Here is a 114225-nt window from a genome sequence, read left to right as displayed (position 1 = left end):
GATATATAAATTGGTTCGATTTATACTGTGCTACAAAAGGCTTGTTGTTTCGATTGTGTGATTGTTAAACAACGTCAGTGTCAATCCCGAATTTCGGAGCGTGACAAGAAATGTCTAATCCGATTCCCAGTTCGGTTTACTTTTCCACACTATGGTTCATTTTTTTATAGCGTTGATTGAATCATAAATCTACGTGTATATTTTAAAATACTAGGAATGTTCACGTGCGATGCACATGGGTGACTAATAATGAAAAATACAATCATAATAATGATATAATATTTAAAATCCTTTAAATAACATCGTGTTTATAACTATTTTTCAATATAAATATATAAAAACACAATATATAAAAATAAATCACGACAATAAATCATATATATTCACTTATTTATATGACATTTTTCAATCCGCGACATAATGACAGCTCTCCTAAGTGATAAATCAGCAAAAATATTTTCATCCGAATATCATTCAAAATGAAAAACAATAAAAATAAAATTAACAAAATAGTAAATTTTACCAAAATTAAAACCAAAATATACTTAAATGGAGTACACATAGACAAACGTAAAATAAAAATATCTTAATTTACTAAATTATCATAATAATGTTAAAATAAAATCATTAAACTTGTTATTAAGTTAAATATCACTTGTGCTTTTACTAACTTTTTAACCCCTTGAGATTTTATTTAACTTTCTATGTTTTTTTAGAATACATATTATACATAATTAATTTTATATCATAATCAATCATTTATAAATTAAAATATTGGTGATTAATAATTTCAATAAAACAAAATTTTAACATAATATCACTCAAATAAATATATGTAGTAAAACAAATATATAAATAGAATAATATGTAATATTCAGTTAAAAATATCATATGTAAAATTGTAATATATAACAAATGGTAATAAATTATCAATATAATTGGGATCAAAATGAGGAATCTGATACGTGGCATTGTTTTACCAAACTTTTCCTTAGTGGCTTTCGCACACATGGATGTTATTGGTTTCCAGCCTATATACCATCTTCAACTCTTATTGAGCTAAGAAAAGGAAGAATTTAAATCCCAGAATAATAATGAATATAAGATTCATATTTGGAACTTTTACAAAACATAAAAGGATTTATAAAAGATATACCAAAGAAATTAAACAACAGAGGATTTTACCGAGATCCACCTCAGAATCATAAATTCATAAAAATCACCCATAAACGCCTTAAACGCCATTTCTCGGCTAAGCAGGCTGAAGGGCTACAACATGAATTTATTTTTCCTGGTTAAACTCGAACCTTGTGTTTACCATTTCCTGGTTCATATTTTTACCTTATGTTCTAACCAAAGACTCTTATATTACATTAAATTCCAAAAATTTAAATAGATCTTTTATTATCTCAATCTGATGCCAAGAACAAATAAATATAGATCATGTCATAGTAAGGTAATAATTTAGCACGAATACTTTAGCCTGTCATTCAGGCTAAACTTATGAAAAATAAAAATTTAAAATAGTAAATAAAAACAGTAAGAACTTACAAAGTTGTTATCAGAACTGCAAAATTTTATTTGATATTCTTCAGAAGGGTTTTTTAATAGAGAGAATAGAGGGGAGCAAACTCAACCGTGTCCTCCTAAGAACACAGAAATAACCTATATATAGATAGAAGAGCCGGACATCAAACCCCGGATTCTATCTTAAAATAAAAATAGTAAATGCTTTATTAAAGCAAATAGTAACATGGTTACAAAATTCAAAAAGTAAAAGTGATATGCCACCCACTTTTTGTCACGATATGCCATGATGAGATGTGATATTCCACCTACTCCAGATTCGTCTTCTGATGATTTTAATCATCTTTAATATTATCTTTTTAAAGAATTTTTCAAATTCTCAAAAATGTCATCTATCTGAGAAAATTGAGGAATATCATCCTCAGGGTCTTGATCATCTTGCATCTTCATTAGATGAATAAATTGATTTTCACTAGATTCTGACGCCATAGATTTATCTGATTTTGAATCAGAAGCTCCAATATTCTGGAAAAGATCTTTTTTCATTTCTTCAATATAGATCTCTATCATTTTTTCTTTTGAATATATTTCAGAATATTTCTGAGTAAGAATCTTGAAAGGACTCAAATAGACTTTTTCCTTTTCTTGTTGATTATCAATTTCTTTCTGGTATAAAGAAATTTTTTCTTCCATTTGATGTGGTTTTCCAGTTTCTGGATCATCTCTCAATAATTTGTCCCAAAATTTTGTGGAACTGACCCTCCATATGCAAGGGATACCTTCATCAGTGTAACCGAATTCTGGCTGCCATTTCCAGATCCATGGGATTCCAAATTCCATGAAAAATAGACATAGAGTCTTTCCATCGATCCAATGTTCAGAAAATGATTTTTTAATACTTGGAGAAACATTTAACCAAGTATTCATGGGTTTTATAAAAACCTCTGGCAAAATCTTTGCAGATAGACCAAATATCTTCCACCAGATTAAAAACCAATTTGGAACTGGATAGTGAAAAACATTTTCACAAATCTTTAAAAACCAAGTATGTTTTCTTTTTTCATTTTCATAAAACAAAGTTTTATTAAAACTTTCAATGTAATCCCAAAAATTGAATTTAAAACTCATTTTATGATTTTCAGTGTAAAATTCTTTTTCAACTAATGGAGATATACCACATTCTTCAATAGATATAATCTTTTTGATGATAAACTTTGAGAAGTTATGACTTCCTTTCTGCTGAGTATTACTGAAAAAGTGAGTTATATCAACACTTTTTGTGGATATCAGAAGATTTTCATAAAATCCTCTTTGCTTGTAAGAACCATATACATATGATGTATTGGTTAGATATCTTTCCATGATAGTCCATGGAGTTTTTTCCCATTGGGTATTTTTTTCTTTTATAAGAAGAATTAATTCTCGATGTTTTGTCTCTGTATATAGAGCTGAATCATTATCATCTTCTTTAATGATATTAGCATATGATGCTGAAGATTGAGAATCTGTATTACTTCTCTGTTTTTGTTTCAAAAATTCTTGAAACTCTTGTATAACTCATTATTTTGCTCAGTATTACTGGCTGATGAACTAGATAAGTTTTGGGCTATAAGCCTCTGTTTACCATGCTGTGCAATGATATTAGGGGGTTTTCCCCTACCACCTCGCCCTCTATAAGAGGACTCTCCTCTTCCTCGGGAATACATATCTGTAAATGAAAACATTAGGATAAATATTCTCGAGTTAAGAAATCAGGTAGATGATCATCTTCACCTTTTTTATAAATGATTTCAAAATCAAAAGGAGCTAAATGAGCCTGCCATCTTGCAAACATTTGTTTAGAAACATCATGTTTAAAATCTTTATTAAACATAAATTTTGCAGATTTGCAGTCAGTTTTTATAATAAACTTTTGATTATATAAATCATCTTGAAATTTTAAAATACATCTGACAATAGCTAAGATTTCTTTTGCTACTGTGGAGTAATTTTTCTGGGCATTATTCCATTTCCCAGAATAAAATCTAATAAGATATTCTTGTTTAGTTTGGGGATCTTTCTGTTTTAAGATTCCTCCAAAACCTATATCTGAAGCATCAGTTTCAACAATTTTATCCCATTGGGGATTAGCAAGCATAAGACAATGAAGATTTTTAACTTTTTCCTTTATATTTTTAACAGCTATTGTATGTCTTTCATACCAAGGTAAAGGATTCTTCTTTAATCTATCATATAAGATAGCAGAATCTTTAGTAAGATCTTTAATATTAGGAGAAATATAATTCAAACTTCCTAAAAATCTCTGTAACTGAGTTTTATCAGTTATAATATCAGGAAATTTAGAACCAAATTCTATACTTCTTTGAATATGAATTATTTTCCCTTTTTCTATCATATGATCTAGAAAACGAATATTAGTTTGGAATAAAATCATTTTAGATTTTGAGATAACAAGTCCATTTTGAATAACAATATTTTTAAACATATCTAAATGTTTAAAATGCATTTCAATATCATTAGAAAACACTAAGATATCATCAATATAAACAATTATAAAATTGTTGTAATTATAAAATATATCATTCATAATTTGTTGAAATTCAGAAGGGGCATTTTTAAGGCCAAATGGCATTACAGTCCATTCATAATGTCCTATTGGAACATTAAAAACAGTTTTATACCTATCAGATTCTTTTACTTGAATTTGCCAAAATCCTGATTTTAAATCAAATTTTGAGAATATAATTGCATTAACAAGTCTATCTAATAAATCTTTTTTATTAGGAATAGGATGTCTAATCCATTTTAAAACCTTATTAAGAGGTTTATAATTTATAACTAATCTAGGAACTTCTCTTTCCTGTTCAGAATGTTTATTAACATAAAAAGCAGTACATGACCAAGGAGATAGAGAAGGTTTTATTAAACCTTTATTTAATAAAGAATGAATTTCATTCTTACACAATTCTAAATATTCAGAATTCATTTGACAAGGACGAGCCTTGGTAGGAATATTCTTTTCCTCAAAATTCTCTTCATATGGAAGAGAGATAATATGTTTTTTTCTATTCCAAAAAGCATTAGGAAGATCATTACATATTTCTAATGAGAACTTATTATAAATAAGTTTAATTTTTTCCTGTAATTTAGGATTTTGTAATTTATCATCTATAGTTAATATATTAACTTCTTCTTTTAAAGAATTAATCTGAAAAGTTTTCCTATCAATCTTTTCTTGTAATTCATTTAAAATTCTATGAACATGTTTAGTTATGAACTTAAAGGAAATAGGATTACCTTGAAAAGTTCCTATAATACATGTTTCATCAACATAAGTTAAAGGATAAATTTGGTAAATGAAAGGAAGACCAAGTATAAGTTGGCTATAAATATCTTTTGCTAATAAAAAACTGATTTGAATACAGTTTTTATCTTTGCAAATACAAACTTTTGGTAATTTATAATTTATTTCTAATGGTTCTCCTCCTGCATAAGAGAGAGAATGAGTAGTTTTATGAAAATACTTCGTAGGAATTAATCCTTCCTGTATAACATTTAAATCTGCACCACTATCAATCATAGCAATGAAATTCTTTTTATAAGAATTTTCAATTAATAAAGTTATATTGGTGTACCATTTTTGAGATATAATCATACTTAACACAGATAAATGTTTTTTATCTGGATCAGGAAAAGAAATATCTTGAAGATTTTCAAAACTATCAGAATTATTAGTTTCAATAATTGAAATACGATAATTTAAACTATTATTATTGTGTTGTAAAATTTTTACTTGTTCTTTAAGATTTTCTATTTCTTTAACTAAATCCTGTATAGTAACTGGATTTTGTTTACTATATTTCTGTTGTAAAAGATTTTTTTACTTCTTTTATAGAATAAGCTTGTTCTTGTTTTACAAGAATATTATTATTATTACTAGTTGAAGCATTATTCTCCATTTGATCAATAATTTTAGATTTTAATACTGGATCCTTAATCATTTTAATGAATTCTAAAATATTATTATTAGTTAACACATTAATATTTAAATCATTGAATTGAGACATAAGTTTATAAAATTCATCATTTTTATCTTCTATATGATTTAAACAAGATTTTCCTTGTATACAATTATTACATTCATCTAAATCAGATTTTTCTGATTCACTATCTAGTATTTCTTCTGAAATATAAGATTCTGAAGAATTCTCAGTTTCACTGTCAGAATTATTATTCGAATCCATTATTATTTTAAATAATGTTTCTTTTAGATTATCGTCTATATCTAAATTATTAATTTTGTTTTTAGCCCAACATTGATTAGCATAATGTCCTGGCTTTTTACATTTTCTACAAATTATTAATTTGTTTTTATATTTTTCTTCTTTCCGTGAATCACGGCTTTCTTTTCTTTTCTTCTTTTTATATCTTTGCCTATCAGACAAATGTCTTTTCTTTCTATAAAATTTTTCTTCTTACCTTTATTAGGTAATTCCATACCAAATTGATCACAAAATTTACCTAATTGTTTTTTCTCAAGTAAATTATGTCTTTTAATTTGATTATTTAATTTTAATTCATTACAGAGAGCTAAACCCTCTTTAATGCAAGTATTAATTAAATTTCCATAAGTATAATTATCATATGGAATATTAATCTCATCTTTTCTTAATACTTTTCTAATTCTTTCAGCAAATAGAAAAGATAAACCATCTATAAATTTGGCTTTACAAAAACTATTATTAATATCTGGTATCTCATATATACGAGATAAAAAACTATCTTTATACCATCTAAAATCAGTAAGTGTTTTACATTTTAGATTACTTAATAAAATACGAATCTTTTCACTATCATCAGTGAATTTACAAGTAAAGTGTTCAATCATAGTCATTATTAATGAGTAGACTACATTTTCTGATTGAATATTATTCTCAATTTTTATTGAATTTATAATATCTTCTTTTTTAAATTGATTTAAATAATTATCCCACCAACCTTTAAGTTGGCCAGTAAATCCTGATATAATCATTTTAGCATTATTTTTATCAGTATTACCTGAAGTTTTACACATAGTACTATACATAAGCATTCTGTGAGCAGTATTATAAATTTGCTTATCACTAAAACCATCAATATTCCATTCATAAATACTTTTCCCATTATAACTATTAGCAAATATATATTCTTGTTCTTTAATAAGAACATCCATGGGAGTAGGTCTATTCTAATAATATTTATTCTGAGTAGGTCTATCTGCCCATTTAATTTTATTAATTTCTTCTTCAGAATGATTACCATCATTATCAATCTCTTCATTAAGAGTATTCAAATTGAGATTTTTAAATTTTTCTTCTAACAATTTTTCTATATCAGAAACAGAAGATTTAAATTTAAAATCCTTTATATCTGTAGGGGATTGAATAGAAGAAGTAGCAATAGAAACAGTATTAGTTTCTGGTTCTTGTATATGAACATCTGGTTTAATTTGATTAATAGCCAGAATAATTTTATCAATACTATCTTTAAGAGAAACTATCTCTTCTCCTATTATCGTAAGATACAAATTTGTATAATTTTGTTTTTCAATTACTGATTAATGTGTTTAACAGTAATCTGTAACATATCATTTTCAAATAATTTTGAAAAAACATTAAAATTTAAAATTTTATTATTCTTTTCTATAATAAAAGATTGTTGAGGAGGATAAACAGATTTTTGAATCTATCCTGAAGAAAGTTTATAATTTCTTTCAAGAATAGAAATATAATCTATGATAAAAGTTTTAAAAAACCAAGGAACAAAATGAATCAATTTATTCTGGTTTTCACAATATTTATAAAATTCCAAAACAATATAATCAAACTCATCTTCAGAAAAACTTTTAAAGTACCAATTTCTGAACGATTCCCATTTGGGTAAATAAAATTCTGCATTGATTCTTGCTCTAGCAAGAGATCCTTTAGTGAAATCAATTTTTGATTTATTATCCATTAAATACTAAAATTCATTTCTGAAACTGTATCAGTTTCTCTAACCTTTTGAAAGTTACTTTTATGAACAATATTATTTTGATTAATGATTAATTCATCTACTGTATCTTGTACAGGAGACTCAACATCTTCTTTTATCTGAGAAGTAGAAGCTCGAGAAGTTTGAGGAATGTCTACCATATAATCTAATGGTGAAATAAAAGAATGACTAGATCTTGATCTAGTATAGATAGAAGATGGTAATAATCTTCTTTGTTCATTATTAAACTGTATTTGAACAGATCCTTCATTATTCTGTATAACTTGTTGTAAATCCTTATTTATTATAGGATTTCTAGGAACAGCTTGTTCAATTATCCAGTTTTCTGGAAATTCAATTTCTTCCCATTTTATAGATCCACGGGTTGTAATATTAGATATATTAAAATTAGTTTCTATTAGAATAGTTTCATTTAATTTTTTATCTATTCTTTTACACATAGGATTCGGTGTAAATAATGGTTTATAATAAATACGATAACAGATACATATTACTTCTGTACCAGGAGTATAATTATAACCATGAGTTTTAACATTTAATGTTAAAGAATTTAATATATTAATATCAGACAAAGATAAAGATAAATTTGGATAAACATCAAAATATACTGGACCATGAGCCAGACTAGATTGAATAATTCCCATAAGGGATTGTTTCCAATTTAAATTTCTACCATCTCTTAAAGCTGCTATGAAGCTTTCTGGTAGTCCTTCTAATGTCAAAGGTCTAAAAGCAATTTGAATTAAACCTATATGTATGAATCTATAATTCTTCATATAAGGCAAAATATCTTTATTATTTAACAATCTAATAACAATTTCATTATTATGAAGTGGTACTGATGATTCTGTAGTTTTAACTACCTGTTTAAAACCAATTTTTTCAAAAGTTACTAACTTATAGATCATTTTAGAATCTATCTTAGGAATAGTCCATTTATTCAATAAATCTAAATTTTCAGGTAAATCATATTCTTCATTTAAACTGTTTTGAACAGTTTCTCTAAAACCGAAAATATTCATTTGAATAAAAAGTGCTAAATTATTATCCAGACTATTTCCATGGCTCTGATACCATCTGAGGCTTGGGATCAAAATGAGGAATCTGATACGTGTTATATCATAAATTTAGTTCAAAAGTAGAAATTATTTTCATTTTTTTAAATTTATCATTACTTTTTCTTTATATAAATAAAGTTCAAAAATAAATCGAACTAATAAAATTATATTATAAATAAAATATAATTTTTTTTTGCAAAAAAGTATATAGAATCTACATATACTCAATTTTTATTTTCATTAGAAAAATATCGTAAGAAAAATGATATTTACTGACATAGTTTTAATGAAATTTGTAGAAAAATGTAAAATTATATATATTGAGATATTAATTAATAATTTAAGAAATGGCACAAACTATTTTAATTAATACAAGTGTAGGTGTAAGTGCAACAACAATCTCCCCATTTTTTAGAATCATAAAATAAATTTTAAAAATTTTTTAACTCAATTTAGCATTAACGTAATGACACAGACATACTATGATATTCAAAGTTTGAGAGTCGCAATAAAATTATATTTTATATTAAAATTAAATAAAATTGACTCTAAAGTCAAAAATTTGAAAATCAAGATATTACGTGACATCGTAGCAAAAATTATAATAAATGAAAAATATCCCACAATAATTATCCGTCTCAACTCTCAATTTATAAATATCTCAAAAAACAAAATAAAAAATTTCACATCTAGGAGATGCAAAATTTCAATTTAATTGCTAAAAACAAGTTCGATTTAATTCAATTAATCAAATCAATTAAATTATTTTTAAAAGTCGGTTGAACTATTTCAAAAATACAAAAACTCTTGTGAAATCATCTCACGACTTATTTTTGCGAGATGGATCTCCGATCCGACTCAATTAATTAAAAATATTTATTTTTTATGTCAAAATATTATTTTTTATAATAATTATGGATCAGGTCTACTCAAATAGATATATACCTTAAAAAAACCAATCAATTTTATTCAATTTCGATATATTTTCCCAACCTGTACTAAGGGCACCTAACACCCACCACCTCATCAAAAATCGTGGGGTCCACATGCCACATACACATTACATTAACACATTTATTCTCTCACATTCACACTCATTATTTGTAGATCCCGCTGTCCACTCATTCATCTTACTCTTATTTTACATTAAATAAATTCAATTTCAAATTTTTTAAGAAATTTAAATTATTATTATTTTATATTAATAATAATTTGTTTTTATATATTCAGTACGTAAAATAATTTAATTTTATGAGTGTCATTTAATTAAAATTAAAAATTTATTATAAATCTAAAATAAAACGGTACAACATATAATAATAAATAACACTTACATAAAAATATTAGAAAATAAATTAAACTTAAGAGAATATGTAAAATACTAATTGATCGGAGAGTTACATTAACGAAAATGAAAATTACAATGAATGAAAATTATAACAAATGAAATTACAATAATCGAAAATTACAATAACTGCAAATTAAATATTTCATCTCCCCCTAATCTCTTGACATAGACGTTCGTGGATGATAAGTTGCTCATATGTCATTTGCGAAGTATCCTTCGAAAGGATTGCATATTCCTTTAGTTGAACTTTGGCCATAGCAGCTTTTGCTTTCATCTCCTCTACTTCGAGTTGTTTTTGTTTCATTTCAACTTCAACTTTTTTCATGCATGTGTATTCAGTAAACTTTGCAAACATATTGTCCAAGTTTGTTGTCTTACACTCCATGTCCAATCTCGTTTTACCTTTTCCCTTTCTTTTTGTTGCCTTCTGACCCATTGGACGATTTTCTTCTTCAATTAGGTCTACATGTAGACTCGCATCTTGGTTGGATGAGGTGTTGCTTGCTCCCGACTCCGAGGTCCTTGCCTTCTTCGTGCTAACATGGTAATCAACGGACTGTAGAGTAAACTAGCCGTTAACTAGCCGTTAAAACAATTTTTTAATTTTAAAAACAAAAACAACCGTTAGTTTTTTATTTAACATTATTTTTTAATTTATTTTAATTTTCGTTTTTTTTAAAACATACAAATTTGAAATTTAAACTAATACATTAAATAACATTAAATAAGGAGCGTTCAGCGACGGATTTTGAAAAGCCGTCGCCAATAGCGACGGGTTTTACAAAACCGTCGCTAAGTTTAAAAAAATTGGATAATTAGCGACGGTTTTGAATAAACTGTCGCTAGTAGCGACGGATTTTCAAAAACCGTTGCTGATTTGCTTACACACGTTGTTTTGAATTATTTTAGTTTTGTTTCCAAATTTTGAATTTCGGTTTTTTTAAAAAAAATTTCATTCAAATTGTTTTTAAATTTTGACTTTCAGATTTTTTTACAAAAAAATAAATTTATAATTTTTTTAATTTTTATTTGTAAACCATGGTATATTTTTTATTTTTTATTTTAAATATTTAATTAATGAATTTGAATGTTTAAAAGAACGTGGGTAAAAGAAATATATTGTTATAATTAGTATGTGGCAGTGAGACCCATAAATAATGAGTTTGAATGTTAAAAGAATGTGGTTAAAAGAGATATGTTGTTATAATGATTATGTGGCAGTGGACTCCATACTTTTTAATGAGTTAATAGTTGTTTAAACACCTACGAATGCGGATGCTGAGTATAACACCCAATGTGGGTGCTGTTATGATGCAACGTGGAATTCTGTACTAAGTATAAAAATAGCTCAATTATTTTCCCATCCTTTTCTCTTTTGTTTGTCTTTTTCTTCTGTATAAAAGAAAAGAAGTGCTCAGCACTGAGAACCCACTCAACTACTCAGGTCAAATTCAGAAGAAGGAAGGAGAAACGAAAGATGTCTGCTTCATCTTCGAACTCTCGAGAAGTTCCTCTCCCGGAGTCCGTGGAGACGATCCTACGCGATATTTGCCAGCTTCAGTCCCAACCGCCGATCAAGAACTATGCCCGACAGTTGCTCGCCGAGATTGGCGAGCAAGCTTCCATGGAGATCCTCGCCATGATCTCATCTCAACGTATTTATACTTCTTTCAGTGGTTACATTGCTACTCTCGTCAAGAAGTACTACCCTGCTCAGGCCTCTCTTGTGCTCTCCGGTTCTCAGTCTTCCCCCACCAGTTTCGGCAGTGTGTGGTCACCTTCCTGTACTTCTCCTTTCAGTTCTCCACAGAATCGGAGTATGGAAATTCTCGGTCTTTTTCGTTTCTTTTTCTGATTTTGGGGACGATCAATGGCCTTCTGTTTCCAGCTTTGAGGAGTTTGAGATGGAACTTTTTTTAGAAACTGGAATGAGACGCTGGTTTGTTTTATTATTACATTTTTTTGTGTATTTTGGGCGGAAATTATGCAAAATTTGCCAACTTTTTGACTTAAAGTTGGAAAAGATATAAACTTTATCTTTGGTTGATTATTTATAAATGTTCAAACCCGTGTTATAGTATTAATTCGGTGCACAAACTTGTGAAGCATTCTTAATTGCTCGCTACAAGCGACTTCCGATGTTTCATTGCCTACTTCGATGTTTTTTTATTCGGATGCTCCATGTGATTTTCATGTCCAATGTGTTACAGTCTCGACTCTTGATTCATCCTAGGCCTGTATTGGGCATACAATGGCTTTATTTATTTAATGGTGCAATTTCATATCTGCCTCTTGAGTGAGTTACTTTTTGTATATGATTCATAGGTGAAAGCAGAAAGAGGAATTTGATTTCTTATGGAAATGCAATTTAGTCGACGATAAATACATATTTATCCTAAAAAAATTACATCTTTAGCGCAAAATATTTAATTCCATTTTGGCTAGTTATAGATATTGTTGTTGAGAATTGATGTAAATGCTCCTAAATTAGTAACATGAACAGTTCTCAATGTTGATCACAAGAATGTCTATCTTAATGATGGCTTTATATGCTAAATTAGGCAGGAAATTGCATTTTATTTTTCACCTCCTGTTTCTCTTCGACAAATATCTTTTGTTGCATGGTTTATATGGATGTTTCCTTTGTGGTTAGATGCTGGAAGCCAGTCCCCAGAGTCAAATTTTGTCCAGAACTGTACCACATCAAATTTGCAAAACCCAGGGCAACAAAAAATCCAGGTGTCATTGGGAGATGAAACTCAAGAAAGGGGAAGCCCCAGTATTAGACCACTGTCCCCATTTACCCCTGATGTCAATAATTGTCAACTTAATGGGGCAATGAAACCCACCACAGTTAGTCAGCAGTTGTTGATCCTGAGTAGACTCGAATTCAGGAAATTATTTTTGGTTTTGAGCTACATTGGGAGGTTTGTATTGCTTGTCTCTCTATTAGTACAATGTTTGGGATATTTGTCAGGATCCTCTCTACAAAATTAAGGTGATTTGCTGTGTAGGAAAAATTTGGAAGATGTAATCTCCTTGGATGATACCATGGATATTTATAGTAAGAAAGATCTACCGATGGCAAGTTTTGAAAGTGAAATCTGGTCTTCCTATGGAAAGAACTGTTGTCATGAATCAGATCGCTGTGAGGTTAGTTATATATCCTAAAATTAGGTTGTTTTATTGAAGTGTGTTCTGATAACACACCTTGTTGAGCCCCTCAATGGTTGAATTTTCCCATCTTATCCTGGTTTTAAGGTTTTAGCATGTATCAAGAGATAACTGTTTCTGCACTTTTACTTTCTGTGCTCTGAAACTTGAGCATCAATTTTGGATATAAGATGAATATTTCAGAAAAAAGAGCAATGACAACATCCGGATATGGACAAAAGTTCTTATATATGTCTGAAAGAACCCATTTTCTTTCCCAAATGGAAATAAATAAATATTTAATTTTTATTATGTCCATTTTTTGGGGGTTACAGTTAATTCATCTTGTGGCACCAGGTTTGCATAAGAACTCCTACATGAACTTTTTTCATATTTTTTCATGCAGTATTTTGATTGGGATTCTGGGAAAGCCCATATTTATTTTTGTCATATTCACCAAGATGGAAGTTATCATTTCAAGGTCAGTCTCTGCCTACTTGTACTATCATGTGATTGTTTGCATGTTCACATATCAATTTTGGTTTGAGGATGTTGTTCACATGTGTCTAATTGCTGTATATATTTTGTTTATTACAGGGTCCATATTTAAATAGTACGAGAACTCACTTACAAAGGTGTTTGGGAGATGATAGCATATTGACAGTCAAGTTCTTAAGGGATGGCATGAGTGACCTTGGCAATATCTCTGAAGGGATTCTTGTCGGTCTAAGGCGCTATCGATTTTTTGGTGATAACTCTGATTGCTTTAGTTATTTGAAGTGCAATTGATTTTTTAGTGATCATTATGTTTGCTTTAGTTAGCTGAAATGATATTTATTTTTTGGTTGTTGGTGGTTCATTGTATTTGCTGGTATGTCTGGCTAGGAATGAACAAGAGAATTTTCGAAGATATAGCGGAATTGGGTGTAATGTGTTGAGAAAAGATCAAGTTGTGAGTTTCTTTGTGGATTAGGAATTATAAAGAGTTTGATATGTTATCGATATAGACTTAGTCAAAGATTGGACATTAATATATTGTTGATATTTCTCGAGTTTTAGGGGCTCGGTGTGCGGATATCTTATCCACTTTTTGTAATCATTACATGTTTTTATATGTATATATAATATGATCTCGTTTCTTGTAAAAAAAAAAATCTATTTTAGTCATTCTGATTCTGTAGTTAGCTGAAATATTTTATTTGCTATCCCTTTTTTTCCTTGGAGCGAATCAATGTGATTGCTTTCATTCTCTGAAAATTTCTTTGCTCGGAGGTGTAATTTTCCTTTTTGTCTTTGGGTGATTATTTCAATTGTTATTGTTTAACTTTGAACACACATTCTGTTCGTCAATAAATTATAATTAACAATTAAATTAGTTTAGACCATATTTGATCAACTTTTCTAGCTCAAATTTCTTTTGCATCTTACCATCTCACCGTTGGTCACACTGTCTAGCGGAAATCTCTTTTTTAGTTTGTATGATTGATTAATAACACTTCTCTCTGGTTTTTGGGGGCAGTGTGTTGTGCACGACTGCCTTGTTACTATCTTTGAGTCTAAGAACGTTTGATGTTTTATCCATTCGGTTGTTAACAACTATTTACAGTTGCGTGATAGCTTGTCTGTTTGAATTTTTTTTTGTTAGGAATGTGAATGAATATAATCTCGATAACTACATTGTACAGTTTTCAAAGATGAACGAAAACGACAAAAAAAGGTCCGAACAGAAGAGCAGAACACATATAGTTCTGTGAAGTGCTATTTTGTTCATATTGGCTCTGTTGACCCTTGTAGTGAAGACAACAATTATATTTTGTATGGAAAAAGTGTCACTGAAGCAAGGGGCCTCTTTATGCACATACACATGGTCTCGAGCATTGAGAAGTACATGGCAAGGTTGATTTTAGCATGTCTCCTCTCTCAAGTTATTTCTCCTCCAAGATGCATTTGTGAAAATCAGTGTTTCTTCCCATGTTTCTGCCCGTTAGGTTTTCCCTTATCCTTTCTAAGACGATAAAGCTTCATGTTGATTTTCATGCTGTTAATGTTGAAGAAATTGAAGATATATCTTTCAAGGTTAGTATTTTACTTATTCTCTCAATTCTTTTAGTTTTGTACTTCTTATCATCTCAGTTTTGAGGATTGAGGATATTAATTCGATCTCCATGTGCCTTCATTCTAGGATGAGAATGGCAATATTATCTATGATGAAGATGGGAAGCCTATGTTTCATACTGATGGAACAGGATTTATTTCAGAAGATTTAGCAATGAAGTGTTCTAAAGATTTTTCTGCGGCGATGTACATCAAAGACAGTAGTTTTGAGGTAAGAAATTTTATGTTCTTTGAGTATGAATGTGTAGTATACCCGCTCTGACAATTTATTGAATTTTCAGCATGAATATAACTTGTTAAAAAAGAATACGTGGATGTGAAGTGGTAACTATTGGTAGTGGCTCACCCAAATTAAACCCACTCAATGTAAATTAATAAAAATGTTGTAGCGTGAGTGAGGATAATTCCCATGAAAAGGTTTGAATATTTTATGCTAAAAATTATATGAAAAACATAAAAAAGTGTCAATGTGTAGTATACCTGCTTTGACAAAATTTATTGGATTTTTAGAATGAATAAAACTTTATTAGGCAAGAATACATGGATGTGAAGGTTGTTGCAGAATAATTTTTATGAAATGCAGGTTCATGGTTAAAGAAAACTTCAACTTTTAAAAGCTAACAATCAAGAAGAAGACGACGTGCACTGCAGAAGATAATTTTTATTCAATGCTTAAAAGATCTCAACACGTTACAATCTGATATATATAAGGTTTCTACGTCTAAAAGATAAGATAACAACATAATCTTTATTTTTAATATCCTAGAAGGATAAACTAAGAATTAACAATATTTATCATAACGGACTTATCAATAACTTTCAATTGTAGGCTGCTTTTCGGCAAGTGATAATGTAGGAGGCTTTTTAAAATTGTCAATTTTTCAATTGGCATACATTATAAATGGAATCATGCCAATAATCAGTAGAAATATCCAACATATCTGAACACAAGTTTCTAGTACTTTGGCGTTAAGAGATCAAGAGGTGATTCTCGTGTTGTTAAGAGCCTTTCCCAAGACCATTCAAAGCAGCATCAATACGTCTCTGCAGCAGCACTGGGCTAGCAAACTTTTTGGATTCAATTTGCAGATTGAATAATGCATGGGATGAGCAAATACGGTGGCCGATGCTCTTTCACGTAGGGACGAGGAATCAGGGTCCTTGGAATCTATCGCCATGCCACAACCACACTCTTTACAGCTGTAAGGGAAGAATTAGAAAATTCTGATGAAATTCAGTACTTGATTAAGCGGGTTCAGGAAGGAGCATAGTCGTAAAAGGCGTCAGGCGCCTTCAAGCGACCCTGCTGCGCCTGGGTAGGCACCCAAGCGCAGCGGGATACTGAGGCGAGCCCAGGAAAGCACCTACAATTGCCTGGGAAGCTTTCTTAAGCGTGCTTTAGGAAAACCATTTGTTTTTATCTTTTTTTTTTAAATGTCATTGAGGCCTTATTTCTTAAAATATTCGAAAAATACATATATAGAGAAATAGGTTGTCTTGCAAGCCATAAACTAGGATCTAAATTGATCGACAAGACAAATTAATGGAGATAATTCCTACACTGACTATGGTAAGAAAGAAAAATAAAAGTAAATAAGAAATCTACTAGTAATGGAAGATATCCTTGCTTTCAGCATACTCAATATAAAATCTGGATAATCTAAAAAAAGAAGTAAAGTGATCTGCCAATAATAGCAGATTGCCTCAATTAGATGTACCTCAGATTTTTAACAAATGATTTTCCAAAGAAGTGGGGCAACTAGTTAGCATGGGTCAAATATTGTAATACGAGTTTTCATTCCTCCCTACGTGCTACCTTTGTTGAGTTGGTGCTACCTTTGTTGAGGTGGTTTATAGGTGTGCTCCTCCACGACTTCTCTCATATTGCCCTGGGTAGTGTTCTAAAATTCGGTCCAGGCGGCTTTTAGTTTTTTTTTTTTTGAAAAGTTGTTGGGATTTTAATTTAAATTTAAAAAATGAATGTATTTTTTTATAGGTCCATGAGGGCTCGTGCTCTTGATTAAAATTTAATTACCAAAAAACCAGGATTTATTAATGTAAACATCGAAAACGAGTAAAATTTTTCCATTTGGCCTACAGAAATTTCGGCATGACCTCTCCGTAAGTAGGACATCTCAAAAAATTCAACAACATTTATATACTCGAAAATATAGTCCAACATATCAAACCAAACATCAATCACATGCAGAGCCAGACATGCTCGATCACACCAAATAAAATCCAACTCTAAATTATATCAACATACAAATACACAAGGTATCTCCTCGATAAATGACTCAAAATATAGTATAAATATCTGGGGACTCCAAACTCAACACGACTCAATTCACTGTGTTTCATTGGCAGACGCTCTACCGGCTGCATCAGAACTACCTGTAAAACCGGCTGTCGAATCACAGAGCAAACCACAATAGCCCCAAGGGACAGAGGTCAAACCCCAGTACGAAGATCGAATAAATTACAACATGTATAAATGACATGTAATATAATCAATGCAATGCACGTAGGGTACCAAATAATCTCGGGTTAGGATCCAACGAATCGATAACAACAACTGTGGCCGCATGTGCCAGGAGTGTGACGTGTCCAATACGCCCTCGGCCCTGCACATCTGCGTCAAGGGTGACAGTCTGCAGAACTGCTCTGCCCTTCCGCTAGTCATCAGAGGTGTGGCGCTAACACGCCCTCGGCTATGATGTCTAAATAACTCATCTAAGGGTGAACAAAATTCTTGGAAACAACGAAATCATAACTCAATATGAATGCGTGATCAACCATGGATATAATCCACATATTATTCCAATATAGTTAAAAAACATGTTTTATTTTATGAAATGAGGAATAAACCTAAAATGCATTTCAATAACACAAGGAACACATAATCACAAAATTCACATAAAATCAGTCAATTCACATCAATTAAATTACCCGTCACTATAGACATCGTAAGAAAACGATCAATTCGTAGTTTAACCTTGAATTTTAATTACCACAATAATTTATGAAGTTTCAGATGCTTCCTGGTTATCCAATCTGTGGCAATAGCTCAATTGGTACCGAGTCTCTTTAATCCAAGTACTTAGCCTGGAGGTCTTGAGTTCGAGATTTGGGGAGGCACGAACTCCACTGCCAAGGGTGGAGTGTTCTGTGAGTAAGTGATCATATTGTAGTATAAGAGATGTGATTGCAAGCTCAAAAAAGGTAGTGACCATGGTCCTTATAGACCCTAAACTAAAGTCCATCAAGAAATGCGAGTTGTTGGTTTGCCCTGACACACGAGACTTCGTTTTCGTCTGCGATATAAAGTTAGAGAATTTCACGAGGATGATTTTGCATCCGAAGAAGAAGAGGAAGATCACAATGATGATATTGAGTTTGTGTGCGATGACTAACATGTTGAAAATTTTGAGTAAATTTTTGATTTTCTATTAAATGTGTAATTTCGATGACATTTTAAATTTGATGCTATTGTGTTGGAGTTATAATATGGGATTTATTGTGTTGATACAGTATGATCCTAAGCCCCGCCTAGGCAGCCTAGGAACTAGGTGCTGGTCAGACACCTGACTAGAGCCTAGTGAATTTTAGAACCTTGGCCCTAGGCTTTCTCGCATTGATTATATCAACAAAGAGCTCTTCAAAAGAGATCGGGTTCTTAAGACGCTTGTGGAACATTTACTTGAGGCACACATTCGCATGAAAACAAGCTACGACAATATGCATCGAGAAGTTCAATTTACTGTTGGGGATTGGGTGCTTGTGAAACTCCAAACGTTTTGCCAAAAGGACATCGCATCTGGAAGTAATCACACGCTTTCTCCTTGATTTTCTGGACCTTTCCAAATTACAGAGCATATTTGGATGGCTGCCATTGTTCCATGTCTTTTCCGTGAAACGATACGATGGTGATGTGGATGTTAATTATAATGTATAAGCTACCAATGATAATTACAAAGTATAAAGCTAAGAGTCATTAGAATATACTAGAATTTCGTACTCGGGGTGCATATGAGCTTGTTTTGCTCGCTCGAGTAATATTTTGAAAAGCGGATGCTTTATATGTGCTCGGGTATTGTTCTTATGATTATAATCCAGCATAATGTTTAGGGTGGGTTGTGAATGTATGCACATAACCGGTTTCCTTTTTTAAAACTTTATTGTAAAGTTTCAGTTATATTATTATGTGGCATATTTTCACAACTCATTAATTTTCTATGTGCAGACACATCTTGTAGATACAAGGAGTAATGATCCGGTAAGTGTATGAGTTCATGCAACTAAATATTGTACCATGCTTTAGCAATGGCGACAAACTTGAAACTCGTAAGCCATTGGCCACTGTGCTTAATTTTTTATTGTGATATATTTTCTTTGTTCAACTTATTTCAGCCTTTGCTGATGCAATGTCGATTATTCTACAATGGTTGTGCTGTTAAAGGGACACTTCTTGTTAACAAAAAGGTACATTAATATTGTTGGCGTGCATGCATATCCTTATGTGCAGTCAAATTTTTGATGACAATATTCAAATAAAAATATCAGTTACTTGGCGAAAGCTGGTCTCCAATCAAATCATTTTACTGAATTTTGTAGTTGTATAAACATTGTGAAGACATGTTCGGTCATTAATTTTGAGATACATATGGTAGGAAATCAGTCCCAACTAATTACAACCGCATCAAAGATATATTGTATGATATCAGTAGTATTAAATCTGATCATAGAATGTCACTTTGATTTTCTAATGTCCCCTTCAGGTTGAACGTCGAGATATGAATTGAAGTGTTCAACTTGAAACATGAAAATATCTTCACGAAAATTGTTCATGGTTTCACCATTATGTTTAGATACCATTATGTATCTAAACTAACTGAGACATGGAGTAGTTAGTTGGAGTTCACATGTTTTATCTTCTATTGAGCATCAACTGATAGTTTTTCATGATTGTGCTCAAGGAAATGGGTAAACACTAGTCAATCAAGTTGTAGATGGCAGAACTTTGCCGTATTATCATGAGAGATAGGCATGCAGGCAGCACACATTTTCCATTCTTTTGGGTGATAGAAAGGATAGAAAAACCCAGACTGGGATTTCCTGCTCTGATATCTTAGATATTACATTAGTTGAAATATATTGAAGAGTTCATACATCACAACGTAGGAGTTACATTGTTTGGTTTTATAAATATAATATAGGTAGTAATAGTTTGGGAATAAGCATGGTATGAGATCAATCCTTACTAATGAATCATGTAAAAAATTTATCACGATTGCGATAATATCAAATTTAATCACATAATATTTATTTGATTATTTAACACGATTTTTAAGAGAGCAGAAGGAGAATATGTTGCAACCAGAATCAAGTCACACAAAGATTTAACAAAGAAATAAATCAACACAGTAAATATTATGTAATGTTAAGATAATTTTATTGATATATGCTGAGATATAAAGGAAATACAAAGAAAACTCACTCTTGAAGGGAGATCCTTCTTGCCGTAGCAAAACTCTCGTAAAATTCTCGTATGTTCTACCTGCACTTTCACCCCTCTTTTATTCCCCCATAACCATGCATATCTGTCTCCACTCTCTATCCCCCATGTGCACTCTGGGCCTACTTTGATACACTCTAAATTCTGGGACTTCTCTCTTGGGCTTCTGATTCCGGCTCCTTGTTTGGGCTTGAGACTAATTGCATTTTCTGAGTCCTTAACATAGGTCAGTAGTTGGTGTATGAATGAAATTCATTTGATTCAATTTTACTATCCTGTGAAATTCATGACTTAATTTTTTCTGCTAATTCATACCATTTTGTTTTTGGTGGCCAGAGCTTTTCATTTTTTATTTTTGTTTACCATGGTGATTCATTGGTTTCTACTGGCATCTATAGCTTGAACGTGGAACAATTCATATTAGGCCTTCGATGATTAAGGTTGAGAGAGATTGCACATTTACAAAGGAAGAAACTTTCAACTCATTGGAGATTGTCGATTTTAGGTATCTATAGCTTGAATAATAAATTTTTCTCTTTCAGTTTAGCTTTAATTCTTCTTGTTAAGTATTAATACTACATTAGAATGACCGGTTCCGGTATAATTATAAGTTTTGAGCACTACTACAGTTTATTGTTTTATCAACTTCTAGGTGCATGAATTTATATGTGCTTTTCCTTTTTCCAACAATCCGGTTGTCTTGTATCGGTCAGATTCATATCAACAAAGTGCCTAAGTAATTGTGTGCTACCTCAGTTACCACATCTGATCATCATCATCACATAACACAACTATCTTCACATTTGAATTGCTGTTACACTTCTTTCTGATACTGTATTTTCCACGAGCTAGACACAATTTTAGCTAGGAGAAGGATGTGTAACTATCAGACAACGATTCTAGATTAGTAAGAATTTAAGTGCTGTAAATGATTCATTTTGTATTTTCCTTTGACTTATATTTACTGATACTTGATGTCATAATTTTCAGTCGTAAGCCTGGCAGAACCACTCTATCAAAAAATTTGATTGCTCTGTTAAGCTGTGGGAATGTTCCACCAGAATTCTTTCTAAGTTTGCTTATTAATGCACTGGAAGACTCTCGAAATGTGTACACAAATAGGAGTTCAGCTCTGAGAGGTATATTTCAGCTGCTATATTACCGAGTTTGTCCTATTTGTTAATGTTCTATCATATCCCTTGACTTACTCACTAAATTGTATAATTGAGTTACTGTAATTTCTTCGGCAACTATTTTGAGCCCATTTCATTTTTTAGCTGATCATAATTTTTCATATTGCAATAAACTGCTGCTTATCTTCAATCATGATTGTAACTGTATTTACTGTTACAAGTTTGTTCGTTCTTGCAGTTGCTTCTAATAATGATGGTCTACAGTACGGTTTTCTGGCACAGAGAATGATTTCATCTGGGATACCCCTTAATGAGCCGTATCTCCAACACTGTTTATGGAATCTAGAGAAGAATGAGAAGTCTAATTTAAAAGCTGGAAAGTTACCAATCAGCGAAACCCTTTACCTAATGGGAACAGCTGATCCAACTGGAATATTAAACTATGATGAAGTTTGTGTTATCCTGTGCGTGTATACAGAATTTCTGTTATCAAACTTGCTTGTCAAAATTTGTTCCATGGATGCCACAGTTACTGTAGTGTTTACTAATATATTAATGCATTTCCATCAAAGTTCTATGGCTATGTTTTACTCATGCTGTGATACATCTTTTCTTTCTTGTTTTGTAACAGATAGCTGTGCCTTGGCAAAAACTATCTTGTACCTTTTTGTGACCTTGTTGTTTGCACTTTTGCAAAGTAGAAGTACTTTATTTCCTTAACCTGTTACCCAGTCAATCAGATGTCCCACCTGTCACTGCAAGAGTCCTGCATGATGAACAGAACCCCCTTTGCCCCCTGCATATATTTATGTACCAAAACATAATAAAACTTTAGAAGTATAGATGTGGCATATTGTGTCGCGCTGATAAGTTATAGTTCAACATGCAGCCACCATGGTCAAGTTTCGGGGAAGGTATTAGTTTATCGGAATCCTGGATTGCATTTTGGAGATATTCATGTTATGAAGGCCATATATTTGAGGGAATTGGAAGAGGTTGTTGGTAACGCCAAGTATGGTATATTCTTTTCGACTAAAGGCTGGAGGTCAGCTCCTTATGAAATGGCAACTGGTGATTTCGACGGAGACATGTATTGGGTTTCAAGAAATCCTGAGGTTAGTATCTTTACCATTGATATCATGCAACTGTTGAAGTTTCCCTAATGGTTCTTCTGGAAACCAATCCCACATTGATCAGTAGGCATTACAATAAATTTCAAGCTAAATGTTAACTAATTTGTAGAAAAATGTTGATAGGCATTGCCTATGGTTCTGTTATAATCTGGTAACTTCATCCAAAGTTAAAAATCAGACACGAAATGGGGTTATTTCCTATCTTGCCTTGATGGGATATCTTGGGAATTCAAATGAAAAGACAAAGTAAATGGATAATTTTATGTTGTTGAAAAGAGATTGATATGAAGTGGAATTCCTATAATGTTGTGTTTGTTTGGTAAAACATTATATTACACTTTGCCCTTGTCATTTTACTATAAGATAGATATGCAACTCTCTGCCACATCAGCGTGATCTCATAGCCAGGGATGGGTTTGTTTATTACACTGTTCTAAAAAGCGGTAGGCGGTAGGCGGGCGGTTACCTACCGCCTAGCGCCTAGGCAACTAGGCGGGGCCTAGGCGGTTTTTTTTAAAGCTTAAATTCATTAAGTGGTTCATGAGTATTATGTTTGTATATGAAATATATATTATTATAAAATTTAAAATTGTAATAATAAATATATATTAATAAATTTTTATATATGAATCATCCACATCAGTTTACTACTTTACTACAACCGTTGTACAATGAAAATTAAATTTGTTCAACATTTTTTCCAACATAATATATTGATATTAAACCTAAACATCTAACTCTTCTAGTTCATCTCTATATTTTTCCAATACTTCTTCTGTATCGGATTCAAACTCAAAATCCATGGCTTCTTCCTCCTCTTCATCCGATACAAATTTTTCTTCGTGAAGTTCCCTTACATCTTCAACATTTGTTTCAACATCTTCATCTCCACCATCAACCATCCATCCTTGTGCCATAGTTGCTTCACTAGGAAGTAGAAAATCCACTCATTTTTCTTCTTGCCTTCTCTTCTTGTTGATGATCTTGGCATTGAATTGAACATAAACTAAATTGTTCAACCTTCCGGTATCAAGAGGTAGGCGGCCAAATGTAGTGGACTATCAAGCCGATTACGACTTTTCTCATCAATAATATCAATAATTGGACGATAATGAAGCTCTTAATTTTTAAATACCGCTTTAATCTCATCTCTTGCTCTAACTAATTCACCATACAAAAAACCCATAGATGGTTTTTTGTCCCCATCAACAAGACGAAGTACCTTAACTAAAGGAGCAAAAACCTTCAAACAAAAGCTTACCCCATTCCAAAAAGAGACACTCAAAGCGGTATTATATGTCACCTTCCCCTTTACACTCTTTGAATGTTTGCATGCATTCCATTCTTCACTAGTAACCATAGCTTTCAATTCATTTTTCTTTTCCATCAAACTTTGCAAAGTTAGAAAAGCGGTTGCAAATCTTGTTATTCCCGGCCTCACAATGTCTCTTTTTTTGGTGAACTTCCTCATCATTGACAATGTCTTGTGATGTGCATAAATAAATATGGTGAAGCATTTCGCCTTCTCAATCACCCCTTTAAACTTAGGTTGGTTCCCAATGCCTTGAAGCATAAGATTAACTGTGTGAGTTGCACATGAAATCCAAAATATATGTGGCCTCTTCTCCTTCAACAAATCTTTCGCCGCCATATTATTTGAAGCATTGTCCGTTACAACTTGAACTACATTTTGTGGCCCAACTTCTTCAATGCACTTGTCCACATATTCAAATATATAATTCCCGGTGTGTGCTTCATCTGATGCCACCCTAGAAGAAAGAAAAGTTGTGCCTTCCCTACAATTGACACACAAATTCATAATACTTCTTCTTTTCCGGTCGGTCCAAGCATCGGTCAAGATTGAGCAACCATTCAAAGCCCATTCTTCTTCTTGTTTTTTTAATAGACCTTTAGTTCTTTCTACCTCTTTTTTCGATAAAGGCTCCCTTAATAGGTATTGAGTTGGAGGATGATAACCTGGTCCAAATTGACCAACCGCTTCCACAAACCTCTTGAAGCTATCATTGTCAATGGCATGAAAAGGAATACCGGACTCATACACCCATCGAGCTACATATTGATGCATGCTATGTGTCCTTTGCTTCCAAAGTCCATCAAGAATATTTTGTTGTTGTTTCGTCTTCTTACTTCCACTCAAACCGGAATCAGGGTCAATGGCAGATGCAAATCGGTCCATAGGACCAAGAGTAAGTGGATTCCTTCTTTTTTCTAGACTCTCTCCATCTTCCTCATATTCATCAAGAACAACTTCTTCTCTCACCGCCACTTCATTTGTATTCTTTTGTTTCTTTTTTGTTCTTGCGTCTTCAATGGCATTCTTACACTTCTCTTTATCCTCGTTCGAAGAATTCTTACACGGGGCAACATTTCCTTTGATATGGGCAATATGTTGTTTCATCCGATAAATTCCACCACTAGTAATTTTTCCACATAACTTACATTTCAACTTATCCAAATTTTTAGGATCCACCAAGTCCGCAAATTCCCATCCAACATCTTTCAAATTACGCTTCAAAGGGTTATCACCCTCCGTCTCTGGCATTGAATTAGATGCTTCAAAAGACATATTACCAGCCATTTTTTGTTAGATTACAAACATTTCTTATAGAGTCATTTTATCAAACACCATCAAGACAGAAAATCGCAGGCACAAAATCGAAAATCCCAGGAAGAAAACACTCGAACACATTAGTTAAAACTTAAAAAGGATTCAAAAACTGACCTGAAAATGTTGGGAAATCAATGTAAGGATTCGATCGAACCATCGTCCTGCTTCTGGCGTTTGCTTGAGAAATAAGAACAAGGGTTTTTTTGAAAGCTCAAGGAACGGGCTGGGCTGCAGACAAATCACAAATGTCAAATATGTTTCCAACATTATTCTTTAAAGTATAATTATTATTTATTAATGTTATTATTTTGGTTTTTTTTAAAAGTAGAAATCCGGCTAGGCGGTGATATGCATATATACTATAATTAGGAATATCATAATTTTTTTTTTTTGAAGTGTAAACCGCCTAGGCGGATTTTTAATTGTAAAATCGACCGCCTAGGCGGCCGATTAATATGGTGGCGCTTAGAAGTTTCGACTAGCCTAAAATCGGGGCGGTTTTGGACCGCCCAGCGCCTAAGCGGTCCTAGGCGGGGATTTTTAGAACACTGGTTTATTACCATTTATCTGACCTGGAGCTTGCATCTGAATATTTTGGATAAATGTTCGAGACACATTAAAATATCATTGGCTTGTCAGCAAACTATATATCTGACTCTTGCTAGATCGGATCATGGGAGTTGTAAGTCAGTTTATGGAGACACTTAAGATTGGACATTGTAGTGGTGCCTTTAGGATGCTTATTTTAAAAATCTCCTAGAAATGGCAAATTGTACAGAAATAATGGACATTTGAATGTTGAAGTGTGATACCCCTTGTTTCCCGTCTGAAAAATTAAAGATTTAAAATGAGTTTGTAATGGGCTTACAATAGACTTCTATAACAACTTGAGTTAATCATTTTCGTAAAAACGAGGACGAATACGAAGTAGTTGCTATAGAGGCTCATTGTGCAGTCACGCAGGTGCGGGCCCGACCTCGGGGCGTGACAGAATGGTATCAGAGCCGGTCACTAGCAAGGAACACCGGGAAATAAGTGTTATGCAGGGCAAAGTGCTATGTGCATGGAAGCCACTTCTTGAACCTGCGAGGCAAAGTGCTACATGACGGGAGCCACCTCTTGAACTTGTAGGAGCTACCTCTAGATTCTCGGCCCTGGTCGATCTAGGGTCAGGCCGTCCTCGTCGCGTTCTGAAGGAGGGGTGATTGTGATACCCTTTGTCCCACATCTTAAAAATTAAAGATTTAAAATGAGTTTATAATGAGCTTACAATAGACTTCTATAGCAACTTGGGGTAATCATTTTCGTAAAAGCGAGGACGAATACGAAGTAGTTGCTATAGGGGTTCGTTGTGCAGTCACGCAGGCGCGGGCCCGGACTCGGGGTGTAATAGATGATGACATGTTATGAGAATGATTTTATGCATGATGTGATATGTGGTTTTCGAAATTTATGTGTATTTGTTACATATGTGTCACGTCCCGAGACCAGGGTTAGTCGACACCGGCGTTATTCAACAATCACATAATTGTTAAACAACAAGTCTCGTAGTACAATCTAAACCAAAACCAGTTTATTTTATAAATATGGAATCGTCTTTACAATAGTAACTATGAAAACGATAAAAAAAACTGCGGAAGCGTTTATAACTTGAATTAAAAACTCACAAGAACATATTCTTAATTAAAATTCTTCATGCGTCCACTATCAGCCTCAAAATTGGTGTCTGTTTCTTCTTTCTCTATTTCTTCTTCTGATTTATCTGGGAGGATATAGTAAGGGGTGGGTGATATTATCGTCACTCAGCAAGTGGGGCCGTTCGATCACAACATAACAAAATACATAAAAATTCAAAACACATACCATGCATAACATGACTCATACCATATGCATACCATTGACCAAGCACTGAGATTTCTCTACTTTCTATGGTTTACTGATATCAGTCATTAATTTTTAATCCTCTTAGAGGGCGAGGCCATATAGCGGTTACATCCCATCGCGTAAGGGGTCATATCATGGTTGGGATTCCCACCCATATCAAGTTGAATCCTCACAGTGCTAACACATAATTCATGCGACAATCGTAACCAGAAGGGGGTAGAAGAAGAATTTGCACCCGACCGAATTTTCGAAAACGAAAATGCATATAATCGAAATTAAATCTTTAAAACAAGCTCACTTACGTTGGACCTGGAAGAAAACATGAAAAATTCGAAAACCATTGAAGAATCATGCAACTCACACTTCGAAAACCCAGCAGCACATCGCCGGAAAATCAGTCGTTTAGAAAATTTCATTGTGCCTTATTGAACCGTTGGAACAGGCTTAAAATTTCACAGTATGTTTAAAAGTACGTCAAATAAATTATGAACGGTGGAGATCGGGTTTGGAAATCGTTTTAACCTGTTTATGTACGACAAACCGTAGGTATGCTATTCCCGCGTAGAATATGAGCAGTTTTCTTGCGAAGGCTATAAACGAAAAACTAACCGTTGGATTAATGCTGAAATTTGGATATGTTATTCGAAACATATGGAAACATATTTTGAACGGTGGAGATCGGATTCTGACTACCCGAGCGAGAGAAAAGAATTTTGATGACTCAGGCAGAATTTTTGGAGAGGAATTTCGAAAATATGAGAGCAAAAACTCAAAAATTTGATGTGTAAATGAGGTTGTAAATTCTGAATGAGAGCTTCTTCTATTTATAGGGAGGTGACTGCTATCCTGATCGTTTATTATCCTCGCGTTTGAACTTTTGAATTAAACTTTAAATCTAGGATAATTATCATTCTTTTATCCGTGATCTTGGATAATATTTTGAAATCTAAATATCCATCCCTTGGATATTTCGAAATTTAGGGATCATAATCTTTATCCAGGTATCTCAATATAATCTCAAATTTTAGATTTTTATCTGGTAAAAATCTTTCCAACTTTGAATTTATATCTCAAACTTTAACTGCTCATATCCAAATTCCTTATTTGATTTCTTGGATTGTGATAGACTTATTTATTATTCCAAGTTCAAAATATATGCACAATATTATCTTAAATCTTGAGCTCCAAAAATATTGTACACGATATAATTATCCACCCAACTTTAGATAAATTTGCAAATCTTACATCTTAAATAATGAGATAGATACCCGAAGATTGCATAATCCTAGCACACTTAAATTACAAAAATATTATCACGATTACAAAATCTTGGGTTTTACAGTATGTGCTCGAACGGCCCCCACTTACTGAGTGACGATCATATCACTCACCCATTACTCTACTCTCCCCAGATAAGTCAGAAGAGGAAATCGAGGAAGATGAACAAGACCATTTTTGAGGCTGATATTAAGATGAATCAAGAAGTTTATTTTAGTTTTCGCTTAGTAAGTTGTAAACGCTTCCGCATTTTTTTTCGTTCTAAGAATTTACGTTGTAAAGACAATTTTATGATTGATTATGAGTAATAAACTGGTTTTGGTTTATAATGTACTACGAGGCTTGTTGTTATCAATTGTGTAGTTGTATAAGAATTTAATTTCGAATTATGATATTATTGTAAAAATAATAAATTCGAAAATATTAAATAATATATGATATTTGAAATTACAAGCCAATAAATACATGAAGTTCTAAATCCAGTGCAATATACACGGTAAATTAAAGCTGGATATCCACCTAATTGGAAGGAAATATTACATACAAGGTTGTTTTTCTCAACAAGGAAGCATCTCAATATTTATGGAAGGAGCATTTCGAAATTTATGGAAGGAGCATCTCCAAATTTATGGAATGAGCATCTCCAAATTATGGAATGATATTAATCGAATTATGGTAAGATTTTCGCCACCCCTCTACAAATAGGAGAAGCTTTCATTAAAATTTTTCACCTCAATTTTCGAGTTTTTGCTCCAAATTTTCGATATTCATCTCTAAAATTCTGCTGCAGTCATTAAAGTCTATCCAAGTTTAGAAAATTATTTCTCTCACTCGGGTGCTCAGAATCCGATCTCCACCGTTCCAAATATGCTTTCATATGTTTTGAATAACATATCCAGGCAAATCCAACGGTTAGTTTTTCGTTTACATCCTTCCAAAACAACTGCTCAGATTTTAGGCGAGAACAGCATACCTACGGTTTTTCGCCAATAAGCAGGTTAAAACGACTTCCAAACTCAGTCTCCACTGTTCATAATTTATTTGACGTACTCGTGAACGTACTGTAAAAGTTTCCCGATCCAACGGTTCAATAAGGCGGAAGAAGTTTTATAAGGCGGCTGATTTTTCGGTAGGTGTGCTGCTGCGTTTTCGAAGTGTCAATTGCATGCTTATTCTATGGTTTCCGAGTTCTTCACGTTTTCTTCTGGTTTAAGGTAAGTGGGCTTGTTTTAAAATATGTTGCGTATGAATTATTTCATTTTTGAAAATTTCGGTCGAGCACCGCTATTCTGTTTCTACCCCTTCTTGATATGATTATCGTATGTTTTGGCCACTGTGAGAATTCAACTGGATATGAATGGGAATCCTGATATGCATGATATGTTTATGGCCCTCACATGGTGAGATTGTAACCGTTATATGTTATCGCCCCCTTAGAGGAGTAAAAATTAGGGACTGATATCAGTAAACCATGGAAAGTAGATGAATCTTAGTGTCTTGGCCAAAATTATGTCTATGGTTATGATGATGACATGTTATGAGAATCATGTTATGCATGATATGATATGTGGTTTTCGAAATTCATGTGTATTTGTTTTGTATGTGCTCGAATGGCCCCCGCTTACTGAGTGACGATCATATCACTCACCCCTTACTCTACCCTCCCCAGATAAGTCAAAAGAGGAAATCGAGGAAGATGAACAAGACCAGTTTTGAGGCTGATATTAAGATGAATCAAGAAGTTTATTTTAGTTTTCGCTTAGTAAGTTAACGTTTCAGCATATTTTTATCGTTTTAAGAATCTACGTTGTAAAGACAATCTTATGATTGATTATCAATGATAAATTGGTTTTTTGTTTATACTGTACTACGAGGCTTCTTGTTTTTCAATTGTGTGGTTGTAAAAGAACGCCGATGTCGACTAACCCCGGTCTCGGGGCGTGACATTTAAGTGGTTTCAGAGCCGAACTCTCCTAGTACGGTGTGGTTCGGGGACTAACCAAGCGGAAGCTTGTGGGCAATGTGAGGCCCGAGGCCGAATAGGACGGGGGTGATCGCCTGTGCCATGAGGTTGCAGGGATAATGAGCGGCTCCTGGCAGGCTTCTAGGCGAAGAGAACATGAATAAACCCATGTCACACCGAAAGTAGAGGGATTCCAAAACTGTTCAGGTATGGGACTGTACAGTTGAGAAGTGCTTAAACGATTTGATAGGTACTACTCATATAAAAAGGTACATCTTTTTTCCGAAGCTCATCACATAAGAACTTTAATGTTAAGCGTGCTTGACTTGTGGTAATTCTGGGATGGGTAACCCCCTGAGAAGTTTCCTAGGGTGCGTGTGAGTGAGGACATAAGCACGCTGGAAAGACTCGTCTTGGTACAGTGGGGACAGTCGTCGAATCTGGTGCGTTACATGAAGCCTATTTGTGTTCTGATTATGTAGGTGGTACAATCGAGAGAATCTACTTATACTATGGTTCTTATGTCGATGGAAATGTTTGTTGTTTTAAGGTTCAGCTTAAGAGTAGAGTATGGTGTATGGTTCATGCAACTTGTGAATTGATATTTGATGTGGTTGAAGATTGTATCCAGTGAAATGAATCTAGAATGCTCAATTCTTGTACACATGCAATGTTGAGATCAAAAGATAGGTTTAGAGAGAGGTGAATAAACGATGTCAACAAAGTCCGGAAATAATTCGGTTGGGTAAGCAACACAGTATTGAAATTCTCTCAATAAGCCAACAGTGAAAATGTAAATGCACAAATATGTTTCTGGATATTCGGAGACTTGAATTACTCTTACGTCATCCCCCTCTTCATCTCAGAAAGGATTTTCACTAAAAGACTTTGATTATTACAATATTTTACAGCTACCCACTTCACTAAGACTTACCATTATCTAACTTAAACTCTTAGTATGCTCGCAACTTAATCAAATTGATGAGTTCGTAATGTCAGTTACATGAATCTTGCAATGAAAAACTCTAAGCACAGATGATCCTTAATGATGAAAATATGAAACTTCAGTGTGTGCTTGAATAATTGCTCGGTCAGTTTGGCTTTCAAAGACTTGATACTCAAAAATGCATTTGTTAAAGATTCGAAGATTAGAGGATTCGAGAGTCCACCCAATTGATCTATTAATAGGCTTCAATTGCAACGGTCGTCTTTTTTAATCTGATAGCCGTTTCCAAATACAGACGTCGTTGTTGCCATGTCATCGTTCTTTCTGACAAATCATACACTTTGGTTAGTGCACATGGAATTTGACATTCAAACGGAGTGATAAAGCGGTTGCTAAGATTTTATCTGATATCAGCTTGGCTATGCTCTTCCAAGAATGTTCTGGAAATCTTCAAAGGATGTCGTCGAACAATTTGACTGATTCAGTGATGCAAACTGGTCAATGATCTTCTATCAGTAGCTCTTTCTATCAGTTAGTTTCCATCAGTTATGCTTAGACACCGGCTGTGCTCTGAAAGATCATTTTTGCGTCGGGAAACCATTTACGCATAAATCATCAGTTTCCCTCATGTATTCAATTCGGCTAAGCTCTATAAATTTTCTTTAAATTAGTAGCATTGTTAATTCACAAAAACTTAATTGATCCAACATGCGCTATTACGATAATTGGCTATTTACATTGTTATTAATCCTCCTTTTTATCTCAGACATAGTGGGAGATTGGAAATTTCTATGCTATTGACGAAAGTGTAGTAGTTTTCTTTCCTTGAGGTTTGTTTGCGGATTTCTTATCCGCTTTTTTGTACATCGTTATCTTATTCTAATAAAATTTTCGTTTACAATTTAAAAAAAACATTGTTAGTAATCCGGTAATATGTGAGAGAATCATGCATACAGGGTGGAAGACCACTTTCTTTGTGATACTGTAATGGACAACATAATCACCAATTCTTTAGGAAAAATTGATAATATGGTCACAAATTACTTAGCAGAGGGCTTATTTTCATCTTTATATGCTCCAAGTTGAGGGGGAGTATTACGGAATATTTTGTTATTTATAAAATATATTTGTTTTGTTTATTAAGTTGTGGGTTTAAAATGTTTGTTAGATATTTGTAAGCTTATTAATTATTAATTTTTAAATTTGTATAACATATCTCTACCAGGGAGAGGTTGAATGATTTCGATTAACTCGATGATTCACTTTTCTAATCAGCAGTCCCAAAATTCAGGAAAGAATTCTGTTTGCCAATTAATTGTATCAGAGCTGTTTATTCTAATAATAATCTTATTATTAGTTTGTATTTGCACATGGGATCGTGGTTTTTATGGAAGGATATAAATTATTTTTAATTCACATGTAAGGTATTTTCATTTACCAAAATTATTGGGCATGATCATCATCATCATAGCACATTACGGCTATTTGCGGCGTAGGATACATGGTTATTAGTTCTTCAAACTAAGCGATTTTCCCACATGTCATCTCGTAAACCAAGATCTATGATTCCTCTTTAACCATCTTTATCCAAGTTTTCAACGGTCTACCCCTTATTCTATTTTTCCATTAACATGTCTATCTAAGATATGTCGGATTGAGGCTTTGTTTAGTCTCCTTTTCGCATGACTTTGTTCTCTATGGGGACTACATCTAAATAGCTCATAATCTTTTCATTCCTAATTATATCCTTGCGTGTTTTGTCACATATCCATCTTAACATACGCACTCAGATGCCGTGATCTTATGCACATCATATATAGTCCTGTGGTGGTCCAACACTCCGAGCCATAAAGCATAGCTAGTCGAAAAATAATCTTATAACATTTTCTGTAGATTACGTTAGAATAAATTGAGGAGAAGAAAGAAGATTGCTTCTTGTTCTTTCATCGATCAATGTCCTACCTTAAATACAAAATATAAATGAAAGGATAACACCCTAATCTAATTAAATCTAATCTAACCAATGTTTAAAATACTAAGAATAAGATGACATCTTACCTAAAAAGATAAGTCCTCTCCTAACAAAATTTCAGATATTCAACACTCCCCCTCAAGTTGGGTTGTATATGTTGATCATGCCCAACTTAGACACCAAGTCTTCAAACGTAGGGCGAGAGAGGGCCTTTGTTAAGATGTCTGCAATTTGTGAAAGGCTAGGAATGTAGCAAAGTTTCAAGTCCCCCTTCTCAATCTTTTCACTTATGAAATGGCGATTGACTTCAACATGTTTAGTACGATTGTGATGAACTTAGAATACTTATAGCAGCTTGATTGTCACATTTAGTTCCATTGTCTGATGGCCTTCTAATTTCAATTATGCCAACAAAATTTGAACAATTCCCTTAGTGGCCAGGTAATCTCCCAGGACAAAGTTGAAAGAAATTTTGTGCTCGATGAGCACATAAGATTTGGATATTGGTGGAGAATTGTGTTTGGACCATAACATGGAAGGTTTTAAAAATTGACGACGTCTCACTCTTGTCTTTCATGAGAAATACCCAAGAAAGACGAGTATGATCATCGACAAATAGTAAAAACCAACATTTACCTGACATGTTTTTTACACGTGACGAACCCCAAATATTGATGTAGATTAGTGCAAAAGGTTTTGATGGCGTATATGACTGTGGTTTGAAAGAGTTACGAGCATGTTTCGACAGTTAACAAACATCACAATGAGGAAAATGCAAACTTTTATTATGGGATAAAAATGGAAATAATTTTCGAATGTGCGAAAAATTCGGATGCCCTAGGTGATGTGCCATAACAAGATATCAATATCCTTATTCAATTGAAACACAGAAATAGGAGGACTGGAGTCATTTGAAAGTGGAGACTTTGAGAGGGACTTCATCTTAAGGATGTACAAGCCCGCACATCAATCAGCATTGTCAATCGTCCTCCCTAATGCCAGGTCCTGGAAACGCAGGAATCGGTCGAAAATATGGTAGAGCAATTCAAATCCTTATTCAATGCACTGACTGAGAACAAATTGCAATGAAGTGCCGGAACGAACATCACATTATGTAAACATAAATCCGAGGATGACCATATGGAACCCGAACCCAGCACCCCGGTACAAGACACATCTGCGACCCTTACTGATTTAGGAACATGAAATGGGCTGTAAGAAGTGAAAAATTGCAACTGGCCAGACATATGATCAGACGCACCCGAATCGATTATCCAATGAGTTGACCGATCATTCTGTAATAGTCAAGCAAGGGGTTTATCACCTTGAATGGCAGCATGCCCGTACCAATAATAGGAGGTGATGATGGAGTCGATTGTTGTCCAAACAGTTGGTGAAGGACAGCAAGCTGTTCCTTGGTGAAGGGCACTGATGCTGAAATAGGCTGGTCAGAAACAGCATTAACGTGTGCTCGGCGTTCTTGTGCGGGCTTCCAATCGGCTGGTTTTCCATGTTTCTTCCAGCAAGTGTTGATATTATGAGTAGGTTTTTGCAAATCTCAAACCAAGGACAGCCTGGAATCTTTCCTTTAGTGGTATTTGAGGACTGCCCATTGCGGAGTCCTTGAGCGGCAGAAGCATAACTGGAATTGGAGGACAGTTGCCGGTGGAGTGTGAGGGCAGAAACTTCAGAGGGTGCGGAAATCTGCTGTGAGGAACCCAACATCAGTTTGCACCCGCTTTCCTCCTGTTGGAGAGAATGCGTCGCGCAAGCTGGGCAATGGTTTGGTGCTAAGAATTCGACCCCCCATCACATCATCCAGATTATTATTTAAGCCCATCAAGAACTTGAAAACTCTTCTGTTTTCCACAATGGATTTGTATAGCTTCTCATCCTTTGAGCATTTCCAATCATGCGCATCAGACGAGTCGAATTTATGCCAAAAACGGGCAAGGGCAGTGAAATAATCTGTGACCGTGCAATCATCTTGTCGCAGATCGTGAATGGCCGAGTCAATTGCAAATAGTTCTGCTATATTGTCTCAGCCCGAATACGTTTCTCGAGCAGCTTCCCAAATCTCACTGGCCAAGGAATAGATCTTAGGTGTCATGGAATTAATCAACCACGACATGACCAGGTTGTTTCAGCCTTCCACGCCTTGTACTTAGCATCTCTTGAATCAGGCTGTGACACCGAGCCATTGAGAAAGTCTTCCTTGCCACGGCCGCATATAAACATCAACACGGACTACAACCATGGCAGAAAATTCCGGCCATTTAGCTTATGGCACGTAATGGAGTACGGGGACGAGTCTCCCAAGCCCTGGGTCATGATCGCCGGAGAGGATGCAGCGTCGGAGGATGAAGCCATTCCGTATTTCTTCATTGGCCTTGCCCGACTTTTGATACCACGTAGATTACGTTAGAGTAAACAGAGGAGAAGAAGAAGATTGTTTCTTGTTTTTCATCTATAAATGCCCCACCTTAAAAACAAAATATAAATGAAAGGATAACACCTTAATCTAATCTAATTTAATCTCATCTAACCAATGTTTAAAATATAAAGAATAAGATGACATCTTATCTAAAATGATAAGTCATCTTCTAACAAAATTTCGGATCTTCAACATTTTTCTTTCAATCTCGCAGGTATCCTTGTATCGCTTAAGACTCTTGATGTCATCCTCCATTTTATCCACCCTGCTTTAATCTTATGGTCTATATCCTCTGTAATATCCTCTGTTTTTGGATAATAGATCCTAAATAGCGAAAAACTTCACACCCTGGGACTTCTCGACCATCAATCTCAATTGGGCTACCCATTCTTCTATGTTCAGGACCAAAATTGCTAGCTAAATATTCTGTTTTTGAGCGACTAATTCTAAAATATTTACTCTAAAGAGCTTCACGTTATCTATCCAATTTTTTATTTACAATTTTACATCTTCTTTAATTTCGTCTATCAGAAAAATATCATCCACAAACAACCTACACCAAAGTATCTCATCTTGAATATGTCCCGTCAGTTCATCCATAACCAAAGCAAAGAGGTAAATGGTTAAAGTCGATCTTTGATGATGTCATACTACCACAAGAAATTCATGCCAATTGAGTAAAACAAATTCGATGAATAAAGATAAGTTGATGATATAGGATTCATCAAATGAAATGTATTAATAATATCTTAAATTATTTGATTTTTTATTCATGTTTGATAATTTTTTAAAAATAAGTTTTAATATATTATTTTTTTGGGAAGTATAAGGTAGTAATGTAATTTTTCTCAGTTGGAAAGAGTAATAGTTAAACAATAATTATTTTTCACACCTTTTATTTGTGATAATTCATCAACTTTTAAAGTTTAAATTAAATAAGTATGGATGAACTATATGAGTTAATATGGGCCATAAAAAACAAGCAAACATGAGATTGATATGAGTATTGGTATAATTTGATCCTTATTGTAGCAAGTGAACATAGCCATAGGATAAAAAAAATTCAACCAATAGTCAAAATATCAATACAAATTAAAAGCACTAGAACAGGAGATGATAATTTTTGATTCATTCATAAAAAAAATTAAGATACAGACTTATCTATTTATATTGTAGGTTACAAGAGATAAAAAAAGAAAGAATAAAACTAATTAATCACATCCTAAAATATTGCAATCACTCTAACAATTAGCCTAAGATTTCTCTAGACCTAAACTATTGCAATTATTCTAGCCTAAGATTTCTCTAGACCTAAACTATTGCAATTATTCTAACAATTAGCCTAAGATTTCTCTAGACTGCGTCAACACTCCCCCTCAAGCTGGATGGTAAATGTTGTACATCCCAAGCTTGTCAATCAGTCTTTCGAACATAGGCTTGAACAAAGCCTTTGTTAAGATATCAGTAGTTTGTTGCGACGTAGGAATATAGGACACTTCAAGTATCCCCTTATCAATCTTCTCCTTTATGAAATGCCGATCAATTTCAACGTGTTTGGTACGATCATGGTGAACCGGGTTGTGAGTAATAGCTATGGCAGCTTTGTTGTCGCATAGGATAAGCATAGGGCTCTTTTTCTCTATTTTCAGTTATTCCAATAACAGTTTGATCCAAAGAGCTTCACAAATTCCAAGAGCCGCTGATCGAAGTTCTGCCTCCGCGCTACTTCGTGCAACAACTGATTGCTTTTTGCTGCGCCAAGTAACCAGATTTCCAAAGACAAAGGAGCAATAACCAGACGTGGAGCGTCGATCATTTGGGCATCCAGCCCAATCGGCATCAACAAAGACTTCAACACACCTCTTTTCTTGCTTTCTGAACATGAGACCACGGCCCGGAGTGCCCTTTAAGTACCGTAATATCCTGATTGCAGCATCAAGATGACATTGGTATGGTGAGTGCATAAATTGACTAATGCAACTCACAGGGAAGGAAATATCCGGCCGGGTGTGCGAGAGGTATATCAATCTGCCGACTAACCGTTGAAATCTCCCCTTGTCGACAGGTGTATCATCTGGTTTGGCCTCGAGTTTGATGTTAGGATCCATGGGGGTATCGGCCGGTCTACAACCCATCAATCCGGTATCATTGAGTAAGTTAATGACGTACTGTCGCTGTGAAACACAGATTCCAGCCTTGCTTCTAGCTACCTCCATTCCGAGAAAGTATCTCAAGTGACCGAGGTCTTTCATTTCAAAAGAAGTGGCCAATTTCTTCTTAATTCGCTCTATTTCAGCCATGTCATTCCCGGTGATTATAGTATCATCAACATATACAATAAGAATAGCAATCTTATCCTTGACTCGATGATAGAACAATGTATGATCACAATGAGCCTGTTTGTACCCGAGAAGATGAACACTGGTGGAAAATCTGTCGAACCAAGCTTTCGGAGACTGTTTCAAACCGTAGAGAGCTTTCTTTAGCCGGCAAACCTTGTCGTTACTTCCCTGATTGTGAAAACCGGGTGGTAGATCCATGTACACCTCCTCAACGAGATCGCCGTTGAGAAACGCGTTCTTGACATCGAGTTGGTGAAGTGGCCAATCCAAGTTTGCTGCGAGAGAAAGCAACACTCGGATAGTGTTGATTTTGGCTACTGGTGCAAATGTCTCTAGGTAGTCGATACCATAGGTCTGCGTGTATCCCTTAGCCACAAGTCGCGCTTTATATCTGTCAACGCTCCCATCACTATTGCACTTGATGGTGAACAGCCATCTACAACCAACCGGTTTCTTGCCATCGGGTTTCGGAACAATCTCCCATGTCCCATTTTTTTCGAGGGCTTTGATCTCGGCAAATACTGCTGTACGCCACTTGTCATCGCGAAGGGCGTCATCAATGGTTGAGGGAACGGTGGAATGTGACAGGTTAGTGACCAGGGCTTGTAGCGGCTGCGACAACTTAGTATGCCCCAAAAAATGTGAAATAGGATGTTGAGTACATATCCGAGTACCTTTGCGGTGGGCGATCGGGATATCCAAATTTGCCAATTCGGTGGTATCAGATCGGGCGCTGGGTTTGACGGGGGCGATGCAGAAGGTGCAGGTTCGATATTCTTGTGCTTGCGTCTGCTGTAAGTTGCTGCAAAGCGGTCAGTGGTTCCACGAGGAGGATGAGTTGGTGTTACAGAAATTTCAGCGGGTGGACTTGAAGGTGGAATTGGATTTGGAGCAGGAGTAGTAGGCGGATTTTGTGGTATACTATGTGAAGGCTGCGGATTTTCTGGAATTAAATGTGGCTCCAAGGTGGACGGAAATCCCAAAAATAATTCTGGCTCTAAGGAAGAGGGAGATTCCTGATTTTGTGGGATTTGAGTGTTAAGTTGGGATGGAGGTGGGATTTGTGACTATTGTATTGGATTCGGTTCCCATAAATATTCCCAAAAAAAATTTTTGGTACTAGGCGAGGAAGTAGGATCGGGAGCATAATTATGAGGGGAGATGAGAATTGGATTCGGAGTAGGGGGATAGAACGATTGCGATTCAAGAAATGTGACATCCCGTGAAATAAAATATTTTTTTTTGGATGGAGAATAACATCGATAACCATTTTGTGTAGAAGAATAACCAACAAACATACATTTGTGGCTACGAGGATCCAACTTAGACCTAGAATTATCATGAATATGAACAAACGCCGAACATCCAAACGTACGTAGAGGAAGATCAGTGAATATTTTGGACTTTGGGAATGATTTTCTGAGGGTATTTAATGGTGTTTGGAATTTTAACACCCGAGACGGAAGTCTGTTGATTAGGTAACATGCGGTTAAAATAGCATCCCCCCAATAGATTTTTGGAACATTGTTTGTGAAAAGAAGGGCGCGAGCAACCTCTAAAAGGTGTCGATTTTTCCTTTCGGAAACCCCATTTTGTTGAGGGGTATCAACACATGAACTGTGATGAATAATACCATGTTTTGAAGAAAATTCATTGAGTGATGAATTGAAATACTCGGTGCCATTGTCAGACCGAAGGATTTGTATTTTAGAGTTAAATTGAGTAAGGATCATATTGTAGAACTGTTCAAAAATTTTCAAAACTTCAGATTTGTTAGGAAGGAGAAAAATCCAACAGACACGAGAGTGATCATCAATAAATGTAATAAACCATTTTTTATTAGAAATTGAAGCGACTCGAGACGGACCCCACTAATCACTGTGTATGAGAGAGAATGGCCTAGATTCATGATAAAGATGAATGGGAAAAGGTATGCGAGTATGTTTAGCTATCTGACATACTTCGCATACAAACCTATCACAAGAGTGAAACAACGAAGGAAACAAATGTTTTAAATAAGAAAAACTTGGGTGACCAAGGCGTTGATGAAGTAACATTATTTGTTGGGGACGAGATTGATGTGTAGAATCATGGACCACTTGGCAGCACCGAACAGTAGAATCAGCTCGTAGAAAGTGATATAAACCCGACACCTCAGCAGCACGACGAGGCCCGATCCTGAAAAATACACAACTTAGGTGAAAAATTGGCAATACAATCGGAGTCAAGGGTGAGTTTGCTGATCGACAGCAAGTTGTAAGTCAATTGAGGGACAAACAAGACATTCTGTAATATCATACGGGGACTCAACGAAACAGTGCCAATACCAAGAACAGGAGAAATTGAACCATCTGTCGAAGTTACTGATCTAGATCTTTGGCATGGTTGATATGACGAGAAAAGGGTGCGAACTCCGGACATGTGTTCGGATGCACCTGAATCAATAATCCAACACTCACCAGAGTTACCAGGGTCGGTAACAGAGGAAGAAGTACCGTGCGCCATCAGTGAAGTCGAGGTGGAAAGGAACTGGCCAAGTTGATTGAGTTGTGCTTGAGAGAATGTTGCAGCGGATGATGGTGTGTTGTTGTCGACTTTCACCGGTACGGCTGGCTTGGTGGACTCGGCGTTACGTTGGCTGCGTGGCACCCAGTCAGCTGGCTTGCCGTGGAGCTTCCAACATGTGGCTTTAGTATGATGAGGTCGGTTGCAATGTTCACACCACAGCTGCGGTTTGCGGGATCCTCGAGCGGCCATGGCAGAGGCATCATGATTGGTGGCAACGGGTATGGTAGCTTCACCGAGCATAATTCGTTTCCTCTGTTCTTCTCGACGGACTTCGGAGAAAATGGTATCAAGGCTCGGTAATGGCTTGATACTCAGAATCCGTCCACGAGCATCATCCAGGGATGGATGTAGGCCGGTGAGGAAGTCATAGGTTCTTTCTTTGGCGAGCAATTTTTGGTAGATCTCACGGTTGGCAGCATCGGTCCACTCAGGTTGAGTGAAGAGATCGAGTTCTTGCCACAGTTTTGTTAGCGAAACGAAGTACTGAGTTACAGTACCATCGTCTTGTCGCAGATTACGAGAGCGAGTCCCGGAGGTCGAACATCTGATTCGAGTCTTCAAGATCTGAGTAGGCTAAGGCAACATCGTCCCAAATAGCCTTTGCTGTTGGGTAATGGAGGTAGATCTCTGCAATGGAGTCGTCCATAAAGTGAAGAAGCCAGGCCATAACCATGGAATTCTGAATATCCCATGCTGCAAACGAAGGATCAGATTGGTTTGGTGTCGAAATGGAACCATCAAGGTATCCAAATCGTCCTTTCCCGCGGATAATGAGTTGGACGGAACGAGACCACTGTAAGTAGTTCCGGCCACTGAGTTTAAAGCTGGTAATTTGGAATGGAAGGGAGTTATCAGAGGCACTGAGAACAGGTTGCATCTCTGATTTTTCCATAGATGAAAAAATATTCAAAAAAGGCTTTTACTTGCTCTGATACCATAAAAGCACTAGAACAGGAGATGATAATTTTTGATTCATTCATAAAAAAAAATTAAGATACAGACTTATCTATTTATATTGTAGGTTACAAGAGATAAAAAAGGAAAGAATAAAACTAATTAATCACATCCTAAAATATTGCAATCACTCTAACAATTAGCCTAAGATTTCTCTAGACCTATACTATTGCAATTATTCTAGCCTAAGATTTCTCTAGACCTAAGCTATTGCAATTATTCTAACAATTAGCCTAAGATTTCTCTAGACTGCGTCAACACAAATCCATCTTAAATGGTCGATAGATTCGTCCTATGAGCACATGACTGTTGTATCATGCTTATACTTTTCCTTATGGTATTCTTTTATCCTCACATCCTTATGAGCCTGAGTATCTTTCTCTGTTCTGGACATCCTTGCTGCTGCTTTGCTGGATACCATGGTCCTAGTCCTTCTTAACTTTGTAAGTATGCCATGTGTCACAGTTTGAAAATGCTAGTCACAGACTTGGGTTATTACAGAATCACTAATTCCAGTGATGGAGATTGAGGACGTTTTGGACAGTGTAGAAGTTCATACCTAATGGTTTTATACTACTGCTACTTTTAGAAAAATTCGATTACAGCTAGCTGAATCCTAAAATCTGATGTACTTTTTGTGTTAAATATTGATAAACTAGTGACTGTAATTTGTCATTTTCACATAGCAGCTAATACGTTCTTATGGGATTATAAAATCAACACATGAAGCTCTATTTAGTTCACATGCTTTTAATTTAATCGAAGTATCTCGGGCTTGTTCAATTCTCTTATTGTGTTAGTGCATCTTATTAATTGTATCTTAGAATTATCATTATGTGTCTCACTGCAAGTTGGTATGTCTTGCATTTCAGCTATTGAAGTATTACCAACCAAGTGACCCGTGGTGTCGTGTCTACCCATCACAAAAGTCAAATAACAGAAACCCGCAACAATTTTCACCAGTGGAGTTAGAATGTGAACTTCTTCGACTTTTCTCAGAAGCTAGAAGACCGAGGTATGCAGTTTTGATCAGCAAATCGAAGAATTTTTTGTGAGCTATATCATGTAATAAATTCCAAGGAAATTGCCTGCAATATGTCTGCTCAAAAAATTGGCTCCTTTCATTTAGAGTGTTTAAAACAAAAGTTTTATTATCTGAACTAGCCAATATTTAAGATATATAGTTGTTTTGAGAAATATGCTTCTGTCGTTGGGACAACAGAATTTGCTTTTTTTTTTTTTTTCTAATTCAAAACTGTGGATGTCAGGGGCTGAAGCGGACACCAAGTCCCTTTTAGTTTTGTGTTGAAGATGACCTTGTACTTGTTTATTTCCTAAATCGATCTCTTTTTCTGGGTGATGTTTTTTCCTATTTGTTGGTGGACTTCACTCTTTAGAGAGACCTACTGCTTGGACTTGTAGGTATCTGGGGCAGAAGAAACCCTGGGTATTTACTCATACTAACGAAATAACAAGATTTCGGTCTTCATTTCATGCTCTTATTGCGTATTGCCTAGATAGTAAAATAATTAATCCAATGTATTTTTTACACAATGGCCTACTGAACTTGCTGCTTGCGTTCTTTCATTTGTCCAAATCTAAGTTATTTTTCTTGTCATTTTGTTGTAATTTTGCTTTTCTAGCTTCATCATAGCGACAGCAGCTGATAGCTGGCTTTCATTTATGGATCGGCTGTTGACAATACAATGTGCCTCTGAAAAGGATTCCTTGAGGAGAAAGATTATTCAACTAATAGATATATATTATGATGCATTAGATGCACCTAAAAGTGGGAAAAAGGTTGGTTTTTGGAAATTTTCTTTATAAGAATCTGAGATTGCTATGATAATTTATGTACTCACGTTCATGTATCAGTGACCCTAAACTTACATTCGGAAAATATCAAGTTCCATAACAGAATCATTTTTGTGAAACAGATCAATTTTCCAAACTATTTGAAAGCAGAGCAGTATCCACATTACATGCAAAGGGGCGCTGACATTACCTACAATTCCTTTTCCATATTGGGTCAAATTTATAATAGAATGGAGAAATCAAAAGATGAGGCTTCCCCAACAAAAGGTGAAAATCCTTGCGATGGATTTATTTCCATTTAAAACCCATTTGAGACTTACTAGTTACTTCATGGGACCCATGAGGTAAGCGTAGAATCAAAATTGTCTTCTGAAAGGAATGCATCTCCGAGTAAGGCTCATAATACCAAATATACATGCAGATCAATTTCCTTGGATAAATAAACAATGGATACATGTAACTGTTTTGGTAGTGAAACATGTTCAGTTACGCAACTGTTATCCGAGACTTCTTAGGTTCTCCTTGGGTCTCCTGTACTGCTCCTGGAGGCCCATTACCTTGTTGACAAGTATATACCCCACCTAGGGTGAGAAATATGCAAGCTAGTAATCATATACAATATAAAAGCATCAAAATAGATCAATGTAATCCATGCATGTAATGTGATGATGCAATTATATATATGGAATTGGGGTGTGACTGGTGTTAACAAATGCAAAGACCTTGTTTGATTTTTTTCCACCAAACTTTTTCATCCCCCAAAATGTTAAGACTGTCATTGATTTTCATTTTATTTTATCAAACATATTTTCCCTCCATTTCATGTATCGCAAAATTATATAGATTATTTTATTCGACAATTTATCACTTTCCAAAAATAGATCATCACTTTGGGTTGATATGGTTTTACCTTATAGTTTCATTTGGGCTTAGCTATTTTCTTCTCTACTTGATAAAGATTAGCATCACACTTTGTTTTCTCTACATAATGCGCCTGTGTGTTCTGCATGTCTGAGACTCCTGCAGAACAGAGATTATCCTGTCATGAGCTGCTTGCTTAGTTGCTCTATTTCTTGTTCCCCATACACTTTTACTATGGTTTCTCGACCAAGATGGTCCTCCCTCTTCTGTTCCATTGCAATATTATCATTACTTCTTTTAAAGAGTAATATGTGCATATTTGGGGGTTACAAGACAAAAAACTGAGAGCAAAAATCCAACTTACAAACTTCATATTAATTAAAAACTAATTATGGCTTCAGAAGATCTAGAATATCCAATGAGGAAGTCCTCAGCAATCTTAGACTTCCTATCCTTGTGTAACTGATTTCCATGGATCAGCAAGGGCTGCCTCTTGGACTGTCTGAGAGAAGGCCACCTCCCACTTCAAAACAAACTACATAATCTTCGAGCACTGGATGCACCAAAACATTTAGTCCTATTATTCCTTGAACACTAGCTGCTGAACTCGGGTTACATGAAAATTGTGATGGGATTACTGTAACTATTCTTAGAACGTTTGACTAATAACATCGATAGATTTGAATACTTGTGACGTCCCTTATGTTTGCTTTATTGTGACTCCACCCCTGCCTAGGTTTGTCAGAAATACTGATAAAAAGTTATGGTGTTACCAATATTATGTTTGTATAAAGACTCCTGTATGTAAATGTAGAATTCTCACCTCGGGGTGTGTCACTGTAAATTACTCTTATTCAAGTCATGCATATTGTCAATGAAGCTTTAAGAATCTTGATTGATTTTTTTAGCCAAGTGATAACATTGGTGTTCTATATTTTTTACAGATATCTGGAAATTACCATGTTTCGATGTTCAAATACCTGCGGAATATGTCAATATGTGGAGAATCAGGTATGGCAATTATCGCAAGGACATGACAAAAGCCTTGAAATCTGGCAGTGAAGTGAAGAATGATGCTGCGGATGAGGTGATCAGGAAGTACAAGCAGGTTATTTTATTATTGTGTGTTTTTGGTAATTGTTAAAGAAAAGAGAGTAAAATTCTTACTTGAATGGACACTGTTCTAAAGAGTCTACGAAATGCAGCTGTTATACGATGCTCCTGACATAGAAGAAAGTGAAAAGAATACGGAGCAGATCTATGAGGAAGCAGTTGCTATATATAATGTGACTTACGACCATGCAATAAGTTGCAATGAAGTAGGAAGATGCGGCTTTTGTTGGAGAGTTGCAGGATCTGCTCTATTCAATATTTATGCATGGAAAGTATCAGGATCAAAGGAGAGGCCAATTGTGATTTTGCCATCTGTTCTACGAGAAATCTTACACTAAAGCTACCGATAAAAAATGTTAAACTAGCGTCAAGCATGTATATAGTAGTCCTTGAGAATCCCTATTGCCGTGTTAAAGCATCGAGCAAGAAAAAAGTGTCAACGTTATGTGCTTGTTTATGGGACTGTCTGCCTGTGGATGGAGAATGGCTGAACTCGTTTGCTTATGATACAACTATCTTTTTTGTAACAGAAGAAATAAGGTTCTCTTTCATCCTTCATTTTGTTTTAGGAAAGAAGCTTAGTTGAACTAGTCCCATTATTTCACAATCCAAAAAACAATCAAAATAAAATAGAAATTAAAGAAAGCCCAAATGTAACATTTCTTATTGTAGGACAGCACCACATAATACAAGCTTCAATTATTTTATATATTAGTACCTGACGCATACGTTGTGTGTTTATACAATCTATTTTTGTGTATGTGTTATGTGTTTGTACCGTCCGTTTTTTTAATTAAAATAGTGTAAACAATATTTTTTTAAAATAAAAATAAAACAAAACATTGGCATAGGGCTCTTTTGGGAAGTTTGAAATTGGACATGAAAAATGTGAGAAAAAAGAAAAAGAAATAGTAAAATAAAAGGGGAAAAAAGAAGCAGTCCACACCACCGTACCAACAATTTGTCGGTTATCCATGCGGACGCTTCATATATAGGTATAGATATATTTCCCATTCACTAACGATCACCTTTCATTATTACATTATATATACTTAATTTTCCACACATTAAGTAGATTACATAACTTAATATTCACGAATTATCCGAAAATATGAGTTTCGAGTTCTTTTTAAGGCTCTCTTGGTGCGAAAGATACGATTATTGAAAGATTATGAAAATAGTGATTAAAAAAAAGATAAATGAGGAAATATAATATATATGGTGACAAAATAGTATTATATTTGATATGAATTTTGTGTATGTGATAAATTAAGGATCATTCTAATTTATGCCAAAAATACATTTAAAATATGGGAGGAAAGAGAAAGTTGTTTCTTTACGAGTAGGTCTCTTGTGAGACGATTTCACGAATCTTTACCTGTGAGACGGGTCGATTCTACCGATATTCACAATAAAAAGTAATATTCTTAGAATAAAAAATAATATTTTTTCATGAATGATCCAAATAAGATATCTGTCTCACATAGGGATGGCAATGGGCCGGGTCGGGGGCGGGTTTGTCATTACCATCCCCATCCCCGAATTACATCCCCACCCCCATACCCACCCCGATCCCCGCTTTTTCGGGTTCGGGAATCCCCAAACCCAAAACTTCGGGGATCAACTTCCCATCCCCGTCCCCATCCCCGTTTCAAAAATATTAATATGGCAAGACGATGACGAATTCGGAGAGTTATCTCAAACCAAAAGTTATTATTATCTATTATTATTATTAGAGACAATATTAATATTAATATCAATATTAATAATTATAAGATTATTAATATTTTAAAAAATAATATGATTATTATATTATTAATATTAATAATACTATTATTTTATTATTGATATTATTTTCGGAGCGGGTTCGGGGATTTCGGGGATGTGGATAGTAATCCCATACCCGCCCCGAATTACATCGGGGATTTATAAAAATCCCCGAACCCGAACCCGAACCCGAAAAAATCGGGATCCCCATCCCCGTTTCGGGTTTTTCCCGCGGGGCCCCAAACCCGTGGAGAAAGTTGTCATCCCTAGTCTCACAAAATACGATCCGTGAGACCGTGTCAAACAAATTTTTGCATTTTTTTAATGCTAAAGCAAAAGGGCAATTGTTGAATAAAATGGCATATTTAAATATGGATTATTAATACAAGGGGACGACATGAGTTGATTTTCCCAAGTTTAGCACAACCTAATTATATTATATGGGTGATTCATGGAATTTGTTAAAAAAAATATACCAAACAAGATATTTCAAGGAAAAAATAGAAAACATATTTTTTTAATGTACATCTCACATTCTGACCGGGAAATTATTTTTTAATGTACATTCCACACTCTGACCAGATATTTCATGTACTATTATTTTGTTAGATCACATAGGATATCCACACCCGTAGGTGAGAGGTGAATCCCCAACTACAATAGACTATCTCCTACACATGTCGCAATTGCACCCAACCTCGTCACCTTGTAACCCTCGCGGAGTCGGTAAACGAGTCAAAGCATAATACTATTATGCAGAGCCTCAATGTTTTCCCATGTCATAAGGACTAATCATATATAATCACAACCACAAACTTTTCTTCTCGATTAATGATAACAACTTGAAGAGTCCGATAGAAGGATTACTGAATTGTTGAATGATAGCTACTCATGCTACTTAGATTCAATGTCCCAAAGGATCAACCGAAAAATTAAAAGAGGTGGGGAAGATTACTGAATTGTTGAAAAATTAGTCGATTTCAAGAATCGGACTCGTCCATGGATAGAAGTAGAACCATGCCAAGCCCTTTCACGAGGATTTTTTTTTAAAAAAAATACACTGATACTTTATGTCACGTACTCAAAGAGCAATCAAAATAAAATAAAATTGTATTAATCAAGCACAAGTACAATATATATCACTAATTATTTCTAGGACAACACAACAAAATACAATCTTATAGTTTCCCCTTCCATTCAGCATGCATCACACCTTCTATTACCACGTAGAATACGCTTTATTTTCCACACATAAAGTAGATTATTTAGCTTATATTCCCGAATTATCCGAAAATATGAGCCTCGACTTCTTTAGTGAGATCGATGAAGAAACCTATGAGTGAAATGGGATGTTGATTCTCCGGCTTGAGCAGCTCGTATTCTACCGTCCACGTGACAAAATCGACTCGATCTCTGGTTTCAACATGCATGGTTATAAGCGTGTTCTTGTAGTACTTCAACAAATCTCCTTCAAGCATCTTATAGGAGATTGTCTTTCTCACCTCGTCTATGTCTTGAAGTAGTTGTTTGGCAGTTTTTTCCCCAGCTTTATGTGTAGAGAGTACATACAATAAAAGTGGCCATTGGGGGTACCAAACTTGATTTTTGATATTTTTTTAAAAAAATTATTAATTAATTATAAAAATGAAATTTTTATTATTAAAAAGATATTAAAGTGAATTTATAAGACATAATTAATGAAAAAAATATAATAAAGATATAAAAATAATATCATACTTTTAATTCAATGCTGATTTGAACGATGTAAGACAAATAAGCATTACATAAAATTGCAACCAACAATTTAATTGAATTGAACATGAATCTCATGCATCAAACCAACCAAAAGCAGCCTAAAAATATTATTATATATAGTTTTATACATGGAGGAGTTTTTTTTTTTAGCTCATTGAATTTTCATTAAGAGGTATTAGCTTCGAATCTAATCATATCGTGAATTTTAGTTTGCTAATTTTTAGTTCGTTTTTCATCGAAGATCTAATAAATATAAATAAAATAACAAAAGGGTGGTTTATGCAATTTACCCACGTACCAAACGTATATTTCCATCGAATGACAGAGCCATTGGTACCATAGTCTCCTTGGTGTAGCTCGCAAGTTTGAATTTTTGCTGGCGTGACATTGGACAAATGGTGTGGCTTATTGCTCATCAGGTGATGAAAAACATCCCCGCCGGCTTTGAATGCTACTTGGGCAATAAGCTTGCATGGTAGTCCGGCCATTTCTTTTGCAATAATTTTGTTTTATGAAATATCCGCCCCTAATTTATATATATTTACCATAATTTACCTTGTTAAAGAATTTAACTTTTAGGGTCTTAATTTCTTGTTTTGTTTATAAAATAACTTTGATACTGACTCTTTTCATAAATCTTTGTATGTATTAGTCTTGTCTCTAAGATTTTGTCCACTCAAATTATAGATTTGATTGGGAAAGAGCATTATTTATTTTTTTGTAATCAGGATTATATAATATAAACATTAGTCATAATTTAAAATATATTAAATAAAATATAATAATTAATATATGTAAAATAAAATGAATATTTCGAGAATATTTTTTTAGTGTAAGATTTAAAGTAAATGAGTTGGAAATGAATGTTTTATTTGGTGTAAAAATCGCACTATTTTAATATAAAATTTACAGCAAAATAGATTTTGTGGTTAGATATGACCTTAGTGGAGCTTCAAAACTCAATTGTTACTGTCTTTTGGACTAATGGCAAGAGTGATGTCAAAAAACTCATGAAATTTTGGATTCAAATCCTATTTGTATGGGTAATTTAGATAGTTTAGATAGGAAATCACTACCTGTGGTATGTTTTAGATGTTCTGTTCACTTAAATCATTTTTGTAAATCCCTTTTTCAGCTAAATTTTTGGCTTTGACTTTAGTTCCCCAAATTAAGAAGACCAAATTCTTTGTCCAGATTTGTTGTTCTACCTGTGTGATTACAAAACCAGCTGTGGTCGTCACTATCAATCACATCATAAATTTTCTATCAAGTAGAAGGGAGAGGAAAAAGGAGCTTTTGGGATTATATTATATAATATTTGAAAATATAAATATAAAATTAATAAATTTTTTCATGTTAATCTGATATCAAAATTTATTTCTAGCTTTATCTCTGCATGATTTACTATGTAATTTTGATTGTGTGAGCTTACTAGTAGTCTTCATGCTTCTATCCATTTTTTCTGAAACTTTTCCATATTTTATCTCAAAGCTCACACGTTCTTTCTTCTCTTATTATTTTTTTAAAAAAATATTTATTTCTTCATATAATTGAATTATGTTGACATGTGAAAATAACGTTTGATGATTACCAGTAGTTATACACACACCAAGCGGCAAGGCCCCACAACCCACAAATTGTATGATCAAATTATACGAAAATAAAATTATTATAATACCACAAGTCGAAGTAAAATTTCACAATTGTATCCTATTTATAAGTCAAAATAATTACAAAAGAATTGATTAAAATCGAAATAAAATTTAAAAAATATCGAAAAAATTTAAAAAATAAAGTATGGGAAAGTAGTACATATATACATGATAGTTTTAAAAGTTTCAAAATTTGTTAGAATACAACTCCATGTGATAATCCAAGTATTCAAATATTTTATTCATCATCATTATGTGTAATGTATATTAGCATTTTATACATAATTAATTGTCATATTGGTTCTTAGTAATTATCTTTTTTTTTTACGCACATTAATGATATTTTTATTCTCTAAATATCTCGACTGAAGCTATGAATATGTAGAGAAAAAAAAAAAAGAAAGAAAAAGACATCAACGGAGCGAGGTGGGAATATAATTAAATTATTGAAAAAAGTTGATCCCGAGAATCAAACCCATCCGCGGTAACATGGTTAGAACCGTCCTGAGCCATTTCACGAAGGGTTTTGAAAAAGGAAAAAAAAAACCGTTTATTTATAAATACGCTCAAATATACTTGAGAACGCTATTTAAAAATAAACAAATATATTCAACAAAAATTAAGCGAAAACCTTCACGCTTTGGTTTTTTCCCACAAACATTTTCATCTCCAGAACGAAAATAAAGACTATTATCATCATCTATTAATTTCATTCTATTTTCAAATAACATATGTTCCCTCCTTTTCACATGTTTGAAAACAATAATTTCTTTTAATTAAAACTTATGATCGCTAAATTTTTCTTCTCTTTCCTTCTGCATTCTGTTCTCCCCAACATGGAAAGCTTGCTGAATAGTGTATCAATTATTCACATAACATCACACACTCGAAAAGTGAAAACAAGTAAAAAAAAATTACACAAGTTAATTAAGCCAAGCCCAAGAAAACATATTTCTTATTTGTACGTAGGACAGTAACACAAAGCTCAAGTATACTAGTTTTCTGCATGTATTTTTCCCCGTCCACTTGTGTTCAAATTTTATTATTACATTTGCACACACTTTATTACTTTCCACAGACAATATTGTTGATTACATAACTTAATAATATTCAAGAATTATCCGAAAATATGAGTCTCGACTTCTTTAGTGAACTCGATGAAGAAAGCCATGAGCGAAAGCGGATGTGGATTATCAGGTTTGAGCAGCTCATATTCCACAGTCCATGTAATAAAATCCACCCCGTTTTTGGTTTCAACGTGAATGATTATAGTCATATTCTTGTACGTCTCCAATAGATCTCCTCCAAGCATTTTATAGGAGATGGTCTTTTTCACCTCGTCTATGTCATGGAGAAGTTGTTTGGCAGTTTGTTCCTTCCCATCTTTGTGCATGTATATATAAAGAGTGGTAAGATATTAGGAATTTTTACTCGACTAACTAGTAAAAGATGTACGTGCGTTACATGTGTTATTATTATTTTTAATTTGATCAGATAATACTAAACAATTAACACGATCGAGTTTTATGCAATTTTCCCACATACCAAGTGTATATTTCCATTCGATAACGGAGCCATTAGTGCCATATTGTCCTTGGTGCAAGTTACATGCTTGAACTTTCGCGGGCGTGACATTAGACAAGTGGTGTGGCCTATCACTCATCAGGCGGTGAAACACATCCCCGCCGGCTTTGAACGCTACTTGGGCAATAAGCTTGCAAGGTAGTCCTGCCATTTCCTTCTTTCTTTCTTTCTTTTTTATATTATGTGCAATATCTTCTTCACCTGGGTTTATCTCTATATATACACCAAAGTTTATATTTCTTTAATGAATTTAATTTCAGGTCTTTCTTGTGATTTTCAATAAATGATTTCGATTGTGACCGATCCCATAAATCTTTGAATGTATTAGTCTTATCCCTAAGATTTTATCCACTTAAATACTAGATTTGGTTAGGAAAAAATATATTACTACAAGTATTTTTTATCTGAATTTAATAAATGGTGTATTAATATTATTCAGAACATATGTCGCGCGCTGCACTTAAGTTTATTCACGGCTTAAGGAGTGCGTTGTTCACGCTGTGTATTGATGTCCATGAACAAAATATCCGAAACTCATACAATTAATCACACTACATCCATGCATCAGCACCTCACTCAAGCAAAACAGCAAGGTAACACATAAAAACTAATTAATTTCAATTCTCTAAGAGAAGAAAATTTAATGAAGTAACAAGAAATTCTCTTAGTAAGATGATTTCTTACCTACAAAAATATATATTACGTTAAAATTTGTAGAATCTACATCAGTCACACAAAATTATAAATATTATGCTTCATATTGCATCCTCTAGAAAAAAAAACATTTCATCATTTGGTCAAATAAGGTCTACCTTCTTCACAAAAACCCTATCAACCCAAACTTTCCAACAAGATCCACCAAAAAGAACATGATATCGCACCTTGGCTTTGGATCTATGGATACAATTCTAATTTCTGCAACAACTTCATCAATACGTCAATTAAATATCTTACATTTAGTATTATCACAGATATCTTTACTATTAAAATTCTTCAAAGTTTACTATATATAAAAATACAAAGTTAATAATTGTATCATGCCTATTTTATAACAATTTTATGCTTTAGAAAACACATAATTGAAGAGAGTTATCTAAGTTGTAAGCTATGTCCAAGAATTGAAATCACAGTTGGCTAGATAATTTGATATGAAGGACTTGGGACCGACAAACAAGATTCTAGGGATGTAAGTTCACCGAGACAGAAGTAAAAGAAAGATTTGGCTTTCCCATAAAATTATTTGAAGAAAGTCTTGCAACGCTTCAATATGAAAGATAGTAAGCCAATATCGACCCCTCTTCCTGTTAACTTCAAGTTATTTTCCAATATTGTCCTAGCTGTGAAGCAGAGAGGATGTAGATATCTCGAGTACCATATGCATCAGCAGTGGGAAGATTGATGTTCGTCGTGATCTATACAAGACCGGACATTGCTCAAGCAGTGGGGGTAGTTAGTCGATATATGGCGAATCCTAGACGAGAGCATTGGAGCAATGTCGAGAAATACGTCAAGGGTACCTCAAATGCTGCATTATGTTATGGAGGATAGAATTTTACATTCAAAGAATATGTCGATTCAGATTATGCAGGTGATCCTGATAAGAGGAAATCTACTATTGATTATATGTTTACACTTGCAAGGGGAGCAGTGCGCTGGGTTCCAAAATTGCAAACATTTGTGGCATTATCTACAACGGAGGCAGAATACATGGCAGTTACTCAAGCTTGCAAGGAGACAATATGGATTAAAAAGTTATTGGAGGAGACTGGGCACAAACAAGAAAATGTTTCTTTGTGTAGTGACAGTCAGAGTGTCTTGCACATCGCAAGAAATCCAGCATTTCAATCCAGGACGAAACACATTGGAGTCCCATTTCATTTTGTTCGAGAAGTAGTAGAAAAAAGAAGCGTGGATATGCAGAAGATCCATACAAAAGAAAGCGTAACTGATTTTTTGACCAAGCCAGTGAACAATCAAAAATTTAAGTAGTGTAGATACTCAAGTGGCCTATTGAAAACGTAAGCAGGAGAGGATGTCAAGATTGAAAGGATGTGTGGAGATGTGTTTGATTCTCAATCAAATCTCCAAGTGAGAGAAATGTCGGCAAACAGGAAATGCATTTCTTGTGGTGATTAATTTTGAGGAAATGACGTGTAGTATTTTGCAGGTTGTGTTGAGAAGTTGCAGAAAGAAAGAAATTTTATATGCAATTCGATAAATACACGCGGTTTCACACCTCAAGATTCGATTATAAATAGAGACACAATTCGATCATTTCATTCATCCATTTTTCGAGTTTTCTCTCGTTTTATAGCATTTGAGTGCTTAGTTCTGTAATATTTGTGAGGTGTTTGTTCTCCTGTATCAAGAGAGTGTGTGTTATCTTTGGAAACACAATGAGTGAGTTGTACATCATAAAATATTATAGTGGAAATTCTTTTCATCTTGCCCGTGGTTTTTACCCTAATAATTTTTAGGGGTTTTCCATATAAATTTCGATGTCCAATTTATTCTTTATTTTCATATTTATTATCTCAAATTACCGCACGTGGGACCAGCAGCCTTGCTCCCGAGATCTCTATAAACAAGACAAACTAAACGCGAGCCAGAATAATTCACCGGAGTTGTCATAATTAACTTATCATGAATTTGTAACATAGATTTCATGATATTGAAATAAATTAGAATATTATTTTTTACAGAGATCTCAAAATAATATACCTCAAAGCCCATTCTTTGATTTTTTACAAGTGGGAGACGCAACAGCATACCATATCAAACATTGGTGGACTGATGAAAACCATACGAAAAATCGATCGATGAATTAAGCCAATAACATCAAAACTCACATGTTGTGTTGGCTGAATCCTTCGCAAAAATTCTCATGCCAAAACAAACGTAAAGAAAACTGAGTTGCCAATTTAACATTGATGCACTCAAAAAACGCGCATTCATAAAAATACCTTGAATCGATGATCACGAACCAATTCTTCAATATATCGAATCAAATCGCTCCAAAAATATAACTGTGTATATAAAAAACAGATGAGATGACTCCGCCCGAAGGCGAAGCCACTCCGACGCTCAAGTCAGTATAATCTTTTAGAAAAATACAAGACTAGCGTAAATAATTGTACATGAAAACGTACCTTGATTAGGGTTTTGGAGCCCTTTATTTATAGGTGTAGAGTCTTAGATGATATGGAATTTTGTAATATATGGTAACTAGATTTGTGCATATCCATACAATATTTTGTAATATCTCTAAAATATAATTAATGATATGATAGGATTTTTACCATATCATCACTAGTACCCTCGCAAAAAAGTGACGACGAGTGAAATGATGGAGAAACGTTAAATGGATGAATTATATTTTAGAGTATGTAAGATAATATTCTCGTTGCATGTAATAGTGTCCTTTGAGCGTTTGTTGTAGAGTGTGCTTTCTGAGATGAGCCAAATTAAGCGGCCAATGTAGTCATCTGATATTGAATAGATAGTCAAATGATTTTTCCTCTCGAGTCGCTAGAGAGTCAAAAGAGCCAAGAGTGGCTATACTCCTCAATAAGAAGTCAGGTCAAGATGTAGAGACAAGCATAAATAAGAAGTTCGAGATATATCGACTGCTGAAAGTCGAGCTCAGATGAAGAGCCATAAAGAATATCCTGCTAATAACCGAGCTAAAATGATGAGCTATAAATAAGATCCTGTTGAAAACCGAGCTCAAATGAAGAGCTATAGATAAGATCTTCCTGAAAATCGAGCTCAAATAAAGAGATATAGATCATAGTCTGCTGAAAACCGAGCTCAAATAAAGAGCTATAGATAAGATCATCCTGAAAACCGAACTCAAATAAAGAGCTATAGATAAGATCCTCCTGAAAACCGAGCTCAAATAAAGAGCTATAGATAATAGTTGCTCAATACCGAGCTCAAATAAAGAGCTATAGATAATAGTCTGCTCAAAATCGAGCTTAAATAAAGAGTTATAGATAAGATCATGCTGAAAACCGAGCTCAAATAAAGAGCTTATAGATAATAGTCTGCTGAAAACCGAGCTCAAATAAAGAGCAATGAACTAAGAATCAAATTACCGCTGTCGAGCACGAGGTCGAGCTTATATGTTTTCCAAGCATAGTTGGAGTTACTGAATGACGAACACGAGGTCAGACTTGTCTGTTTGCCAAAGCAGAGTTGGGCTTACTGAGGTGCCGAGCAAGGTCGGGCTTCTGTAATTGCCAAGCAGAGTTGGACTTACTGAGGTGCCGAGCAAGGTCGGGCTTACTGAGGTGCCGAGCAAGGTCGGGCTTACTGAGGTGCCGAGCAAAATCGGGCTTACTGAGGTGCCGAGCAAGGTCGGGCTTCTGTAATTGCCAAGCAGAGTTGGACTTACTGAGGTGCCGAACAAGTGAGAAAGGTCGGGCTTACTGAGGTGCCGAGCAAGGTCGGGCTTATGTAATTGCCGAGCAGAATTGGACCTACTGAGGTGCCGAGCAAGGTCGGGCTTACTGAGGTGCCGAGCAAGGTCGGGCTTCTGTAATTGCCAAGCAGAGTTGGACTTACTGAGGTGCCGATCAAGGTCGGGCTTACTGAGGTGCCGAGCAAGGGTGTCTGCTAGTGAAAATCACATGAGTTGAGCCCAGGCACGGTGCATCGAGCATGCTGTAGGACACTGCAATGAAGCACAAGAAACGAGACAGAAGAGAGCCAAAAATAAATATCTCAAATATTTGAAATGGATGATGCAACATAAGAAATTTATTATAAAAAATCCTTGTTCGGATAATAATAAAATCTCAAGTATATGAAACTTATCCTATGGATGTAAGACAAGGGTATGAGCCCAACATGTTGCTTCGTAAAATCATCTTTTTCCTATATAAACTCACCGTCCATACATAAATAAACAAGAATGGATTATATGGACCTGGACGATGGGATAATCTGTTGATTGGCATGAATATAAAGCTCAACACCATGCTGCCCTTGAATAAATTAAATTATACATATTTTTGGTTACTTCACCTGACAACTACATGTATGTGTTCACAAAAAGAATCGGGGTCATCCTGATTGGTCTTGGGTGAGCCATCATGGATCCGAGCGGACTGAGTAATAAGCCTATAAGAGCGAGAGCACTTCCTACATCCGACCGTTCTAAATAAATTAATATTGATCTAAATATCATTTCCTTCGCCATCAACCTCAAAATGAAATCTTAATAAATCAAATCTTGAACAAAAACTTTTTAATTCAACCCGACAAAAGCATAAGCAAAACAAAGAAATTCGAAGATTCTCTATTAATAGATCAAGATTATTGAGAACTTCTATTGAAATAATTTTTAAGCATTGGGGCATGAAATTCCAGTATTATGGAATCACCAATGAATTTTAACAGATTGACTGGTAAAAAAAAAAAATTTAACGTTCATCTTCATCCCTATTTGTTGAAAATGTTAAATTTTTTACCAAAGCTATTCCTGGTACCAAGAGTCCTTGGTTCATGTCAGAGAAAGAAATATCAATGTTATCTGTATAATCTCTCCTGTATAAATTATTAATTAGGAGTCAAAATTTATCTGTAATTAACCACGCAAAAACAATAGTATGAAATGACATTTGTTATAATTAGGAAGCATAATACAAAACTTATCTTTCAAAGCGGTCAAGCCGCAGGGTGATGCTTCGGTGTTGCAGAAATTTCCAACGATCCTTATTCTTCAAATCGTAGCTGAATTGCGGCAGAATCGCAGAATCCAAACCTTTTTGCAGTCGTTTGCAAGGTGGCACAAGAGATTCAACAAAAGGACTGTCCATTGGCCGATGGTCACAAAGACACCAACAGATCTTAAGCGACAACACATCTGGAACCGCTTCGAGCGATGTGATTGATCCATGTTAGTTCTGCAGATTCCTTTTATCAATCGAGGTAACGTGCTACCCTTCTTTCTTTTTTGTTCTAGGTCCTTAATGATTTGCATGGCGGTTGAAAAAAGAATAGGCCATAATCTATTACACTATCTGATTCTGAGCGGAATCTGTCTTCTCTCCGCATCATTAGAGTGGTTTCCTAGTTCCTTGTGAGAAGAGAAACGAACGAACCCAGATGCAATTCATCTAGCAATATTTCGGAAGTGTTCCCTCTATACTCGTCTTCCATCACTCGGACCAACATCAGTATCCATTCCCCATTGCAGATTAATGTCATTTTCAGAAGCCGACTACATACACAAGGGCTCGGATTTGTGCACTCTCCCGATTCAAGCAGATCGGCCTAGGCGGTAGCATCGGTGTTACATACCATTCCCAAAACAAAAATCGACTTCATAACGCACCCTGAAAACTGTGCAGAAGATATCTCATACGACCCACAAAATCGCCCTTAGACATGACCGCCCTCCGTCTCCCTGGCCGAATTATTTATTTATTTATTTTTTTTACGTGTCGTGACCGGTGGTGAACCATGTGGTATATAGGACCACCGGTGTTCGGGAAAATAGCATATCGGCTTTTGTTTCTATTTGTTTTTCAGATGGGATTTCTGGCTTCTTTAGAGTAGTGAAACATAGTGGTTGAGGCGGCAACTTGTACGAGATGTAGGCGAAGGTATGACGATGGGGATTATGGCAATACTGCTCTCGGTCCCTCAGATATGTGTAGATTCTCACGTCTTAGTTCAGATGTTCCTACATACGGCGCCATTGATGCACTCAAAAAATGCGCATTCATAAAAATACCTTGAATCGATGATCACGAACCAATTATTCAATATATCGAATCAAACCGCTTCAAAAATATAACTGTGTATCAAAGAAAACAGATGAGATGACTCCGCCCGAAGGCGAAGCCACTCCGACGCTCAAGTCAGTATAATCTTTTAGAAAAATACAAGACTAGCATAAATAATTGTAAATGAAAGCGTACCTTGATTAGGGTTTTGGAGCCCTTTATTTATAGGTGTAGAGTCTTAGATGATACGGAATTTTGTAATATATGATAACTAGATTTGTGCATATCCATACAATATTTTGTAATATCTCTAAAATATAATTAATGATATGATAGGATTTTTACCATATCATCAAACATAATTCAAGATGGTGTGTTCGAGTTCAAACAACCAGGTACAACATACGAAGGGCCAGCCAATACGTTAATTCAGAGAAAGAACCAGCAATGCCTATTGCTCCTTACCGTGTAGTGTTCGAAGTAGGGAAACTGTTAATAATAACCTCTAACTTGATTTGTAATATACTAGTGACTACGATAACACACCAAATTCAAGAACAAGCAAAACACTATCTTCAGGAACTCACGCTTCTTGTACTCACACTAGAACGCACACAAACACAACCCTCAAGAGGCACACAACGATTACGTGGTTCGGTTCTTTTCAGAGACCTATATCCACGGAGAAACACCACCAAGATCTTTATTGAATTCCAGAAGAACTTCTATTACACCGAGTCTAATAATTCAGCAAAAGAAAATATTACAAGACTTTTCGATCAAGCTTGTTCCCTTGATCGTCTTCTCCTTGATCCCCTCGGTCTATTCTTTTCTTCTGTGTGTGTGTTGAATCCGAATTTTCTCTTTCTTGTTTTCTCTCTGGAAGCTTGTTTAATTGTTCGTTGTTTCTTTTTCCCGCCGGGATCCCTTTTTATTCTTGTTATCAGTTACCCCTAACTGTCAAAACCTTTCTGATCAGTTATGGGCTTTTCTTCCTCACTGATCTTGTTCGGCCCAGCTTCTACCTTTCTCATGCTTATTGGACTTCACTCTTGTGCAGCCCATTGCCTCCCAGCCCAAGCTTTTGAGAAACTCATTCAACAGAAACAAACAAAAATCAACCATTTACACGCCGCCCGGACACCAAACCCAACACACACTTTCTGCACAGCATAGAGAGGCACACATCAACCATTTCTCGTCACCACTAACAAATTCCGAAAAATTCCTATAAACAATGCATAAAACACGCACGAGCAACAATCGCATGAAAAAAACATTAAAAAGAACAAATAAAAAGGAATGAAGATGGGAAGATGAAATCAACTCACTTTTCCGGTCGTTCATCTCGAAGGACATCATCTTCGCTGATTCAGATTCGAGCACAGCAAGCCACAATGATCGGCTCAAAAATTTATCTGCTATACAAACGGTTTCAACAAGATCAATCCCCGCTTTAAGAGAAACTTTAAATCAATGAAAAATGAAGGCTCAAGTCTCCAGCTCACATCTATAATTATAGCCACACAGCACTTGAAATAATCCCAAAATTGTGAGTTACAGGCTGATACGATTCAAAATAAGTGCGTATAGCTAGTTGGGATGAGCACAATATCAGCTTGGGAATTTCACTGGTACTAACAAGACAACTCAAATAGTCAAACAACAAAATTTTCAAAACTTGTCAAGCTTAATTGTAAAATTACCACCAATAATCATAGATATCAACTCATCTAATCACCTCAAATTCAACGATTACCCACTGTAAAATCAACCAGAATTCACATACATCGAAGAAGGTGTTCAAATACCGGGGTAACATTCTATTTTCGAGCAAAATCAGTTAGGAGATCCGAGCTTACCCATCGCAGAACGTTCCCATAAATACGGCTCGAAAAGATAAGAGTCGAACAGCGCCTGTCTGCGAGAAGGAAAATCGCGCAGTGGAAGGTCGTTAGATGGAGATGTGATTAAGGTCGTGTTTAGACCAATACCACATTTATATATGGCTATATTTTCTTATAATCGAATCTTTTTTATTGTTTTACTTTGTTATTTGACTTTGATTGACATTGTAACAAAACAATTTGGAGAAAGTATTATGTGAGACGGTTTCACGAATCTTTACCTATGAGACGGGTCAATCCTACCCATATTCATAATAAAAAATAATATTTTTAGTATAAAAAGTAATATTTTTTCACGAATGACCCAAATAAAAGATCCGTCTCACAAAATACGACTCGTGAGACCGTCTCACATAAGTTTTTGCCAACAATGCGATCAATTATTCACATGATTTGTTGCTTGCATGAGGTCGATCGATAGTAGATATACTTTTCCTTTTACGTGGATGAATGAAATTCACAATCATTATTTTTTAATACACAGTTAAATAAATTTTCGAGTTCACATCGTAATAGAAGATAACTTCGTTGCTTGGAGGCAAATATGATAACTAGATCTCTCGCCCCAAACCCAGATCATAGACAACATTAGCAACATCCTCAAAAATTCAAAAGTAAACTTTCTAGAACATTAAAACTCGAAAATCTTGAAAATAGCAAGCAAACACTAGCCACTTACAAGTCCATTAATTGCTATTAATTTTTTGCAATGAAACTTACCATTTGAATTAACAGAATAATTATTAGTTCACAAGATCACTTAATTACTTATCAGGGGAACCGTCCTTTGAATGTAGACCCCTTCAATATGTAGTTTAAATTTGATGATAATTGCAAAGAGAGCCTTCCAAATTTACATCTCCGTAAAAGGGTTTGTTTTCATTAAGTAATTAATAATTAAGATATGGCAAAAACTTGTGTGAGACGGTCTCACGGATCGTATTTTGTGAGACAGATCTTTTATTTGGGTCATCCATGAAAAATATTACTTTTTATGCTAAGATTATTACTTTTTATTGTAAATATCGGTAGGATTGACCCGTCTCACATATAAAGATTCGTGAGACCGTCTAACAAGATATCTACTCTTAAGATATTACTAAACTTTATTCGATTATTTTGTTTGTTATCTAGATGGTTTAACGATGTTCGAAATCTTAAACATCTAGATGGTTTAACGATGTTCGAAATCTTAAATATAAGTTTAAATGCTTTTTTGGTATTTTTAAAAAGCATATTTTGAAGATGTATATGTTTAAGGAGTTCAATTGAGAAGCATGTAACAATATGTTTTAAATTAAGAAAATCTTTTTTTAACATTACTAAATTATTCATTTCTTAGTGAAAATTCATTTATAATCAATAATATTATTAAAGAAATCGATAACGTTGTTCCAATTATTGCTCATGTAACATATTAGGACATTCCATGAGTAAGCCGATTTGGGCTTATTTATCAGATTAAGATATTATTGATTGATTTGGGTGTAATATTATGTAAGTCCAAAAGTTTGCATTTTTTTTTAAAAAAAATTATAGGTAGTGGTAATGTTACAACTCAAATCTATATAAACATATAGCAGATAAAGATTCACGTTTAATTTTTCTATCAGAAAAACAATTATTAACAATTATTGCACTCAATAATATCTTTCAATAATTGTACTCTTTGCAATCAATAAGAATTAAACATCTGCTCTTGACTCTGATATCAATTTAGGATCGAGTATTTGCCGTTTTACCAAAAGTTGTAGCTAATATTTATAGAACAACTCCAATCTATCAAACTTAATAGCAGCTCAAATATTACATTTCAATTGCTCTACCACTAGAACTACACAAAAAATCTTGTTAGACGATCTCGGGGATCCATTTTGTGATACATATATCATATTTAGATCATCCATGAAAAATATTATTCTTTCGGTCAAAGTATTACTTCACAAAAATCAATACTTTTTGTTATAAATGTTAGTAGAGTTGACCGTCTCACGTTACAATCTAATTGCACCAACACATTACATAATTGTTTTAAATTTTAAAATTTATAATATATTGAGTTAAAATTGATATAAATTTTCTTTTAAAATTAATAATTATATTAAAAAAGGGAATATTGGTGGAAAATATATATATGGAATAAAGTTTGGTTTAGCAATGTATGATTTCCCGGGCTTTTTGCCAGAGTTGAAAAGCTAGGCCACTCGTTCCCTCTCTCTTGTTTATTCTTCTTTTCTCCCATTGATCAAATATGCTTCCCACGTTCAATGACAGCTCCTCAAGATATAATTTTTTTCTTATTAGAAAATCAAAATCATTAAACTCGGTCACGAAATTTGATGAACTAGGGAAAATCAGAGAAACCCTTTTTCCCATCTTACGATTTCCTCGCGGAGAAGAGGGGTTTTTCCTTGTCTATTTTTCCTGGTGAATCGATCGAAGAGGCTTCCAATCTTGATAGATTGTTCCAATGTGTTTGGTGTTTTTGAATTCAAGTTAATGAGCTTTGAAGATTATGGTCAAGGAAGAAAGGAGCGTACATAAATCCAGGTCTTTTCAATTTCGGAAAATGTTCGATTTCATCAATCAGCATGATGAGAAGATAGAAAATATGCGTGAAGGTGCGGCATCGCCTGAGGTACCGGAAGCTCAAGAAATAGATAGTGATTTTGATAAAAGCCCCGTTTCTAAATCGATACCTAGATTAGGGAATTGCAAAAGGGAAAGGCCGGTTTCGGGTAATCCTCAACCTCACATTTGATTCAGTTTAATCCAATGTCATTCATTCACTCACACATAATGATGCATTCTTGGTTTTTCGTTTTTATTCTTGTTCGTTAATGATGCGTGGGGAATTCGATATTAATTATGTCGTTCGGTTTTAGATATGGAATTGATGAAGGAAAGATTTGCCAAGTTGCTTCTAGGAGAGGACATGTCCGGTGGAGGAAAGGGTGTTTCTTCTGCTTTGGCCTTGTCGAATGCCATCACAAATCTTGCTGGTAAAGTTTCACATCAATGTGATTATGAGCAGAAAATTAAAAATAAATGGGGTTGCTGTTCTGATATTACAAGGCCAAATTAGATTTTCGCTGTTATTTTTTTGACCTCCTCCTTAGGTATGGTGTACATTAATTAGCGACCCATGATCAAAATCTTGCAGCTTCTGTCTTCGGAGAGCAAAGTAAGTTAGAGCCCATGTCTGTAGAGAGGAAGGAAAGATGGAAAAAGGAAGTAGATTGGCTTTTATCAGTTGCAGATTATATAGTAGAATTTGTTCCTTCTCAACAGAAATCAAAGGATGGAACAGACATGGAGGTAAAATATCATTTGTCATTTTCCTCAAGAAAAGGGCAATATTTTTCATGAGTACTCACTGTATTTTATGATAATATTTTGCATGTATTTATTTCATGTTTCTTAGATAATGTTGACTCAACAAAGGAGAGACCTTATGTTGAACATTCCAGCCTTACGCAAGCTTGATGCAATGCTTATCGTAAGAATATGCCCCTTATGTCTCTTGCAAAATCATTAATTTCTTTTACTCTTATTACTTGCCAGACGTAGTATTGAAATTATAAGGGCAGGGTATCCTGGAAAACTTTGAAGGCCAACAAGAATTCTGGTATGTTTCAAGAGATGCCGATGAGTCTGAAAAAGGGATCCAAAGAAATGATAAATGGTGGCTGCCTACAGTAAAGGTTCCCCCGACAGGACTTTCAGAAGAATCTCGGCAGTTTTTGCAAAAACAGAAGGAAGCTGTAAATCAAGTATTGAAAGCGTCCATGGCCATAAATGCTCAAATACTTTTAGACATGGAGATCCCGGATAACTACATTGAATCGCTCCCCAAGGTGTGTGGGAAAGGAGAATATTTCTTCTATTAGAATGTTCATTATAAAATTATTATCGTTTTTATGATCCGTGTATGTGCTGGTATCTTGCAGAATGGTAGATCAAGCCTAGGTGAACCGGTCTATAAAAACATTACCATCGAGTTCTTTGATCCTCAGCAATTCCTTTTGACAATGGACATGTCATCGGAGCACAAAGTTCTTGACCTAAAGAACAGAATTGAGGCATCTATTGTGATATGGAAAAGGAAAATGCACCAAAAGGATGGGAAATCTGGATGGGGTTCGGCTGTGAGCTTGGAGAAGAGAGAGCTTTTCGAAGAACGAGCCGAGACTATCTTACTCCTTCTCAAACATCAATTTCCCGGAATTCCTCAATCCTCACTCGACATTAGTAAAATTCCAATACAACAAAGTATGAATGAAAATAAGAAAAAAAAACATTTGATTTCTATCTTTTCCGATACCAAGAAACAATCACTTACTATATTAGCTATTTTGTTAATTCCAAGTTCCAACATTGTAGGATGTGGGGTTGTCAATACTTGAAAGCTATTCTAGGGTACTGGAAAGCTTGGCCAATACAGTGATGTCTCGTATCGAAGATGTCTTATATGCAGATTCTCTAGCCCAAGATCCATCACTTGAAGCTGGAACGTGGAATCAATCAACGAAATATTCCTCTCAATCACAGCCACTAAGCCGAGAGGATGAGGCCGGGAATTTGAGTTCTGCAGCAGAAACTCCTACAGGTTCAATGACTTTGTCCGATTTCATGGGGTGGGATGTAGAGCCTCCCGTGACAAAAATCAGGAAGAATCATTCGACCGGTAACTTCTTGTCTTCTACTAGTCAGGATGAAGAAGAAATATTGGTGACAAAACCTGCTCATGTTAGCATTATCAAGAAGTTATCTTACACTGATAAGATTGAGATGAGTAGTTTGAGAAGTCCTACTTCTCGACATTGATTCGTTCGCGGAGAAACATAAAAATAGATACAGATAACTGTATGCAATAAGCTAAAAGAGAACAAAGGTTTAACATTTAATGTACAGATGCTGATAACCTTGGAGTCGTCCATCAGTTGAGTTAACTTAATGATTGCCCTTCCTTCCAATTTTGGATAGGGAAGCACAAATCGCCTGCCCTTTGGTACTTGGTGTGGTTTGTATTTGTTCCCTTCTTGTATCTATGAAACTTGTCTAATTTCATTAAAACGGAATTTTGTCATTGTTTCTTAATTTTCTTAGTTGATTACATGACCATCTTCTGGAGTAAGGCATGTTATGCATAGATATGAGCCACGGAGCCATGTATGTATATTCTCACAAGTATTATAGGAATAATTTTCCTACTCTGTTGGGTCGGTAATGGGTCCGGGTATAATCATACCCGGCCAGTTCCCGACTCTGTTGGGTCGGGCATGAATATGCTCAAACGGGTATTAGGTTGGATATGAGTATTAAATTTTATGCCCGTACGGCTACATGTCAGGTAACAATTCTTTTAGTCATATATTGTTTGTGGTTGTTTGTGGAATAATGCAAATGATAAATATGTTTTGAACTCTATTTTTATAACAATATAGAAAATGATATCATTTGACAAATTTTTTATTTTTTTTTTAGGCAACATTTGACAAAATTTTATATCATTATTTATTTGTAGGTAATTATTATGCGTAAAAATGTCTCAGTTTGTCATTTTTGTGTTTGATTGAATTGATTTTGTAATAAGACTTTATTGAATTAAATTTTTTAATTTTTATTATAAACGTACTATTAAGAATGTTAAATGATGGGTCAAACTTTTTAAACTCCGGTTATGAGTCGTATGATGTTAAACATAATTTTTTTCGTAATTTTAACAGACGTCCTCGACCCATACTCAACCTATTATAGTCCCTAAAAGTACCATAATCTTTAATACCATAATCATCAACTATGTGTATGTATATTCTCCAATGTAGCATTGATGTTTCCGATGTATCATTTATTACACTTGGTAAGCAAAAAGTTATGAAATTGAAAGGTCCAACTATTGGCATAGAAAGGGGAGGAATTTGGAATATCCAATTTGATGTTGTAACCAAAGTTGTCATGACAACAACTTGCCACACTTGTTAACTAATCATAAAAATTTCTATGAGATCGTCTCACATCTTATGGATCAATTTTTTTAGACGAAACTATTATCTGACTTAAATAATGAAAAAATATTATTTTTACTTTAAAAGCATTACTATTCACACTCTGAATATATATCATATCGATATGTTTCATGAATATAAATCCGTAAATTCATCTCACAAGATATCTGGATTGATTTTTTTAATCATTCTTATTTGTTTATAAAAAAAATATCAATCAGAATAAATCCAAATATATTTGTTAATTTTTATTTATAAAATTTAAAGTGTGACCCACACCCCAAAGGAGTTTTAAAAATTAGATCCAACCAGAAGCCCATGGGTTTTTTTTTTAAATAATATATTTTAAAAATTATATATTAAAATATTGCAGATTTTAAAACATTGTGAAAATATTACAATCCAGAGTTCAAATTCTAGATTCTAATTTTTTTTAAAAAAAGCTTAATGGCAGAGTCACGGACTCGAAGAATCCGCGACAGTCCTCCTCCCCAACTTTAAATTGCACCGATCTCCACATATTTTTAGCGCACCGAATTCATTTGCAATTCGAACACCACCGATCTTCGCATATTTTCATCGCAAGTCTTCCGCATATCTTCTGATTCATTTTTCGTTTCGTTTTTTCGGCGACTGTTTCTGTTAGTTAAATTTCTTCTCGATCGGACGTTGTGTTCATAAGTTTTTTGTTATCGAAAATTTTCAGGTATTAATTTATTTTATTATTATTGAATTAATGTTGTTTTGTATTGTATCTTTTTTAAGAATGTTTAACATTGACATATTATAATTTTGATCGTTGATCTGATCATTTATTTCGTACGAGTGAATCTGAAAAGGTAACATTATTGCCGAATCGAAGGAAGAAAGTAATAACGCCGATTATCTGAGCAGAAAGTATGCTCAATACTCGTGAAACTCGGTGCAATTTATAGAAAAAGAAATGAGCACGGATTCATAGAATCCGTAACCCCCTGTCACGGATTCATTGAATTCGTGTCTCCTTAATTTTTTTTTATTTTTTTTAAAAAATTAGAATCCGTTGCAGTGTAACACAAATTACACTACTTTTATAAAACTTTTCACTTTGCAACATTTTAATAACGATTTTATTAATTTGTAATATTTTTTAAAAAAACCGGAAGCCCATGGGCCTGCTGTGTCAGATAGATTTCTTTGAAAATTGGCCATCATCTCCCCGTGTTCTCTCACTTCCCTGGTCAGGCAATCATCTTCTCTCTACTCTAGTCTATCCTATTCTCTTCCAGTTTAAGCAGAACAGAACAAATATGACGGTGCAAGCCAATGAATTCATGGAGTCTCACGCGAAGATTCCTGAAATCAAATTCATCAAACTTTTCATCAACGGTGAATTCGTCGACGCTTTATCAGGTTCCTCACTCCTCTCTAATTATATAACGCTTTCTTCCTCCTGGAACTGTTCGATTTCATTCTATCCCAACTCTAATTATATAACGCCTACTAGTTTTACGCGGTTTACGGCTGAACTTCTAGCTCGTTCAGCTGCAAATTTATGCGTGATTTTCATATAAGTGTTGTGGAGAAATTGGTAAGAACGTGAAGATACTGCTCGTTTCGTCGGTTGCAAATTTTTTTTACGACAACTTGGAAAACATGAAAGTTCGTTCAACATGAGACTGTTTTTTTTTTTTTTTTTTGTTTACCGTGGTCGTTTTCAAGAGGTTGAATGAAATATCGCTTCAATATTAAATTATTTGATCGAAAATGATACAGATTGGCTAGCTTTGCATAAAACGGAGTTACATAGACCACTAGGGAATCTTTCGCCGTTCATTGAATCTGGTCGGCGTTAAAGTTATAATATTGAAAATTTAAATTAAATTCGACAAAATTGAGTTTAGATTAATACATTTTGGGTGTAAAAATTAAGGTGAAATGTGTAATTGCGTGTTGAATCAGGAAAGAGATTTGAAAGCATAGACCCGAGAACGGAAGAAGTGATTGCGAACATTGCTGAAGGGGACAAAGAAGACATCGATTTAGCGGTTAAGGCTGCACGGGAGGCCTTTGATCTTGGTCCATGGCCTCGCTTACCCGGACGTGTAAGTCATTTATTCACTTCTTTTCCAATGATTATATATACTTAGTGTTACGTGGCAAAAAAATTTTTTTATATAATTTTTATCTAAAAAATATATGTTATTTTATTAAGAAGATTTGAACTTTTAGATTAATTAGAGAAAAATCGAAAAAAGATTGAGAGTTGTAAAAAATTATTAATAAATTCATATCAGTAAAGTTAACTAATAAATATTATAAATGATAAAACTGTAAAAAAAAAACTTTGTTATCATATTAACGTAATAATTAGTATGAGGTGATGAAGTTTATAATATAGTATGTAATATAGATTTATAGATAAGACGTGACTCAACGTATAATTTCAACTAAGATCCTCGTATTCGAGTCATGTGAAGAAAAATTTATGTAATGAGAAAGCTTATATACCATAATAAATCTGATCTCGTTTGTGCTGTTAATTTGGATTTAATATATTTGGTGATTCGGTTTGAAAAATATGGCATGGAATTAACAAGGGAGATTGCGACAATTTGTCGGGTTAATAAAATATTTGATCGGGGTGAAAATTTTTTCATCTGATAATTTATTTGACTGAATTAGCATGTGAGATTCATTGCATATATTGATAAAATGTTCATTTTAAATGTATTCTTGTATAGTAGTTTCGAAAAAGAGACATCTCATTATCCCATGTTACACAAATATTTGTGGTCCATAAGAATAAATAGTATTTTTTGAGACAAGAATGCACTTGATATAAATACAACTTCCATATTAGTATAGAAGTCAAGCTTGTCTCCCATCGTTATGTATCTATTTAACTTATTTAATTGGCTTTGTCGGATGGTTGAATTCCACAAATTTACTGTTGATTAATTTTAAAATATTTCATGCAGTTAATCATTTTATTAATTCATTTGGCAACCTTATATGTTAATTAAAATGAAAGTTTTGGAACCAAAAAAAAAAATTAGTGGATGATTTTCTTTGCACTTTGCCATTCTCAAAGTAGTGGTGGCAACTCGCATGACCCGATTCAATGGTAAGTTTGGGACGAATTCTCGTACCGGAAAAAAAAAGTGTAGTGGTTGCCCTGAATTTTTCAAGGCAGTGCTACATTGAGAAAATATTGAGATTTAAAAAATAATTTTTGGAAGTTATGAAAATAAAAATAAAAACATGGTTATGTTTGGACAAGTACTTACAAAACATTTTTATAAAAGTATTTTTAAGAAAATTTTATAAAATGTTTTAAAAGTTGTTTTTATGAATAAATATGTATTTGTACAAATATAGTATATAAACGTTTTTAGAGTTGAAGACAACTATTTAAAAAAAAAAAAGATTTTAAAGATCATTATTGTATATAAAAAATTTAATTTGTGTTTGATCTGCACTTTTTATTATAAAAATATATATATTAATTATTGTTTAAAAATTATACTTGAAAGAACACTTATTAAAAATATTTTTCAAAATTATTGAAAAAATCTACCTGAAATTTCTGTAATTGGAGAGGCGTCTGATTTGCATGATAGCTCATGCTTTTAAGCCCGTCCTTATTTCAAGGTGCCGACATTTCACATATGATTTGACTTACTTGCGTCAATATCATTAATTATCTTACTCGTTACTACAATAGCTCGTGCGTGGCTAATTCAATATTTGCTTTCTTTTTATTATTTTCATTGAAATTTTTTATTTCTCATAAGATTTGTTCATATTTTATCATAATTAAATAAATCTATGTAATTTTAAATGTATTAGTGTATATGACACAGCCTTAATATATCAAGTGATTTTTCATAGCAACAAAATCATATAAAAAGATATAGTTTTCATTCATTTATTTGATTATTTAGATGACCAAGTAAAGAGGTCTATACATAGTCTGGAGAATTGTCGTCGGTCCCCTACCACTTTATTAAGATATTTTTTATTTGAATTATTGGACATCCCAAAAAGTCAACCATCTTCTCAGTAAAACAATCTCAAAGGCATGTTCAGTACACAAATAACAAAAAAGGAAGAAGTTAGGTCCAGTGGAACGGTCTTGGAAAGATCAGACTTGTGGCATATTTGACTAATTTGGATATGGGATTTTTTTAATATATATATTTTTGGGGAGGGTGTAACGAAGTTGTGTTGACACCCCTATTTCTCCAATATCCACTAGTTAAAATTAGGGCATGTCGGTATTTTAGTTAGATACAATTGATTATCATTATTACTAATTATCTGATTTTGAGTGAAATATACCGATTTAGTTTCTTTTACAAATCTTTTTTTTCATAGTAGAAACACCGTCGGAAGCGGGGGATTAGACGGGTTTTTTTTTTTTTATATAGTAGAAACACCGCCGGAAGCGGGGGTTAGGCGGACCCCTACCAGTTTATACAACAAAAGTGCAGAACAAATAAAACTTATTCAAATAAAACATAATGGGAAGGGACTAGGCCAAGACCTCCCCCTTTTAGATGCAAGGGATAATGGATTTAGGTCGAGGAGAGACATGGTTTTAGGGGGGGCCGTCCACCATTAAATTTGTGTCAGCAAATTCAAAATTATTTGAAAAATCATCAAATAAAGTGTATTAAAAGGATAAAAGAAAATTATGTCATCTATAACATCCTAAGCAGAATCGTTTGGGTAAATAATTGTTTGGTCCATTGATTTTTTCTATTTTAGGCTTTGATCTACTGAATTTTTAAATTTTAGTTTTAATGCACTAATTTGATTTTTTTTTTAATTTTAAGTCACCTTACTCTCTTTTATTAATCTACGTCAAATCACTCTTTCCCAAAGTTTGTACATTTTTCTTGAACGGAAGATGTGAAAATTATTATAATTGGGTATCGATACTCAAAACTTTATCTCGAATTTGGGGCCTGAATACCAAATAGAGTCCAGAGACGAAGGCAACAAGAGACGAGTGGATGCGATCACCCCTCAATTTTCAAGTTTAAGAAGTGGGAACCCCGAATTTTTTTATGTCATTTTTTAAAAAAATAGAAAAATAAATAATAAATAAAAGGGATTAAAACATGGAAAAGGTTGTCCTCATCTTACTGGAAAAGCCCTGCCAATCAAGTGTGATTAAAACTCCGAATCAAATTTCCCATATTTTCAGGTTTTGATTTCCATATAACCCTCAATCTTTGATTTGTTGTTATTCGTTAATTAAGCTTGGTAAGTTTTTATATTTTCATCAGCCTAATATTTTTATTTATAACCTATGAGATGTCTTGAGGATTGATGAGTTGATTAAAAATTCAATGTCGAAATGTAACGATCATGAGTTATCTCGGCCTTGGGCTTCCTCTTGGGTTTTCTAATGCATCATTATTCGTAGCTTTATCACACTCTTGGATTTGTTTTTTTTCTTTCCCCAAGACTCGTATCTAGGACCTACAAGTTTAAGTATTTAGATTCCTAGAGCGTAAGTATCAATTGAGCTACACTTTTTATTGTAGCGCCTTCTCTCGTAAACGAGCTCTCTTTGAGGCTTTTAACCTTACAGGTATATCCATCCATGGAAATGAGTTCATTTCGCCTCCTCTAATATTCGAATCCAAAACCTCCATTATAAATCCATATATTCTTAGAATGTGGGTACCAATTATGACTATAAATGAATCCAGTCGGCTCGCAAACTTTTCGATCCGACTCGATAATTAATTGATTTATTTTTTAATTTATTGAACTTGAACTAAAATTATATTTTTCGATAGTTTGCGAGCCAGCTCGCAAATCTTAATATTTTATTAATATAATATAATACAATTATATATTAAAATTATATAAATTTCGAGTTTTTTTGGATGTTTCGAGCTTTCGAATCTTACTATCCGAACAATAGTTTGAATATCTCGCGAATATGTTCGAAGATTTGGAGTCGAACTCGAATTTTTTTCGAACTGAACCCGAGCCAAAATTTTAAAAAATTTCGAGTTTTGAATCGAGCTTGAACTCGAATATATTTAATTTGAACCAAATTCTAACATTAAATTTTTACTAATATTTGACTCAATTCGCTTCAGTTGCACTTTTAATACCAATTGAGAAAGGAACTCATTCCAAAGATGTTAATATTCTAAGAATAATGACGCATAGGAAAGCCCGTGAAGAAGAAGGCTCTAGAGGGAGTCAATTTACTGGAGAAGGTCTCCGAAACTTGAATCCAAAATCGGGATAGCTCATGATCGTTATACTAAATCTTTAATCATCAATGGTGTGAGATATCTTAGAGACGGATAGCTGGTAATTGTTAAGAAATATTTTTACAGTAAATAGACAATAAAAAATTTCCTCTCTGTTTTTCCTAGATAAAATTTTTCATACAAGTTTTAATCAAAATAAGAAACTCAATTCTTATACAAAAAGGTTTTATTGCTATCCGACATTTCAAGGATGAAGCATCAACGATTTTGGCATTATGTACGTTAGGTACTCTTATTTTTGTGTAAGTTATTTAAAAACCATGGTTTTAATTTTATTATTATTTCTTGTACCAAAATTAATCTATTTTTATAATCATCTTTTTGTTGGAATATATGTGTCTATTTAAGAAATATTGTTGCTTTGTGCATGCATGTCCAAGCTAAATATATAATAATGTATTAGACCTGAATATGATTCATGTTATATATGTGGCAGGAAAGAAGAAAGATAATGCTGAAATTTGCGGACTTGATTGATGAAAATTTGGAAGAGTTAGCGGCCTTGGATACAATTGATGCTGGAAAGTTATACAACATGAACAAGATACTAGACATTCCCGGTGCGGCAGAAACAATACGTTACTTTGCAGGGGCAGCTGACAAAATTCATGGGGAAACTTTGAAAATGTCTAGGGAACTACAGGCATATACTTTAAGTGAACCCGTTGGTGTCGTGGGGCATATTATTCCCTGGAACTTCCCGTCTACTATGTTTGCAATGAAAGTTGGCCCTTCGTTAGCTGCTGGTTGCACTGTGGTTGTTAAACCTGCGGAACAGACTCCTCTCTCTGCTCTTTTTTACGCTCATTTAGCAAAGCGCGTAAGCTTTCTTATGAATTATTGTGATTTAGTATTTATGTGGATTCTCATGGATTTGTTTTACACAACGCGGGCCCGACTTGTTTAACATAATGCTGCAGGCTGGAATTCCAAATGGAGTGCTTAATGTTGTGACAGGATATGGACATACGGCTGGTGCCGCCATTACCTCTCACATGGACATTGACATGGTCATATACATTTGTATTTATTTGCAATGCAATATAGAAAAGTATTTTAAATTCTAAAACTTTTTCCAATGTATCTCATATCTGACGGGCCTTATATGTTTGTTTGTTCCTTTGTTCAGGTTAGTTTTACGGGTTCTACAGAAGTAGGGCGCCTTGTAATGCAGGCGGCTGCGTCAAGCAATTTGAAGCCTGTGTCACTAGAACTAGGAGGCAAATCGCCCTTCATAGTTTTTGATGATGTAGATGTTGATAAAGTTGCAGATCTAGCTCTCCAAGGAATTCTATTTAACAAGGCAAAACAAACTTTAGTACTATTTGATTTCTCATATGATACCATTCTCATATGCAACCCTAGTAATGCATGAATGTTCCAGGGCGAAATATGTGTTGCTGGCTCCCGCGTTTTCGTTCAACAAGGGATATATGATAAATTTATCGTCAAGCTCGTTGAGAAGGCAGAAACATGGGTGGTAGGGGACCCTTTTCACCCAAATGTTCGTCAAGGACCTCAGGCATGTATTCGATTTCCTTGGTAATTATCCGAAAAATCAAAAATGAAAAGAAATAAGAGAAGCAAATCAAGTTTCTGTTACTTTTAGTCAGAAACAATGAACATGCCAAGAAAACTGTGGAAACCCAGTATTGAATTATGTATAAATGGATTACATAGCTGACACTAATAGGACTTTCAAACTTTTCTTGTGATTTTAGTGTGCAATAAATGAATTTATTCGTTAATTAACTCTGGGAAATACTTTTTTGGATGTTATGTATAAGGTTGATAAGAAGCAATATGAAAAGATACTTTCATATATTGATATTGGAAAGAAGGAAGGTGCCACTTTGTTATATGGTGGAAAGCCATATGACAGAAAGGGTTATTACATTGAGCCAACAATTTTCGTAAATGTCACAGTAAGTATTTGATTTTTATCAAGTTTCTTTTATTTTGAGTAAGACATATGATGCGCCACATATATATTAATTAATCTATTTGTATAGGACGATATGACTATTGCAAAGGAAGAAATATTTGGGCCTGTAATGTCAGTTCTCAAGTTCAAGTAAGTTCATTCTTCTGAGCGGTAATAAACAATTTGATCCCCTTAGTTCTATCACATATTCTTCACAGTTTGATTGTTGTGTCTTAGCTTCACTGTTTCATTTGACAAAACCATCCTTGGGGAGAACTTCTTTCAATATATTTAATTAAATTGGTCCAAGAATCGGCACTACACTGCCACTCAACTTGTAATGCAGTTGCATAAATATCTCCCAAAGGGGAAGAGACCTGGGTTTGATCCAGGTGATGACGGAAAAACTCTGTAAACAAAAAAAGTGTCGAAGAATCGTAAATCGTCTTAAATATAAACATTTATGCACTCTCCCCCACCATCCACTATCCATTTCTTTCCTACAAAACACTATGAACCACTGTAATCTCCAGTACTCCAGTATCCATTTCTTTTAGAAAAATAGTATATATTATACGTGCACATTACGTTCATGCGTTTATGGACTAGAATTTTAATGTTCGAAAACTGGGGAAAAATAAACAAATGATGGAGACAATCATTGACATTCTTTTTAATGTTTTAGCTTTATAATTTTAGAAAAGGAAGTAAAATGGAAGGTGTCCCTCGACACGAAATTTTATATTTCATGATATATCACATATTTTTATACATGTGTGTGTGTCTGTGTATATTGTGCTAAGATTCGTTCCAATTGAATTTGTAGGAGTGTCGAAGAGGTGATAAAGAGAGCTAATGGTACGAAGTATGGATTAGCAGCTGGGATTATGACAGATAACTTGAATACAGCAAACACAGTCTCGAGATCAATCCGAGCCGGTGTTGTTTGGATCAATTGTTATTTCGCTTTCGACAATGATCTTCCCTACGGGGGCTATAAAATGAGCGGATTCGGAAGAGACTGTGGACTGGAATCTCTTCATAAGTATCTTCAGGTTAAATCCGTCGCAACTCCCATTTATAATTCGCCATGGCTCTAAGCTAAGTTGCATGGGTGGATCCTTTTTGCTAGGCCAACTTATTTTCTATTGTTTGATATAATAATATTAATATTCATGGTGAAAATATGTTTTAGTGATTATAAATTATGTTTTTGTATATGGAAGATGAGATTATGTAATCAGTATGTCATATGTACTCTATTCCAATCCTGAAGTATAAATAATTTATGAAATAAAATTTTATTCAATATATATCAGAATTCAAGAAGAGTATGTCACTCATAAATAAAAGATCTATCCTACGGTTGCTAGATAAAGATTTTATACGGAATAAAAGCTTGAGATTTACCCAACATACATTCATTATATGTATTGAATGTGCATATTGTTGGTGCCGGATGTGGTACAAAATGAACTTGACATTTTTTTTTAACCGTTGTTGCAACGAAATTTGACGTATAACTGAAATATGATAACATGGTGGCTAAAGTTTGATTTTATCTTTATATGATAAAAGCCGGATGTGGTACAAAATGAACTTGACATTTTTTTTAACCGCTGTTGCAACGAAATTTGACGTATAACTAAAATATGGTAACATGGTGTCTAAAGTTTGATTTTATCTTTATATGATAATTGGCTCACACACAATGTTTATGCAACAGTATAATTGTTTCTCAAGATACAGCTAAAACTGTGATAGCACTCCAAATCACATGGATTGCTGATATAAACAAAAATTATGCAGAAAAATGCAAAATGGACGAATATGAATGAATATGACTATTTTGGTGTTGAATGAATTCCATTCTTCAGGCAAGAGTCTTGTCAAGTTTGGATAGAAAGTTATATTGGTTAGCCTTGAATTGTGTGTGATGTAATTTGGTGAAGTAATATCTTGTTATAGAAAACAATTATACCATACATTTTTTTTAAATATGTTGATAAGTTCATAATGAAACTTAATCTTTGATATTCACGGGAAATTTAGGGTCCGATTTCTGCAAGTGTCACTAGTCCAGACACAGGTTTTGAAATTGTCCTGACCCTGAAATCACGAATAAGACCGTTAGAAGGGGGCCGAGAGGGTTTCCTGACGTATCCTCTCTGACGCTCAAGTCAGAGACTGATGATATAAGGGGATCATCTAAGGGTACTGCTGAAAAATAATATATTGAGATTGCCTCAGTGGATGTCAAGGTCCTGAATGATTAATTTGTATGTCTTTAAAAAAAAACACAAAAAACAAATGCAAATGATCAAAAATTTTACATATGTGTACGCATATAACAATAACTTCGAACCATTCGATCAAAAAGTGAATGTAGATTGTGCTCGAGCGGGTTAGTTCACATGATTGACGACTTTAATCCGTAAGTCTTGATATGCCATAGAACGTGTGATACTATAGCACCTAGTCCACACATGACATCCCGTCTGAGCGTTTCGACAACGTTCAGGAGTGGGGGCGCCGAATACAAGTTGTCTTATACGTCAACTACGTCAAAACAATAACAGTCTGAATTCTTGATGGTGATATTCAAAATCCTATAATATATTTTGACACATGCAACGGTGCTCACAAATACCCATGAGCCAACGTTTCCTTGGTGGCGGACGAGAGATAAGAAATTGCGGCACCGTTGAGGAGTAGAGCCACCGAATACAAGTTGTCGTATACGTCAACTACGTCGAAACAATAACAGTCTGAATTCTTGATGGTGATATTCTAAATCCTATAATGCATTTCGACACATGCAACGACGCTAAAAAATGCACATGAGCCAACTTTTCCTTGATAGTGGACGGGAGATAAGAAATTGCGACAAAGTTGAGGAGTGGGGGCACCGAATACAAGTTGTCGTATACGTTAACTACGTCGAAACAATAACAGTTTGAATTTTTGATGGTGATATTCGAAATTCTATAAAGCATTTGACACCTGCAACGGCTCTCACAAATCCAGCAAACTTTTTTTTGGTAGCGGACAAGAGAGAGGAAATTGCGGTATCGTCGAGGAGTGGGGACACCGAATACAAGTTGTCGCTACGTCAACTATTTCGAAACAATAACAGTCTGAATTCTTGATGGTGATATTCAAAATCCTATAAAGCATTTCACACATGCAACGACGCTGACAAATGCACATGAGCCAACTATGTTTTGGTAGCGAATGAAAGATAAAAAATTGCGGCATTGTTGAGGAGTGGAGACACCTAATACAAGTTGTTGTATACGTAAACTACGTCAAAACAGTCAACTACGTCAAAACAATAAAAGTCTGAATTCTTGATGTTGATATACAAAATCCTATAATGTATTTCGGCACATGCAACGGTGCTCACAAATGCACACGAGCCAACTTTTCCTTGGTAGCGGATGAGAGATATGAAAATTGCGGCACTGTTGAGGAGTAAAGCCACCGAATACAAGTTGTCGTATCCATCAACTACGTCGAAAGTGCTGCTCCACAACTTTTTCTTTCTTCGTCCTTAAATCACTCTTCTTTATTTCTTTTCCTGATCATCGTTGAGCCACCACCGTGGACATCTGGTAGCTAAAACTGATCATCAAATATGTTATTGCAGTCAAATGGCATGACCGCAAAGCATTTAAAAATGAACTTCACTCCACTACTATTTTGCACAATGACGAAATCGCGCAGTACATAACCAATTTTGATTTTAACAAGTCCAACTATCAACACATAATGGTGACCAATGTCATTGATTTTGCTGTGCATTGAGTTGATATCTCTGATGTTTGGTCTCTTGAAGAAGGCCTAAAACAATATAAATGTTAAAACATAGTATTATTGAGTAGTAGTATCGTAACAACTATAAAGAATATTTTGATATACCTTTCTAAGTTTAAAAAAGCTCGGATAAGAAACCGTTCGACCAATGATAGGACGAGAACGCAAATGGTTGATTGCCTCAGTAGATGTCAAGGTCCTGAATGATTGAATTGTATGTCTTTCCCATTAAAAACACAAAAAACAAAAGAAATTGATCAAAAAATTTACATATGTGTACGCATATAACAATAATTTCTTACAATTCGATCAAAAAGTGAATGTAGATTGCGCTCGAGCGGGTTAGTTCATATGGTGGACGAATTTAATCCGTAAGTCTTGATATACCGTAGAACGTGTGATACTATAGTACCTAGTCCACACATGACATCCTGTCTGAGCGTTTCGACATCGTTCAGGAGTGGGGGCGCCAAGTACAAGTTGTCTTATACGTCAACTAAGTCAAAACAATAACGGTCTGAATTCTTGATGGTGATATAAAAAATCCTATAATGTATTTCGACAGATGCAACGGTGATCACAAATGCACATGAGCCAACTTTTCCTTGGTAGCGGACGAGAGATAAGAAATTGTGGCACCGTTGAGGAGTAGAGCCACCGAATACAAGTTTTAGTATCCGTCAACTACGTCGAAACAATAACAGTCTGAATTCTTGATGGTTATATTCAAAATCCTATAATGCATTTCGACACATGCAACGGCGCTAACAAATGCACATGAGCCAACTTTTCCTTGGTAGGGGACGAGCAATAAGAAATTGCGTCATCGTTGAGAATCGGGGGCACCGAATATAAGTTCTCATAAACGTCAAATACGTCGAAACAATAACAGTCTGAATTTTTGAAGGTGATATCCAAAATCTTATAATGCATTTCGAGACATGCAACGGCGCTCAAACATGCACATGAGCCAACTTTTCCTTGATAGAGGACGAGAGACAAGAAATTGCGGCATCGTGTAGGAGTGGGGCACCGAATACAAGTTGTCGTATACGTCAACTACGACGAAAAAATAACAGTCTGGATTCTTGATGGTGATATTCAAAATCTGATAATGCATTTCGAAAATGACAGGACGAGAACGCAAATGGTTGATTGAACTCGAATATATTTCTTTTTAACATTAGAATTCAATCAAACAAATTTCAGTCGACCAACTCAAATCATAATCAAAACGAACTAAATCATATTTATAAAGGCTCATAACAGCTATAAAGAATAATTTGATAACCTTTCTAAGTCTAAAAAAGATCGGAAAAGAAACCATTCGACCAATGACAAGACGAGAACGCAAATGGTTGATTGCCTCAGTGGATGTCAAGGTCCAGAATGATTGAATTGTATTTATTTCCCATTAAAAACACAAAAAACAAAATCAAATGATAAAAAATTTTACATATGTGTACGCATATAACAATAACTTCTTATCCTTCGATCAAAAAGTGAATGTAGATTGCGCTCGAGCGGGTTAGTGCATATGGTTGACGATTTTAATCTGTAAGTCTTGATATGCCATATAACATGTGATACTATAGCACCTAGTCCACACATGACATCCTGTCTGAGCGTTTCGACATCGTTCAGGAGTGGGGGCGCCGAATACAAGTTGTCGTATTCGTCAACTACGTCAAAACAATAACAGTCTGAATTTTTGATGGTGATATAGAAAATCCTATAATGTATTTCGACAGATGCAACGGTGCTCACAAATGCACATGAGCCAAGTTTTCCTTGGTAGCGGACGACAGATAAGAAATTGTAGCACCGTTCCAGCAAACTTTTTTTTGGTAACGGACAAGAGAGAGGAAATTGCGGTATCGTCTAGGAGTGGGGACACCGAATACAAGTTGTCGCTACGTCAACTATTTCGAAACAATAACAGTCTGAATTCTTGATGGTGATATTCAAAATCATATAAAGCATTTCACACATGCAACGACGCTAACAAATGCACATGAGCCAACTTTATTTTGGTAGCGAATGAAAGATAAAAAATTGCGGCATCGTTGAGGAGTGGAGACACCCAATACAAGTTGTTGTATACGTCAACTACGTCAGAACAATAAAAGTCTGAATTCTTGATGGTGATATACAAAAGCCTGTAATGTATTTTGACACATGCAACGATGCTAACAAATGCACACGAGCCAACTTTTCCTTGGTAGCGGACGAGAGATAAGAAATTGCGGCACCGTTGAAGAGTAGAGCCACCGAATACAAGTTGTCGTATCCGTCAACTACGTCGAAAGTGCTGCTCCACAACTTCCTCTTTCTTCGTCCTTAAATCACTCTTCTTTTTTTCTTTTCCTGATCATCGTTGAGCCACCACCGTGGACATCTGGTAGCTAAAACTGATTTTCAAATATGTTATTGCGGTCAAATGGCATGACCGCAAAGCATTTAAAACCGAACTTCACTCTGCTACTATTTTGCAAAATGACGAAATTGCGCAGTGCATCACCAATTTTGATTTTAACAAGTCCAACTATCAACACATAATGGTGACCAATGTTATCGTTTTTGATGTGCATTGAGTGGATATCACTGATGTTTGGCCACTTGAAGAAGGCCTAAAACAATATAAATGTTAAAACATAGTATTATTGAGTAGTAGTATCGTAACAACTATAGAGAATATTTTGATATACCTTTATAAGTTTAAAAAAGCTCGGATAAGAAACCGTTCGACCAATGACAGGACGAGAACGCGAATGGTTGATTGCCTCAGTGGATGTCAAGGTTCTGAATGATTGAATTGTACGTCTTTCCCATTAAAAACACAAAAATAAAAGAAATTGATCAAAAATTTTGCATATGTGTACGCATATAACAATAACTTCTTACAATTCGATCAAAAAGTAAATGCAGATTGCGCTCGAGCGGGTAAGTGCATATGGTGGACGACTTTAATCCGTAAGTCTTGATATACCATGGAAGTGTGATACTATAGTACCTAGTCCACACATGACATCCTGTCTGAGCGTTTCGACATCGTTCAGGAGTGGGGCCCCAAATACAAGTTGTCGTAGACGTCAACTACGTCAAAACAATAACAGTCTGAATTCTTGATGGTGATATACAAAATCCTATAATGTATTTCGACAGATGCAACGGTGCTCACAAATGCACATGAGCCAACTTTTCCTTGGTAGCGGACGAGAGATAAGAAATTGATGCACCGTTGAGGAGTAGAGCCACCGAATACAAGTTGTCGTACCCGTCAAATACGTCGAAACAATAACAGTCTGAATTCTTGATTGTGATATTCAAAATCCTATAATGCATTTCGACACATGCAACGGCGCTAACAAATGCACATGAGCCAACTTTTCCTTGGTAGCAGACGAGCAATAAGAAATTGCGTCATCGTTGAGAAGCGGGTTCACCGAATACAAGTTGTCATCTACGTGAAATACGTCGAAACAATAACATTCTGAATTCTTGAAGGTGATATCCAAAATCCTATAATGCATTTCGAGACATGCAACGGCGCTCAAAAATACACATGAGCCAATTTTTCCTTGATAGTGGACGAGAGACAAGAAATTGCGGTATCGTGTAGGAGTGGGGCACCGAATACAAGTTGTCATATACGTCAACTACGTCGAAAAAATAACAGTATGGATTCTTGAGGGTGATATAAAAAATCCTATAATGTATTTCGACAGATGCAACGGTGCTCACAAATGCACATGAGCCAACTTTTCCTTGGTAGCGGACGAGAGATAAGAAATTTCGGCACCGTTGAGGAGTAGAGCCACCGAATACAAGTTGTGGTATACGTCAACTACATTGAAACAATAACAGTCTTAATTCTTGATGGTGATATTCAAAATCCTATAATGCATTTCGACACATGCAACGGCGCTAAAAAATGCACATGAGCCAAATTTTCCTTGACAGCAGACGAGATATAAGAAATTGCGTCATCGTTGAGAAGCGGGGGCACCAAATACAAGTTGTCATATACGTCGAAACAATAACAGTCTGAATTCTTGAAAGTGATGCTAAAAAATGCATGTGAGCCAACTTTTCCTTGATAGCAGACGGGAGACAAGAAATTGCGGTATCGTGTAGGAGTGGGGCACCAAATACATGTTGTTGTATACGTCAACTACGTCGAAAAAATAATAGTCTGAATTCTTGATGGTGATATTCAAAATCCGATAATGCACATGACATCCTGTCTGAGCGTTTCAACATCGTTTAGGAGTGGGGGCGCCGAATACAAGTTGTCGTATACGTCAACTACGTCAAAACAATAACAGTCTGAATTCTTGATGGTGATATACAAAATCTTATAATGTATTTCGACACATGCAACGTTGCTCACAAATGGACATGAGCCAACTTTTCCTTGGTAGCGGACGAGAGATAAGAAATTGCGGCACCGTTGAGGAGTAGAGCCACCAGATACAAGTTGTCGTATACGTCAACTACCTCGAAACAATAACAGTCTAAATTCTTGATTGTGATATTCAAAATCATATAATGCATTTCGACACATGCAACGACGCTAACAAATGCACATGAGCCAACTTTTCCTTGGTAGCGGACGACCAATAAGAAATTGAGTCATCGTTGAGAAGCGGGGGCACCGAATACAAGTTGTCATATACGTCGAAACAATAACAATCTTAATTCTTGAAGGTGATTACCAAAATACTATAATACATTTCGAGACATGCAACGGCGCTAGAAAATGCGCATGAGCCAAATTTTCTTTGATAGCGGACTGATGACAAGAAATTGCGGCATCGTGTAGGAGTGGGGCACCGAATACAAGTTGTCGTATATATCAATTACGTCGAAAAAATAACAGTCTGAATTCTTGATGGTGATATTCAAAATCCGATAATGTATTTCGAAAATTACCGGACGAGAATGCAAATGGTTAATTGAACTCGAATATATTTCTTTTTAAAATTAGAATTCAATCAAAAAAATTTTGGTCGATTAACTCAAACCATAATCAAAACGAACTAAATCATATTTATAAAGGCTCGTAACAGCTATAGAGATTAATTTTGTAACCTTTCTGTCTAAATAAGATCGGAAAATAAACCATTCGACCAATGACAGGATGAGAACGCAAATGGTTGATTGCCTCAGTGGATTTCAAGGTCCTAAATGATTGAATTGTACGTCTTTCCCATTAAAAACACAAAAAACAAAAGCAAATGATCAAAAATTTTACATATATATATGCATATAACAATAACTTCTTACCCTTCTATCAAAAAGTGAATGTAGATTGCGCTCGGGCAGGTTAGTGCATACGGTTGACGACTTTAATCCGTAAGTCTTGATATGCCATTGAACTTGTGATACTATAACACCTAATCCACACATGACATCCTGTCTGAGCGTTTCGACAACGTTCAGGAGTGGGGGCACCGAATACAAGTTGTCGTATACGTCAACGACGTCAAAACAATAACAGTCTGAATTCTTGATGGTGATATACAAAATCCTATAATATATTTCGACACATGCAACGGTGCTCAAAAATACGCATGAGCCAACTTTTCCTTGGTAGCGGACGAGAGATAAGAAATTGCGGCACCGTTGAGGCGTAGAGCCACCGAATACAAGTTGTCGTATACGTCAACTACGTCGAAACAATAACAGTCTGAATTTTTGACGGTGATGTCCAAAATCCTATAATGCATTCGAGACATGCAACGGCGCTAACAAATGCACATGAGCCAACTTTTCCTTGGTAGCGGACGAGCAATAAGAAATTGAGTCATCGTTGATAAGCGGGGGCAACGAATACAAGTTGTCATATACGTCAAATACTTCGAAACAATAACAGTCTGAATTCTTGAAAGTGATATCCAAAATCCTATAATGCATTTCGAGACATGCAACGACGCTAAAGAATGCACATGGACCAACTTTTCCTTGATAGCGGACGGGAGACAAGAAATTGCGGCGTCATGTAGCAGTGGGGCACCGAATACAAGTTGTTGTATACGTCAACTGCGTTGAAAAAATAACAGTCTGAATTCTTGATGGTGATATTCAAAATCTGATAATGCATTTCGAAAATGAAAGGACGAGAACACAAATGGTTGATTGAACTCGAATATATTTCTTTTCAAAATTATAATTCAATCAAACGAATTTTGATAGATCAACACAAACCATAATCAAAACGAACTAAATCATATTTATAAAGGCTCATAACAGCTATAGAGATTAATTTGGTAACCTTTCTAAGTCTAAAAAAGATCGGAAAAGAAACCATTCGACCAATGACAGGACGAGAACGCAAATGGTTGATTGCCTCAGTGGATGTCAATGTCCTTAATGATTGAATTGTTTGTCTTTCCCATTAAAAACACAAAAACAAAAGCAATTGATCAAAAATGTTTTATATGTGTACGCATATGACAATAACTTCTTACCCTTCGATCAAAAAGTGAATGTAGATTGCGCTCGAGCGGGTTAGTGCATTTGGTTGACGACTTTAATCCGTAAGTCTTGATATACCATAGAACATTTGATACTATAGCACCTAGTCCACACATGAGATCATGTCTAAACTTTTCGACATAGTTCAGGAGTGGGGGCGCCAAATACAAGTTGTCGTAAACGTAAACTACGTCAAAACAATAACAGTCTGAATTCTTGATGGTGATATTCAAAATCCTATAATGTATTTTGACACATGTAACAGTGTGCAAAAATGGACATGAGCCAATTTTTCCTTGGTCGAGGAGGAGAGATAAGAAATTGCTGCACCGTTGAGGAGTAGAGCCACCGAATACAAGTTGTCATATATGTCAACTGCGTCGAAACAGTAACAGTCTGAATTCTTGATGGTGATATTCAAAATCCTATTATGCATTTTTACACATGCAACGGCTCTAACAAATGCACATGAGCCAACTTTTTCTTGGTAACGGACGAGCAATAAGAAATTGCGGCATCGTTGAGAAGCGGGGGCACCAAATACGAGTTGTCATATACGTCGAAACAATAACAGTCTGAATTCTTGAAGATGATATCCAAAATCCTATAATACATTTTGAGAAATGCAACGGCGCTGAAAAATGCCATGAGCCAACTTTTCTTTGATAATGGACGGGAGAAAATAAATTGCGGCATCGTGTAGGAGTGGGGCACCGAATACAAGTTGTCATATACGTCAACTACGTCGAAAAAATAACAGTCTGAATTCTTGATAGTGATATTCAAAATCCGATAATGCATTTCGAAAATGACCGGACGAGAACGCAAATAGTTGATTGAACGAGAATAAATTTCTTTTTAAAATTAGAATTCAATCAAACAAATTTTGGTCGATCAACTCAAACCATAATCAAAACGAACTAAATCATATTTATAAAGGCTCGTAACAGCTATAGAGATTAATTTGATAACCTTTCTAAGTCTAAAAAAGATCAGAAAAGAAACCATTCGACCAATGACAGGACGAGAACGCAAATGGTTGATTGCCTCAGTGGATGTCAAGGACCAGAATGATTGAATTGTATGTCTTTCCCATTAAAAACACAAAAAAAAATGCAATTGATCAAAAATGTTACATATGTGTACGCATATAACAATAACTTCTTACCCTTCGATCAAAAAGTGAATGTAGATTGCGCTCGATCTTGTTTGTGCATATGGTTGATGACTTTAATTCGTAAGTCTTGATTTGTCATAGAACATGTGATACTATAGCACCTAGTCCACACATGACATCCTGTCTGATTATTTCGACATCGTTCAGGAGTGGTGGCGCCGAATACAAGTTGTCGTATACGTCAACTACGTCAAAACAATAACAGTCTGAATTCTTGATGGTGATATACAAAATTCTATAATGTATTTCGACACATGCAATGGTGCTCACAAATGGGCATGAGCCAAGTTTTCCTTGGTAGCGGACGAGAGATAAGAAATTGCTGCACCATTGAAGCGTAGAGCCACCGAATACAAGTTGTCGTATACGTCAACTACGTCGAAACAATAACAGTCTGAATTCTTGATGGTGATATTCAAAATTCTATAATGCATTTCGACACTTGCAACAGCGCTAACAAATGCACATGAGCCAACTTTTCCTTGGTAGCGGACGAGCAATAAGAAATTGAGTCATCGTTGAGAAGCGGGGGCACCGAATACAAGTTGTCATATACGTCAAATACGTCGAAACAATAACAGTCTGAATTCTTGAAAATGATATAAAAAATCCTATAATGCATTTCGAGACATGCAACGGCGCTAAAGAATGCACATGAACCAACTTTTCTTTGATAGCGGACGGGAGACAAGAAATTGCGGCATCGTGTAGAAGTAAGGCATCGAATACAAGTTGTCGTATACGTCAACTACGTCAAAAAAATAACAGTCTGAATTCTTGATGGTGATATTCAAAATCCGATAATGCATTTCGAAAATGAAAGGACGAGAACGCAAATGGTTGATTGAGCTCGAATATATTTATTTTCAAAATTATAATTCAATCAAACGAATTTTGATAGATCAACACAAACCATAATCAAAACGAACTAAATCATATTTATAAAGGCTCATAACAGCTATAGAGATTAATTTGGTAACCTTTCTAAGTCTAAAAAAGATCGGAAAAGAAACCATTCGACCAATGAAAGGACGAGAACGCAAATGGTTGATTGCCTCAGCAGATGTCAAGGTCATGAATGATTGAATTGTATGTCTTTCCCATTAAAAACACAAAAAACAAAATCAAATTATCAAAAACTTTACATATGTGTACGCATATAACAATAACTTTTTACCCTTTGATCAAAAAGTGAATGTAGGTTGCGCTCGAGCTTGTTTGTGCATATGGTTGACGACTTTAATCCGTAAGTCTTGATATGCCATAGAACGTGTGATACTATAGCACCTAGTCCACACATGACATCATGTCTGAGCGTTTCGACAACGTTCAGGAGTGGGGGCGCCGAATACAAGTTGTCATATTCGTCAACTACGTCAAAACAATAACAGTCTGAATTTTTGATGGTGATATACAAAATCCTATAATGTATTTCGACAGACACAACGGTGCTCACAAATGCACATGAGCCAAGTTTTCCTTTGTAGCGGACGAGAGATAAGAAATTGCGGCACCGTTGAGGAGTAGAGCCACCGAATACAAGTTGTCGTATACGTCAACTACGTCGTAACAATAACAGTCTGAATTCTTGATGGTGATATTCAAAATCCTATAATGCATTTCGAGACATGCAACGGCTGCTAACAAATGCACATGAGCCAATTTTTCCTTTATAGTGGACGGGAGATAAGAAATTACAACAAAGTTGAGGAGTGGGGGCACCGAATACAAGTTGCCGTATACGTCAAATACGTCGAAAAAATAACAGTTTGAATTTTTGATGGTGATATTCAAAATTCTATAAATTATTTGACATCTGAAACGGCTCTCACAAATCCAGCCAACTTTTTTTTGGTAACGGACAAGAGATAAGAAATTGCGGCATCGTTGAGGACTGGGGACACCGAATGCAAATTGTCGTATACGTCAACTAATTCGAGACAATAACAGTCTGAATTCTTGATGGTGATATTCAAAATCCTATAAAGCATTTGCACGTGCAACAACGCTCACAAATGCACATTTTCCCACTTTGTTTTGGTAGCGGACGAGAGATAAGAAATTGCGGCACCGTTGAGGAGTGGAGCCACCCGATACAAGTTGTCGTATACGTCAACTACGTCGAAACAATAAAAGTCTGAATTCTTGAAGGTGATATCCAGAATCCTATAATGCATTTTGGCACATGCAACGGTGCTTACAAATGCACATGAGCCAACTTTTTTTTGGTAGCGGATGAGAGATAAGAAATTGTGGCATCGCTGAGGAGTAGGGGCACCGAATACAAGTTGTCGTATACGTCAACTACGTCGAAACAATAACATGTTGAATTCTTGATGGTGGCATTCAAAATCCTGTAATGCATTTCGACACATGCAACGGCGCTCACAAATGCACATGAGCCAACTTTTCCTTGGTAGAAGACGGGAGATAAAAAATTACGGCATCGTTGAGGATTGGGGGCACCGAATACAAGTTGTCGTATATGTAAACTACATCGAAACGATAATAGTCTGAATTTTTGATGGTGATATTATAAATCTTATAAAATTTTTGAGACAAACAACGACGCTCACAAATGCACATGACCCAACTTTTCCATGGTAGCGGACGAGGATAAGAAATTGCGGCATCGTTGAGGAGTGAGGGTATCGAATACAAGTTCTTTTATACGTCAACTACGTCGAAACAATATCATTCTGAGTTCTTGATTGTGATATTCAAAATCCTATATTGCATTTCTACACATGCAACGGCGCTCAACTTTTCTTTGGTAGCGGACTTGAGATAATAAATAACTTAAGATGTTGTAATCCACTATATCAGTGAACCTTCATGCTAGGGATGAGAATATAATTCACGGTCGAGTGCCCTGTTAACAAAAAAATAAGATATTTAACTATCCTTTTACTATTTATCTTGTAAGCACACAAATTTTGTAAGTCAGACTTATCATTTTGATTCTCGCTCGGACACTTTTAATATTAATTTACTTACATTACAATTTATAAAAGCTTCTATCTTTTCGGATTTCTTTCTATTTCGGTTGTCAGAAGTAGCAATCATGAATTTTTACAGCATACTTGTCTTTATTTGTGTATATATAGGCTCTAAATGTCAATTAACCAGGATTAGAAAATTTTTTATCATTAAAATAGGACAAATACGCATACTCGTATCATGTAATATTTTTGAATTTTGTGTCCAAAAAAACGCGTGTCGGCACTAAAAAATTGAGAGTGAGAAGGAAGTGAATGATTGGTGTTGGAGAAGAAGTTGGTGTTGGAGAAGAAGCATATATAAACAAAAACAGATGCAATAAAGAGGAAGAAAACAAAATGATTCAATTCGAATATATTTCTTTTGAAAATTAGAATTCAATAAAAAAAACTAAATCATATTTATAAAGGCTCGTAACAGCTATAGAGAATAATTTGTGTAACCTTTCTAAGTCTAAAAAAGCTCGGAAAGAAACCATTCGGCCAATGACAGGACGAGAACACAAATATTGATTGTCTCAGTGGATGTCAAGGTTCTGAATGATTGAATTGTATGTCTTTCCCATTAAAAACACAAAAAACAAAAGCAATTGATTAAAAATTTTACATATGTGTACACATATAACAATAACTTCTTGCTCTTTTAGTGCGATTGGCACGTCGTACCTTCCATTAGCATTTTAAAGATTCCCCTTAGATCAACTGGTATAAATTTTGAGTATAGAATATTCATCTTTGTTTATTAGTTGTTATTGGAGATTAAACAAAAAAATTAAAATGATTTAAAAGAATTTGAAACAAAAAATATTAGATGTTCCGTTAATAATAACTAAACAACAATACAGACCTAAATTTATTTTACACCTAAAACATATGACAAACATGCGTAGACTCCATTAATCTCATAGAGAAAGAAATTTTATATCACTACTCATTATTATCATTATATCATTTTCGTATTTCTTGTACTACGATACAAAGATAATTTCTTGAATTTTCATAAGTTTTATGAGAACAAAATTTAAATTATTTGCAACATATATTTATTTACACACAAAAATACATAATTTGTTCATATTATTTTAAAAATCGATCACTTTAGTTGTCAATATTTCCCCTATTTTTAAATATAAAATGGTCCATCAAGTATGTTTTTGTTATAAATTTAATGTATATATAAGTACAAAAACTTCTATGAAAACGACTCGCGGATTAATTTTGTGACACGGATCCCCTATTCGACTTGAATCGTGAAAATTTTTATTTTTTATATCAAAAATATTAATTTTAATTGCAAATATGGGTCGAGTCGACCTGTCTTACAAAATAACTATTCTATTAAACACTCGCTGTCACGCCCCGAGACCGGGGTTAGTTGACACCGGCGTTGTTTTACAACCACACAATTGAAAACAACAAGCCTCGTAGTACAGTATAAACCAAAAACCAGTTTATTACTCATAATCAATCAAAAGATTGTCTTTACAACGTAGATTCTTAAAATGATAAAAATAATATGCGGAAGCTTTTACAACTTACTAAGCCAAAACTAAAATAAACTTCTTGAATCATCTTATTATCAGTCCCAAAACCGGTCTTGCTCATCCTCTTCGATTTTTTTTTCTGATTTATCTGGGGAGAGTAGAATAAGGGGTGAGTGATATGGTCGTCACTCAGCAAGTGGGGGCCGTTCGAGCACAATATAACAACATGCATAATTTCGAAAATCACATGACTTGCACTTACATGACATCATTCATATCACATGCATAACATTTACCAGCACTGAGATTCATCCACTTTCTATGGTTTACTGATATCAGTCCCTAATTTTTACTCCTCTAAGGGGGCGAGGCCGTATAGCGGTTATATCCCCCACCGCGTAAGGGTACGTCATGGTTGGGATTCCCACCTATATACAGTAGACTCCTCACATTGCTTAAAACAGTATGACAATTCGACACAAGAAAAGGAGTAGGAAAGGACATGTACTCGACTGCATTTTCAAAAACACACGAAGAATGCATAATCGAAATTAATTCTTTAAAACAGCCCACTTACCTTAGACTGGAAGAAAACGTGAAGAACTCTGAAACTATAGAAGAATCATGCAACCAACCCCTCGAAAACGCAGCAGCACATCTACCGAAAAATCAGCCGTCTTGAAAAATTCACTGCGCATTATTTCACCGTTGGATCGGACTCAAAATTTTACAGTACGTTCACAAGTACGTTAAATATATTATGAACGGTGGAGATCGGGTTTGGAAGTCGTTTAGGCCTGTTCCTACAAAAAAACCGTAGGTATGCTGAATTCCCGCCTAAAATCTGAGCAGTTTTCTTTCAAATGCTATAAACGAAAAACTAACCGTTGGATTTTGCTGAAATTTGGATATGTTATGCGAAACATACCGAAGCATATTCTGAACGGTGGAGATCGGATTCCGAGCAACTGAGCGAGAGAAACGAATTTCTGAACTTCGAAAGAATTTTGATGACTCGTGCAGAATTTTATGAGCAAAATTTCGAAAATTTGGGGAGGAACTCGAAAAATTCATGTAAATTCTGAATGAGAGGGTCCTACTATTTATAAGAGTGATGTAAAAATCATATCATAATTCGATTGATATTTCTTCCATAATTTCGAGATAATTATTCCATAATTATCGAGATACTCCTTCTTAAATATTAGGATGCTACCTTGTTGAGAAAATCTACCTTGTGTGTAATATTTCCTTCCAAATTGATTGGATATCCAGCCTTATTTCGAAATTAATACCCGATTTATACTGAATATTGAATTTCATGTATTTATTGACTTGGAATTTCCATGTATTATTTTTATTTTCGAATTTATTATAACTCGAAAATAAATTCTTATACATATCTATATTTAATTAATTGCGTGTCCAAAAATTTGGGTTCTCACATCCCTCCCTCCTTATTAGAAGTTTCGTCCTCGAAACTTGAGTCGGCTTGACTTTCTAAATGATAGGGATATTGCTTGCACATTTTCTCTTCAAACTCCGAAGTAGTTTTCTCATTCTGTGTGTTTGACCATTGCACCTTGACATAGGGAATGATACATCATCTCGGTACTTGGTCTTTTTATCCACAATATAAATAGAGACATCTTCATATTTCAGCTCTTTTCCCATGTTACCTTTGATCATGAGCGGTTCAATTTCCATAACATGGCCTGGGCTCGAGGTGTATTTCCTTAGTTTGGACTTCTGAAATACATTATGGATTCTAGACATATCTGATGGCAATGCTACTCTGTAAGACAACGTGCCAATCTATCCAGAATTTGGAATGGTCCTACGTATCGAGGATTTACTTTTACAGCTTTACTAAATCTATGGATTCCTTGCATTGATGAGACCTTTATATAAGCCTTTTCACTCACTATGAATTCCACTTGTCTTCTTTTAAGATCAGACTAACTCTTTTGCTGGTCATATGCAGCCTTGAGTATATCTTTGATAATGGCCAATTTTTCCATTGTCGCTTGGAATAGTTCTGGCATGTCATGGATGTCTCCTTTATTTTGTCCCAGTATAGTGGTGATCGACACTTCCGTCCGTAAAGGCTTCAAATGGAGTCATCCCAATATTGACGTGATAATTGTTATTGTAGGCGAATTCTATCAGGGGTATATGTTCACTTCAATTACTACTGAACTCTATGACACTTGCCCTTATCAAACCCTCTAGGATTTGAATCATTCTCTCTGTTTGACCATCATTTTAAGGGCGATAAGCCGTATTAAGAGTGACTTTTGTTCTCATGGCTTCTTTAAAGCTCTACCACAAACGTGACACAAATCTTGGATATCTATCCGACATTATTATTGTTGGCACTCCATGTAGCCGCATAATGTTATCCAAGTATAGAGTAGTCAACTTGTCAATATTATAATTCCTTCGAACAAGTGGAAAGTACGTAGATTTTGTGAGTCTATCTACGATTATCCATATCACGTCTTGACTCTGTATTGACTTTGGAAATTCTACTACGAAATCCATGGAAATATGTTCTCATTTCCATTCTAGGATTTTAACTGTTGCAGTAATTCTCCATGTCGCTGATGATCGACTTTCACTTGTTGGCATACTTGTCACTTAAATATAAACTCGGCGACATCTATTTTTATTCTGTTTTGCCAGAAACTTTTTTTCAAATCTCTATACATCTTTGTACTGATGATATAGATCTGGAATGTTGACTTATGCGCCTCTAACATCACTTCTTATCGAAGATTGTCGATGTCTGGCTCACACAATCGTCCTCTCATCCCCAAGATTATGTCTGGGCCCACTTGAAAATCTGACGACTTTATTTCCTTGGCTTGTTCTTTGAACTTCTCTAGTGTTATGTCTCGACTCTGATTTAGCTTGACTGCTTCTAGAAGACATGATTGCACAGAGAGTGATGCTAGGGTTATCTTACCCATGTTTGACTCAAAGTATTGGCTACCTTATTTGCCTTGCTAGCGTGGTAGCTTATTGTCAAGTCACATTCTTTGAGTAACTTTATCCACCGTCCTTGTCCGATTTTTAATTCTTTTTGAATGAACAAATATTCGAGACTTGGTGGTCTGTGAATATTTCACACTTGGCATCGTAGATATAGCGTATCCAAATTTTCAAAGCAAAAATCACTGCTGCCAACTCGAGATCATGAGTATCGTAGGTTTGCTCATTCGGCTTCAGTTGACTCGCTTGTCTTACATGAGTACGCATCTTATATCTTCCTTTGATGCTTTACTGTAGATGATAAAATCCTTGTCCTCAATAGATAATACCAACATTGGTGTAGATGCTAGGTTCTCCTTTAATGTTTGAAAGCTCTTTTCACATCTTTCTCTTCAGTTGAATTCGTAGTACTTTTGTGTGAGTCTCGTCAGTGATACGACTGCTGAAGAGAAGCCCTCGACGAATTTTTGCTAATAGCTTGGTAATCCAAAGAAGCTTCTAATTTCGGTTGCATTATTATGTTTCGGCTAATCTAGAATTGCCTCTACTTTCTTAGTTACACTGATATTCCTGATTTCGATCTTACATGATCTTATTTTGAATGCTGACATTGGAGTGTCTTCTGCTATGACCTTTAGCTGATGATAGCATGTTCTCAGGTCGAGCTTAGGAGAAGACTGTAACTAATTTAAGTTGATCGAAAAGACCGTCTATGTAACGTCCCAGATTCGACGACTGTCCTCACTGTATCAAGACGAGTCTTTCCAGCGTGCTTATGTCCTCACTCACACGCACCCTGGGAAACTTCCCAAGAGGTCACCCATCCCAAAATTGCCCCAAGTCAAGCACGCTTAACTTTGAAGTTCTTATGTGATGAGCTACCGAAAAGAAGATGCACATTCGTGATATGAGTAGTACAAATCAAATCTTTTTAAGCCCTCTTCAACTGTAAAGTCTATTACATTGAACAGTCTCGGAATCCCTCTCATTCCCGTGTGGGTCGGTTCATTCATGTTCCCTCCACCTAGAAGCCTGCCAGGAGCCGCTCATTGTCCGTGCAACTGATGGCATCGGCGATCACCCCCCGTCCTCTTCGGCCCCGGGCCTCACAGTCTATTATAGGAAGAATATATTTATTCTTGATTGTGATCTTATTGAGTTCTCTATAATTTATACACAATCTCATACTTCTATATTTCTTCCTTACAAATAGGACTATAGCTCCCCAGGGGGATGCACTTGGCCTAATCTGATTTTTGTCTAACAACTCTTGAAGTTGTTCTTTTAGCTCCTTGAGTTTAGCTGGAGCAATTCGGTATGGTGCATTACCAGCTACCAAATTTATCTCGAACTCTATTTCACAGTTCGAGACTATTCCAAGAAGTTTTTCTGGAAAAATGTTCCGAAAATTTTTGTATTATTGGAATATCTTCCAACTTCAGTTCATCTACTTCTTGCACTTTTTTTACCATTGCTAGGTAAATTTTTTCGCCCAATATTATGGCTTTCCAAGTGTGGGAAAAAGAAAAAATATATTTATGTACCTTGGCATTGCCGTGGTACCTGATTTTTTCTTGGTTCGGGGTTCAGAGTTTGACATTTTTGGCTCTTAGTTAACCAATTCATCCCTAGGATGACGTCGAAATCTACCGAAGTGAGTTGAATCAAGTCGGCTCTAAACATATGAGAATTGATGCTAATTTATTCTATCTTGAAATTATCCCGATTACTATCTAAAAATTAAAACTCATACAGAATATTGAAACTTAATTCAATATCGATCTATAGCTTCTTGACTTAAATCCCAAAAATTATAACCTAGTCGTTACCTCAAATAATTATTCTTTTACTAAATCTTATTATCATCAAGATCACGAGCCTATCACGCTCTAAAACAAAGGAGTTCAGTGAATGTTATTCTCTTTGAATCATTCTTAGTACCATAAAAGTCAAAACTTATTGTACTATACTTTCCTTGATACCCATCAATATCTTATAACTTACTTTTTTTTTTACGTAAGGTCGTAGCCTACTTGTTATCCCAAAATAAGACAAATTCCTTAACCTGATGATATTTTCTCACAAGATATTCCAATGTTCTACATATTTAAAGTTAGCGCTTAATATTCTCAATAACCCAAACATATTGCTCACACAATTAACTATCGACACAAAATCAACTTCTATAGTACAGTACCCAAAACTTATGATATAATCCTTATATCAACTTTTCTCATATTAGTTTTCATAAATAACTTATCATCCTCGAGTCAATTTTTTTTCCTTAAATCAGAAGCTTAAGTCAACTTATCTCTGATAGATATATTCCCAAAATAAATACAAATACTAATTGTCCTCATAATAAAATTTCAAAAAAATCGACAAGTAGTTCAAGAAACACGTTAAACGAGATTTTCGAGAAAGTTTCCAAAAGTAGAAAGTTTGGACATTGACCCATGGATAGAAAGAATACGTCGAGAGGATTCTAGAACAGTCGACGGAATTAAATTCTGAGTTTCCTATGAAAAGTTAGGAATTCTACGAAACTTTCCTAAAATAGCAAAAAAATGCGATTTCGGAGGTCTAAACGAAAGATTTTCTTGTTTTCGGACCACGCCTCACCTCAAAGTTGTGAATAATACTTGTTGGGAGTTCCGAAAGGGACTGCATCAGCCTTTTGCCATAACCTGACAAATTTTTCTTCCCAACTGGATTATGAACCTGGCGGCTCTGATACCACTTAAATGTCACGCCGCGAGACCGGGGTTAGTTGACATCGGCGTTGTTTTACAACCACACAATTGAAAACAACAAGCCTCGTAGTACAGTATAAACCAAAAACCAGTTTATTACTCATAATCAATCAAAAGATTGTCTTTACAACGTAGATTCTTAAAATGATAAAAATAATATGCGGAAGCTTTTACAACTTACTAAGCCAAAACTAAAATAAACTTCTTGAATCATCTTATTATCAGCCCCAAAACTGGTCTTGCTCATCCTCCTCGATTTTCTTTTCTGATTTATCTGGGGAGAGTAGAATAAGGGGTGAGTGATATGGTCGTCACTCAGCAAGTGGGGGCCGTTCGAGCACAATATAACAACATGCATAATTTCGAAAATAACATGACTTGCACTTACATGACATCATTCATATCACATGCATAACATTTACCAGCACTGAGATTCATCCACTTTCTATGGTTTACTGATATGAGTCCCTAATTTTTACTCCTCTAAGGGGGCGAGGCCGTATAGCGGTTATATCCCCCACCGCGTAAGGGTACGTCATGGTTGGGATTCCCACCTATATACAGTAGACTCCTCACATTGCTTAAAACAGTATGACAATTCGACACAAGAAAAGGAGTAGGAAAGGACATGTACTCGACTGTATTTTCAAAAACACACGAAGAATGCATAATCGAAATTAATTCTTTAAAATAACCCACTTACCTTAGACTGGAAGAAAACGTGAAGAACTCTGAAACTATAGAAGAATCATGCAACCAACCCCTCGAAAACGCAGCAGCACATCTACCGAAAAATCAGCCGTCTTGAAAAATTCACTGCGCATTATTTCACCGTTGGATCGGACTCAAAATTTTACAGTACGTTCACAAGTACGTTAAATATATTATGAACGGTGGAGATCGGGTTTGGAAGTCGTTTAGGCCTGTTCCTACAAAAAAACCGTAGGTATGCTGAATTCCCGCCTAAAATCTGAGCAGTTTTCTTTCAAATGCTATAAACGAAAACCTAACCGTTGGATTTTGCTGAAATTTGGATATGTTATGCGAAACATAACGAAGCATATTCTGAACGCTGGAGATCGGATTCCGAGCAACTGAGCGAGAGAAACGAAATTTCTGAACTTCGAAAGAATTTTGATGACTCGTGCAGAATTTTATGAGCAAAATTTCGAAAATTTGGGGAGGAACTCGAAAAATTCATGTAAATTCTGAATGAGAGGGTCCTACTATTTATAAGAGTGATGTAAAAATCATACCATAAATCGATTGATATTTTTTCCATAATTTCGAGATAATTATTCCATAATTATCGAGATACTCCTTCCTTAAATATTAGGATGCTACCTTGTTGAGAAAATCTACCTTGTGTGTAATATTTCCTTCCAAATTGATTGATATCTAGCCTTATTTCTAAATTAATACCCGATTTATACTGAATATTGAATTTCATGTATTTATTGACTTGAAATTTCATGTATTATTTTTATTTTCGAATTTATTATAACTCGAAAATAAATTCTTATACATGTCTATATTTAATTAATTACGTGTCCAAAAAATTGGGTTCTCACACTTACAATAGAAATCTATGTGGACATCGCTGAGATAAAGTCTATCTATTAAATGTGATAAAATTATACATCCAATAAAAAGATGTCGCAACATAAGAGTATTTTTAGTAAAGAAACCATGTTTTGTTATACAATGTGATATATTTGAATTTTCTCATTACTACCTATAAATTTTGTAAACCAACAAGTCTTCAATCTTATAATTGATGTCAGAATCAAAGTCACAAGTTCGATTCTCGTTCATTAAAAAAATACAATTATTGAAAAAAAGATCGTTAAGATACAATAATTATCGTATGAGATATAACTTGTAGTAAAAGTCAAATTTTTATTTATTATAAAATGATTTTTTATTTATTATAAATAAAAATGTGTTTAATATATATATATATATTATATATATGAGTAGGTCTCTTGTGAGACGGTCTCACGAATTTTTATCTGTGAGACGGGTCAATCATACCGATATTCACGGTAAAAAATAATATTCTTAGCATAAAAAGTAATATTTTTTCATGAATGACCCAAATATGAGACTCGTCTGATAAAATACGACCCGTGAGACCATCTCACACAAGTTTTTGATATATATATATATATATATTTTTTTTTGAAATACAATAATTATCGTGTGAGATATAACAGATAGTAAACGTTGAAAAGAATTCAATCCTACCGCTATCTGTATTGAAATGAGTCAAATTTTATTTATTATAAAATGATTTTTTTATTTATTATAAATAAAAATGTGTATATATATATATATATATATATATCTATCTACTTATATGAAAGCCTGAATAAATTTTTTTTGGCCAGTTTCTGTACAGTTCCCGGTCAAAAGCAAGAACACGCGTCACTCCACTACATGACAACCGAGGGACAATATCACGTGGCCTCTGCTCTTCTCTCCACCACACCATGTTGCTTCCGGTTGCACCGAGGTTCCTTTGTTTTTCATTTTTCCTCCTCTTCTTTTGTTTTCCTTGCCTTGGTTCCACTTATCCCCATCCTCCTCTCCGTCGTACTGGTGGCGGTCTGCTCTCCTCTCCACCACACCATGTTGCTTCCGGTTGCACCGAGGTTCCCTCATTTTTCAGCTTTCCTCCTCTTCCTTTGTTTTCCTTGCCTTGATTCCACTTATCCCTCTCCTCCTCTCCACCGTTCTGGTGGCAGCGCTGATTCTCCGATCCGCGGAAGCCGGCAGCGACTTCAGCTGGATACCGATTTCCAAGCCTGAAACCTGCCGAGGATCGATAGCTGAGTGCATGGCCGAAGGTGGAGAGTTCGACATGGATTCCGAAGTCAAGCGGCGCATATTAGCGACCACGAAGTACATTAGCTACGCCGCGCTTCAGGAAAACTCTGTACCGTGCTCAAGGAGAGGCGCGTCGGACTACAACTTCCGCCCAGGTGCCCAATCCAATCCGTATACTCGGTCGTGCACCGCCGCCACACGGTGCAGGAGTTGAACAATTTCCGGTTTTTATCCTTTTACGTACCATATATACAATACACCTATATATATGAATCTGATAACAATATGATTGTGGGAAAAATTGTAATTTTTCGCATTTGAAAAATCTGATATACTGTCGCTCATGTGAATGTGATGTGTTAATCATTAGTTCCATTGATAGATTTGCTTCTGACAGAGTACATTCAACCAGAAAATCCACAGTTGCGTATTATTGTTGCTATTTGTAAGTTTTTTGTTTCGGCTTTTATCATTTTTTTTACAAATCCATTGGACGATTGACAAATTTGCTGCGAAATTACAAAATTTCAGGAGGCAGCTTGTTTGTATATTTTATCCATTTTTTGTGAAATGTGTTGATTTTCCTGAAGTGTCAATCAATTTGTCAACGAATATACTGGCAAAACTCATGTCAATTTTTTTCCCAGAATCTGATCAAAGCAGTGGTAAGGTTACCATCTCCTTTATGCTCAATATCTCTCTTGGCAATTGGGATCTTAGAGTATACTGATCAAAAAATAAAATAAAATTGGGGACTTGGATTATGGGGATAAAAACAAGGATATGCTCCGGTAGCTTTCGTTTGGAAAAGGTGCATGATGGACGTGAAGGTAAATTCACAATTCGGTATGGATCCCTCCGCCGTTGCAATTGCGTCGAGGGTTTATCAAGAACTCCTGGTCAGTCTCTACTTTTAGATATGATAAGAATCCTTTATTTCCGAGTCGATAATCGAAAGAACGATAGTAGGGATATCTTCTCTGGAAGACCTAAAATTTGGAGGGAGGGAAGATAGATGAAGGATGGTAGGCTTTTGACTTTTAGGCCTAGGACTTTGATGAAGCCAAACGTGGATTAAATAGGCTGAAAATGATGGGGAGAGTGAGACAGACCACATTTCATGTTTGGTAGGAAGTGAAAAGGGGTGGGTGTGGAGCTTGAATACTCTGGATCGATAAATGCTACTTTGAATTTTCATATTGGTTCCTCTATCACGGATGTGATCTTTAAAGATAGATGGCAGTTGCGAAGACTTGTGTTTCCCTCTTCCCAGTAGATGCAATAGCAAACAGCTAATATTCAAAATACATGCGTAGGATATATGAGTCGAAGTTAGCCTAAAACTACAACATACATATGTCAATCAAAGCAACCCTTTCGTGGCGCGTATCTTAAAATTCCTACGGGGCAAACATACCTCATACAAACATTCTTCCAAGTTTTGAAAATTGGATTCACACGGATGAACGGTAGTCAAGATTTTTAGTACAATAATAAAACATTTTTAGCTAAAATCTCATTTTTTCCCCTTAAATTAAACATCGAGAAAAGTTCCAAAACAAAACCAGACATACCATTTCTTTTGCATAAAAACGAAATTGAAATAAGTTGAACTTGTAGTTTTCAGCTATCCTTGTTTTCAAGATCTGCTAATCTATGTTTTGCATTAGCCATATAAGGGTGTTCAGGTGATGCCTTCCAGAGGCCTCCTAATATAGTCTGATGGGCACAAAGGAGCAACAACGATGAGTAAACATTAGAAGGGTAGATGTTCCAACAGAACTCTACTGCCATGAACAATATTAAACTCCAGAAAAAGAGTATTTTCCTGAGTCAGTATCAAAACACCATAAAAATAAGGAACAAGTTTAATGGCCAAGTTACCAACCGTAACCATGTGGGAAATGTCGTTCGCCACAATAAATATGGTAAGCTGTAGAAATACCTGCATTAAGAGAGAGCGCATGAATCATAATAGTTAGATCTAAAATTATGCCGCTTTTACATTTTAAAACAAAACTATGCCACTTTTGAAGCAAATACTAACAATGCACAACATCCATGCATGAAATTATGGAATCACATGAAAATAATCAAAATTCTAAAAAACGTGAAGCGTGACGAAGCCCAACGTACAACTTTCATGTTTAAGCAGGTTTAGTGTGAGATTAGGCATGGGAAAACATTTTTAGTTTTTAGTATTATTTTAATTACATTAAGAAAATTAATAGAATAAATAACACATAAATATACAAATTTCAAGTTGCTTAGGCAGCAGTTTTTGGGATTTTGTATTGTGTTTTAGTTTGATCTCCTGTTTTTTATGCTTGATTTTTGGTTTCTGTTTTAACGCTTAGCTCTGTTTTAAAGTCGAATATCAATATCTCGAACTTACAAAATCTCAGGGCATGAATAATAGAGAAAAGATTAGGTAACCAACTTCTGCAAATGGTGAAGAACCCAGACCAGTAGATCAAACATGAATGGTGTGGCTTCAGAGCATGAAAAGGTAAGAAACCGAATGCCGTGAGAAATAAGTCATTTTGGGTCAACAAGAAAACAATTTCTTGCGCATGGTCACCTTATTATAAAAAACTAAATATAATTATAGGTGATGCATTCGCTTCCAAATATTTACACTCAATAAAAAACAGAGATCTCAAATATCCCATAAGTATTTAAAAGTTTTAACACATTCATCCCGATCAATTCAACATAGAATAATCACATCCTGAAATTTACCTCTAGGTTTTTCTCTTCGACCAACAGCTTAATCTCTTCAATTTGTTGTTTCTGTTCTTTATTCAAGCTCAAAAGCTCCCTCTCACTTCTCAGCACCATCGCCAATGTCCTTGTATTCTCCTTCACCTCAGTCGAAGCCTTTCTCGAACAATGTCCTCCCGGTTAAAAAATCTATGTTATTCTTATGGGGTTTTTATGTTTAAGTTTTTGAAGCACCGGTTTCCCTTGTGCTGGGAAGTGGAAGAGAGAAATAAGTGAGTTATTCCTACTGCTGTCTTGTTCCTAAAATGAACAGACTTGGTATATGATATTGTTTTATAGTTTGGTCTCCTGTTTTTTATGCTTGTGTTTTCTTATGCTTTGTGGTTTTTTGTTTTGGTTTCTGCTTTAACGTTTAGCTCAGCCAACTAATGGATCTAGCTTGAACTTGATAGAAGGGATTAAAAGTCTTTGTTGTGCTTGTGAAAAGGTTTTAAGCTAATTGTTATTGATTCGCAAAATTCGCCTTCGTTGTATTTGAGGAAATAAATCATTTAAAATATTTTATTACTTTTTACTTTGCGTAAAGAAAAGGCATAACTTTTTTTGTTTTTGAGAGGAAAAAATACCGTGTTTTCGGAGAAAAAAAGTCCTACCGATAGTAAAACATTTATCTTATAGTCTAAAAAATGTTTAATTACAAAAAATTAATATGGACCTATGAGAACTCTGAATTACATTCAATAAAACATTCATTTATAGTACTTGTTTTTATTTTATTCTTTACATCAGTTTACTTTTTTTGCGTTACAATACATAAATAACTTTTACTAATGTTATTGATATGTTGTATTTTTTTGCTGATATATCCATTGTTGACCATTTGAAAATGTGTATAAGTTGCAATATTATTGACAACTAGCTAATGTTTGATATATAGCTAGCTCGTTCCCAGTTTTGATCAGTGCCCACTATTTATAATTTTTAACTTGTAGATATAATCGATAAAAAAACCAATACATAATGTAGCTACTCAAAATATATTAATGCTTATGAGTGAATACATTCAACAATTTATGTTTACTCCGAGATTAGAAATTTAAATAGGCTAAACGGCTTGTTGTCCTAAATTGTTTAGTTCTCGGTTCTTTAACATGATATGATTAGAATTTCTGAATAATTTCGTTCGCATTTAATTAAATTTTTATAATTGGATCCCAATCAATATGCTAGAAGTTAACTCGTTTTATTATCGGATTTGTTTTCCTCAGGTACAACTCAACATCTAGAAACAAAGAATGAAATCACCTTGTAATACTATGAACATAACTAAACTTTTTATGCTTTCTAAGTATGTGATATTTGCAAAAATTCTGTAGCATATGTATAAATTATCATATTGTTATAATATCTACACTTTATTAATATTCAGTTAGCATGCTTTATCCTGATTGTTTCACCTTGTCCGTGCAGGCAATGAACGGCCCGGATCATTCCACATGAGTGATCCGGGCCCACCTCCATGTAAAAAAAAAAAATTGACTCGGAAAAATCCGAGCCGTTGGATCGACCCTTGCGGGCACTGCCAGCAGAGGTAGAGTCGAGTAAACCGCTTTATCCTATCTATAACTTCTTTTTAATTATAGTATGACTACCAATATGCAACAAAAAAAAAAAAAAACATTATATATTGCCCAATAAATCTGGGTAAACACCTCAAATATTGAGGTGTCAATACCTAGTATATATATAATTGGTATTGATATAAAATTAGAGGGTTTGATATAAGCTATATATGTGTTAATATAACATTAATGAACTTTATATATTTTTTTTATGGGCTTTCTTATGTTTTGGTTAGTATGGACTATGGATAAATGTACGGAAATCTTTCTTATCTACAATACTACCCCTGGAGTCCAGACTAACCAAAACATAAGAAAGCTCATATAAAAATACAAAGTTCATTAATGTAATATTAACTCATAAAAAGCAAACATATAGAACTTATATCAAACCCTCTAATTTTATATCAATACCAATTAACATAAAATAAATATGACTTTGTGAGATAGCCCGAGCCCACAAAGATATGTCCATGTCATGTGCTATTAACGGTAAAAGCACAAGTATTGGCTTATTGCATGTGAAATAATTTAAAATAAATCCAAAACGTAAAGAATAGAAAAAAAAAACCCAAAGGAATTGAGTTCGGATGTAGACATGAGGCAATAGTTACTTTTGTTCGGAAATAAATTGAAAATATACATGGTAGTTTAATTTAGATGGAAAATTGACAAGAAAGGAGAATTTAATTAAATTTGTAACATGTTTTACCTTTAAGATAGATATATACAAAGGATAATTTTGGAATTATAAAAAACACTTCATATGCATGTCAAAACATTTTGTCCCTCAAAACATTACTTACTCCAAGGGACAAAATGTTTTAACTTTTTGGAAGGGTGCAGATATATACTTCCCAGTTCCCGCGATAGGTAGATGAGGGGTTTAGACCCAAATGTATACATTTCGGCAACCATAACACTGCCACTCTTTGCAAGATACGAATAACATCGATGGACCTCACAATTTCATCAATAAATGCAAACCTTGAATCATCAACTAATCCTCTGTAGTTTGTTGCCAATCACAGAAAGCTTCAAACTTATCTGGCATTAGTTGGTTGCATCAGCAATCGCGATAAATATCGCCAAATAACATTTCTCTGCTCATCAATCAAAGTCGGCATAACGCGCTGGAAAGAGCACACCTGAAATTTAATGTGAAATATGGTATGTTCGGAGAAGTAACATCTTTTGACACATCTTTACTCAGTATTACTGTTAGACAGAAACAAGAGTGAAAAACATTGGTAACATTTAACCATGCAAGAACCCATATATAAGAAACATAGATATTTCAGTCTGGTCGAGCAAGCTAGAAAGATACACAGATGATTACAAAACATAGTTTCTTTACTAAATAAAAATATCCCAACATAGAGTAACCAGATGATGCAGAAACATATATAGGTTAATTTACAGATGATTCATCCCAACCACAAAAATTGAACTAAAAAAACAACACACAAAAAATTCATAATTAACTGTAGTTAAACAGATGGTGCAAGATAAAAGTCAGGAGAACAAATCATCAACAAATTAAATTCAACATGGTGAGAGTTGTGGACGTTGTGATCTATGTGACGATAAAGAAGGAGAGGGTCTGAACGAGGGATCAAAGATAAAGGCATTTTCTCCTTAACCATTGCAGAAAGGCAAAAGAGCACTCAGATTCCAAGCGCCAGTAAAAAGCTTGAGAGAACCAAGACCCATGGTCAAAATTATGACCAAAAAAACGAAAATAGAGTCAATGGAGGAGGTTTTTGCCCTAAACCAGAAATAGTTGAACAAGGCACAAAATTCGACAAATATTTCATCACCAACAAATACAGTCAGGTTAACCAGGCATTCTCATGACAATACCGGGTGAACAGAATAAGGATCTAAAGGTGGCAACATAGCATCAAAATCCTGTGCACATGTACAATGATTCAAAAGCCACCATATGGCAAGTGAGACAGAATGATTTATTACAGATTAACATTTCATTCCTCTTACTGAAAAAAAAAAATCAAAACAGCAACTAAATAGTTGCTTCAATATAGGAGAAACAGAATGCTGACCTATATGCAAGCAACAACCAAAGTGTTCACTGATGATCTAAATTAAGACATCTAACATGAGCTTCACACCTCAAAAAGAATAGTGCATTTCTCTTTAACCGCAGACCAGCTCCTTTGTAATTGAACATTACCATGTTCCACTAAATTGTAATGAAGTCTTTAGCAGTACTTTTGACACGATGTTTACATGGAAAACACAAACAAGAAGTATCTAAGCGACAGAAAATGGTTCGCTGACATGCATCATAAATTGCGTGCTGAAATTTAAAAAAAAAACTACATATAGAAAAAGAGAAGTGGAAAAGGCAGGTGGATGAGGGAGAAAGAGGAAGATAGAGGCTTAATTGGATGAGTACCGTATAAATCATTTGGAAGAAGAAATCCGGTGTAGGGAAGAAATCCAACTACTTGACGGACCAATGCTATCACCATTTTCACGAGTAGCATTTGCTTCAGTTGATAAATTAGGTTTTGAGGCATTCCCTTTTGCCACAACAGCAGGAGTGAATGAAGTAGGTGTCAACTGAGATACACCGCTTAGCACCTACAAAAGAAAGGACATCGTATTTCTAGGTTAACTAGAAAAGGAAAAACATGATATGATTGCCCCAAGCAATAACGTACACAAATCAATGTTACGAACACATTATCACAAAAACAAATAATTTATTCTTGAAGAAAGGAAAGGGAATAAGCTTGTTCCACTTTCTCTAACCAAAAAGGTAGCGTACATTTCTATCCATAGGAATCTCATAAGTAAGATTTCGATTCGCCGGTGATTTAAATTGCACGTGAACACCAGGATTGGTAGCAGCATTACTCGACCTCATACGTTCACCTAATTCAGCCGAAAACAATGCATTATTATCTGCAAAAATGACATGCAAAAGATTCCAGAATTAGCAATCTCACGAAATTTGGAATTATCCCTCTTATATGCATAATGAAATACTACAGTTATCCTTATTCTCAATCTGTTTTTCATGCATTGTATTTCAATTTCAACCTTGGTCAGACATTCTCGCAGCACTGAAAACCATATGACAAAAACTAGGCTCGAACAATTAACTTAGAGAGTATATGCACTCCAATGCATAACTCCGTTGCTTGAAAATAATTGAATCGAGAATATTATTTTCAACGGGAACCAACATATAATCATAAGTTCTCATTTATCGACGAAATCTATGTGAGTATCAAAATTTTAACCTCGATGCTTTTCCATGTCCATTGGAGTTGCTCGGCTGCCCTCACAAGGAATTGGCTGTAAAATAAATCAACAAATGTTTGAATATTATGCATACCAACTCACACAGTAAATGAATATTTTTTATAGTAATCTTTCCAAGTAAGCCATGAAGCATGTTGAATCGGGAAAATAAAATGAGATAACAAGGTAAACAATTTACACCTGCTGCTGGTTTTCACTTGTTTGTGCCTGCTGATACTTCAGAATGGTCCAGTCAAATAGGTAATCAAATTCATACCCTGCAAGATGACAAGAAACAAATCAATACTTCAAGCAATAAAAGATAAGGGGACAATTCACAAATCAAATCCATACTTCAGTTTTCCAAACAATTTACAATATCCAAGAGTGTGATTTATCATCCTCGTGAACTTTTATGAAGCACAATATCTACGTAAACCTGGAATAAAGCATTGGCCCTAACCTTCACGGGTAAACCGTTCACGAAACAGGCGTTTCAAAAATCCATAATCAGGCCGTTGGTCAAATTTCAACGAATGACAATAATGGAAGTAGGATGCAAATTCCATAGGATGAGACTTGCACAAAACCTTCAAGACATAATTGATGAACAACAAAATATAGAATAAAAAAAGACCAGAATTATAATTATAGATGAATGTATCCACCTCAATAGTAGTTGACAGCTTTTTTTCACAAATTTTGTCATATTTTTGCTTCTTCGTAGCAGCTTTCAGTCCCTGCCACGGAAGGCTAGAAGAAGATTCTTGGTTGGTCAAAAGATGTACAAGTAATTATCACATCCTTAAACAATGGAAAACATATTCAAAAATAGTGAAGGAGAAAAGAAGAAGCACACCTTCCTCTCAAGAAATACAGAAGTACATATCCAAGGGACTCTAAATCATCTCGACAGCTTTGCTCTTCAAAATAAATAAAATGGGAGTTCAGAGCCTATCTCGTCACTCTTTTACTGAAATAAACCAAACAAAAGGAAGTCTTCTCCTAGCTTTACCAATCCCAAGATGTGTATTACAACTTGCATACCGCGCAGTTCCTGTCAAATTCCTATTCTCCCTGTAGAGTTCAAAGTTAAACAAAATAATGAAGATCAATAAACCTGAGATAGAATGCCACACACAAGTGGAATGACATGAAAACACAGAAACAAATCAGAATATGATTCAAATAGTGGAAATTTTTTTATTAATTTTAATTTCCAAAAAAAAAACACAAATGAAGGATATAAAAAATGAACAAAGTAAGATGTCAAATGAGGTGTGGCCAACCTCAGGCAAACCAATTACTCAATTGGTGGACCATGAGGTTTCTCAGGAGTCAGGACTTAAATCCCCAAGCTCAAACAACATCAATTACATACATGAGAATTTATCATAAAAATTAACAAAAATTGAGCAATTTTACCAATGGTTCCATAATTCAAAGAGTGAAAAATGTAACCTGTATGTAATGTGCCGGTTACTCGAATCTCGATATCTTTTAGCGAGGCCGAAATCAATAATATAAACCTATGGAGTGCGGTAAGGGAATAAAATTACAAAAAAAGACGAGGTGAAGGGCCAGAAGAAATGGTAAACATAACAATGCCATACCTGATTTGCTTTTCGACCAAGACCCATCAAAAAGTTATCAGGTTTAATATCCCGATGTAAAATCCCCTTAGAATGCACAAATTCTATTCGAGTTATCTGTAGATGCAAAAAAAAAAAAGAGAAAAACTCCAAATCAGAATACCAAAACAAGTTGTGACCGCAGAAATAAGATAACAAAGTATCGTTTATGTATTAACATACCACTTGATCAGCCAACATCAAGACGGTCTTCAATGATAATTTCCGACCACAATACATGAAGAGATCTTCAAGGCTTGGACCGAGTAAATCAAGGACAAGAACATTGTCATCCCTGTCCACACCAGACCACTTTGTACCTGGTATGCCACCTAAGAAGAGAGAAATAGAAATACGTTATAGGTAAATAATGAAGACACAGTTTGTAATTTCAATACATCATGCTAACTCAGCAAACTAAACATGTTTACTGGAAGCAACATCATGCCACAGGACATAAAATAAATCTCAAGGTGACACTATCATCTTTGTCAGTGTTGCTGACAATCAAACAAATTGATGAATATCGACTGAATATATACACAATAAAGCTCAATTTAACATATCGGCAAAGTAACTTCTGATATACTTCCTTTATCTCAGTCATCAAATTAAAATAAGATTCTCTCAGAGACTAAATTACAGACATCTTTGAACTTAAAATTTTCTTCCGCAAATGATGCAATAAATTATATGTCATTTCCATTTCAAAATTATTATCATAATTAAGACGAACAACTGACAACATGTGAGATTTTCGGTGCTCATACGAAAAGTTTTGACTTCCTTTTTTTGTTTTATATGGATAGCGTCGAAGGACTGCTCAATCCAAGCTTGACAGTAATAACAACGAATGTCGTCCGGTCACCTTGTTCCTTTTTAGTAAAGCAATAAATGTTCTTAAAAGCACACAATTACTTCCCCACATAGGCGAATTACGTGTGAATTTGATTGGAATGAACCAATCATCAATCTATTATGTCATTCACACAACCCATGGATTTGAAAAACACGTGCCAATTGCACACCGAATCCCTTGGGATTCAATAGTACATACTTCCTCCTTGAAGAATCCTGTATAAGTTGGCCTCATAAAGAAGTTGATGGTGCTTGGTTTTATTATTTTCCTGAAAACAGAAACAAATAGAAAACTTTTGATTAGCATCCAATATCACAATGACTAAAAATCTTTTCAACAAATAAACAAATACAGACAATTGTTCCATTTCTGTTAACAGGACCTTCCAAATTAAACAAACCAAATTTCTAACAATCCCACGTTTAGTCGATTTGACATAGTATAAAGGATCAATTCAAGTGCAATGTGGTCATGTTTTTGAAGCAAATTGGTATGAGGAACCTGATTTGATACTCCTTTAACACAACCTTTGACACAAATTGATGTGAAACCACTTAAACCTACTTACAAGCACACAAAATAGCAATGAACCTAAATTACAGTGGCTTTAGTCTAATTAGCACTTCTATTTCATGAAAAATAATAATTAAACAACAAGAGATCCACTCCGCTACATGCAACTTTACAATTCTATTCCATCTCTCATCAAATTATAAGCAAAAATGTACAGAACAGAACAACCAGATACGAAGAAATAGAAAACATCAGTTTCATTAGCTAAAGAGGGGGGAACTTACGATTTTCACAGCGACGATCTCAAAACTATCAACATGCGTAGCTGCATAGGGGAAAAAGGTCAGAAAAATCATACAAATAAAAAAATGGCTAACCTAAAGTGACGAAAAGAAGTATGATACATAAATTGAAAAGATAACTCGCCGAGAAAGATTTCACCGAAGGATCCACTACCGATCTTACGGCCGAGCTTGAATTTGCCTCCGATGATCCTTTCCATCAGATCCAATCTCAATTCTCATCAATCGAATCGAAGCTCCTCAAAATTAGTGTTCGCAAAGAGCAATGGAGAATTTTTTTTTTCCCGGGAAGAAAACAGAAGCCACACACCTTAGAGGGCTTTTTATTTAATTGTTCGTTAGGTGATATGTTATTATCACTGTCCAAAAAAAGAAAAGAAAAGATTCATTGACGAGTTGCACTAGGGATGGCGGGCTGGGCTGGACCGGACCGGATTGGACCGGAGAAGAGAGACGGATTTGTCATTCTCATTTTTGTCCTCGAACTTCACCTCCATCTTCATTCCTGTTTCGATCTTAGTTTTTTATCATTGAGATCAAATCTTTATCCTGGTTTCAAAAATATTAGTTTGGCAATACAAGGACATGTTCAAAAAATTTCTTAAATCAAAATTTATTATTATATATTATTATTAGTAATAATATTTTTATTAATATTTTAAAAATTAATATTATTATATTAATAATAGTGATAATAATGTTATTTACTTATTGATATTATTTTTGGTGTGCGTTGGAGAATGAAAATAATAAGAGTATGTCTCTTGTGAGATTGTCTCACGTATTTTATCTGTGAGATGTGTCAGCTTTATTGATATTCACGATAAAAGTAATATTCTTAGTATAAAAAAGTAATATTTTTTTATGGATAATCCAAATAAGATATATGTTTCACAAAATACGACTCGTGAGATCGTTTCACACAAGTTTTTATTAAATAATAATTTCTTAGTTGTTTCAAATTAGTTCAGAGATTTTAAAAAATCTTCTAATTCGAAAAAGTGTCAGATTTTACCCGTGACCCCATATATGTGGAGAAAGTTGCCATCCTTAAGCTGTACGGTCCACTTGCGCTACGATTCTGTCCGTCCTGGCGGTTTATTTCATCCTACTCATGTGGGCATTGCCCCCATGATATGATAGATGGCAAAGATTTGCCCATGCATATATAGGACCTACTTTTTTTTTTTTGAATTTATGTGTGGCAAGATCTTACCCGTTGAAATGAAGTGAGGATAGTACCTACGTAAGTAGGATCTCATTAACCCGTCTGGCAACCCATGTTGATTTGGTGGCATGCAAACGTGGAGGAGAGATGAATCATGAAGATTTTTTAGTCATTTCAAGTCCTCGTGATTTTTTAGTTCAGAAAAATAATTTTAGTCTTTTATAATTTTTTCTCAATTTAAAATTTTTTGGTTATTAAATTTAGGTTTTAGTTATATATATTTTATTTTTAATAATTTTAATATATTTCTTGTTAAAAATGTTGATGTGATACTACATTTATTATCGATATATCAGTGTCACACAAAAAAAATATAAAACAAAATCGCAAATATGTGTTTATAGGACCAAAAGTTAATTTTCCATTTATTCTATGGATGATTATTGAAAGATTATTTCCCCGATATATAAATATTAAAAACAAGTAATAAAATGAATTTTTTCCATATAAATTAATTGCTCAATCAAAATTTTGGCTAATTTGTCAAACATTTCTCAAGCATATTCATCGGTCGTGCAAATAATTTTATTCTACAATTCCAAGTTACTTTAAACTCTAACTCCATGATCTTTATAATTAAAACGAAAAACCGTATTAGTTAAACATCATGACACCATTTGGTTCGTGTGATAAGATAAGTAAATGATATATAATATAAATGATTATAAAATAAAAAGTAAGTATAAACAACAAATTATGATAACTTATATGATGTTTGACATGATTTTAACTCGTTTGATTATTTTTGTTAATTATTTACTAAATTGCCATCATCATATATTAATTAGTAATATATTCTTAAAATGATTGAATAAATAAATAAAATTTCTAGAATTAATTGATTTAAAAAATTATAAATAAAATTAAAATATTATATTAATTATTAAATTTTTATTAATTCCAGTTTCCGAAAATAGCTAAAAAATTGATTAATATTTTAAAAAATAATTAAATTTTGATAATAACATAAATATCCATTTATTTATTATGATAATTAAGATATTAATACAAATTTGAATATTAAATAATGGTTAATAACAATTATAATATTATTGCTAAAAATAATATAATAATAAAAATATGATCAATAATAATTAAATTATTTATAATATTAGTCAAAGTAAAAATTATATTTAAATATTTTTAAATTTTTTGAATTTATAATCATTTTAAACTTTAGCATATTAAAGAAAATTTTAAATTAATCAAACATTATCCCTTCTCATCCAAAAGATTATATAATCACCAATAAAAGGATAATTATGCATACAGTACGGGCCGGGTGCGGGTTGAACGGACCTATCACAATCTTAATCATGTACACCAAACACATTTTTTTTTAATAAAAAAGCACGATGCAACCATTCCACGATGCTATATATTTTATTAAATGCAGAAAAAAAAAATTAAATTTAAATGTGTATTAGGCTATTGAATCAATTTTTCCACAATTATATTATACATGTTTAATTCACCAATAATAGTGCAATTTTAAGCTAATTATAAGATAGATTGACAAGAATTTTTTTTTTTTAAAAAATTTAATTGGATATTTAGTTGTTTTCTTTATCAATTCAAGTTGGGCTATGCACACTACTTCAAGCTAATGAATCTGTAGTTTGGAGTTATTAAGTTTAGTTATATTTTTATCGAACGTAAAACAAGGTGTTTTTAGTTTGTTCTCTAGTTAGATATAACAGGTCTCTCTCAAATGAAAATTCTTACGAGTATCTCAATCTTGGGGCTCCTGCTCTCGTAAAATTTCTCCCGCGTCATCAATGCCTAAATCAAAGACCTCCAGACTAAAATAATTAAGTTCATAGAGTGTGAACTCAATTGGTATTCACACACACACACACACACATATATATATATATATATAATGGCTCCACCCATATATGTATATGTATATATGCATGTGTGTGTGATGGGCATAAACGAATCGAATTGACCAGAATATCAGTAAAAATTAAAGGCTCGAATTCATTTAGAATTAAGTATATTCGAGTCCTAGCTCGATTCGAAATTCGAAATTTTTTTATTTTTTTGCTCGAGTTTCGACTCGAAAGGAAATTCGAGTTCGGCTCAAAATCGTCGAACTTATTCTCGAGTTATTTGAATTATTGTTCGAATATCATGGTTCAAAAATGAA

The 114225-nt window shown here is 34.5% G+C and overlaps 6 protein-coding genes, 3 long non-coding RNA genes and 1 pseudogene across 10 annotated transcripts; 4 read left to right on the top strand and 6 right to left on the bottom strand.

The window, feature by feature from the left end:
* Positions 1-11351: 11351 nt before the first annotated feature.
* On the top strand, positions 11352-46332 carry LOC142528591 (putative RNA-dependent RNA polymerase 5). Its single transcript, XM_075633639.1, has 19 exons — positions 11352-11783; positions 12620-12893; positions 12981-13119; positions 13526-13600; positions 13717-13867; positions 14805-15015; positions 15108-15195; positions 15302-15445; positions 19478-19510; positions 19645-19716; positions 21148-21254; positions 21740-21888; positions 22121-22346; positions 22772-22997; positions 42858-43000; positions 43629-43785; positions 43923-44067; positions 45606-45769; positions 45867-46332. Exons 1-19 carry the CDS (start codon positions 11444-11446, stop codon positions 46110-46112), a joined length of 3090 nt encoding a protein of 1029 aa, XP_075489754.1. The 5' UTR covers positions 11352-11443; the 3' UTR covers positions 46113-46332.
* LOC142529141 (uncharacterized) lies at positions 24046-25629 on the bottom strand. The gene has a single exon (XM_075634563.1). The coding sequence runs from the start codon at positions 25612-25614 to the stop codon at positions 24136-24138; it is 1479 nt and encodes a 492-aa protein (XP_075490678.1). The 5' UTR covers positions 25615-25629; the 3' UTR covers positions 24046-24135.
* A 2305-nt stretch (positions 46333-48637) lies between the features above and the next one.
* On the bottom strand, positions 48638-49803 carry LOC142529596 (MLP-like protein 31). The gene is made up of 2 exons (XM_075635163.1): positions 49595-49803; positions 48638-49087 (listed from the first exon to the last, which is right to left on the bottom strand). Exons 1-2 carry the CDS (start codon positions 49782-49784, stop codon positions 48825-48827), a joined length of 453 nt encoding a protein of 150 aa, XP_075491278.1. The 5' UTR covers positions 49785-49803; the 3' UTR covers positions 48638-48824.
* Positions 49804-51875: 2072 nt separating this feature from the next.
* LOC142529295 (kirola-like) lies at positions 51876-52729 on the bottom strand. The gene is made up of 2 exons (XM_075634797.1): positions 52494-52729; positions 51876-52331 (listed from the first exon to the last, which is right to left on the bottom strand). The coding sequence occupies exons 1-2, from the start codon at positions 52681-52683 to the stop codon at positions 52066-52068; spliced, it is 456 nt and encodes a 151-aa protein (XP_075490912.1). The 5' UTR covers positions 52684-52729; the 3' UTR covers positions 51876-52065.
* Positions 52730-56387: 3658 nt separating this feature from the next.
* On the top strand, positions 56388-57699 carry LOC142530183 (uncharacterized). Its single transcript, XR_012816055.1, has 4 exons — positions 56388-56520; positions 56564-56700; positions 56756-56890; positions 56953-57699. It is a non-coding gene; the product is annotated as an uncharacterized LOC142530183 (long non-coding RNA).
* A 2057-nt stretch (positions 57700-59756) lies between these two features.
* LOC142529674 (uncharacterized) lies at positions 59757-61224 on the bottom strand. The gene is made up of 3 exons (XR_012815938.1): positions 61129-61224; positions 60598-60684; positions 59757-60494 (listed from the first exon to the last, which is right to left on the bottom strand). It is a non-coding gene; the product is annotated as an uncharacterized LOC142529674 (long non-coding RNA).
* Positions 61225-63405: 2181 nt separating this feature from the next.
* On the top strand, positions 63406-66273 carry LOC142530202 (rho guanine nucleotide exchange factor 8-like; annotated as a pseudogene).
* A 2061-nt stretch (positions 66274-68334) lies between these two features.
* Positions 68335-76718, top strand: LOC142529485 (aldehyde dehydrogenase 1-like). The gene is made up of 9 exons (XM_075635031.1): positions 68335-68573; positions 69123-69265; positions 73902-74285; positions 74386-74475; positions 74595-74768; positions 74850-74987; positions 75253-75390; positions 75478-75539; positions 76216-76718. Exons 1-9 carry the CDS (start codon positions 68471-68473, stop codon positions 76487-76489), a joined length of 1506 nt encoding a protein of 501 aa, XP_075491146.1. The 5' UTR covers positions 68335-68470; the 3' UTR covers positions 76490-76718.
* A 24632-nt stretch (positions 76719-101350) lies between these two features.
* Positions 101351-102122, bottom strand: LOC142529514 (uncharacterized). Its single transcript, XR_012815910.1, has 2 exons — positions 101810-102122; positions 101351-101728 (listed from the first exon to the last, which is right to left on the bottom strand). It is a non-coding gene; the product is annotated as an uncharacterized LOC142529514 (long non-coding RNA).
* A 3091-nt stretch (positions 102123-105213) lies between these two features.
* Positions 105214-111215, bottom strand: LOC142528923 (casein kinase 1-like protein 3). 2 transcript variants are annotated; one of them, XM_075634211.1, is made up of 15 exons: positions 110970-111215; positions 110828-110868; positions 110229-110298; positions 109355-109503; positions 109154-109249; positions 109002-109069; positions 108556-108617; positions 108400-108463; positions 108209-108293; positions 108004-108130; positions 107742-107818; positions 107540-107594; positions 107062-107198; positions 106687-106874; positions 105214-105415 (listed from the first exon to the last, which is right to left on the bottom strand). In XM_075634211.1, exons 1-14 carry the CDS (start codon positions 111043-111045, stop codon positions 106695-106697), a joined length of 1287 nt encoding a protein of 428 aa, XP_075490326.1. In that variant the 5' UTR covers positions 111046-111215; the 3' UTR covers positions 105214-105415; positions 106687-106694. The 2 variants fall into 2 exon arrangements, with proteins under 2 accessions (XP_075490326.1, XP_075490327.1); XM_075634212.1 differs by lacking the exons at positions 110229-110298; positions 110828-110868.
* Positions 111216-114225: the final 3010 nt, after the last annotated feature.

Source organism: Primulina tabacum, chromosome 16, assembly GCF_025594145.1.
Source record: "Primulina tabacum isolate GXHZ01 chromosome 16, ASM2559414v2, whole genome shotgun sequence".
Classification (NCBI taxonomy): Eukaryota; Viridiplantae; Streptophyta; class Magnoliopsida; order Lamiales; family Gesneriaceae; genus Primulina; species Primulina tabacum.
Note: the sequence above shows the minus strand (reverse complement) of the source record. Positions and strands in the feature narration are given on the sequence as shown.

Excerpts from the sequence above, each read along its gene's own strand:
- LOC142528591 (XM_075633639.1), top strand. The coding sequence starts at position 11,444 with ATGTCTGCTTCATCTTCGAACTCTCGAGAAGTTCCTCTCCCGGAGTCC. Across the intron at positions 19,511-19,644 it reads ATACAAGGAGTAATGATCCG|CCTTTGCTGATGCAATGTCG; the intron begins GTAAGTGTATGA and ends AACTTATTTCAG. Across the intron at positions 43,001-43,628 it reads TCAGAAGCTAGAAGACCGAG|CTTCATCATAGCGACAGCAG; the intron begins GTATGCAGTTTT and ends TTGCTTTTCTAG.
- LOC142529141 (XM_075634563.1), bottom strand. The coding sequence starts at position 25,614 with ATGGCTGGTAATATGTCTTTTGAAGCATCTAATTCAATGCCAGAGACG.
- LOC142529596 (XM_075635163.1), bottom strand. The coding sequence starts at position 49,784 with ATGGCCGGACTACCATGCAAGCTTATTGCCCAAGTAGCATTCAAAGCC. Across the intron at positions 49,088-49,594 it reads TCGATGGAAATATACGTTTG|CTGGGGAAAAAACTGCCAAA; the intron begins GTACGTGGGTAA and ends CTACACATAAAG.
- LOC142529295 (XM_075634797.1), bottom strand. The coding sequence starts at position 52,683 with ATGGCAGGACTACCTTGCAAGCTTATTGCCCAAGTAGCGTTCAAAGCC. Across the intron at positions 52,332-52,493 it reads CGAATGGAAATATACACTTG|ATGGGAAGGAACAAACTGCC; the intron begins GTATGTGGGAAA and ends ACATGCACAAAG.
- LOC142529485 (XM_075635031.1), top strand. The coding sequence starts at position 68,471 with ATGACGGTGCAAGCCAATGAATTCATGGAGTCTCACGCGAAGATTCCT. Across the intron at positions 74,769-74,849 it reads AAGGAATTCTATTTAACAAG|GGCGAAATATGTGTTGCTGG; the intron begins GCAAAACAAACT and ends TGAATGTTCCAG. Across the intron at positions 75,540-76,215 it reads ATGTCAGTTCTCAAGTTCAA|GAGTGTCGAAGAGGTGATAA; the intron begins GTAAGTTCATTC and ends TTGAATTTGTAG.
- LOC142528923 (XM_075634211.1), bottom strand. The coding sequence starts at position 111,045 with ATGGAAAGGATCATCGGAGGCAAATTCAAGCTCGGCCGTAAGATCGGT. Across the intron at positions 107,199-107,539 it reads GGACATGGAAAAGCATCGAG|ATAATAATGCATTGTTTTCG; the intron begins GTTAAAATTTTG and ends TCATTTTTGCAG. Across the intron at positions 106,875-107,061 it reads AGATTCCTATGGATAGAAAT|GTGCTAAGCGGTGTATCTCA; the intron begins GTACGCTACCTT and ends TTTCTTTTGTAG.